The sequence below is a fragment of the Equus asinus genome, chromosome 10 (genome assembly GCF_041296235.1).
Source record: "Equus asinus isolate D_3611 breed Donkey chromosome 10, EquAss-T2T_v2, whole genome shotgun sequence".
Classification (NCBI taxonomy): Eukaryota; Metazoa; Chordata; class Mammalia; order Perissodactyla; family Equidae; genus Equus; species Equus asinus.
Window position 1 is genome coordinate 63,302,171 of NC_091799.1, and position 129,785 is coordinate 63,431,955.

Sequence of the window (129,785 nt, forward strand, 5' to 3'; positions counted from 1 at the left end):
GCTCCTGTATTTGAGGATGTTGCTGCCTTTGTGGCAAGAGTTAGCAACAGCACTAAATTAGGGCCTGTTAACACCTTTCTGTTCAAGCACCAGCAGAAGCAAGAGAGCTACCATTTCCCGGGTGGCTCACACTCAGCTCTCCAGCTTCTCTTCCCCCCCGTACAGAGGCATCATCCACTGTTCTGTGAATGTGTAAGCATACTGTGAAAGCTGCGCTAACGTGAGGAAATAATACTCCTAATAAGACTTTGTGAATTGAACTATTAACTATTTTTATCATACTAATTTAATGTTTTCTACATATATTATATGTGAAAAATTTTGTCAGAATTTCAGTAATTACTGTGAAAAAAAGGTATTAAAAATAACTCAGTGACAATCATTATAACATTAAAAAACAAGCGTAATGGTTTCATAAAGAAATAAATAATAAACAATAGACTGGAAATCAAAAAACCTGAGTCTTAATCTTAGTTTTACTACCAAGTAAACAAGTGAATTCGAATAATATTTTTTTAATTTCTTTTTCTCATTAGCTAAAAAAAAGGAAGGTGGTAGAAAACTGGAATATAAAATTGTTAAATTCATTCCTGCTCCAAAACCACACATTGTAATATTTAGAAAGCATTTAAAAATGGTATTCACTGTATGAAATACATAAATAAGTAGAGGTTTATATTTAAGATTAATTGAAGGCAAAGGTGGTGTCTTTATAAAAGTTTAATGAGAGCCAGCCCTGACGGCCTAAGGGTTAGAGTTTGGTGTGCTCTGCTTCAGTGGTGCGGGTTGAGTTCTCAGGTGTGGAACCATACCAGTTGCCTGTCAGTAGCCATGCTGTGGCAGCAGCTCACATAGAAGAACTAGAAGAATTTACAACTATACACAACTATGTACTGGGGCTTGTGGGGGCAGAAAGGAAGAAAAAAGGAGGAAGATTGGCAACAGATGTTAGCTTAGGGCAAATCTTCCCCTGCAAGAAAAAAGAAAAGTCTCATGAATTATCTTATACTGAATGAAAACTCAAATTCTAATGGAATGAACATGCTGTTTTGCCTAAAACTTTTTTTTTTTTTGAGGAAGATTAGCCTGAGCTAACTACTGCCAATCCTCCTCTTTTTGCTGAGGAAGACTGGCCCTGAGCTAACATCCATGCCCATCTTCTTCTACTAAACTAAAACTTTTAAAGTTTCCATCCAAATTATTATGGAACGGCCACTGATTAGGTGTTTGATTTATCAAGTTACTTAGTCTCCCTGAGCTAGTTTCTTCATTTGTGGAAAGGGAATAAAATACACCCTACAGAGTTGTAAGGATAAATGAAATAAAGTTCTGACATATAAGAATTGTTCCGCTAATAGAATTCTTATTACTTAAAATCTCAAGATTATTGGGCTCTGAGCTCTTATCAAAATTCTCTCAAATTTCACCTCCTCAGGACATGGTCTGCTTATTTATTTTGTCCTTCTCTCTCCTCTAGAATGTACACAGTATGAGGGCAGGGATTTTGTCTATTTTGTTTACTGCTGCATCCTCAGCACCTAGAACACTGCTTGGCAAATAGAAGATGCAAAAAATATATCTCGTATGTATACTGAATTAATTAGTGAACGACATCATTACCAAGCACTTAACCGCGAAACAACAATTCTACTCACAATTTGCAAATGATAAAGTGCTTAACTGATTGTGTTATTTTGTAATTTACTATGTACAAAGTTTTAAGAGTTATTCAATATTAGTTACTAACAGGTTTGACATTAATCTCGTAGTCTTTCTTCTCACAAAATGGCGAAGGGTCCTATTCTCAGGGTTGCTATTGGCCTGTACAGCCAACATAGATCCTCCCTGAATCTTTCATAGGGCTGTTGCTGTACTGGGGACTTACCTTGTGAATCTCAATAGTTGAACAAAATTAGGGGAGCTTTATGAAACCTCGAGTTCAGATTTCTCTATGTGGTCTTCTCCAGCTCTAGCCCACTCCCACCTGGTAACACTATGGTTGGACTGAATTTCTCCATTGCCTTTGGTTCCAAGTTCTGAGCTTTCTTCTCTTGTGTCCCCCTACTATGGAAAAAGGACAAATATTTCTGGAAATTTTATACATTTCAGGTCATTGATTATCTTTGTACTCAGGAGGAATGCAGGAAAGGCAAGATGAGGACTCACAATCTCACATGCTCATAAAGGGCAAGAAAACATGGTAAATGAGTGAAGGGGTGGGGGTAACAAGAATCAAATATGAGAATTATCATCATATCCTTGATTGTACTTTGGTACAAGCATGTGACATAAATATACAGTATTAGGGATTAAATTTTATGATGTAACATTCAAATAACAAATTAAAAATAAGTATTTTGGTTATTGTGTTTTTCTTCTATAATTCATTATTTTTTTATCTTGAACCAGAGAAATGTGACATTTTTCATCTGCGTCATCTGGGAGCAATATTAATTTTATTCAAATTAATAATGTAAAACTTTTTCACAGATGTGGTTTTTCCAAAACATAGATTCCTTGCTCAATTTTATTGCATATTTAAAATATCTGAGTTATTTACAGAATTCAGTTCATGGTTAGTTTTCAGAACTACACTTCAGTATGCTAACTTCCACTTTTTAGCTCTTTATTCATATTATCAATATTAGTTAAGAAAAGGAAAATTTATCCAAGTTAGTCCATTTTTATAAATTTTGAAATCAAATAACTTTTTTAGAATTCAATTCTTAGTTCCACAAGGGGTAGTCACCACTTAAATTTCTGGAAAATGATGTCTGCATATGAAAGTAGGCTAGATTTTTCCTGGTTAAGTGAGTTTCCCAAAGGCACAATTTGGTTAGAAATTAGATGAATAAAATGAATGCTTCATTTGTGTAACTGGTTGTGAACACACTTGTAGAGAAATAGAGTGTATATAAGGTCAACCAGAGATCCAATCTGACTAAATCTTCACTAATGAGTTCAGCTAACACTTTCTTTAGATAACAAAAACCAATTTCTTATAAACATCCAAAGAAAAATCTCTTTAGTCTCACACTGCCTCTATTGTGCATACAACTCATTAAGTATTGTTCAAAGCATAGCAGCACATCCATCTCATAGTATTCATTGCCACCTTCAAGACATGTTCTCTTGCTTTCAGTTAAATGTGATTCCCACTGAATTATGAAATAAACATACATTGTATGACTTGTGCAAATTGCCAGCATGGGTTTAAGTTTTGTAAAACAAGCCCAGTCTTAGCACTGACTTGGTGGAGCACATCCCGCAGCCGTTTACCCACTTCACTCAACACACAAAAATAATCTCCTGATATGGCCATCACTGGCACAACGTTCAAAAGCTATTCAAATACTTAAAACCTTCCAGGCACCACAAATGACTGTAGCTAACCCGGTGATACATATATCTTATATCTATACTCTCATAGGCTGGAGGGGAAAAACTATAAATGATTTAACATTTTCATGCAAATTTGTACTATAAGTCCCTTCACTCTAGTTTCAACATGCTAAGAAATATTTTACCTGGTTAAACTTTTATTTGCAAATGCTGGTTTCTGCTGAGGATGCAATTTCTGCTGCAATCGCCCTTTCTATAAACCCATCATTGGTGAAAGGTTTTCATGCCAAGAAAATTTTGTTTACTTAACACATGTTACACCATTGTCACTGCTGTAATTCCCCTTGTGTTCAGTCCGTTAAGTTTTTTCCTTGTTTGTCATTAACATGTCTTTGCTATTCTGGTTATACTTCTTATTGCTGTTGGTTTCATAACAGCTTCTTAAGTCATGTGTGATAGTCGTGTAGGAACAGTCTCTACTTCCACAATACGCTCTTCTCCTTCTCTTGAAACACATGGCTGCGTCAGTCTTCCATTTTCCTGTTTTTACTGGAGAGAAAAACAGTATGATGTGATAATAAAAGGCAACTCCTAGTCCATGTTAGAGAAACAAGGTAGTGGTGGGAATTGTGATAAACTGGAGAATACCCGCCCAATGGCAGCAGCTTTTAAGAATTAGATCAGGTTTCCCTAAAAACCCAAAATAACTTAGCTTAAATAAAATATAAATGCTTTTCTTTTGATAAAAGTCCAGAAGGCGGTCCTCAGCTGGTATGCTAGTTCCAAGAGCACTAGGAAACTAGGCACTAGCTTTATCTTACTGCTCTTGCACCCTCTGTCAGCAGCTGCCCTCTTGTGATTCAACGTGATTGCTCCAGCCATTACATGCACATTCCACCCAACAAGAAAAACAAAAAGGAAGAAGATGGCATGCTCCCTCCCTTTGAGGACCCTTCTGAGAAGTTTCACACACCACTTTCACTGACATTCTATCGCCAGAACTCCTGGTCACACCTAACTGAAAAGGAAGCCGCGTCTTTTTTGTTTTTTTAAAGACTTTATTTGTCCTTTTTCTCCCCAAAGCCCCCCGGTACATAGTTGTATGTTTTTAGTTGTGGGTCCTTCTAGTTGTAGCATGTGGGATGCCGCCTCAGCAAGGCTTGATGAGCAGTGCCATGTCCACGCCTAGGATCTGAACTGGCAAAACCCTGGGCCGCCAAAGTGGAGCACGCGAACCCAACCACTCAGCCACAGGGCCGGCACTAGAAGCTGGGTCTTTAAGTGACCATGTATTTAGCCAAAAACTGGGAGATCAATTACTGTTGACCAAAAAAAAAAAGATACGGGAGAACAACTATACATATAGAGAAGATTAGCATGGCCCTTGTGCAAGGACAACACACAAATTTGTGAAGCATTCCATGTTCAAAAAGAAGAAGAAGAAGAAGAAGAGGAAGGGGCCAGCCTGATGGCCAAGTGGTTAAATTTGCACGCTCTGTTTCAGTGGCCCGGGGTTCGCAGGTTCAGATCCTGGGCACAGACCTACACACCACTCGTCAAGCCATTCTGTGGCAGCAGCCCACATTGAAGAACTAGAATGACCTATAACTAGGATATACAACTATGCACTGGGGCTTTGGAGAGGAAAAAAAAAAAAAAGAAATGAAATGATTCAAGATAAACCAACAGCCCGTGTTGCTCAGGGAACTAAAACAGCTTGGCAATTAAACCAATCTAGAAAACAATTTCTAGGTATATGTCATGATTATAAAACTTTTATTAATTCAACAAGTTTTGTTTTTTTCCTTAAAGATTGGTACCAGAGCTAACAACTGTTGCCAATCTTCTTTTTTTGTCTTTTTCCTTCTTTCTTCTTCTTCTCCTCAAAGCCCCCCAGTACATAGTTGTATATTCTAGTTGTGAGTGCCTCTGGTTGTGCTACATGGGATGCCGCCTCAGCATGGCCTGATGAGCTGTGCCATGTCTGGCCCAGGATCTGAACTGGCAAAACCCTGGGCCGCCGAAGCAGAACGCGAGAACTTAACCACTCGGCCACAGGGCCAGGCCCTAATTCAACAAGTTTTATTGAGGACCTTGTAAATGCCAAGCTTTATCTCCAAATTTTTATCACAAAATATCCAGAGCCAAAGAGCTCCATTCTCAGCCCCGTTTTGTTCAGTAGCAGATCCTGAATAAGGACATTAATGGCAGTAGTGATATTTGCAGATGACACTAAGCTAGGAGGGATGACAGATATGGATGACAGACATAGGATCCAAAATTACTTCAACAGCTTGGAATGAATCATATGCCAAATTCAACCAATTCAAATTGAAAATGTCAAATCCTACATTGAGGACCTAAGGCAGACACCGTTCTTTGTCTACTCAATATCTATTCCCCCTTCCTTCTTCCCGATAAACCCACGTTCTGCTTGGGGAATCAATGTATCCAGCTAAATACTCACTTTTCCCACATCCTTTACAATTTAGAATGGCCAGGTGACACCCTTCCGGTTGAGACACAGTAGTAGAAGTCTACAAGGAGTTCTCTGGGAAGCTTTTGCATTTCTGAAGAGGCAGAGACAACTGGCATCTCCCTTTCTTTTTCTCCCTTCATCCTGCCTTCACTATCAGCTGTGATATTTGAGTTGTGGCCCTAGGGGACAATCACACAAGAAAGGCCAAGAGAATGGCAAAATAAAATGGTTTGACATTGTTAGGTCACTGAACGAACATCGCACCAGCAATTTTCATCTCTGCTCTTCTTATCGTGTGAGAAAAATAACCCCCTATCTATTTAAGCCTCTCTTTAGGCTGTCTGTTACTTGCAGCAGAATGCATTCTTGACACGAGCCTCAAACACCAATTGCAAAATGAGGTAAACTTCACAACTATGAAGCAAAATCTGGTGGTTAACTAGAAACCTAATACAACAAGCCAGCATTCTGTTAATTTACCTTAATAAACATATAATATTCACAAACAAGGGAAAATCATTTCACCTGTAGTATTGTGGTTGGTTTCTAATTCCTTGCAATACTCACATTTCCATCATGGCAGTCACATGAAAATGAGTCACATGAAAGTCACGTGAAAATGGCCAAAGGGACCAGGAATCATTTAACTCAGAGAAAAGGCGGCCTGCTATGGACATGACAACTATCTTTTAAAATCTGAAGAACAGTCCTACAGTATAAAGGTCAGATGTATCTGTGGCTCTAAAAGGCAAATCAAAAAACAAAGGGAAGCAGAGATGCTTTTGTTTAATATAGGGAAGAGTTTTAAAGCTAGCATTTTTCAAGAAGATATTTTGATCAACATTGTTAAAAAGCTGGTGTGTTTCTTTAATATTTAATATAAGTATATTTAACATAAAGCCTGTTGTACTGTTTTGTATTTATATACTCTCCTCTCTCTTTCCTCCTAACTACTCTCCTTAGAACTGTCAGCAAATCAATGAGTTACTCAAAACAAGCTTGCCTTCAAATTAACATTTTTAAGACGTTTTTGCATTTTTACGATTGGGCTTAAAATTAACAGTAAATTTGCAAATTTGGAGGCTTGTTTTATTTAATACAGTGAATTGATCTTATAAATCTTGTTATTCTACTTGTAAATCTAGTAAATTTTATGTAAGCATAGCATATTCAATAAACTAAAGTTAAAAATATCAACTTCTCTTTCTTTTTTTATTGAGATATAGTTCACATACCATTAAAAAAAATCACCCTTTTAAAGCATACAATTCAGTGTGTTTTAGTATATTTTCAAAGTTGTGCAAGCATCACCACTAATTCCAGAACATTTTCAACACCTCAAAAGGAAACCCCATGCCCATTAGCAGTCACTTCCCATATTCCCCCCAAAATTCCTAGCCCTAGGCAACCTCTATAGAGTCTGTCTCTGTAGATTTTCCTCTTCTGGACATTTCATATGAATGGATCCTACTATATGTGGTCCTTAGTGACAAGCTTCTTTTAATCAGAAAAATGTTTTCAAGATGCATTCATGATGTAGCACGTATCAGTACTTCATTCCTTATTCACTGACAAATAATATTCCATTGAATGGCTATACCATATTATATCTATCAACTTATTAGTTGATGGTCATTTGGATTATTTCCATTTTTGGTTATTATGAGTAACGGTACTATGAACATCTGTGTATACGTTTTTATGTGAATATATGTTTTCAATTCTCTTGGTTGTATATCTAGAAGTGGAATTGCTAGGTCATATGTCAACTCTGTGTTTTACTTTTTGAAGACCTACTGAACTGCTTTACAAAGTGCCTACACCACTTTACATTCCCACCAGCAATGTATGAGAGTTCTAATTTCAATTTCTCCACATTCTTGCCAATATTTGTTACTGTCTGTCTTTTTTATTACAGCCATATTAGTGTGAAGTGGTATCTCACTGTAGAACTCAGTTTCTCTTAAACCATAAGTCCTATTGACAAACATATTCAAATTCCTTTAAACTACATTGATAATTTTAATATTTGATGTTTTTAAGCGCTCCAAATGCCTTATCAGACAAATGAATATGCAAAACTTCCAAAAATTTAAACTCATCAATCTAATAAATTAAACCTATAAATACAATAAAACTTAACTTCTCATTTCAAGCATTTAATACTGATTATAAACATTTAAAATGTTTATATCTTTCATTTTTAAATCACGAATCTGAATTCAATTATACAATTCAAAATGGAATCTGAATGGAATAAACCTAATCTGTCAAATTCTCTGATATGCCAGATTCCCATAAACATCACTAAGATTTTAAACCCTAAACACTCATAAGTTATCTACTGCAGTAATTATGAACTTATTCCTACATTTAAGGTGAAAGTATCAACACTATGAGTTCGATCCCTTTTAGAATCTTCTTAAATTTTAAATCTTCCTGGGGTTGAAAGGACTCTTACTCACTAGGGCAACAGTTTTACCAGCTCAAATTAATCCATTGATCCATTCATTCATAACAAGTTGAGCACCAACTATGTACCAGTGAACAAAACAAACTAAATCCTTTGCTATGCTCAAACATTTCCATTGAAATATTTTTATTATGTTTATTATTGAAAAGTGCAAAGGAGAAAAAAAAAGAAAGGGAATGAGAAGTGGAAGGAGGAAAAAACACTAAAATTTTAGATAGGACACCAAGAAAAACATCACTGAAAAAGATGAATTTTGAGTAATGAGCTGAAACAAGTGAGGCAGTTAGCTATGCAGACATCTGGGGAAAGAACAATGCAGACAAAGAATACCAAGTGCAAAGGCCCTGATGCAGGAGCATACATGGAATATCGAGGATCAGAAAGACAGCCCAATGGAGAAGAGGGATTAGGGAGATAACGGTTGGAAATGATGTCAGGTTAAGAAGGGCCTTGTGGGTCCCTGAAGGGGCTATGGGAACTGAAGGGGATGTGGGAAGCCACTGGAAGGTTTTAAGCAGGAGAGAGACATGATCTGACTTAGGTTTTAATAGGATCACTCTGTTGTCAATACAGGGATTGGCTGAAGAGCAGCAACAAGCAGGAGCAAAGAAACCATTAAAGAGAATACTATAATCCAAGCAAAGGATGATAGTGGCACCTCAAGGGATGACGGGAATGGTGAGAAGCGGTTTTGGATATATTTTGAAGGTAGAGTTGGCAGAGAGGAAGAGAAGAATTAAAGATGACTCCAAGGTTTTTGGCCTGAGCAACCAAAAGACAGAGTTGCCATTACATGAGGCAGGGGCACAAGGGAAGGGGTAAATATCAGAGGCTCTATTGTGGTCATTTAAATTTGAGATACTTACTAGATATCCAAGAGGAGAGGCCCAGCAGGCACCTAGATATAGGGTCTGGAGTTCAGGAAAAAGAAATAAGCTGGAGACACACCTTGGGAGTAATGAGTATATAGATGGCATTTAAAACTCTGAGATTAGTTCAGATCACCTGAGGAATGGGTGTAGAGAGATGAGAAAAGAACCAAGGCTGAACCCTGGGGCACTCTAACATTCAGGGGTCGGGAGATGAGGGGTAACCTGCTGAAGACCCTCAGAAGGAACGGCCAGGAAGGTAGGAGAACAGCCAGCAAGTGTGGTACCCAGAATGTCAAGTGAAGACAGCATTTCAAGAAGACAGTGATCAACTGTGTCAAATAATATTGACAGGTCAGCTAATATGAGCACTAAAAAGTGATCATTGACTCATGTTCTCAACAACTACGTCAGCTTCCAGTCCTGGAAGAAGAGTAAGTTTCTCTAGAAAATTTTTCCCTGCCAGATCCAGTTTAAATCTCTTTAGTGCTTCTTTGGCACACTATGCTTATCTATATAATAGCATTAGTCATTTACAAAAATTTATCTATTATTTATTATTTGCCAAGAACTACTCTAGGCTGGCAATTTAACAAAAAATCAAAAATCCTTCCTCATGGAACTTTCATTTTAACGAGGGGGTAGAAAGGGACAGACAATGAACAATATTAAAAAGAAACTTTGTACAGTATATTAGAGAGTACTAAGTGCTATGGAGAAAAATAATACAGGGAAGAGGGACAGGGAATGTAAGGAGTTATAGTTATAAATAGTGTGCTCAGAAAAGGCCTCTCTGAACAAAGACCCGAAGAGGAAGCCATGTGGGTATCTGGGAGGAGAACATTCTAGGCAGAGGGAACAGACACAGAAGCCCTATGGCAAGAGCATGCCCGCCATGTTCAAAAAACAGCAAGGAAATCTGTGCAGCTAGATCAGAGTAAGCAGAAGGGAGAGTGCTGGGGGACAAGGACGGAGAAGTAACGAGGGGAGGTGCAGATCGCAAACCGTCTTACAGGCCATTGCGAAGACTTCAGCTTTTTCTCTGAAACAAATGGAAAGCTTAGAGAGTTTTGAGACGAGTGACATGAGAACACTCCAGTCTGTTTTGATAGTAGACCACAGAGCGGGGCAACGGCAGAAGCAAAGAGCTGGTTAGGGGGCTATTGCAACAACCAAGTGAGGTTAGGAAAACCTGTCCATTAAGGAAGAATGCTAAAGAAGTTGCCAGGTCTTAACCAGCAAATACCAAAGAGAGGCCAAAGGAAGGGGTGACCATTTCCTGCTTTCTACAGGGTAAGAAATAAAATCCTTTACTGACAGTCCTATCCTGTTCTATCAGTTGCGGCAGGCTAACTGTGGTAACAGATGAACTACGAAATTTCTGAGACTTAATGCAATATGTATTTGTTTACAGCTCATAAAAAATCCCTCTCCTTCCAATGATAATTGGAGAACTCAGGATCCCTCCATTATGCGGCTCCATCACATTCAACATAAAGATTCCTTATGCTGCAGGAGAAAGAGTAGAAAGGATCTCACTTGGTAAGTGTGAATGAGCCAGGCCTGGAAGTGCCAAGCACTTCTGCTCAAACTCCATTGGCCAGAACTCTATCACATGGCCACACCAACACTGCAAGGAAGGCTGGGAAATAAAGCCCAGCTGTGTGCCCAGGAGGAAGAGGAAGCAGACCTAGTGACTAGCAGCTATCTTCCGCTACAACTGTGAATGGGCATGCTCTTCATTTCTACCCATGTCTGTCACCAAGACTCCTTTCTTCAGTGCACCAAGAGCTAATTCCTTTGCAGATTTTAAATTATAAGGAGCTGGCTATTTGTGTGGCCGCCACTGTTTTCACTCACCTACCATAACTCTTTAAGCTTTCCGAACAAGTCTAATTTTTCAGCCTCGTCTAGAAGAAAGAAGCCGAAATGAACGAAGTAACAAACTGACTCACAAATTTTGCTTCAGGGGATATGCCACAACTTATACTCTGCATCCATGCGCAGAGTCAGCTCTTCAGGATCTGTGCCAAAGAAAAGAAAACATGGATAACATAAAGCAATTCACAATCTCTTTTCTTCACTTAGGAGTTCAGTCTCTAACACATATATGCCCATCTCCGTTTGGTCTAATTTTCAGAGCTGGCCCCCACCATCAATTATGCCACATTATCTGTAAACATTGATTAATTGACTAGAGATTACACCCACAGGATATATTGTTTTGAAAATATACCTTAAACTGTAAAATAAAAACATTCCAGTAACAGTTTAAAATGCAGGTTTCCATCAAAGGCTACATTCTGTAGAGAAGTAAAGACAATTTGATTATTTTGAGCTTCTTGTTGGTAACAAAGGTTCACACATATTGTTTATAAAACATAACCCCTGGTTCCTCTTTCTGCTTACTTGTTACAATTTTATTACAAAAGCAGTCTTCTGGAAATATGGCAAAAGCTACAAAAAATTTTAAAACAGTGTATCATACAGTATTTAAAAATCTAATGTTTTTACAAAATCTTATGTGCTACCCTATTAATAAAACTGTCCTCAGTTTCTCCTCTTACCTCAAATTGATAAACTTTTCACAAAAATTAAGTGATTATCCAATCATCCTGAATGGGTAACAAATTATATAGGTAATCTCTTCAGTAGCAGGTATGTCTCAGAGAAAAAAGATATGCAATGTTAAAAGTAAAAAAGAGAGAGAGATGAAACTTATCAAGATTCTTAGCATTGGTTATTTCATAACTATCCAAGGCAGGGCCAGACCACCATTGGAGGGGCCCAAAAGTCTGTGGGTTTTTGTTTTTATTTTGCTGAGGAAGATTAGCCCTGAGCTAACACCTGTGCCAATCTTCCTTTATTTTGTATGTGGGATGCCACTACAGCATGGCTGATGAGTGGTGTCAGTCCATGCCCAGGATCTGAACCGGGGCCAATGAAGCAGAGAGCACCGAACTCAACCACTACACCACGGGGCCAGCTCCCAAAATCTGTTTTTTTTAAACATTAATTTGATTATTAAAATTAGACTAGTACAAATGTAACTCTTCACAAAGACAGAGCCTCTACCTGCTGAATTCTTAAGTAAACCTATGCGGTACCATGAACATCAGTTAGCCATTACATAAAACTTAGATTAACATACACTGCATATACAGTATATGCTAACAAATTCCAAAAAAGTCATGACAGCTAAATAAAGCTTTAAAGTGTAAATTTTTTTTGTGTTTTCTTAATGGTTCGTCATATTGTTTCAATTACATCATTAACATATAGCTTTTCTTGATGATATATTTAGTCATTCAAAAAGATATAAATTATGATAGTTCTATCCATTTGAAAAGCACTTAATCATGAAATGTTATATATGAGAATTTTGATTAAATATTATTTAGATTTAGCCCTCACAGGACTTTGTGATATCAAGGTAAATTGATTGAATAAAGAAAATAAACTGCTGCACCTTACTTTCAGATAATATAGTTGGTACAGAAAGCAGTTTCATAACATTGGAAATCAGATTAATCAAAGTTAATGTCCTAATCACAGTAAGTGACAATCCTTCACACTTGAAAGCCATTTTTATTAACATTTTCAAATGACTGGGGTTTATAGGAATTACAATTCTGATCATTATGATAATTTAAGGGATGTTCTCATTCCACATCTTGCTTATCTCAGGGATATAAATTTTACATAAATCTTAGATATATGAACAGAAGGACACCAAAAAGAAAATGATTCATCTGAAACTCATAGTTCGCATTTTCAATGCCAAAAAGAGATGAAGCCATTAAGCTTGGTAGGGTGTAGACACATTGAGGTATAGACACAAGATGTGGTGATGGTTGGTACTCAGTCAATGTACCTATCACACTGCATTCATGTTCTTCCTCTAATGATATCAATGATATTATTTAAATGTATACACAATGCATATAGAAAAACATTTTAAAGCATTTAAATAGCAAGCTCACACAAAGTACTTCCAACAACTTTTCTAAATTCCTTTTCACCATCTGCACACTTAATTAGCAGCTACTGTTTGTAGGCTACTATTCAAGGCACAAAAGATGGAAAGAGAGAGCCAATAAATTGTCTGCCCTCAGAGGTTTTTAATTTAGTTGGGGAGGCAATAACAAACATCCAAAGAGACAGCTTACAGGTAAGATGTTTCTCAAACTGCAGCTCTCTTGACAACTAGATCAGAATCATATAGCGTCCGTTAAAACGCAGATTCTTTGGCCCAGTATCCAGACCTACTAAATCAGCATCTCTGGTGATATGTTTCTAGGGAAATGCATTTTAGCAACATCCCAATGATTTTGACTCTCAGTAAAGCTTGAGAATCACTGGTAAAAGTGAAATCCATAACAGACTGACACAGAGTAAGAAGTTACCAGGAAAGACTCAGGCTTCTCTCAAAGAATGAAAAATACTGAAAAGAAATAAAATTGTAATTATTCACAGGAGATATTATTGTCTCAATAGAAAATCAAAGGTATTCTACAGACAAATTACTAAAAGAAGAGTTTAGTAAAGAGGAAGGATACACAGTCATTACACAAAAATTAATAACTCTTATATTCACAATTAGAAAGTATAATTTAAAACCACAAATACCATTTATAACAGCAGAAATAATTATAAGGTTCCTAGGAATAAATCTAATAAAATATTAGATTTTTATCTATACAATACAGAGAAAAATTAAAACTTTATTAAAAGACAGAGAGGATTTACGTAACTAGAGAAATAATATCATGTTCATGGATGGGTCACCTCAATATCCTAAAGGTGGCAATTCTCTCTAAATAAATCTTTAAACTTTAGGACAATTCAAATCAAAATCCTCCCATAGCTTTTCATTGAAAAAAAAGAAAGAAAGCTGCTTTTAAAGTTTACACAGAAGAGTAAAAGAGAAAGAAAATCCCAAGCAAGACAAATAAGCAATGGAATAGAACCGAGCTTAGACACAAAGGAATACATGTGAGATCTTAACAAACAGGGACGGGATACCTCCACTCACATCACAGCAAAGGGCTAGTCTCCCTCCATATATATTAAGGCCTCCTAGAAATTGATAAGGAAAAAAAAAAAGCTACAACCTAATAGAAAAGTGGAGAGTAGAAACAGTTTACAGAAACGGAAATACAAATGGTTTTTAAACCTATGAGACAGATGCTCAGTCTCACTCACGGGAAACACAAATGGGAACCACAGCAACATTCCGTATTGCATTTATCAAACTGACAAACAGCCAAACATTTGATAACACAAAGTTGGTAAGGGTATGGGGGAGAAAAGACATTTCTAGACATTGACGGCAGGAGTGTAAATTAGTTCAAGCCTATATAAAGGGCAATTTGGCAATACCATCACAATTACCAATGTTCTTATCCTCTGAACCAGCACTTCCACTTCTAGGAAGTTACTTAGTGCGTGCACTTATTCATTGTAGCACTGCTTGTGGTTAAGAACGTGAATGCTAGAGCCTAACTGCCTGGCTTTAAATCCTCGCTTCACCACTTATTAGCATTGCGTCCTTGGGTAAGTTATTAAAGCCCTTCGTGCCTCCTTCCTTCATCTGTAAAATGCGGGTAATAATAGTGTCTATCTCTTTGGGGTAACATGAGGATTAGATGAGTTAATCTATGTAAATAGTACTTACAACAGTACCAGCCACATACTGTGCATGTATTGGTTATTGATATTTACATCACAGGATACAAACAATCTAAGTGTTTATCAATTTAACCAGGGAACTGGTGAAATAAGTTATGGTAGAATGTAGGAGATGAATAAATAAGGTTTTATGGAAGTATCTCTAGGTATACTGTTTAGTGAAAAAAATAGGTGCACAACAATGTGTATAGTATTTACTATTTTTATTTCTTAAAAAGACAGAAACAAGAAGAATATGCTCATGTTTAAAAAAATTTTTTTTAACCTCTGGAAATATATCAGGAAGGCATGATGGGAGAAGAGGTGGAGGGAGATTTTTCACTATTTGCCTTTTTGAAATGAAAGGCATGTGAATGTATTACCTGTTCCAAAATAATCATTTAAAAACAATTCCAGATGGATTAAAGATCTAAATTTAACAAGACAAACTTTTAGAAAACAAAAATGAGTATATTTAGGACATCAGAAAAAGGAAATATTTTTTATATAAGAAGCAAAAAGCACACAGCACAGGAAAAATATTGATAAACTTAACCACATTAAAAATTTTAAAATTTAAGAATAAGAAAAATCCTCACTATGGGGCCGGCCCCATGGCTGAGCAGCTAAGTTCATGCGCTCCGCTTCGGTGGCCCAGGGTTTCACCAGTTCGGATCCTGGGTGTGGACATGGCACCCCTCATTAGGCCATGTTGAGGCGGCCCCATGTGCCACAACTAAAAGGACCCACAACTAAAATATACAACTGTATACTGAGGGGATTTGGGGAGAAAAAGCAGGGAAAAAAAAAAAGATTGGCAACAGTTGTTAGCTCAGGCGCCAATCTTTAAAAAAAAAAGTTTTTTAAAAAAGGAAAAATCCTCATTAAATTAAAATATAAGCCCTAGATTGAGAAAAGATATTGTAAAATACATAACTGACAAAATTAGCACAAATTGACAAGAAAAATATAAATATCTCTATGTAAAAATAAGCAAATGACATGAAAAAGCAATTCAAAGAAGACATCTCAATGGCTAAAAAAGTATGAAAAGATGTTCAGTATCACTAGTAATCCTGAAAATGTATATTAAAACAACAATGAGAAACCATTTCACACCCATCACACTGGCAAAAATATAAGGTCTGAAAACACCAAATGTTGGCAAGGATTTAGGGAAATGGGAACTATTATTATACCATATGGTGGGAGTGTAGCTTGGCACCACTTAGCAAAGTCAGTCAGTCAGGTCCTCAGTTGCAAGCAATAGAAGCTAACTGACTAATTTAAACAGAAAGGTGTTTATTGAAAAAATATTGAGATTACAGACTCTCCACAAAGGCTGGATAAGAGGCTTGGAAAAGGTAGGAACAAAGGGAGGCTTTGCTGACAAATCAGAGCTAAATTTATGCCAGTGAACCAGTCTAGGGAGCCAATGGAGCCACTAGCAAACACAACTTCTTCGCTAGCTTCAACTTCAGAATCTGGGGTGGGGGCAGAGAGTGGGGTTATCTACTTAGGCCATCCTCCGTTACAAGCCTGCGCTCTAGGTGCCCAAGGCGCTGGCGAAGTGAGTATCATGCATTTTCACCTTCTCCAATGGGAGGTGGAACTCTGCCTCTTGCAAAGTCTTATAATAGGAACTTCCTCAAATATAGGAAAAGGGTTCAGATACAGGGCAGCCAAAAAATAGCAAATGTCCATAGACCAGAGCAATCTATTCCATGACCAGCAATTCTAAGGATAAATCCTATAAATTTTTCTACATGTGTACAAAAAAATATTTACTCATATATTCATTGCCACATTGTCTCCATAAGGGAAAAATTGAACTAACTCAATTTTGTTCATTAACAGGCAAATAGATAAATGGTTTAGTTATAAAATAGAATACTATATACTAATTAAATGAGTGAACAAAATCTGCATGTATCAACATGAATAAATCTCAAAGAAAAGTGTTGACTAAAAAACAAATTTATGGAAGAATACATATAATATGATACTATTTACATAAAATTTAACCATATACAAAATTACAGTATCTATTGAGATAGATATATACATAATAAAGAATAAACACATGCATGAAAATAATACACAGCTACTTCAGGATACCTTTGGGAGAAAGAAAGAGATTAGGTTAGAGTAGAGATTTAACTGTAAGGTTTTATTTCTTCAAAAAAATACATAAGCCACATTTGGAAAATTATTAACATTTGCATAGTGGACAATGTTATTGTTTCACTCAGATCCTCTTGGATTCCTTAACTGACCTCAATAAATCATTTGCACACAACTTCCTGACTCAGGTCTGCCCCTGGGGAACCTAACCTAAGACAATCTACGAACGCAAGCTCCCACCTCCTCCAGTGTGTGCCCATAGCTCCACCTTCCCTCTGTGACCTATGGGTGAATGTGCATGGTCAGATCTAAGGCCAAATGCTCTACCTGCGCACGACATCCCACTCCTCTCACATACTCAAGGATATCACAACAACAGTTGCCCTCTCTTTCCAGCATTATCAGTTTTTCCTTCTCTACCAAATTTTTCCAAAGCATACAAACACACTTTAAATGCCATCTTTCTTTAAAAAAAAAAACTCTCTGGACCCAATTCCCCTTCTTGCCATTACCTCATTTCTTTACCACAAAAATCCTTGATAGAGTTGTCTCAACCTGTTTTCTCCAATTTCTCTCTTCCCTTCTCTTGAAACTCATTCCATTCAGGTTTTCACTCCTTCCATTCCACCAAACTTGACCTTGTCATGGTGAACCAATGACTTCTGTGGGGGCCTGGAATTGGCCACCCCAAGACATGTCTCTTTGGCATGATGATTATTTGGGGCTGGTTACTTTGCAGACAGGAAAGCAACTGAAAAGTAGAATTTACTTACCCTTTGTAAGAGATATTTACATTGGAAAAGAAATCTCCATCTGTAAAGTTGTCTCCCTCTCTGTACCAGGAGGAAGAAAGGGGATGACCTTATCTCTAGAAACTCTTAATCAATGCCAAAGGCAAGGACTTAAATCTGCATTTGTTTACTGTATTTGTGTGGTAATCTCCCATGATGACTCCCCCTACACCCCCAACATCCTCCTTTGTCATTAGCTGAAGATGATATTTAAGGTGGTGGCTTCAGCCATTTTGGCGAGTTGCTCAGCTTGCCTGAGCCTCTCCCATGTATACATGTTATAAAGCTGTGTTTAATTTATCTCCTGCTATTCTGTCTCATATGAATTTAATTCGTTCTCTGACCAGAAGAACCCAGAGAGAGTAGAGGAAATGTCTTCCTCCCCTACACTTCCATATTGTCAATCAACAGTCAGTTTCTGGCATTTGACACAGGTGATTACTTCACCTTGAAATACTTTCTTCCCTTGCTGTAATAAAAGTCTGGACTATTGTTCAGCAAATACTTATTCTCCTCACCCTTCCACTATGGGTTGAATATGCTTCTCTACCCACCTGATGCTGGATTTGGCTATTGACACACTCTAGCCAATGGGAATATTAGCCAACCGGATGTGAGCAGAGGCCTTAAATATGCTTCAGTGATTCGAGCAGAGGCCCCAAAAGCTTGTGGGTCTGGGATTGGCTCTTGAACCTGGTTATCTACCATGAGAACACCTTCTCCCGGTGACTGCTGCCTCTTGAGTCTGGGCTCCAGAACAAATGCAGTGGAAGAGACTTAAGCTCAACCTGCAACCTAAAGCAGAGGCACTCAGCTGAACAATAATCCAACAGATCTGCAACCAACTTGCTGACTCATGGGCATGGGAACAAGAATATTGCTATGAGCTACTGAACTTTGGAGCGAATCCTTGTTGCAGTATTAGCTGACCAACACACTTGCCTTCCAGGAAACCTCACTCTCCTGACTTTACTCCAACCTCAGGACCATTCCTTCTCAGATAGTTCTGTTTACTGGTTCTTCCCCATTCCCTGACCACTTACTACTGGAGCGCCCCAGGACTCAGTACTGAAACCTCTTCTCTAGTCTCACTCTTGGTGCTCTTGGCCATTCTCAGGCCATTAAATATCATGTGGAAGCTGACTTCTCTCAAATTTACATCGCCAGCCCAGACCTCTCTCCTCCCCTGCAGACTGGTATAACCAAGTGCCTACTTGACATTCCCATTTGGATATCTAATAGGCATCTTAAATTAACGCAGTCTCCCAAACAATTCCTGACTGCGCCCCTCCCAACTTTCTTCTCTCACGGTCTTCCTCTTCTGAGTAAACGGCAACTCCCCCCTTCCCATTGATCAAGGCAAACACCCTAGAGTCATTCTCGACCTTTTTTTCTCACACAACCCACATCAGATTCTTGGGAAATCCTGCTATTACCTTCAGAACATATTTTTGAAATTTTTGACCACCTTTCACTACTACTGACCTGGTCCAAGACACTTTTCTCTCTCATCTGGATTTTCCAAGAGCCTCTGCCCCACCCCACTCCCCCCATCCCATCCCCAACCTATCTCAAAAAAGCTGCCAGGGTATTTCTTTTGTAAATTTCAGTCAGATGATGTCACTTCTCTACTCAAAATGCTTCCCTTAACTCTTTGACTTCATTTATTATTAATGTCCCCACTCACTCCAGTTCAACCACTCTGGCCTCTTTGCTATTCTATGAAAATGAACATTGCAGGCGTACTCATGCCCCAGGGCCTTTGGGTTTGCTGTTCCCACTGACTGGAACGCTGTTAATCCAGATAGATGCAGAGGCTTGCCACCTCACCTCTTAAAATTTTGGCTCAAATGCCTCCTTCTATTGAGATCTTCCCTAACCACTTTAACATTGCAACTCCCCACCTCCAAAAGCCTTTCCCTTCTTTATTTTTCTTCACAGCATTTACACAACACAAACACTACATATTTTACAGACCATAGACGAACAGATGTTTACTCACCTATGGTCTGTTATCCCCAACTAAAATGAATATACACTCCGTGAGAACAGAGGATTTCTTTTGGAGTTTGTTTTGTTGACTGTTGAGCCTCCAGGGCCTGGAACACCAGTAGCACTCAATAACTGTGTGTTAAATGACTAAATCTATTTGACTTTCTGCATATGTGAAATTTCACAAATATATATAAATAGGTAGATAGCAGACTCAAAGGCAAATATCTTTAAGCAATGGTCTCCAATTCCCAAAGGATTCCCCAAATCTACTAAACGACCTGTTTTTATTATGAAAGCAAAGTTTATCTAAAAAGAAGGAGAAATCTCTAGTTTCCTTGACTTCCAGATTCTTTTAAATTTGAAATTTCATGCTTTTTGCTTTCCTTTCAGTGGCTACTATGTGGGCTCTCTAAGCTTTACATAAAAACCTTTAAAATCTCTTGTTCAGGGTAGTAAGATTAGCCAGAGCTTCTGGCCCACTGAGCGTTCTTCTCCCTCCGCACCCTCCCCAGTCTTAAAACTCAGCACAAACCCACAGGCCACGTTCGTGGGGCGTTTGGGTTATGACTGCAGCCCCTCAGGTTATTTTTCAGGTTCCCAGAAGACAACTCAATTCCCGTTCTGTTTTGCTCCCTGAGGAAGTAACCTCTTTGGATTCTCATTGTGCCTTCCAGCTATTGACGCCACGATTCCAAAACCCAACAGCGGTTAAGAGGATCCTAACCAGACACAAGGTCAAGTGAGTTGAAAAACAATGGAGCGCGCATACACACGCCTAACATTCATCCTCACCCGACTGACTCCCCAGACTACAGTAGACGAGGAGAAACTAGTATGCCAGACTTCGTCCCCTGCAGCAGTTGCTGCTACTAACCAGGAAAAAAGTTAACTTAGATTTTACACAATATGCTGTTCCTTGCTCTAAAAGCCCGTCCACTTCTCAATATTTGCAGCAATTCTCCAGTTTCTTAATAAGCAGGCGATGGAGCTGACCCAAATTGGGCTTCTCGTCATGGTTGGGTCTGGCCTCCATTTTAGATGCGAATTAACCCTTCGAATAGTCTTTTCAGGAGCAGGGACTCCCTTTTGTCTCCCTCTCCGTCACAAGCCTCGTCCTCGGCCAGCTTTTTCTCATTTCACATTTTTCTACAACTCGTTCCTGAGTCATGCATGATGACAGTTTTCCCCCTATTTCTGTCACTCGAGATGACCTCAGGTGATGGCACTTGCGCTCAGAAAGAAAGGAGATGCGCGCACGGGCCAGCCCGACCTCCCCGAGCGGCCGGCAGTCCCCTCCCAGGCCGCGCCTGGCGCGGGGGGCGGAGGTGGGGCGCCGCTCGCCGCTCCTCCCTCCCGCCCCTCGCGGGTACCTGGCGACTGCGGGGGCGACGGCGGGCGGGCCGGGGCGGCGCTGAGCGGCGTCACGCGGCGGGGTGGGAGAGCGGGCAGGTGACCCGGCGGCGGCGGCGGCGGCGGCCTCCCCTTGTTCGGCGCGGTCTGCGGCCCGGGCAGCAGGGGCCGCTGTGAGGAGCCGCGCGCTCGCGCCACCGCCCGCCGCCGCCCTCTGCTCCGCGCGCGGGGCGCTTCGGCTCCGCTGCCCGCGGGGTGAGTGCGGGGCTCCGGGCCGGGGGCCGCGGCCAAACTTTTCGGGGGTCGTGGAGGAGAAGAGATGAGGGGAGGGAGAGAGACCCCGAGAGCGGGGGCTCGGGGGCGGCGGGATGGAGGGACTCGGGCGCGGCGCGCGGGAAGTGGGCTCCCGTGCGGGAGCCTCGGGGAGCCCGGCCAGGCCCTCCGGGCGCTCCGGGCACGCGCTTCGGAAGTTCTCGCCCCACCGGGTGCCGCTTCGGGGGCAAAGGCCCTTCCCGCCGGAGGGCGGGGCCGCCGCGCTCACCTGCGCCCCCCGGGCAGCCCCCCCGCCGCCCGCAGCATCCCAAAGGGACGCTGGTCCCCGGCCGCCCCGGGGCGCTGACCCTCCCCGAGCGCTCCCGCGGGCTCAGGCCCTGCTGTTCCGGCGGAGGGCAAAGGTGCTCGCCGGGGGGACTGGGAGAGACAAGGACCTGCTCGACCTTGGCCGCCGAGGTCACTTCGCCAGCTCCGGGCTCTGGCCTCGCGAGCCACCCCTCAGAGTTCCCGAGCCCCTTCCTTGCAGCTTCCTTCCCCTCTGGGGCGCTCTTGTGTCCGAGAGGCCGGAAAGAACTTGGGGCGCTGCCTCCTTGCCTCCCGGAGCTGCATCCTGTCCCGGCGGCTACTGCTGGCGGCGGAGGAGAGTGATGAGTACAGAGCCGTAGAACAGGTCGTGCCAGAGATGGAAGTGGCAAAGCCTGTTGTTTTCTGTTCCAAGGTATCATTTAGTTAGGAAATGGGCCTTTCTCTCCCCTAATCGGTCAGCGCTGATTCAAACTTACCGGATGCGGGACAGAGCTCTTTGGAGCTCCCCGGGGAACTGGGACAGGAAGGATCCGGCCTCTACCCCTGTCCAGCTCCTTGTGCAGTGGGGGAAACAAGTCCCACACTGCTTGAAGAATAGTTTGGGCGAGCCAAGCCTTTTCCCTCTCGCTGAGATTTTCCCTTGGAAAGGCTTTTCCTTTAACGGTAGACTCGCAGGTTACCCTTTATTTCACTGCTCGCTGTTATTGTTTCACTGCTGTGAACGAGTCATCGATACTTTGTGGCTGCCTCCGCCTTCCTACCGCTCACTTGCTTATTAATTCCCTTACTTTGTAGTTACTGCTCCTGCTACTGACAAGAAATTGTTCTCGCCAAGGTCACCGAGAACTAAAAAATTCTATTCCCCCCAATGGTGGAAATTTATTGAGTGCTTCTGTGTCAGGCACTGTTCTAAAAACTTGTGTTAACTCTTAATCCTCGCAACGATCATGTGAGGTAGATGATAATATTATCCTCATTTTAGTAATGAGGAAACTGAGACACAGTAACTTGCCCAAAGGCACACTCATAATCAGGAGCAGGAGGGGTTCCAACACGGGCTCTGGGTCAGCGCCGGGGCTAAGCTCTGTGCGTACTGCCTCACCTGGAGTTCTGTTCTTCCTTCTTTTCCTTGAAGTCTTGTGCTGTTTCAAGCATCATTGACCAGGCTGTCATTCCCAGGTCCCTCTTTTTCTTCTTGTCTGGCTTTGTACTGGTTTAGGTTTTTTTCTTTTTCTTCAGATTTTATAGAACTTTGTTACTCCAGCTACTTGTCCACCTTAAGATTCCGTGCTTTCCATGTATCTTACTCAGTTTAAGTGTGGCATCTGTCAGTGCACTTTGTAATGTTCCATTTGGACTTGCTTTGCTTTGCCCCAAAGCATTTCTAGGTGACATCATTTCTGTCAGTGTCCCCACCATTATCCTAGTCACCCAGGTGCAAATCTCAGTGGTCCTGTCTTGCATCTCCCCTCTGCCCATCACGAAATCTATTCAGCTTTTCCCTTGTCTCCTCCTTCTAGCCTTCATCAGTCTCACCCCCTCTCTGTCTTGTCTTCACCACTCTCGCTCTTCCCCACCCTTGAACACTCATTTATTGTTTATTATATGTCGTTTTCTCCCGTTGGCTGTGTTCTTTCCTAAATGTTCGATGTCTGCAAAAAGATTGTAAACAACTTAGGACATTAAATCTTCAGGCCCTACAACTAGTAGTTGCTTGATAAGTGTTTGCAGAATATGATGCAATGTGAATTAAGGTAGCAGAGATGGGGTGAGTTTGATGATGATGGGAAACTTTTTGAAAGTTTTAAGGCAGCTTTTACAGGCTGTTAAGGAGTTTGCACTGGTAGACTTGGGAGCTGGCAGGCACTGGGGAAGAAGGGAAGAAAAGCCTTTGCTAACTCCATGGCTGTGGGTAGGAAGCCAGTTATCTGTGAGAAACATTACATTGAGCAGTGTGGTGAGGTAGGACCACGTTCGCAGAGAACCACGAGTCCTCACCTTATCTTAGCCAGACAAGATATGAAACCACAGAAAGTTACCCCAAAAACCCCATTTTTATTGAAAAATATAACACATACATAAAAGTACATAAAACATAAATGAAGAGACTACCATCGGAGATATATTTAGCTGTGGAATGACTGTCTTATTCTGGCAGTACATATGAGAGTTGGATGAGACTGCAGACAGACCGAATAGGAATCTTTTCCCAGAAACCTCTGTATAAGCTGGTGTGGGCCTGGGCTAATCCTGAGAGGCATTGTCAAGAAGGAATTTCTTGTGCCTGGAGAGATTTGAGGTGAGGAGAAAAAAGAATGGGAAGAGGTACCCAAATGGTGAGATTAGGGAGCCAAGAAGAGGGTTCTGACCCACTGAGCATAACTCTACAATGAGTATTTTGCCGTTTACCTTTGTCTCTCTCCTTTTTTTCTATGCCTGTTTTCCTACATCATACTTCATATAGAATTTTGGTATTTTGTGTTTTCCATATAACAGACAATAAGCATTTTTCATCTTATATAATTTCCAGAACTGCTATTGTTTGCATTTTATTCCAGTAATTGTAATGTGATTTACTTAACTAATCCTCTCTTGTTGGTCGGGTATATTAGAAACAATTTATAAACAAGCTACGTTACAGTAATACTTAACTTTTGCACATATATCTTTTAACAAATTGGGGTTTGTTTCTTTATGATAGTGTTTGAGAAGTAGAATTACTTTGTCAACAAGTATGACCATTTTTATGGTTCTTAACACACATCGTCTGATTTCTAAAAGAAATTTTAAAAATAGAATGGATGTGTTGTGCCTACTTTTTTCTGTCTGTGAAGTAACAGCAATTCAATTCAATATGAACAGTATTATTAAACTTCTGCATGTTTGGTGCTGTGCCAGTTTCCTAGGGCTCCTGTAACAAAGGATCATAAACTGGTTGGCTAAAAACAACAGAAATTTATTGTCTCATAGTTATGCAAGCTAGAAAGCTGAAATCAGGGTGTCCACAGTGTTGATTCCTCCTGAAGGCTTTGAAGGAGCACCTGTTCCATGCCTTTCTCCTAGTTTCTGGTGACAGTGGCAATCCTTGGCTTGTAGACGCTGTGTTGCAGTATCTGACTCGGTCTTCACATAGCGCTCCCTCTGTGTCTCTGTATCTTTACATGGTAATTTTCTTATAAGGACACCAGTCATATGGAATTAAGGCCCACCCTACTCTAGTATCACCTCATCTTAACAATCACAGCTGCAAAAACCCAATTTCCAAATAACGTCACATTCTGAGGTACTGGGGCTTAAGATGTCACAAGATCTTTTTGGGGGCACACAGTTCAACCCACAACAGGGACTATGCTAGACATTGGAATGTAGGTAAAAGAAGGCCTCTGTCCTCAAATAGTTTCTGGTTGAGTTGAAGAAATAGGACTTTTCCTGGTGTATTTCTTTATTCTCCTTTGTGTGCTACACATGCAAACATCAGTTTTAGCATGGGGAAGAATGCTATTCATGATATAAATAATTTTGGAGCTTTTGTAAATATGGTAGCATGTTAAATTGAGAGATAACCTTGAATTTCAATAATACACATCACATAGCATGGAAGGAAGCATGCTAAAAGAACACTTTTAGAGAGAAACTTATCTTAGATGTGTTTCTGTGACTCATCCAGTTGAGACCACTCACAAGTTACGAAGAAGTTGAAAACTAATGCAAATCTGGTGCTTGATAAAATTGGTCTTCTACAACAATGGAGATTTCCAATTATTTGTAATTGATTTAGCTATATTAGGAGCACATATTATTACTTTGGCAAGTAAAATTATCTTTTTTGTTGATGATAGAAGTAGGCACGCCATCATTCGTATTTCTAAACAGACTGTTATTCAGTTGGACTAAGTTATCATATATCATATGGCATGTACATCGGTGATATTAGGGACAAACCCTCATCCTTCTGGAGAAGCAGCCAGGCAGGCCCTGAGCACCAGCAGCCCAGTTCCCTTGTCGCCTCTCATGTGAGGTAATAGAGTGAAGCCTAGCCAAATTAGGGAGTTATAGAATTTGTATATTCAACAAAATTTTGACTATCAGCTTTGTCAGGCAAAGTGGTTGGCAGGCTGCTAAAGCCAGTCCAGGTTGTGTAAGTTGGACAGGTAAACAGGTACAGTACAATGTCGTAAACCGTAACTAACACAGACCAGGCCTTGGGAAGCCAAACAGAGGGAATTGGACAGAGTCATCCTCCTGAGCCCAAAGAAGAAAGAGTGGGAGTTAGGGCAGTGGAAAAATGGAGTGAGGGGTGGAAAACCCAGTTTTAAGTCTGCAATTAAGTTTTAAAAAGTCTTTTGTTGACAATTGCGAGGTGAAAAGCTTCAGCATTTTTAGATCAGTGATAGTTGCAATGAGGCACTGTACATGCGTTTTTCTCGTGAATCTTCTGAAGCCAGCAAGACCTGCACCATAATTCTCATAGTACACATGAGTGCAGGAAAGTGCAGAAGGGTGTTCGGGCGAGGAAAGCAGAGGGAGCTCAGCGTGCACTGTTAGAGATGCAGCTGGAGTTAACCCCAGGTGTAAGTACAACGTCTGGGCTCTTTCCACTCTGCACATTGATCCTGTGGGTTGGTATTTTAGAGGGTATAAGAGACACTAGGGCTCTGCTATCATAGGATAGTTTTTGAGGGCATAAGAGCAACCATAAACATAAACCTGACTTAGACTTTTTAGGTAGTGGTAGAAATGGGAGAGCTAGAAAAAGAGGCTTTGGCTAGCAGTCCCTCATCTAAATACAGACCCGCCTTCCTTCTTCCTTTCTGTCCCAAATTTCTGGGTTTTGTCTTAATAGCATATTTGTGATTTATTTGTTAGTTTATTATCATTAAGTGACAAAACAGGACAGAACAACAGTAAAGGGAACTTGTATTTAAGGGCAACTCATCCTAAGTCTGTCCTGGGGCCTCTCTGCCCACTTCCCTTCTTGCCTGTCTTTTTCCTGCCTTCTCCAGGCAGACAGTGCTGTGCTGGATCCTGTGGGCCAAAAAGATTTATGTCTCAGAAGCAAAAAGACAAACTAATACTGACCTCACATTTTTATCCCTCTACTGTTTATCATTCACTTAGCTAGAAGGCACATGCTCAAGCCTTCAGCCTTTTCTTTGAAATTCTAACAGCTGTGACTAACTTGAAGAAAGAAAGAAGGTAGAAATAACATTCTTGGGAAACCTGAGTCAAATTACTGATTATTCAGTAGCTTAGTGTGAGTTCCTGAAAAAATGTGGAATGGAATTTTAAAAATAAAGTTGGGAGAACCACTATTCATTGTTCAAAGGGAGGAAAAAATGAGTAGTAGAGGGGCTGCCGGGTGGTGTAGTGGTTAAGTTCATGAACTCCACTGTGGCAGCCCGAGGTTCACGGGTTCAGATCCCAGGCACAGACCTATACACTGCGCATCAAGCCATGCTGTGGCAGCATCCCACATACAAAAAATAGGGAAAGATTGCCACGGATGTTAGCTCAGGGCTAATCTTCCTCAAGCAAAAAGAGGAAGATTGGCAACAGATGATAGCTCAGGTCCAGTCTTCCTCACACACACAGAAGAAAAGGGTAGTAGATAAAATATTTAACATTAAATATAGTTAATATTTTTTAAACTAAAAAGTATATATTAGGTTGAACATATGCACTTGCCATTTCTCTAAGTAGAATAGTTGGATGTTGGCAATTGCCTGTGGTTTATCCTGAGACAAATACAGTTCCCTCGACATCTAACCAGTTGACCCAATCAGCCTGTGCTCTTCATTTCCCCGTGTAGGACTGGGTGATGCCAGGCATCATGAGTACAGGCTGCTGGAGCCTGTTTCCTGCTCCAGCTGCTGTGTTGCTGGTGCCATGACAGTCTGTTGTATTTATTGCAAACCTGTTGGTGCCAGTTACCCTTCTCATTGTGTTTAGATAATTTAAATGTGTGTAAATCTATGAAACATAAGTGCAAAAGGAAAGAGTGTTATTGTTCCTGTGAAAGGAATATTGAATTCTTTGGAAAGATTCCATAAGATAGAGTGACTAGAAAAGTGGGCAGGAAAACTGTAAAAGATCACAGAGAAAATTGTAAAAACTTGAAAAATAATATCCTGAATTTGCTTTGCAAGTTCGTTTTATTTTTGTTTTTTAGTTTTCAATCCACTTAGAAAGTTAAAACTGGAAATTGTAGAAAATAAATTCCGGGTGTGGTTGGTTTATATAAGAAAAATATTGGGGAGGAATTCTTCCTCAAGGAAAATCTTGGAACTACTTTGGAAAATTGTGGAATTAATGCACATCTATGTGTGTTAAGGTAAAGTAAATGTTTATGGTGTGTACATAATTTTTTGATTCTTTACTATAGACAATTTTTTTTATTAACTAACCAGAACCAGTCAAAATTGCTGCTGCTATGAGCTGACTATAATAATTCATGCTGTAGCTTAGAGGGTAGTCAGAACCTTTGCCTCCGGAGTTAGTCTCTGCACCTACATTAATAAAGACAAAGTGAAACTTTGCTATTGCGAATGTAAAAAGCAGAGTACATGTGGATTTTTTTCTTTGCATGGCATGCTGTGCTAATGGTACATAATCAATTCATACTTCTTATTTTAAATTAGGCTTTCAGCAGCCATATGACATTTAAGTTTATTTTAATAATGTGAACCAATATGTAGAACTTTGAACTGGGTCCTACCTCCCTTAAATGACTTCCATAAAAATCGAAAGCAAAAATACATAATATAGCATTAGCTAGAGTCTTAAACTTGAAAAATTTTTTCATGCTAAGTGCACAAGTTGAATTGGGCAAGGTATAACTTATTTTAGATTCAAATACTAATTATAGAAATATAGTAATTATTTTCTGAAGCATTAAAACAGGTTAATGAAAAAAGACAACTTATAAAATGAGAAAAATAAAACTACATTTTATAATAGCATTTATTGAGCACTTGTTATATGCCAGGCACTGTGCTCACTTCTACATATGCCTTATCTCACTTAATCTTCGAAAAGTCCTACGAGGAAGGTGATATTTTCTCATTTTATAGACAAGGAAATTGATGCAACAGAAGTTAACTGGCCCAAGGTCTTGTGGTTAGTAAGTGACAGCATGGGGATTCAGACCCAGTTCTGTCTGAACTCCAGTGCCCATATGCCCATGCTCTTACCACTTTATAACACTGATACCTTCATGTAAGCAGTTTATTGGAGAGATGAACCTGGACAGCACCCCCAGACAGTAGAGACAGGGAAGAGAGGCATCCAATACAGGGTGTGTTAATGAAGTTGCTCTCAATACCACTGTGGGCACTTAGGTTTCACTCCCACTGGGAGATGCCTCAGAGGTATCCCCAAGGGGTAAAGAATTGAAACCTTTGCTGGGACATGAGCATGTGTATAATTTTTTAAAGACATGTTAAAGTGTTTGGAGCTGGAAAGGACGTTGGAGATCATTTAGGCCAACCTCCTCTTTTCAGATGAGGAAGCAAAGGCCCAGCGAGGCCAAGTCATTTGGGCCAAGGCCACAAGGCTCTTTCAGCATGCTGGGACCAGAAATAAGTTCTCCTGATTAAAGTCTAAGTGCTCTTCTAACTTGTTAATTGTTTCCTCTTCATTAACCTTAACTCTGAAGATGGCTTCCCTACTGAATTTTTGAAGCTCCTAAATTGCCCCACGCCATTCTTGTCTCTAAGTAACAACATTAATTATTCCTGTGGACTTTGTAGAATACGGGGAAGGCAAAGATTATGCTTCCCTGTGTTACAGGTGGGACAACCAAAGCTCAAAGCAATATAATCCTGTACCTAGTCCTGGGGCCCACGTGTTATAAAACCTAACCCTGGACCATGTCTGAAAGTGCAAAAGAAGAGAAACACATTACCTCAGTAAGGATGACTAAACCATCCAGCGCAAGCCATTCTGTCTCATCCAACAACCCCTTCCTGTCCTCGTTCTCTGCCCTCAGCGCCCCTCTTCACCTCTAGGTGACTGACTGAGTATCCCCTGGCAGCAGCATCTGTGAGGCTGGGTCGGGGTGAGGTCAGTGGAGACTGAGTGCTCACTGCTTTGCTGGGCACCCCCTCAAAACGTCTGTCAACCCCCAACCTTTGGTCTTCACCATTTCATAAGTAGACAAAGCAAGGATAAGTTGTTAGCTATCTCTTAACAAGCAAATATGGGCTGCAGCTGCTGCTGCTGTTTCTCCTCCTCGTTCTTCTTTGCCTTTATATTTCATGAAAAAACTTTACAGATCCCATCTCGGTTCTTATTGCAACCCTGTATGGTATGTGCTCTTAACTCAGTTTTACAGACAAAAATTCTGAGCCTCCAAGAAATTTTGCCATGGTCACACAGGTGGTGAGTGGCACACCTGGGTCTAGAATATGGGTATTCTGACTATGCACCCTGACAGTTACTACATGTGGCCTTAGAGTCTCTTTCTTCTTTAGAGGAAAAGCTGGAGGTGGAGGGCGAGGGCAGATAACATGCTTATGAAATAGGAAAACTGAAAAGTTTGCATGTGATAGTGTGTAATTCCCATTCCACTTTTTTCCACAAAGGATTTGAAAATGCTCACAAGAAATATGTTAAGATCCAAGCATAGAAAGGGAAAATCTAGGTAATGTAGTTGTTTTAAATGGAACACTAAATTTTAACTATTAGCTGGGAGCTCATATGGAAAGAGTAAGAGAATATTTCCACAACTCTAATGATTTGGTTTCTTAATATAAAACATCAATTTGTAAGGTAGGATTTTTTTTCCCCTAGAAATGAATTGTAAAAGGGATTTGTCAAGTAGGTTCTTATGAAAATGATCTTGGATTGCTTCGTGTGTAATACTTTTAATAACAGTTTTAAAGCTGCAAAGATATTCATTAAATTAATATTGGTTCTTGATAACTCATTTATAGTGGACATTAATGAAGGTAAACTATTTGAAAGCTTTGCCCCAAAGGCTCCAGGACTAGGCTAATAATTAAAGTCTAGGTCCTCATGATGATAGTCATTAACAACTCACATTAGGTGCAGCAGGCGTTCTTAAACCCGAGATTGGTCTGTGGATGGACTTCAGAGGGTCCATAAAGTCTCCAAAACATCAAATTTGTGTATACATGTAATCTCTGGGGAGGAAGCCCAGAGACCATAGTCTCAAAGGTTAAAAGCAAATTTATGTAGGAAAGATGTAAAACAATTTATGTAAGATGCTTAATAAAACTTACTATATACATGAAAAGGATTAGCCTTTAATGTTAGTGTTAGAATTGGGCACGTAAAATTGACGTGAACCAACTATGTAGACTTTATCCATGTGATAAGGACACAGTTAGTACAGATAGTTAGAAAAGAGATATCATCTCCTGCATCCGTGGTAGTTTTGATTTCTCTTGTCCTAGTTCTCTAGGAAGAAAGGTTTCTGCTTTTTAAATGTTAAATCAATATTCACTCATTTATGAAACAAACATTGGCTATTTGCTGTGTGCTAGACACTAGAGATGTGAAAATCTGGATGTCATCTCTCTTTGTTTCTTTATCTCATGCCCACATCCGAATCAGCAGCAAGCATGTCAGCTGTGTCCACAAAATGTATCCTGAATCCGTCTACTTCAGTAAGCCCCTAATCCTACTGTCTCCCTACAATCAATTCTCCACCGAGCAACCAAATTAATTTTTTAAAATGTAAGTCGGATCCTATCACTGCTCTGCTTAAAAGCCTCTGATGAGCCTCAGTTTTGCAGGATGTAAAGCGTTCTAGAGATGGATGGTGGTGATAGTTGCACAACAATGTGAATGCACTTAATACCATTGAACAATGCACTTTAAAAGGGTTGAGATGGCAAATTTCATGTTATATGTAGTTTATCATAATTAAAAAAAAATAAAAGTAAATAGTCATACTAAAAGAAAGAAAACAAAAGCCTCTGATGGTTTCCCATTGCACCTAGAAGAAAACCTTGGCTCTTCACCTGAGGCCTCGGGGGCCTGCACCCCCACTTCTCTGAGTCGTCCAGCGTCACCCTCCTCCTTGTGCTCTGCTTTCTGTTCCTCTGCCATAGTAAGTTTGTTCCTGCCTCCAGGCCCTTCCCCTCCTGTCTCCTCCAGGACCACTTGCCGCTCAGATCTTAAATGTTCTAGATCTTTTCTGACTACCCTTTTACTGTTGTCGTCCTCTGCCCTTGGTGACCCTATCACATCACTCTCTCATGTTTCATTTCTTCTTAACTTTCGCCACTATTTGCCTTACTTTTGTTTTTGTTTATGTTTTTCACTTGTATGTCTTCCCACAAGAAAGTAAACTCCCAGAGAACAGGGATCTTGATGTAGCTCTTGTGTCAAGAAGGGTGCTTGGCACATAGTAGGTGCCCAAATATTTATGGAATGAATGAATGGAGATGTGGTCCCTTCCCACAGGGACCTTGCAGTTTCCGATACTGAGTCTCTGGAGCCCTGAGTTGTGATTGTGAGCAAGGTCTCTGAGAGTCTCTCAGCGAGGTCTCATGTGGAGAATGGGCAACTAGTTTTGTCCAAAATAAAATGATGTGGGGAGAGAGGAGGAGGAGAGAATGATGTTGGAGGGCAAAAGAGTCAAAAACACATAAACTGCTTCCTCTCATTCAAAGATGGAGAGAAACCTTTCCTCTTTTCTATCTCCCTTCCCATCTAGAAGGAAAACAAGAGAAAACAAAAATATAGCTGCATATCAGTATCCAGGCATGAACCCTGCCCAAGCCAAGCTTAAAATGAAAATCGTGTAAGATACCGTGTATCACGTTCCTGTAAACACCTGACTCTTCTGGACCATTTGCTCTGAGAGGGTCCATTATGAGCACTAAGTTGTATTAGTCAAGAAGACTGTCTTGGCAAAATGAGACCAAAAGCTTACCAATCTTCCTATCTTTCCAGAATTATCTTCCCTAGCACATATTTCCCCAATGACAATCAAAGCTCACCCTTTCCATCCTGCTGTCATACCACAGGTAGTTTTGTGGATAACTGGACTTTCATGAAAGTTCATGTTTTTCGTTTGTACTTTTCATGTAAATCTAGAAAAAGGCGTGACATTTATGATATAGACCTTTTCTGTGCTTGACATGGAAAATCATACTTCCATATAATCAGAAAAATCAGTTTTTTGGACTATGAAAATAATGTATGCTGATTTTAGAAATATGGAAAACATAACAAAATAACAAAACAAAACAAAAACTTGTAACAAAAAAGAAAGCAGACATCACCCATAATCCCACCAACTAGAAAGTACCATCGCTAACATTTTGGTAAATTGCTTTGCAGCTTCTTTTAGGCATTTTTAGAAAGTTTTCTGAAGTTTTTTTTGGGGAAAAAAATTGGGAACTATTTAGATGAAGGACAGGGACTGTCTCCTAGTATACTTAAAAAAAAAGCTGTGTAAGCATTTTCAACGTGGAAATTTTATTTCCTCCTTTTTAAAAAACTCATATTATGGAAATTTCCAAACATTTATAAAAGTGGAGAGAGTAAAGAACTAGATGTACACGTCACGCAGGCTCATGGTCAATCTTATTTCATCTGTAAATATTTCAGTATATCTCCAGAAGATAAGGACTTTAAAAAAATTACCACAATACTATTGTCACACCTCAAAAGTTAAAAATAATCCAGTAATGCCATCACTTATCCAATCAATAGGAAATTTAAAAAATATATCTATAAATCTGGCTATCACTAAAAGCAGTCATGTAGAGATCTTGTCTGATAAGATGATGCGCAGTCCACTCAACAAATTATATAAACAGTTACAAGAAAAGGTAAAAAAACAATAGAAATTTACTTAACAGCCCTTATCTCATGTAGATAAATATTATGCTATTAAACAGTTTGGCAGTGTATTTCAATAACTGCTATTTCTTTATTCTCAGTGTTTAACTTAAAATACAGTGTCCACCTGTAGCAAGTGAATTTTTAAAACTCTTATCCATTTTTGGGGCTAGCACAGGGAAAAAGTGTGAACTGGGTACATAAAAGTCAGCGGTTTGAAATGTTCCCATAAGGTCCCATACTATGGTACATTTAATACATTTTCCTAACGCTATAAATACTTTACCTGAAGTGGAATAAAAATGAGACAATGTTAGGCATATGCTCTGTTAAATTAATAAAGCATAGCAAAACCATTTATTCTTAGGGTATATTTATTCTTAGGGCATATAAGAGCATAATTTTTATGCTCTTAAAGGTAAGTGATAACAAAAAAAAAAAAAGCAAAATCCTGAAAGTCTGAATAATTTCTTCCTGTTTCAGTTGTGAGGGTGTAACAGAGAGAATTCAGGGAACAGCCAGAAAATTTACTTGGCCGAGAGACTACTTTATCAAGAATGAGAGGGAGAGGGGAGGGTAAAGGGTGAATGGGGTACAGTTAATGAGATCTATGATCCTCTTAGTTCAAAACTCCATTACAAATTGTTGGAGGATTCTGAAAAGAGAAAGGCCCTGGTCAGAGGTGCTTTGAGCTGGGCAATTCAGGTTGCTGGCTTGTCACACTGTCAGTGGAAAGGAAACTAGAGTGTAAAAGAGGAGAGGCTGGGGGCCGGCCGGTGGCAGTGGTTAAGTTAATGTGCTCCACATCAGTGGCCCGGGGTTCAAAGGTTCAGATCCTGGGCTTGGACCTATACACCGCTTATTAAACTATGCTGTGCTGGTATCCCCTATACAAAATAGAGGAAGACTGGCACAGATGTTAGCTCAGGGCCAATCTTCCTCACCAAAAAGAAAAAAAGAGAGAGAGAGAGGCTGACCCCTTGGTCCAACACAGAACCAGGTATCTGCCTGTATGAAAGGGAAGGAAGGAAAAGGGTAGAGAAAGTAAAGTAAAAGTGCAGAAGAGGCAGGTCTAGATGAGGGAGGGATAAGAGGCTGAGTTTTGGAGCCTGGAAATAATTGGTCTTAGTGAACCTGGGTCAGGGGAATGTTTTAGATGAGATTCTGGAAATTCCATTTTTTTCTCCTCTTTGGTAATCACTGCTGGTTAAGTGAATGAATTACATGCTCATTTGTAGAATTTGAGAGTTTTAACCAAGGCAGCCTCTTCTGAGCAATTCCTTTATGATGGAGCATTGAGAGATTTAACAATTGTTGAAATATTTCAAAGATCAAATGGTTAAAACTCCTAATGGTAGTTAAAGCCAGAATAACTCTAATTTCTCCCTCACCTCTCCTCCCCTACCAGGGGGAAAATCCATGGAAGCTATTTAAGTATCTTGTGTAAAACTAACTAGAAAGAAAAAGTCTTTCTTTGTTTACCTAGAAAGACATTTATAAATATTCACCATGACCACTTTTATAGGACAGTCATTGTTTTCATCTTGCATTATCTGTGATTTCTGTCTGTTGATCTCAAGCTGTTGTTTGAAAGGGCCATAACTGGAGGGGCCCACACTGAGATCATATTGAACTAAACTGTGTTTTTTTTATCCAGATAAAGAGGGAGGGGAATGTTAGTCTTTCTAAGTTGTTACTTCTGGAATCTTTCATATCAAATTATTTAACTTTAAATAACACTATTTAGCAATACTATACTTTATTATAAATGTATTTTACATACATTATGCATTAAATCAATTTGTCTACTAGCCCTGGAGTGTACCTGCACTTTCTTTGGGCAAACCTTTTCTTTGGTTTAAGTAACCAAATTATAAATTTTGTTTTCAACTGGAGATGTCTTTTGCAGACATGGAATAAATGCACATCATCTGTAGTCCTAAATCTGTGTTAGTTTTCAATTTGTTAAGCAGGCCTGAGATACCTTAATCACAATCATTTTATTAGAACTGACTGAAGAAGGTGGTAGATAGCGGAACAGTCTGCTAGTCCAGAGGCCATTTGTCATGGTTTCAATACCCAAAATGCTATTGAAAATTAGTAAGAAAGCAGAGAAATCATCCCTGAGCAGAGAAAACGGTGTCCTGAAGTCCGCCGAGTAAATCTGTACTCAACCTATAGGAAGAGCCTCTGTTTTTAAATCACAGCCCATCTAGTGTTATTTTAAACATTCCACCATCATTGCTTATCTAATTTCCCATCCCATAGCAGATTGGGGACAGCAAATTAGAATAAGTGGGATCTTACAGAGATTAGAATGCTGGTAACAAACAGAGGAGTGACCAGCAAGCTGATGGGGAGGAGACAGGAAATCTATTAAAAGCAGACACAGGTATTTGAAATGCCTGGCGATTGGAATTTTTTTAGTGTAGGGCAAAGGTGCATACCGTAGACATGGATGGACCCAGAGGCCACTTCTGTCACACTGATGCTTTTAATAACATCCCCAAATCATCCAGAGAAGTTCAGTGTATAAGATGATTAAAATCTTTCAAAAAATGTTGAAGCCCTTTTTAAAGTGATTACACCTACAGATAAGCATTTCAGTTATCTAAAATATTCACTTCTGTGGAAGGCTGCATTCCTGGATGAGGGTGAATAAATGAAGTGTATCCATAAATAGAAAGTAGGATGCGTTAATCTTACTATTGTTTACCTTTCTTATCCACATTTCTTTTTGAGGACCATTTGTTTTTCTTCCTTTTGTGGGGATTATCTATATATTTTATGGATGTGTACTATTACATACATGTATATTATAATAATACCTTATGTTTAAATTTGTAATGGGAAAGACCATTGTAATTTTTGTTCTCTCTAGGATTCATCAATCCACATGCTCTCCCCATCCTCCTCTGGGTACCATCTCCCTACCGTGATGGAGCTCCATGCCCCATACCTATTCCCAGGGAGCTTATATTCTAGAGTGTTACTGGGGAGTAGGGGGATCAGACAATAAACAAATAAATATAGAAGATTGGTGACATACATATAAATCATGATGAAGAGTGCTGTGGAGAAAAGTAAGGAATAAAGATAGGAAGTGCATGTTGGTGGGGTCGTGAAGGTGACATTGGAGCAGAGATCTGAAGGAAGTGAAGGAGTAGTCATGGCAGCTATCTGCAAGAAGGGAATTCCAGGTTGTGGTGACAGCAGTTTCAGATGCTTTGAGGCAGGGGCGTTCTTGGAGTGTTCAAGGACGGGCGAGGAGCCCATTGTGGCTGCAGCTCAATAAGAGAAGAGGAGAGAGGGAGGAAAGGTCAGAGAGGGAGTCGGGGCCCAGATCACGGAGGACCTTGTAACCCATTGTAAGAACTGTGGCTTTTGGTGGAATGAGCTGGGAAGACATTCGTGCATTTAAGGCAGAGAAATGACAGACTTGGGTCTTTTTTATTTTGTTTTGTTTTTTCTGTAATGTGAAGAAGAATACATTGAAGAGGGACAAAGGTGAAATCAGGGAGACCAGTTTAGAGGCTATTGCAATAATGCAGATAAGAGAGCACAGTGACTTGGACCACCATGGCTGGATTCTAGAATATATTTAGAAGATAGAGTTGTCAGTGTTTGCTGATGGGTTTGATGTAGGGGTGAGAGAAATGGAGGTTTTCTCCCATATTCAAAGGTACCACACGTCTGGATGGACTGACTGGAATTTCCCTGTCTTTCCATTGCCACATCTGAATCAAACTGTTACTTGTTCACTTCCATGAGAAGATAAAACTCTCCTTTTTTGAATGTCTCCCCCCTCGGGCTTGGCTCTCTCTGCCTTTCTTAACCTTCTTTGTCTGTCATTTTCTCTTCAGTCCCTTGTGCATTGTGGACTTTGGCCCCTGACTCATCCACCATCCCCACATCTGCTATCACTGTGAGACTTCAAAACTCTCTCAGAAGCTGACTGACAGTAGCATGTCAGACAGAGTTCCCTGTCTGACCCAACTGTGATAACCTCTACAGCGACTTGAACTGCTTGCTTTCATAGCCAATCTCTGGGCCTTATCACCTGGAAATGTGTCAGGAAGAAATCATTAGCCGTAATATCCCATCTTCAGACCACAGCCTCTGGCTTTTTAGCCCTCTTACATTTCCCTGTCTCCACTCTCAGAGAGACCTTAGTTTTCCCTCAGTCTCTCAGCTCTCTACTTGTCTCACTTGCATATTTGTCTGGCAAAGCCCTAACTCCAAATTAACCCTACAGTCGTCCTCTGCACCTATAGCCAGGCAGCTGACAGTATTGCAGAAAACTGGGTAAAATGATAAATTGATAATCTATGAATTCATGGTTTCCGGTCTTAGCTCAACTCTAACCTAACATTACTTTATTTATTTATTTTTTTTGAGGAAGATTAGCCCTGAGCTAACTACTGCCAATCCTCCTCTTTTTGCTGAGGAAGACTGGCCCTGAGCTAACATCCATGCCCATCTTCCTCTACTTTATACGTGGGATGCCTACCACAGCATGGCTTGACAAGCGGTGCCATGTCCGCACCCACCCCAAACCTAACATTACTTAATCCTTTCACTCAGTGCCTCTCAACCTTGGCAGCATTATAGAATCTTCTGGAAACTTAAAAAAAGTCCCAATGCCCAGGCTGTTCAGGCCAGTTAAATCTGAAATTTTTAGGTGGAACTCAAACATCGATATTTGTTCTCCAGGTGATTCCAGTGTGCGAGCAAGATTGAGAACCACTGCTTTAAACTTGTCCTTGAAGGATTTGCATTTTCCATTCCTCTCAAAAGCTATCCTATTCTTTCACTACTCTCCAATATCCCCCTACCTAACCCTATTTTATCAAGTCTTAGCAATTGACCCCACCACCTACTTTGCTAGAAAAATGAAGCTTTTGTCAGTGAATCTCTTAATTTTTTTTGTCCTCTGAACATTTCGTTGAGGCCTAGTTTGTGCCAGGCATTGTGCTAGGCATTGAGTATAGAGTGGGACAGGACAGATGAGCCCACACCTTCCTGGAAGTTATGGTTTAGTAGGACGCAGGCAGGTAGATTAGGCAACCACAGCATATTGTAAACGCTGTAGTGAGGCACTAGATGTTATTAGAGAACATAGGAAGGGCTCTAATCTGGACGTGGGCCCCAGGGAAAGCTTCCTTCCCCTTACTAACTCACGTGTGTCCTGCCCTCCTCTCTCTTTTCCCTTCTGGGAGGAGGACGTATCAGCCTGCTCCAGTGGAGGAAGAGTACCACTTTGCAGGTCCCTCCATCACCTCCATTTCTCCTCCAGACCCTCGTTGGTTGTTCCTCCTTGTTTCTTTCTATTCTTTCTTCCTCTCACTATAAAATACTCAAGATTTTACCAGAATGATAAAGCTTGATTTTGTACCTCTTTCCTCTTTTCTAGCCTTCACAAGCAGCCCTGTTGAGAGGGACCTGTTCAGTGTCTTCTGTTACTCACCTGTCTTTATAGCTTGTCTTCTGCTTCATCACTCTACTACTTTCCCCTCCTAAGTCACAGGGGCTTCCAGATGGACTCAAGTCAGTGGAGGCCATTCAGCTCTGTCACACTGGACCTCCCTGTGCATTTGACTGTGTTCATCACTGTCTCCTTCTTCAGAATTTCCCCTACTTTTGTTTCTGTGATTCTGCATGTACTCAGTTCTCCTCGTGTCTTTTTGACTCTTCCTTTTTCATCTTCTTTGTGAGATTTCCTCCCTCAGCTTATCCCTTAAATGTTGGTATTCTCTAAGTGTTTGTCCTTAGAGCACTATTTTTCTTATTTATCTGTTACTGTGCTTTTAATCACCATCTTGATGTGAAAGCTTCTAAAATCCTGCATCTTCAGCTTTGACCTTCCTCCCAAGTGCCTACTGAACATCTCCACCTTAATGTCCCACAGGCTTGTCACACTGAAATTTATGAGTCCCCTGCCCCTTAAACCTGTTCCTCTTTCTGTGTTCCTTATCTCATCTGGTGACTCCTGCATGCATGTCTCCTGCGCATAGTCCCTGTTCCTTTATCCTGTCTAGTCAATCACCAAGCCCTTCCTGTAATGCCTCATAAATATTTATTGACTTTGTGTCTACCACCACTGCACGTCACTAAACTAGCTCTGCCCTTGTCAAGGCCATGAAGCCTTTCTCATTGGGATCCTTGCAGTTTAATCCTGGTTGGTTTCCTGGAGCTTAGGCTCCCTCCCTCCCGTTCATCCTTTGCACAGCTAGGTCACAACGCTGGTTTAAAACCCTTCAGGGGCTCCCTCTGCCTATAGCTAAGGGTTGCAGACTCTGCACTGAAGGGGTGCCTCTGGGGTAAGCTTGGGGGGTCAAGGTTGTAGGGTTGGCAGAACTGTCCAGTTGAGTTCTTTTATGTAATTAAACTTCTGCATAATATTTCACCTTTTGAAAGCTTTCCATTGCTTGTGCAACATCTGTTCTTGCTGTTCCTCATTGTGCAACTTCCTCAGTGCATTAGCCCATCCTGTTACCCTAACGTGTTCAATTCCTACCACGCACTAAGTTGCTCAGATGTCATGTCTTTCAGTAAGTTTCTTGTCATGCACATCTTTATTATTCACTGATATTTATTGGACATCTGCATTGCCTCAGGCAGCAAACATCCCAAAAGGTAAAAGATGAGGACATTACCTGAGTGCATCAGAGCAGTGCTCCTCAGATGATCTGTGGTGTTGGATCCATTGAGGTTTTTGTTTGTTTGTTTTGGCTCTATCACGGACCAACAAGAGGTCCTAGTGCACATGACTGAAATGCAGTTTGCACCACATGTGACTCACCACACAAATTCTGCAACACCCAAACTAGTCTATACCTTGTTCAACAAGTATCACAACCTTGAATGTCACAGCAATGTCAAATTGCCATAAACAGTTCTAAATGCTTACGCTTGATTTCCGGACTTACCTTGTACCAGACTGGTAATAAATCATTTGTACATTAGCCCCAGTCCACAGGCCACGTTTGAGTAGCACTGCACTAGACAGTGTGCTGTAGATGCCATGGTAGAAGAGGGGACAGCTTACATCAGGGGCTCAGAAGAGACCAGACAGTTTGCCTGGATGGTTGAGCTGTAAGGGGAGGAGAAACCCTGTTAGAGGAGGGTGAAATCTTAAAAAATGAGATCTACTTACCAGCCTAGTGAACAAGACTTTTTAGCCATGAGGAGAATTTGGAGCACAGAGAAAGAGGGAAGATGGAGCAGCCTGGGACTGCTAAAGTAAGATGATGGAAGCATAGTGAAAAAGGGCTCCCATAAGGTGAGAGATGAGGCTGGAGAGTTGGGTGGGGTTGATTTTATTCATTCAGTGAATACTTTCCAAGAGTCAACTATGTGCCAGATCCTTCCAAGGCACTGGGATTAGAAGCCAAGTATAGACAGTTTTTGCCCTAGTAGATCCTTGGAGGTTTGCTAAGGGTAGTCAAGGAGTTAGACTTTTACTGGAGGCAGTCTTCAAAGGATTTTTGAGCTGGAGCATGGCATGATCAATTTATTTCTGCTCTGTGTTTCACAAGGTGTTGGCCAGCTGGGCTCTAATATGGAGGCTCTAGAAAGAATCTGTTTCCAGCTCATTCACTTTGCTAGCAGAGTCCAGTTCCTGTGATTGCAGGACTGAGGTCCTTGTGTCCTTGCTGGCTGTCAGCTAGGGGCCGCCCTTAGCTCCTAGGGAGCCTCTCTCCAGTCCTTGAATTTAGGCCCCTACAACTCAGAGCCAGCAATGGTGCTTTGAATCCTCATGCTTTGAATCTCTATGCTTTCCTCTTCTGCCATGTCTCTTCTGTCTTCCTCTTCTTCTCCCAGCCGGAGACAGTTCCCTGCTTGTAAGGGCTCATGTGATTACATTGGGCCCAGTGGGATAATCCGGGATTATCTCCCTATTTTAAGGTCTGTAATCTTTAATTACATCTGTAGAGTCCCTTTTGCCACGTAACATAGTCACACGTTCCAGGGATTAAGGGATGGACATTTCAAGAGGGGGGCGTTATTTTGCCGCCCATGATAGTAATTATCCATTAAGTCATGTAGAGGTGATTATCATTTTTCTTAAACACATATACATTCTGCTACCTTCCATTTGTACAGGGAAGCACAAGGAGTCTAAGGCTTGCCCAAAGTCAGCAGAAAATGGGAGCAGAGGTAGATGAAGCCCTTCAACTTATACTCTTTCTTCTAACCGTCAGTCAATTTTTCCATCCTATCCATTCATCCATTATCCAATGTCATTCATTAACTTTTGAGTACCTGCTTTGATTGTTGTTTTCTTTTAAAAGATTGGCCCTGAGCTAATCTTCTTCTCTCCAAAGCCCCACAGTACATAGTTATATATTCTAGTTGTAGGTCCTTCTAGTTGTGGCTAGTGGGACGCCGCCTCAGCATGGCCTGATGAGCGATGCCATGTCTGCACCCAGGATCCGAACCAGTGAAACCCTGGGCCACCGAAGCGGAGCGCGCGAACTTAACCACTCGGCCATGGGGCCGGCCCCTGTTGTTTTAGTTTTTAACTTTATTCAAATAAGTAACCAGCTTGACCAATTTCTTATTGATCTATCCAGAGACATTCTGTGCATATACAAGGAAACATTTGTCTTGTACCTGGCATTATTATATCTTTTAGCGATTATTTCTTAACAGCATAGGTAAAGCTACTTCATTCCTTTCTATAACTACATAGTATTTCCTGGTATGAATATACAAGTTTTTTGTCAAGTCTCACATTGGTAGACATCTGGGTAGTTTCTACTTCTTTTGCTGTGAAAAAATTGTAAAAAGTCTTATATATGCACCTTTCTCACAAATGTTAAGTATACATAAAAAACATCTGCATTGCAACAGATATTGCCAAATCACTCCCATAGAAGTTGTACAGTTCATATCCTAACCAGCAGTGTCTGAGACTGCCTGTTTCTCCACCTGTTGGCCAACACAGTATATCAGACTTTATAGTCTTTGCCAATTTGATAAATTTGGCATCTTTTTTATATATATTTTAGAGTTCTTTCTATTTCCTTTTCTATAAACTGCTCATATCTTTTATCCATTTCTCTGTTGGGTTGTTGGCTTTTTTCTTGAAATTTGTTGGCAGTCTTTACGTAAGGAAAGACTTTCCTAATTTTTAAGGAAACTAGCCGTTTGGGATATAAGATGCATATATTTTTCTTTCCATTTCATTTGTTTTTTGGCTTTGTAAACATAGACTTTTGACATGCACAAACATTTAATCTTAGGTAGACATATTTAATTTATCTTTATGACTTCTCTATGTGATCGTTGGAAAGACCTTCCTTATTTCGGTATTACAAAATAATTCTCTCAGGTTTCACCAAGTATTTTTTTTAACTTTTTATTTTGAAATAATTATAGATTCACAGGAAGTCACAGTTAGTACAGAGAGATCCTGTGTACCCTTCACTTAGTTTCTCCCAACCCCCAGGTATCTTTATAGTTTCATCTTTTACATTTAAATTTTTGATGCATCTGACATTTATTTTATATAAGATGAGATGTGGATTCTAATTTATTTTTTTCCGATTGGTTACGCATCTGTCCTAACATTATTTATTGAATAATCTATATCTTCCCCAGTAATTTAAAGCGCATATGTATCAATTGTGTGCTAAATTCCTGCATATACTGTTAGTTTTTTTACATATTTAAAGTATCACAACTTGAAGAGAAGCTGAAGTGTCAGTGTGTGTTTTTCCAAGAGCTACATGTTGAGGTGACCGGTTCAGACCTTGTTTCAAAATCCTTTGATCATGGAATTTGGCCTATTTGTCTAGAATTGACTTTGTGGTGGTGTGGATTGTGCTGAGGTACAGGTGAATAACATTCATTCCTTGGCCTCCAGGAATTCATCTTAGCTGATTGATCCCAAGCTATTAAGATAGAGCCTTTTGTACGTAGGAAATAGAGACTCAGAAAGATTAAAATTGCCCAGAGCTCAGGTCGTAGAGCAAGTTGATAGAGCGCAGCCAGGCTCTGGGTTTATGGTTGGTGTTTTCCCACGCTATATTCCACAACATGACTCCAGCTGCCCAGAATGTCTCTTCACTCCACCGACCTGAGATAAAAACTACCAGAACGCTTGGGCTACAACTACACTCTTCCATCTCTGCTTTAGCAAACCTAAAGGCTTTCACCATTTTTACTTCCTGCTCTTCAATGAAAGGGCTAAACAAAAACAGATGACTTTTCCAGATTTTTCTCACTTCACTCTGAGCGTGCTAAAGGAAAAATAAAATACTCCTCTGCTTAGTTAGTTATCTGAATTTAGGGGGTGGATTTAGATAATTCCTAAATTCTTTCCTAGCTCTATGATTCTAGATATATGTTCTTATTCTTGCTAATATTTCCATAGTTTTATGTTCCCATATAGGAGGGAGTGAACAAAAACATTTAAAGAATGACAAGTATTTTCATGTGGGTTATTTAGAGGGAAAACATGCTAGAAATTCTTTAATCCAATTAAAAATCACATCTGTTAGGGGAAGTCTTGTAGGCTGGTTATTGTATAATATAATAGTAGTCTTGATTTCAGTTCATTACGTTAGCTGGCTAGCATATGGTTAAAAGCCACCACTTAAAATTCTGTATATGCTTTGAGTTTAAGGTTTTCAGTTCACACACCATGTAGGATCCTCTCGCAGTTTCCTGTTAGCTTCAGTGTAGTCCATGTGTAGTTTCATGGGGTAGGAATTTTAGAAGTAAAGTGGGTAAGTCTCCAGTTCCGAATTTCCCACTTACTCTTAGGAACTATCACTGTAGCAAAGGAAGGTCTTTCAGATGACTTTGCGCACTTCTCTTGGAAGCCGTATCTGTGTGCGGTCTCCGTGGACAGCCCTGAAGCTGGCCAATTTGGATGCCTAGATACAGAAGTCATTTAGTGTGTTTGGGGGGGAGAAGTGCATTCTTGGGTTCTAGTGAGTTAACGCAAGGCCAGCCACACCCAAGAAACTGGTTCATAACTAGAATCTCAAGTCGTTCATTTAAAATTGGTTGTATGTGTAGACAAACCCAAGACTGAACAAATGTGCAAGTGGATAATTCTGCTCAAGAGGTTCAAGTCCAGATGAGAAGCTTATTTGGTAAAAATTAAAGCAAAAAGAGCTTGCTAATCCCATTCTCCTCTCTAGAGATGATTCTGTCTTTTAAAACCTTCATTCGTTAACACCCTTCTATGCAGTGCTGGGAAACCCTGGTGAGTACTTTACCAACTGTGTTTTTGAGACTTTGAGGGGACTCTGCGTTTCAGTGCGCATGCAGTCTTACGTCACCTTCCCTAATTTCAACAGAACTAGCACAACCTGATAAAGCTTATTCACCATGTAAATTTTAAATTATAGCGTCGTATAACAACATTTGGGTCAATGACAGGCCACGTATACAACAGTGGTCCCATAAGATTAGTACCATAGAGCCTAGGTGTGTAGTAGGCTATACTATCTAGCTTTGTATAAGTACACTGTATAATGTTCACACAACAACAAAATCACCTAATGAGGCATTTCCCAGAATGCATCCCTATCATTAAGCAACACATGACTATATTTCTTTTTATATGAAGGTAAACCTTCAACTCTGTATTAAGCTTCAATCTTTGAAGGTGGGTGATGGACACTTCTAGATTTTGTCCCTGAATTTGGAGATTTGTCCCACTGGGCAACCTGAACTTTCTATTCCTGAGTCTACCTTTACACCTTTCTGAGAGTTTTCTACATGGTGGAATAGGGAGATTAGTGATAACGTGAACCACAAGCCATGTCAAGTTTAAAAGTCGATCTGATTATTGTTATATAACTCTATCTTTTTCACAAGCCTAGCTCCTACTTATCCTTTGGTCTGCTCAGACACGGCTTCCTCCTGGAAGACTTTCTTGAGCTCTGCCAGTGACTCTGGCTGGACTAAGTAGTATATTCTCCTCTTTGCTGTGAAAGCACCCTAGGCTTATTGCTATTGTAGAACATATACTATATATTATAACTGTTTACTTGTATATGAACTCCAAGGGGGCAAGCACTCTGTCTAGACCACATTTTAAAAATAGCTTTATTGAGATATAATTCACATACCGTACAAGTCACCCAAACTGTACAATTCAGTAGGTTTTAGTATGTTCACAGAGTTGTACAGCCAGCACTGCAGTCATCTTTAGAACATTTTCATCACCCCAAAAAGAAACACAGTACCCATTAGCAGTCACTCCTCACTTTCCTTCCAATTCTCCAGGCCTAGGCAGTTACCCATCTACTGTCTGTCTCCATGGATTTGCCTATTCTGGACATGTCATATAAATGAAAGCATATAATATGTGGTCTTTTATGACTCTCCTCTTTTACTTAGTGTAATGTTTTCAAGGTTCATCCGTGTTGTATCATGAATCAGTACTTCATTCCTTTTTTATTGCTCCATAATATTTCATTATATGGATATACCACATTATATTTATTGGCTCATTAGTTGTTGGGCATTTGGGTTGTTTCTACTCTTTGACTATTATAAATAATGCAGCTCTGAACATTCATGTACAAGTTTTTGTGTGGGCACATGTTTTCAGGTGTCTTAGGTTTATACCCAGGAGTAGAATTCTGGGTCATGTGCTAACTCTATGTTTAATACTTTGATGAACTGCCAAACTGTTTTCCACAGTGGCTGCACCATTTTAAAATCCCAACAGCAGTGTATGAGTGTTCCAACTCTTCCATGTTCTTGCTGACACTAGTTATTGTCTGTGTTTTTGATTATAGCCTTCCTAGTGGGTTTGAAATGGTTTTCTGGTCCACTTTTGAATCTCCATCATAGGGCCTGCTATGTTGTTAATAAATATTGGTTGATTGGCTAAGTCCATTCACTCTCTTGCTCCTCCTACCACCGTCCACATTGGAAAGCTGTATGGTGTAATGAATGAGTTTAGATTAGAGTCCTATCGAACTTTGCTCTGCTTTATTAGGGTTGCTGTGAGGATTACACAGAGAATGTGAATGAATCACCTAGAGCAGTACCTGGGCCAGAGCCCTTAACAAGTGGGGGCTATTGTTAATCTCTTAGGTAACATGGGGGAGCAACTGGCTCTCCTCCCTTGCCTTGGGAAATACAGGCAACAGTTGATTTCAGATGTGCCTTGTTGTGCTGCCTGTGGTATGCTGGGTCAGCTCCCTTTCTTTCTTCAGGAAAACTCCCTGCAAGTCTCCTAATGGGATCTTTGAACACCTCTTTAGTATTTGAACAATACTCCAAGACGACTACTGAGGCCTAATGAGAAAGCTGATCGTCATCTCTGTTTCTGCCTCTTCCTTATGAATGTCTGCTTGAGCTTCAACTGACCCTTTTCACAGATTTGCTTGCTTCTGTTAAATCATTATTAAAATAGTATTTTTTTCAGAAGCACCAATTCTTTTTTTTTTGAGGAAGATTAGCCCTGAGCTAACATCTGCCACCAATCCTCCTCTTTTTTGCTGAGGAAGATTGGCCCTGAGCTAACATCCGTGCCCATCTTCTTCTACTTTATGTGTGGGATGCCTCCATGGCTTGACAAGCCGTGCGTAGGTCCGCACTAGGGATCTGAGCCAGGCCACCGAAGCAGAATGTGTGACCTTAACTGCTACACCACGGGGCCAGCCCCCTAGAAGCACCAGTTTTTAAAACTTTAATCCAAACAGCTTTTTAATTGCAAAAATTCCCAATCATGAGGATTCTAGGTTTGCATGAGTTGATATAGGCAATTGAGAAAAGTCTTTCCGACCTTTGTCTGAGAAGCTGCTTAGCGGAGCTTGTTGCTGCCTTGTTTTTGAGTCTCCTGGTTCAATTACAAAACAGAGGAACTGCTTCCATCTGAGGCACACAGTGGCAGGGTTGCCAAGGCAGGAAGCGTTTGTTCTTACAGATCTCATACATAGGTGGTCACAGGGGAGATGGTGGTATTTTGTTTTACTTGTTTGTGCTTTATTGTGATTTCATGATTGTTTCAGTGTTTTTACCTGAGAGCTAAGTCTCTAAGAGAAATAAATGTGACACACTTGCCTTTAGGGATCTTCGTTATTCAGCCCCAATCAACCTGTCCAGTTACAGTGCCTGCTTCTCCTCTTCACAATCCTCATGTACGACAACCAGACTACTGTTCTTCTAACAAGTGCCCTCTGAAGTTTCCCAAGTCCCCATTTCTGTTAGTAGAAAAAATGTGGGCCGGCCCCGTGGCCGAGTGGTTAAGTTCACGTGCTCCGCTTCAGCGGCCCAGGGTTTCCCCAGTTCGAATCCTGGGTGCTGACATGGCGCCACTCATCAAGCCATGCTGACGCGGCATCCCAACATGCCACAACTAGAAGGACCCACAACTGAAAATACAGAACTATGTACCGGGGGGCTTTGGGGAGAAAAAGGAGCAATAAAATCTTTAAAAAAAAAAATGTGATAGCAAAAACAGTTGATGGATGACTTTGGGGGTTGAGAGGGAAGGAAGGGGACGCGTGGGACATAGCTTATGGGAAAAAAAGATTTTAACATGAGAGAGTAGTAGGGAGTGATGGGAAGTGAATTTGAATGGGGAGAGTGGAGTCAGGTAATGCAGCTGAGAACCTGGGACTTGATGTGATTTATAATAGGGAGTCATTGTAGGTTCTTAAGAAAGGGAAAAGGATGATGAGACTGTTATTTTAGGGTGATTTTTTTTCCTGGTAAAAATATTAACCCTAAGCATGAATTTATAAGAAAGGAGAGTGGAGGCGGGAGTTGTCCGGGCCCAGTTGCAGTAATACAGGTGTGAAGTGGGCTTCTGGTTGTGAGCAATGAGAATGGTGGAGAAAGCTTTCATCTAAGAAAAGTCAAAGGAATTTCTAACAACTTGCAGGTTAGAGGTGAAAGAAAAGAGTCAAAGATGATTCCGATGTTTTAAATTAGAAGGAAAGTCAAGTTATTAACATCGGTGGAGGTGTTTGATAAAGAAGCCAACTCTTGGAAGGTGGAAATTGAGCAAGATGAGTCCCTCTGGGGACAGGTCAGGTGTTCTGTGAGCATGGAATGTGCAAGTTGTAATGTTTATTGGCAGTTAGAAATAGTGACTTCCAGCCTGGGTGAAAGGTTGGGGTTTTGGAGTATAGATTTGGGAGTCATTACCATAGTAGTAGGAGCAAGTGGGTAAAAAGGAAAAGAAAATGCCACAGATTGAGGAGAGAAAACCCCAGTGCAGGAGTAAGAACCAGCAGAACAAAACGGTTAAGGGCTGAATGATGGAAAGGCTTGAGGCCAGTTAGACAAGTGCTATGTTCTGAAAGCCAAGGTCAGGGCTTCGGGAAGGAAGGAGCGGTCAGCAGTGTGGGACTGCAGGGAAATCAGGGTAGATAAGAACTCAGAAAAAGCCTCTGGGTTTACCAAGAGGGAGGTCCTCAACATTTGTGTAAAGCTCCAGTGAGAGAGCACCCCTTTCACCTAATGAGATGGTTATCTGAGGACAGCCTCAAGCACCTCTTCGAGATGCTAGGGTCCAGAATCCCCACCGTGATGAACCACAGTATGTCAGATCTTGGAAACAATCCCTCTCCCTTATGTCATTATTCTTATTTTTTCAATTTAGGTTTAGCAGTTTGTCTGTTCCCAGCCTGGTGAGGGGCTTGTCACTATTGTTATTGATTTACCAACATAGGCCATGACCACTTGAACTTTTTCCTATCACAACCCTATCTGATGACAGTTAAATATATACCAAGCAAGAAATTTGGCTCTCTGCTGTCAAACTGATTGTCAAGGATCTCTTTGTTACTCTGTGCTCTTTCTTTTCCCCTCAAGATAAGTTTTTCTTTCTCATTTTTGCGTTTTTATAGGACTTGTCTTAGATAAAGGTTGAGACTAGGCAAAAAGAGAAACCTTCTTTGTAGAGAATAGAGAAGGAAAGCTGGGGTCATGAGAAGGGTAGGAGGACAGTGGTGGCTTGGGGATGGGTTTTACAGAGTTATTGGAAAGAGGCTGCATTGATACCCTCCTTGAAACCATAGCTCAGCCTTCTAACAACTCCATGAATGATGTTTGAGGGAGAGATGTAAGATCAACACGCTTAATGTAAGCATAACTCAAGGTTGTATTCCTAAGTTTTATTTGGAGGACTCACAAACTCTACAGCTCAGATGACAGATGGAAGAAATCCAATAAATACTGCCCCTATCTTGGGTGGGAAAAAGGTACAAGAGCAAAGATGGGGGGCCGGCCTGGTGGTGCAGCAGTTAAGTTTGCACGTTCTGCTTCTTGGTGGCGCGGGGTTCGCTGGTTCAGATCCCGGGTGCGAACGTGGCACCGCTTGGCACACCATGCTGTGGTAGGCATCCCACGTATAAAGTAGAGGAAGATGGGCCTGGATGTTAGCACAGGGCCCGTCTTCCTCAGTAAAAAGAGGAGGATTGGCAGTAGTTAGCAGAGCTAACCTTCCTCAAAAAAAAAGGAGTAAAGGTGAAGTCTTTTTTAGTTTCAATGGTGTGATTTAGTGATAGACCTGCATTTTTTCATAATGATGGATTATCTGAGATGCTGAACTCTATCAGAAAGAAGTTCCAGATGGTGAAAAAGTAGTGCTCCTATCCTGTATTTCTAGCTTTGTGGATATCAGATACTTGGGAATTTGTTAGGTGATAAATATGTCTGGAGTAAGTTATTCTGAAAAGATGCTATATGGCCTAATTACTCTGAAGATCTTGTAATTTATTTGTGCAAAAGTTTTTTTCATATGTTTTATTTCATTTAAAAAAATTTTAGATATATGCTGAATTTATGTTTGGTCAAATGAGTACTATACCGTAAACAAAGGACAAGGAAACAGTTTTATGTGCAATTTGACTAATTATGAATTCATTGGACTTTGCAGTACTGTATCTTTCTATTTACTGTCCAAGAGGAAAGACACGTCAAATTTCTCTAGCAATACTGAATTTTGGTACCTTCTGTATTTTGTATTTTGGCAAGTAAAACAAACTCATAGTTGAAGCCCAAATGAAGACAAAGCTTGATTGGTTGAGTTATCCAGGTGCCAATTTCTCAGTTTCTGATCTTTATTCTTGGTATTTCATTATTCATTAGCCTTTTTAATAAAGTTTAGTGGGAAAGAGAAAGAGAGAGAAAACTCAAATCAATCTTGCTACTTATCAGGAAACAAGTTAATTGAATTACTTTAGAAAGACACTAAAGCCAATAAAGAGAAACACTGCAAATGCCCAGTAAGCTAAAGCTAATTTAACTGTACTAGCTTCTCTACTGTACTATGTAATACATAATATTAAACACGTATAATCTAATTTTATAGTATAATATGTGTATATGCTGTACTCTGATTTAAATGTATTATGTCTTCTTTCAAGCCATCAGGATTTGGTAAAATGGTCATAATTCAAGTAATAAGATGCAACTAATCTTATTCCTAGAATTGAAAAAAAAAGTACAACTGACCTTTAATGAAAACACATTCCTCAAGTTTTTCAAAATCAAATCCCATTAGAGAAAATCTTTTGAGAAGATCTAGTACAGCCTCTCAGTAAAAGGCAAGAGCACAAATAGAACCCAACTAAACAGCAAATGGTTGAGAAGTTGACCTTGTCATGTGAGTTATTTACAGATGAATATGCTTTATTTGCTTATGCTTCTAACTTAAATTTGAAGTTGAGAAAATTGGGCCTTCCTGCTAGCCAGTGCAGCAAAATGTGGTCATCAGCTATGATACTTTCCTTAATTGATTGATTGATTGATAAATACCATGTACATTTATTTCTTGCCTCTCCTCCCCTGGGTTAGTTCTGTATAACATAAGTTTGCATATGACACCCCTTCCATTCTAACCCACAAGAGTTTACAAGAGTTTTAGGTAATATAAGACATGTCTACAAATAAAATAAAATGCAGTAGGATGACTACCGAATATAGAGGTACAAGCAGGAGTGAGAACCAAAATAATTAGCAAGCAGTGTGGCATGGATGTCCAACCCATCAGAGAGCATACCAGCCATGAAAATGTGGGCTGTCCCAGCGCACAAGAGCAGAATATCAGTACTGGTTATGTCTACTGTGCCATAGGATTGCATATAACTTGTATAATTTAGTAATTGATTCAGCTGAATATTAATATATGGTAATGGCTTAATCTATCATCAGTTTTGGACAAACCAATATTTTTAACATCATGAATTCTCTATAGAATCTCTTTACGCAGAAGTTTAGATAAGCAGGAGACAATAGCTATGCAATTGAAAATAGCTATGCAAATTAGAAAAACCCATATGTGTGAAAAACCTTGAATGAATTAATGAACTCACCTTCTCCCTTCCCCCTTAGCATGGGATTCTAGTGTCAGTGTTTTCACCCGTGAACAGGAAATGAAAGTGTATGTTAAGTATTAATATGTGGCAGGGAGAGGATCCCAGGAGCACCGCCCCAGGCCGGGTTGACCTGCTTCTATGGTTCTTCTACTCCAAAACATTTTTCTTCCTACTGTAAGAAACGCTGTATTTCATTTTCTTAAGTACCTAAAACTCTCACTTAAAGATTCATTTGTGTGAGTAAGCATTGTCTTAAAATAAAACTAGAAAATCATAGTGCAGTGTTTCCCTGGTGTAGCTGAAGGGCCAACCACCTGAGGTTTCTTAAATGAGCCCTTAAAATGATAAAAAGAGATTATGAAAAACACGAAAAGGTTGGAGTCATTCCTTTTGTAAAGAACTAGTTTAGACAATCTTAACATTAGGCCATAGTAATTGGCTCATTACTATAAAATATGAAGATACTGACATCTCGCATTTCCTTCCCGCTGATTTCGGATTTTTGTCAGTTGTTATTTTAATTTGGGGAGGCAGTGTCACACAGTGGTTCGTAGAGCCTGGGCTCAGTGACCCAGACCACAGGTTACCTAACCCTGTTTGTCTTAGTTTTCCTCATCGGTGAAGTAAACAGAGAGTTGTTGAGGAATACAAATGAGTTAGTTGACATAAAGCATCCAATATATATGGGCGTTCTATAAACATTATTTATAGTTATGTCTTTATGTTGTAGGGATTTATAATATTTACGTCCTCTTCTATAATCCTAATATTCTTTGTACATTTAAATGGATTCTGCCCGCCACCAGTCAGTCTTTTTAAAAGCGCTTTTCCATTCCTGAGTTATTTCTTTTGATTCATTTCTATGTTGGCTTGATTTTGTCATCGTGTACTTTTTTCAGGAAAGCTATGGATGCAATATCCCTGAAGTTCTTCCAGTTGTGAGAAGGTATTTCTACTGCCTTTGTACTTGAGCAGGATCTTAGTTAGGTATAATATTCCTGTGTTATGCTTTTTTTTTTCCTGAAGTGTTCTAAGTGTTAATCCATTTGGCATTGAATGTTGCTGTAGACAAATCTGATGCAGCCTAAATTTCTTTTCTCTTGTATATGATTTTCTTTTTTGGTTTAAAAATGTTTTAAATTTTCATTCAGTAAAATTACTCTTTTTTTTTTTTAAAGATCAGGTCCTGAGCTAACATCTGTTACCAATCTTCTCCTTTTTTTTCTTCTTCTACCCAAAGCCCCCCCGTATGTAGTTGTATATTCTAGCTGTAGATCCTGCTGGCTCTGCTATGTGGGATGCTGCCACAGCATGGCTTGATGAGTGGTGCTAGGTTTGCACCCAGGATCTAAACCAGCAAAACCCCGGGCTGCCAAAGCAGAGCACACTAAGTTAACCACTCAGCCACAGGGCCGGCCCCCAAATCACTCTTTTTTACATTCAGTAAATTCACTCTTTTTGGATGATAGTTCTATGAGTTTTGAGTTATGCATTGAATTATGCAACCACCACCATACAGACATTTCCATCACCTCCAAAAATTTCTTTGTGCTAAGCTTTGTAATCAGCCCCTCCTCCAACCTCTAACTCCTGGCGAACACTTCTCTATTCTCTATCTTTATAGTTTTGCTTAATTCAGAGTGTCATAAATGGAATCAGACACATGTAGTCTTTTGAGTCTGGCTTATTTCACTTAACATAAACACATTTAGATTCACCCATGTTGTTGTGAGAATTAATAGTCCTTTTCTTTTTATTACGGAGTAGCATTTCATTGAATGGATATACCACAGTTTGTTTATCCATTTATTAGTTAAGTGTCATTTGGGTTGTTTCCAGTTTGTGGTGATTATGAAAAAAATCACTATAAACATTTATATACAGGTTTTTGTGTGAATGTAAGTATTCATTATTCTTGGGTTAATACCCAAGGAGTGAGATTGTTGGGTTATATACTAAGTGTTTGTGATTTTGATTGGGATTGTGTTGATCAATTTGAGGAGAATTGATGTCTTAACAATACCGAGTTTTCCAATCCATGAACATAGTATAACTTTCCATTTATTTAGATCTTCTTTAATTTCCTTTTTCTCCATACATGCACAAATTTTTTTGTATTTTTTCAGTTCATCAGTTTAACCAGAATTTGTCTTGATATTGATGGTTATACATTAAATTTTCTCACAGTCTAGTATTCTCAGTCTATCTGTGAAGTCAGTAGGAAATTTTCTTTTATTTGAATATTACTGCTTTTTCTTCCATTGAATTCTATACTTTAGAAATACCAATTATCCTTTTATTGAATCATCTTTGCCCACTCTAGTAGCTTTTCTCAATTGTTTTAACTTTTGTCATTTTTATTTGATTATTTCAAACTTCCTTCCATATCAACAATTCATTGTTCAGCTATGACTATTTTATTTCTGGCTCTTTCTCATTTATTTGTTAGTGCTATAATGATACCTTGGTCCTCAGTTTGTTTCTTTGGTTCTCATTCCCCAGTTTCATTTCATTCTTTTGTTTTATCGTTTTATAAATACATGTTTTAAACTCAAAGCACTTGTGAAGAATTTCCTTTTTTTACTGTAGTTACATTTTTTTTCCCCGTCAGTTGAGTTCTTTGTCTGCTATATAGTCTTGTTTTACTTTAAAAAAAAAAAAATCTATTTGTGAAGTTTTCTGGTCATTTTTTCATTTTACGAATACTTGGGCACCTCTGGTCAAACTGTTTTCCCTGATATAATATATAATATGGGTGCCTTTTCGGCCCTTTTCCACAGTATTTTTTTTTTTTAAGATTTTTTTATTTTTTCCTTTCTCTCCCCAAAGCCCCCCAGTACATAGTTGTGCATTCTTCATTGTGGGTTCTTCTAGTTGTGGCATGTGGGACGCTGCCTCAGCGTGGTCTGATGAGCAGTGCCATGTCTGTGCCCAGGATTCAAACCAACGAAACACTGGGCCGCCTGCAGCGGAGCGCGCGAACTTAACCACTCAGCCACGGGGCCAGCCCTCCACAGTATTTTTGAGCCCAGGTTTTTTTTTTTCCACTGAGCTACAGTTTGAGGGCTGAGAATTTCAGGTTATACCCATTTTTTCTGTAGCCTGAGGACATGGAAGGTGAAGGAAAGAAGTATTCAGTCTAGGTGGGTTGTACTTGAGTTGCATGCTTGCTTTTAAAGTGTTGTTAAATATCCGTACTGAGAGTCACTCCATCTCACAGGTGAATCCCATTCTCCTGGATGTCTTTAAGGCATCTTTGTCTGTTCACCAGTTAAGTATGGAGCCTCTGTCATCAGAATCTGTCCTGTTATTCCATTCCCCAGCTGGAGAAGGAAAAGATTAGGATTATTAGTCTGTTTGCTTCTCTTCATATTTGGGGGTACTTGTGGGAGTTCTCAGGCTTTTTCTGTCACCAGTACAGTGAGGAAGAGGCCATATTGGGTTGGGAGCTTTGCCATGTTGTGAATGCCACTCTGCTCCAGAGCCTTTCCTGGGCCTCGACTTTGTGACATTTACAACATCTGTATGTGGCCCTTCCTTATTTGTTTGCTTCTGTGAGATTATGAGGGCATTTCTTTGACCGTTTATTTTACCTTCTCCAGTATTTGGAGGAAGATTCTACCAGGCGGCTTTCTTCTGCAGCTTTCTGACTGTTGCTTCTTTATGTTTGTCCCTGGCTTCTCTTTTTGTGTCCTAAATGTGGGTGCTCCCTGCGATGCTACCCTTTGCCATGTTTCCTTCTCTATTATTTATCACAGAAATTTATTCTGCTCCCCTGTTATCACACCTCTCTTTATTTATAGCTAATGATGACCTTAATCCTGAGCTCTGATTCTGGTTGTTTCTCAAAGGTGGCTAAACATTTTCACTTGTATTAGTTTGCTAGTGTTCCTGTAACAAAGTACCACAAACTGTTTTAAACAATAAAAATGGTTTAAACAGTAGAAATATATTGTCTCACAGTTATGGAGGCTAGAAGCTCAAAATTAAGGGGTTGGCAGGGCTCTTTCCTTCTGAAGGTGTGAGAGAAGGATCTGTTCCAGGCCTTTCTCCTTGGCTTATAGATGGTCATCTTCATGTTCATGCTACATTCTTATATGCATGTCTGTCTCCAAATTCCCCATTTTCTAAGGACGCCAGTCATATTGGATTAGGGCCCACCCTAATGACTTCATTTTATCTTGATTACCTCTGTATAGACCCTTACCCCAAATAATGTCATATTCTGAGGTACTAGGGCTTAGAACTTCAATATATCAATTTTAAGGGGACACAATTCAACCCATAACACTTGATTATTCACCTATGCCACAAATATTTTCTGCCACATGTCAGACAGTAGTCTAGGCACTGGGAACACAAAGATAATGAGGCTCAGTCTGTTCCCTCTTAATGAGTGGAAAGATAAGAATTAATAAACAGGCATTTGCGATACTGTGCAACAAGTACTATTATAGATGAGACAAATCATGATGAGACCACCTTAGTGGGGCACCTAATCCTGACTGATGCAATCAGGGATGACATCTCAGAAGAAGAGGTGCTTAATGCTGGATCCTTCCCAATAGGGTGCAATAATTGCATAATTGGTCTCTCTGCTTCCAAACTACACCCTCAGTCACCCAGCCCTGGACTCTATCACCCAATTAATCTTTCCAAGCATCATTTTGAGTTAAGACATTCCCTGGTTGAGAAAACTGTAATGACTCCTCATTGTCAACTGAAGGAAGTCCAAAATAATTCTTAAGCCTGACTTTTGGTTCCTCCACAATCAAGTACCACCATTGGAATCTACCTTTCCTGTCTTGATTTTTTCATTGTTCCCTTCTTTCACTCTGTACATTACCAAAACAGACTAAAAAATATTCTGTAAACACACTTGGTACTTTTCTCTAATTTCTTGAAGGCAAGGTTTTTGTTTTGTTTTCTACTATGTCACTGGCACTTAAAACAGTGCTTGGTGTATAACAGATGCTTAAGAATATTGGTTGAATAAGAAAATGAATGAATTTTCTCTTGAAGGTCCCTCTTCTTGTGATGCATGCCTCTCCCCCCCTGCAATGCACACATTTTTGCCTATTGAAATCTCATTCTCAAGGCCCAGCTTACATGTCCTCTACCTCCATGATGCCTTTCTTCTGGGTCACATGTGCCAGGTGTGAACCTTCACTCCTAGAGGCTGTGGTATTCTATGTGAACTATTTGTGTGACCCCCACATTCTGCTTTGCATTTTAGATGTCTGTGTAGGTGTTTATTTTTCCTGCCAAATGAAAGTTGTTTGAATTCAGAGACCATATTTTATAAATAATATTGTATCCTGCTCAGCACTTTCTTGCACAATAACAGATGCTCAAAAAATACTTTTTGTTTAAAGAGGAAATGTATCAGGGGAGTATTGCATTCATTTGAAAAAACATGGAGAAGACCTAAGGGATGGAGCATTATGTCTGGCCCTATCGTCTTGCCTCGTTTTTCTGAGTTGACATGTTAAAGTTCATTCAGCAGATATGTAATGAGCACCTGTTCCTCTTAAGGCATTGTACTAGGACTTAGATTACAAATAGGAATTAAACTGCCCTTGAGGTACTTATCACTTCTTTTGACAGAAAAATGAGTCCCATTGGTCCCAGTGGTCACTTATCTGTTAGCCTGGTGGGTCCTACATATATGGTGTTATATTTTCTAGAGGCATCCTCCTGTCCCCTCCTACCCAGCACTGAGTTTTACACCTGCTGGTGATTTGAGCAGGTCCTTTATTTACCCTAGGGTTCTCTGACTCTTCTCTAAGTTTGCCTGGTCTCTCCAATTCTAGAATGCTGCATTGGGACCACAGACTTGGCAAGGATACTGGTTGCTGTGCTTAGCCCGGGAGGCCCTCTGTTATCACAAGAATAATAGTAAGCACAGTAAATAGCACATATAACATTGTGCTGTAGGTTTTACATGAATTTTATTTCCTAGTGGGGGCTGTTGCTTGTATCATTGGTTTCTAGGATTCCTTCGTTTCTAACAAGTTGTCATATTAACATGTTGAGGTTGTTAAGTGAACATCTGAACTAAGGATTGTCTGCTGCTTTGCTCAAACTCATGGGTCATGACTGTGCTGCAGAGCGTGAGCCAAACAGAAATGCAATCTGAATTAGTCGGGAGGGTCATGCATATATAGTGTTATATTTTCCAGAGGCGTCTAATTTTAATAGGTCCCTCTATTAGGGGAAAGCAAAGAAGTGAAAATCAAGATGAAATAATGGAATAGTAAGGAATGGAGGGGACGGTAAAGATATTTGTTTTGAGCTCCTGCTTGACATGGAAATTACAACTCTTAAACCTGATTGAAGGACAGTCCTGAGTCTATTCATATAAAGAAGGTGTTAATATGTACTACCATGTCATTGTTATTGGGGGATGGGAAACACTCATTTTATTTAGACATGCCAAAAACCAGTCAGAACAGCATAAGTTCATGGAAGTGGTATAACAACAATTACAAGTGTGAGTTCAATCCTATGCTGTGTTTATAGATTTATGGTGTATGTGTATCATTATTGAAACTGTAGCACAAGATAATTCTAAATAGCAGATATATAAAAGTCACTAGAAAGTCTTACAGTGCTGCAAAGCATGGTTAACTTATTAGTCATGTTTTGTTTAAAGAAAAAAAAAATCAAGATTAGGGGCTGGTCCGGTGGCACAGTGGTTAAGTTTGCACACTCTGCTTCAGCAGCCTGGAGTTTGCAGGTTTGGATCCCGGACATGGACCCAGCACCACTTGTCAAGCCATGCTGTGGCGGCATCCCACATAAAATAGAGGAAGATTGGCACAGATGTTAGCTCAGTGACAATCCTCCTCAAGCAAAAAGAGGAAGATTGGCACCAGATGTTAGCTCAGGGCCAATCTTCCCCTCATACACACACACACACGCACACACACACAAATCAAGAGTAGTTTATACTGAGCACATATCACCAGGATGAGCAGAGAGCATTAGATGGATGGGCTCGCTGTCAGAGCTTTAGTTCATATTTGAAATGTCACTGCAGGGTAATCTCAAGTCACAATTACAGCAGACCTTATTTCTCAAAGCTAACCCCTTCTTCCTTGTGGGCTAACCATTCTTCCCCCTTATTTCAGGCTTCTCCTTCCTCCCTGAAGCCATGTGCTTCCCCATGTGGCTGTGGGCTCAGGGTAAATACAACACTGATTATCCTCCAGACACCACTGAGGTCCCAATCCTTTATCAGTGCTTGGTTTGGATATTGGCATGTGATTCAGTTCTGGGAAGGGGCACTTAAGGAGCTTCTGGGGAGCATCCGGAAGGATTTTGAAGCTCCTAAAAAGAGATACAAAGAAAAGACCCTTTTCCACTGGATGAAGATGTATGGGAATGTGGTAATTGGGATGACTACTACTATCTTTCTCCACAAAAATGACGAAACAGAAACTAACCAACTCTGAAGAAATTTCCCTACCCTTGGACTTCTTTTTCTATGAGATAACTCATCTCCTTACTACTTAAGTCATTTTGAGTTGAATGTTCTGTTACTTGCAGACAAAAACATCTTCCCTGATACTTTAACATTCCCATTTGAAAAAAAGAAAGTTAGATATATAGTATCTTTATTTGATATTTGTCTCGATCAGTTTTGTTTGCCTAAAAGATAAAGCTTATGTTTTAATTTTCTGTAATTTACTAAGACCTAAGATGTAGCAATGATCTTCTCTTTCACGGTTGCTGGAGAACCTTACGCGTGTTTCATCCTGGAAATAGATTAGTTTCTTTATATCTTGGGTGTATGTGCTGACTCAGAGATCTGCTCCCAGATTGCACATCTCTTACAGGTCGTTCTGAATCACCAGAGAACTCTTTTCCAGTATTGTTTGCACCTTCTCCTCCTCCCCTTCTTGACCCAGCTCCTTGACATTTCCAGGTGACGTTCTTAACTGAATCCTTTGTCATGAATTTTGTGCGTGTTCCTTAAATTGTGGTATTGTCATGTCTGAGAATCGTTTATGCAGTTTTCAGAAGTTCCCAAACCTGGCTCATAATCAGAATCTTCCCAGACTTACTGACCGAATCCAAATCTCTCTCCAGGTGATTCTGATTATCAACCAGGTCTGGCAACCACTGATATAAGGGCTATCGAGGACAGAAAAATTGTACTGACCTGATCCCATACCTAAGATAAATGGGTTCAAACCTCGCTTGACAAGGTAAACAATGTAAGAACAAAATTTTATTTCTTTATAGCTTAATTTTTAATTTTCAATAAAGGTTTCTTTATTCTTTAGAGTGATGAGAACCTATTTCACTCAACTCTAATCTATGAGCACCCTTCTCCATCCCCCTGTCAGCAAGTTAGAAAAAGCTTATGTAACATCAAGTTAATTGAGAGGAGGAGCCCGTTAGTCCTCGACATCCTATGTCTACATTGCCATCCTGAGACATCCAGGGTCCCATCAGGTCTCTGGCCACTTGTCCCTGCAGGTCTGTGTTGTTGCTATCTGCATGACTCCTTCATTTTCTACAGCTCTTCTGCAGTACTTCCCTGCTTGTCAAGGGTGCTCAGATGTCTTTCTGCTGCTCTTGCACCACCTGGAACAAGAGAAACTCACCATGGCTGCCTAAGGCCCCACCAACCACCTGTTCCATCTCTACCCAGGCAACACAGCCTGACCCCTTCCGCTCTCTGTTGCCATAATCCTACCTGGCCCTTTGCCAGGGCTTATTGTCCCTTTCCCTGAGATCTGCACTGTAATTGCTTTCCCTCTGACTCTCCCCTCCCCCAATCCTGAAGCGTGCTCTTTTGTGCTTGGGAGGCATGGAAACCTCAGAGGTTTCCTCCCAAATCTCTTGTCTATGCCCTCTTCCTTCCGAGGGGAAACTCAAGTTTTTATACATATATATGAAACCTTAGGATGAAATGCAAGATCCTGTATGGTAGGTGTAATGAACATGTATTTTTGCTTTTGCAGTGTGTGTGCATGTGCCTGTGCATGTATTAGAACACAGACACATGTATATAGTAATTAACAAGATTGAAAATCTGTCATTGGAAATAATTTTTCACTAAGTTCATTTCATGTTCTAGATTCACATTCTTTTCATTGGAGTTTATAATAGGTGGTAAAGATAAAAAGGATTTAAACTAATATGCTGAAATGCACACATCTAAATGAGTGTTTTCTCCAAAACAGTCATCTCAGGCTCCTATACATTTATTCCACTAATATTGCCTTAGCCCTAATCATTTCTGGGTTTTTTTCCTTTGGAACTGTCTTCATTTTACAAACCGTAAGTTGGAAATGTTAGTGGTGAATTATCATGAAACCCACTTCCGCTGCCCCCATTCCCATCCCACTTATCAAGATATAGCTCGGCTTGTCTATGTACCTTCAAAACCACTCTTAACTTATGGTTAGTTATGACCTTGATTTTTAGAAACGATAGATAAAGATTTTTCTCCCTTAATGCCATTTAAATGAAATTCTGAAAAACTCTATGTTGATTTGTGAAAGAAAAACTCAAAAATTGTTTTGAACAACAGCATCATTGAAGTCAATGTATAATTACAAAATGATTACTCTGAAGCAAACCACTCTTGTTTGGATGGATAAATGTTGGTAGTTTACTTTAAACCAGTGAGTTTCAACGGGGGATGACTTTGCCCCCACCCCCACCCCGGGGAATACTTGGCAGTTTCTGGTGACCTTTTTGGTTGTCTCAGCTGGGCAGGGGGAGTTCCTGGCATCTAGTGGGCAGAGGCCAGGCTTGGTGCTGCACATCCTACGGCGCTGAAGGCAGCCTCCACAACTAAGAATTATCTGGCCCCAAATTCAGTACTGCTGAGGTTGAAAAGTCCTAGTTTAAACAAACAAATGATTACTTGTAGTCATCCGTCACATTTTAATATGCTTAAAAGCTTCTGGTCCCCTCCCCCCAGCCTCAGTCTTACTAGATCATGCCATGGAGCCAACTCAAGCAGCCTCATCTTTCCGTCCAGCGCTCAGGCTCACAACCTCTTTGAGGCTTTGTTTCTGCCTTAAGTACAGAGGGTGGGGTGGGAGGGGGAAACCCGTTCCAGTGAGAAGAGAGGCAGCAGGAGAATACACAGGAAACACACAGATTGATGTTCAGGTGGAAGTTTCCCTGGCAATCTTTGAATTCTCCCTGAGAAATTTATTTATTCGCTCCGAGTTGTTTTTCCCACCCAAGCAAGCAGGGGCAGAGACTCCATCTGAACGTTGGTTTTCCAGAGTCGTAACCCAGAGAGAGGCTGACTGTGCGGTACCGTCACCTGGGAAGTTGTTTCATCGCCTCACAGGCTAAGGTTCCACCGCCCCGTTCTGCCTCACTGCTGAACTTCCCTTTAATGAGCCAAGGTTGGCTGCCTTTTCCTTTTGCTCTCCAACTCCACCCCACTCTCCTCCTTTGCTACACCGTCTGCATTTGAAGGCGAGTTTTCCTTATCTGTTCTCCGATGAGCAGTTATTATTTCTGTGGTTGATTTGCCCTGTCCCGCTCTCCTCCTTTTCTTTGTACAAGGGTAAAGTTTCAAACCACCACCCCAACATGAGGCCAGACATGGTTTTCCACAGGAAGGTCAGCTGTTTTGTTCTCACCCTGTGTCCTCAGCTCCACCAAAGACCTCTATCCCTATTATGGCGCCTTCCTGTGGCTCGTTAGAGTTTATATGTCCCTGAGCAGCATCTGGGGCTACCCAGATCTGTTCTTGCAGGTTTGTCCCTGATGTCTGATTTCCAAAGCAGAGATCAGTGGGGAGCCCAGAACCTCCCAAACATCAAAAGAGAAAGGGAAATCCATATGGCCCTTTTCTTGGATCATTGACATGCCCTAGGAAAGCCATATGATGACTCTACCTCTCCTTTCTCTCAGGGAGGGTGTCCCCCACATGTTTTGCAGGGTTTGGGTAAATCTCTACATTTGGAAATGGTTAGCCATGGTTTTAGATTTCGGGATTCCTGACAGGTACTGCCTATCACAAGCAACTCTAAGGTCCCATCCCTATCTGAATGAACTCTAGCAAGAAGTTTTCCCAGATGAGTTCTGCCTTCTGATTCCTGTTGAGATAGTGTTGAGCAAATGGACAAAGTGATCAGATACCTTAAGCACATTCTCTGGGTTCTGGTGTTAGTGTCTCTGTGGCTGTGGATAGTCTCCAGGTAAGCTGCCCTTTGGGAAGGGCCTTCTCCTGTAGGCATCAAGCACACTTCTCACATTTGAACTTGACTTTTTTTTTTTTTAAAGAAAGCACCTGAGCTAACAACTGTTGCTAATCTTCTTCATTTTTTTTTCCTTCTTCTCCCCAAAGCCCCCGCAGTACATAGTTGTATATTCCAGTTATAGGTCCTTCTGGCTGTACTATGTGTGACACCGCCTCAGCATGGCCTGATGAGCGGTGCCATGTCCACGCCGAGGATCCGAACTGGCGAAACCCCGGGCCACCAAAGCAGAGTGCACGAGCTTAACCGCTTGGCCATGGGGCTGGCCCTGAACTTGACATTTTTAATGTAGGTCTACAGAAGCTAGTCTGGGCAGATTAAGTCCCTTCTTTACCAAATGCCCTGTTCACTGTGTGATACTGTCAAAAACAAGAAGCAGAATCCATGGGTCACTTGCAGGTGCTGGGCAATGGAATACCAGCGCGAGTCCCCCATCAACAAGCTCCTGTTTACTTTAATCTTGCCACATATTTTTTGAGGCCTTTGGAGGCAAGTTGAGCTCTGACAGGGAACTTTTTCCTCTTCCCTTATAGCACCTCCCTTCTCTCTTCCACCCTTAGTGGAGGTATGGTGATTTGTTTACTGTTTTTGAGTTTTAAGTCTCTGTTTCACATATATGACAGCCCTGACTTTTCTGGCATTCCAGTCCTGAAATTTTATGCCATTCAGTATTTTAACTTGTTTATTAAGGTCCCAGTTCTGTGATCAGCTAGAAGATGTCTCTAGACTTTCATCACATAGAACAAGCTTCTTCCCACTTCTATGTACCATTGTTTAGTAATCAAGAGTCCATGTTAAATCATGGTAAAGGTGGGGGAGATGCCTGGCTCTAGTCCAGGGGTAGCACTATATTTGAGGGACAACCCAGGATGCTCCAAATTCAGTTGTTAACAATTTCCTAGACCAATCCCTGCAATGTAATATTGGCATCCAATCCATCACTGTCCCAGCTTGTAAGGAAATTCTGAGTTGTTTGTGTTCAGTACCAACAAGGTAAAGGGATCAGGTTTTCTTTTCAGGCCCCATCCCCACATAATTATGCACTTTCCTTCTCTTCTGGTGGACCCACAAGTGTTAAAGACTGTTGGATAGCAGGTTATCTACAAGCAAAGGATCAGTGAGAGAGTCCACATTCCAGAAAGCTTGGGCTAATGGCTCCCTTTCCTGCTTCTCCAGTCCCCCTTCTCTTTCAATTGCTCCTCTGATTACCTTCCTCCTCTTCCTTCATCTCAGTCTTGTGTGGTCTTTGGAATTAGAGAAACCAGCTCTGTTTGCTGCCTGAGAATATTTCTGGCATGCATTAGACTGTGGTTTCTTTGAGTCTTTGTGTTTTGGTGATGAGGGCTGGGGAGAGGAAAGTGGTGGAATGAGTGAAAAAAGAGGAGGTGGGAACTGCCCAGAAAACAGAATAATACTTTGGAATGTAACCCCACCATGTGCCATATAGAATTAGACTCTTTCGCTCTGATTCTGAATAATTCAAACAGCATTATTTTGGCAGATTAATTATGAGAATAATGGCTTGATGTCTGTTATATCAGTGGTTAAGGTGAGTGGGGAAGTAGCTTTTATCATTGTCTAAAACACTCATGCCAGAACAGATGGAAAACATCACGGGAAGAGTCATGTGTAATCTTGACATACCAGCTCTTAAAATGAAAGTAGTAGTATTTTCTCTTCGTTTGTTCCATAAGCTGCCATTCAGCTGTACTTGATAGTGAGTTTGGCAAGATGTTTCCCAATTAAATTAGTACAACTTATCTCTACAGATGACAATATCTGACTTTGATTGAATGTTTATTCTTTATCAGATTCTGGGCTCTAAACTATACAAACATATATTACCTCACATGGTCCTCGAAACAACTCTGTGAGTTAGTTTATTTTTACCTTGGTAGGGTGTAGAATCGCCATTTTACAGACAGGAAGTTGAGCTTTAATTTTGCCCAGGGTCACACAGCTATTAAGTGGTGGGATTCAGACCAAGGTCTTTGTGACTCCAGAGCCCCTGCTTTTACGCCCACATCACACCTTCATTATGGAAATGATCCACAGGAAAACAAGAGTTCGGGCTGACTCTGCAGGACCCTGGCATCACCACAGCCAACCTGGAGTCTGAATGCAGCTTGAGGACTCTGGATGTATCAGATCAGAGGCATGCTGAGCTGCCTCCCTGGACTTGGAGAGATCCTCTGGAGGGGATGGGCCCTTGAGGAATGAAGATAAATCCCTCTTTTGTGTGTGTGTGCATTTGTGTATGGGGTTTAAATAGGAATGTCCCAGCAAAGATGTAACTGATCCCATTTTTTTTTCCTTTAAAATATTTTAATTCTTTTTGGATAGGTAATATAGTCACATGAGTCAAAAACCAAACATTATAAGGTCTTCCTTCCACCCCTTCAGCCCAGTGTGTACCCCATTCCCTTTCCCATGGATATCTTTTCAGAGTTCCTTTTATGCTGATGCTAATATAAATGAATGTAAATGTATATTCTTACTCCTTTCATTCTTTTCTATATAAAGGCAGTCATTTTAAAATTCTGTACCTTCCTGTACTTTTTTCACATAAGGATTTATCTTGGATATCTTTCCATATCAACACATGGGGAGCTTCCTTATTCTTATTTACAATGGCGTAATATTTCATGGTGTTAGATGTGTTATCATTTATTAACCACACTCCTTTTAATGGACATTTGGTTGTTTCCAGGCTTTCTTCTTACTGATTCAATGAAAACCTTGAGTATATGTCATTCTGCATATGTGCATGTATATCTACAGGATAAGTTTCTGAAAGTAGGATTGCTGGGTTAAAAAATATGCATTTACAATTTTTACTGATAATGCCTAATTGCCCTCACTAAGGGTTATACTACTTTGTACTCCCACCAGCAATGTATGAGTTTCCCATAGTCCTGCCAACAGAGGTAACACATTTTGGGATTTTGTCCCATCTGATGATAAAAATGTTTGGACTTTGGCCCATCTAATGTAAAAAAATTGTATATTTCTTACTATGATTAAAGTTAAGCAACTTTTCATGCTGAAGATTCATTTGTATATCCTATTCTGTGAAACTTTCCCATTTTTTCTTGGTTTATACATCTTTTTAACAATTTCTTGGAACTCTTTATTTGTTAGAGAGAGTAGTCTATGATATGAATTGAACTTTTCTTTTCCTGTTTGTTATGTGGCTTTTTACTTTCTTCTTCTTATGGTCAAATTTGTTAGTCTTCTCTTATGTCTTATAGATTTTAAATCAAAGTTAGAAAGTCCTTTCCAACTTCAAAGTTATAAAAGTGTTCTCCCTACTGTAATCTAGTACTTTCATGATACTAGTTTTCTTATTTAAATCTTTGATCTAATTGGAGTTTATCCATGTTTGGATCCAACTTTTTTTTTTTCAGATGGCTATTCAGATGTACCCACCATTTATTGAATAACTGCTGGTAATTCAGTGCCCACTGGTTTGAGTTTCCACCTTTATCAAATACCATATATATATATATGATATGGTATACATATGGTATATGATGTATATATGATGATATATATATATGAGAGATATATATATATATGAGCAACGTCAGCATTGTGGCAGAGTGAGCTCTTCCCTTGGACTCTCCCCTCTAAGATACAACCAAAAGGACATTCATACACCAACAGAGGACATATACACATCACAAAAGATGTCTGGGAGACTCACACAGCCATATGCCTGAAAATGGTGGGGCTGGATCCTCTGGAGGAGCTCTGTGGAGAGAGACAAGCTGCGGCAATGGGAAGCGCACAGGTGAAAAGGGTGCCCTGTCCCCACCTGGCACTCCAGCCCCAGAATTGTCCGGAGCATGGTGTGGTGAGCATAACAGTGGTGGCGGGGAAAGTATGCAGGTGAGGGAGGTGCCCCATCCCTTTCCAGCACTCCAGCCCCAGGATCATCCAGAGCACTGTGCAGAGAGCTTGGCAGTGGTGGCGGGGAAAGGGAAAGTGCACCGTCCTGCAATGGCCCAGAGCTCTGTACAGAGAGACAAGCAGAGGCTAGGGGAAGCACTGGGGAAGGAGAGTACCCCTCCCCCTGCCCGGTGCTCCAGATCTGCCATAGATCAGTTGCTCAGAGAGAAAAGCAGTCAGTGGCTGGAGCTGGGGAGCCCCTGCTCGTGAGGAGCCCAGAATACACAGCCCCTGATCCCCATCGTGTGGAGGTAGATGGCAGCTGTGACCAGATAAGGGCACCATGAGGAAGCAAAAATCTACTCCATCAAGCAGTATAAGTAGGTATATTAAAGCTCTAGACCAGAAGGAAAGAGACAAGTACTCAGAAACCAACCCTGAAGGAACAGAAATCCATAACCTAGATGACAAAGAATTCAAACAGCTATCATTAAAAAACTCAACAATTTACAAGATAACACAGACAAATTAACAAATTCAGGAGCTTGAAATCAACAATACAAAGAGACTAGGCACCCCTGTGTTCATTGCAGCATTATTCACGATAGCCAAGACGTGGAAGCAACCCAAGTGCCCAACGACAGATGACTGAATAAAGAAGATGTGGTATACATATACAATGGAATACTACTCAGCCATAAAAAAAGACATAATCGTCCCATTTGCGACCACATGGATGGACCATGAAGGCATCATGTTAAGTGCAATAAGCCAGACAGAGAAAGACAAGCACCATATGGTTTCACTCATATGGGAAATATAAACAAACTTACAGACAAAGAGAACAATTTAGTGGTTACCAGGAGGAAGAGGAGGGGAGGGTAGGCACAAGGGGTGCAAGGGCACATTTATATGGTGTTTGACAAATATTAATGCACAACTGAAATTTCACAATTTTACAAACTATTCAGACCACAGTAAAAAAAATTTTTTTAAAGAAAAATATATACATATTTAAATGGTTTTATTTTAGAATGCTAGAAGAAAGTCTGAATTTTCCTGTTACTGACCTTAGGGTTTCTTTCTTGTTGTGGTAAAATTTACCATTTTGACTGTTTTTAAGTGTACAGTTCAGTGGCATTAAGTACGTTTGTGTTATTGTGCAACTGTCACCACTGTCCATTCCCAGAGCTTTTTCATCATGCCACCGTATGAGTTGGGAATCAATATACTATTCATTTTATGACACACTATCCATTTGTAAGGTGTATGCTGATTTCGGAGATGTGAAAATGTAGGAAAGGGTACATCTTAGAATTTATGAAATGCAGTTCTAAATTCCCAAATGTATTTGGTGTATTTCTGGACATTCCGTTCTGTCCCCTTGGTTTGCCTCTTTCTGTGCCAGCGGCACACTGTTTTAATTATTCTAGATTTAGAATATCTTTTAAGTTATAATGGAGCTAGTTTCCCCTCACTGATCATTTTCAGAAGACTGCTTTTTGTAACTGTTCTTGTCTACCTGTTCAGAAAATCTAGGCAACTTCTCCTTGGATCTTGTACATCTTCTTTGCCTCCCTCTTTCTACCTCTGTTCCACTTAAATTGTAAAAACTTGAGTATAGAACACCTTATTATACCTGAAGATCAGCTGTAAGTCTGGATCAGAGGAGCTTCTTTGAAACTTTGTGTATCTTCTCGATGTTCTTTATCTGGGTTTTAGCATTGCTATGGGAGGTGCAGTCCATTCCTGATGTGTGTTGTTGCCATAAAAGAGATGCTCCTGTATGTTCCTGAAATCATTTACTCCTTTTGTATCTTGTACATAGAATGTCAGCCTTTAGAGTGAAGTAAGCATCGTCCTGATAATGCCAAAAAATCTTAAATGTTTGCAGCTGCATCAGGGTTTAATGTGTTTCACTAATGCATTTACCCTCAATAAGTTTATTGTTTTGCCAGTTATTCCTATTAAATTTTTAGCATTTTAAATATTGTGTTGCTATAAACTTGGCTTTATTTGCATTTATAGATCATAAACACATTTCTTTTTTGTTTTCCTGAAGAATCCATTTTGAGAGCCAGTAAATCCTGTGGAAAATGGCCTTTAGTGATCTTACGTCGAGGACCATGCGTCTTTATGATAATTGGATCAAACATGCTGGTAAGTAACCAAATTTCCTAATTGAGCCTCATTCTTTCTTTTTTATGTCAGATTTCCATATTTAATAGCATTTCATTGGAACGGAATGAGAGACTTTGCAGCTTAATACTTCCTCAAAGACACCCCAAATATTGATTTTTATTACTAGTTAGTGAAGAGGAAGTACAAGGGTTTCATTACAGACATGTCCAAAGACAGAGCTACACAGATGTCCAGTGCGATGTTTATAACAGTGAAAATAGCTTTAGTATCTAGTGAAGGGAATTGGTTAATAAATGATGGTGCATTCCAACTCGGGAGCCACTAAAAGTGATTTTGGAGGCACAGTGCTCCTTGGCTGTTTTCTGCCCTAATGCTCCTAAGGGAAATAACAGTTTCTGCCCACAGTGGCTCCCCCCATGGTGCTTCTTGATGGGAAGAGCTGCATCCCCCAGGGGTGTATCAGAAGGGGCAAGGAGCGTTTCCTAGGGTAACCCCTGAGTAATTCTGAAATGCCTGCCTTCTCCCCTTGCCCATTAAAAAAAAAAAATCAATGTTTTAGAAGAACATTTAATACTGTAGCAGGAAGTTTAAAATACATAAAATGAAAGCAGGTTATAAAACACCACATGTATTTCTTCTGTGAGGGTTACCAGTTATCTCTGGGTGGTAGGATTATGGGTAATTTCTGTTTACTTATCTATGTCTGTCTAGATTTTTTAAAACCACTAAATGTATGTTGCTTTTATAGCTATTACAACACTTTTAAAATATAACAAAGGTAAAAATTTTTTAAATAGGGAATCAGAGCATTTTAGAGCTGAGATGGACCTAGATATCATCAAAGCTAACACCTCATTTTAGAGTTAAAGAAAATGAGGCCCAGAGATGTGGCCTTCCCAACATCATGGTTAGTTCTTGGCAGAAAAGACTAAAACCTATGTTTTCTGATTAGTATTCTGGTATTTCGCATTTGAATTATTTTACGCATATCCACCACCATCACCACTTTAGATTAGTTCTTCCTTATCAACAAGAAATGGCAGGGGGCAGGCCCCTGTGGCCGAGTGGTTAAGTTCATGCACTCTGCTTTGGCGGCCCAGGGTTTCACTGATTTGGATCTTGGGCGTGGACATGGTGCCACTCATCAGGCCATGCTGAGGCGGTGTCTCACATGTCACGGCTGGAGGGACCCACAAATAAAAAAACAATACACAACTATGTACCGGGGGGTTTTAGGGAGAAAAAAGGAAAAATAAAATCTAAAAAAAAAAAGGAAATTGCATGTTCACCAAATTCAGGAGGAAAAAGTGCCATCTTTTAGCACCTACCACAATTGAAATTATATTCCAATTTACATTGATTTTTTTGCAAAGATACACTGTTTCATGGTTGCCATCTTTCTCAGTAGACTGCTAGAGACCACTTTGATTTCACTAAAAAAAGTCCCGGCAGTTTTGCCCCTGAAGAATGCCAAGGATCTAAAAGAGATCTTGTAAATAGAGAAGCTGCGCTCTGCTAGGGGAATAAGGGAGAGTGACTATTTCCATATTTTCTTCTTAGTTTTCAACTTAATGTAATGATGCAGAGAACATATAGGTTTCTTTAGAGGTCATCCGTCTCTGAAGGTTTACCGTAGTTCTCATAAATTCAGTATTTAATTTAAATACTATACTTTTTGTTTTGTTCTAAAGTTTTTTTTTTTTTTTGAGGAAGATTAGCCCTGAGCTAATATCTGCTGCCAATCCTTCTCTTTTTGCTGAGGAAGACTGGCGCTGAGCTAACATCCGTGCCCATCTTCCTCTATGTTATATGTGGGACGCCTACCACAGCATGGCTTGCCAAGTGGTGCCATGTCTGCACTGGATCCGAACCAGCGAACCTTGGGCCGCTGAAGTGGAACATGCGCACTTAACTGCTGCGCCACCAGGCTGGCCCCTGTTCTAATGGTTTTTATTTTTATTTTTTCAGATACTAATATTTTAATTGCTTTTCAAAGTAGATATGTACCTTGCTACCTGAACTCTCATGATTTGAACTCGGGAACCAAGCCAAATAGAACAGATCCCTTGCTATCCAGCACTTGCTGCTCACTATCTCAAATGCAGGAACCCAAGAGATAATCAATATCCTAACTCAAGAGCCAAATAGAGTTAGATGATGATGAGTATTTGCATAGTGCTGGAAGTCAAAAGTGTTTTAAAATGAACTACTTCTGAATTCCACTTCCACTTTTATTCATGAGTCAACTCTACTTTTTATGAGGAATACTTACATTGAAAAGCTGAGTAATATTAGGTCAGAAAAAGGAATGACAAAGGAGTGGAGGTGATTAGAGAGACACAAGACGAGCCCTGGAAACAGCATTGCAAACAGTGCAAGGAAGAGGCCAGGAAGAGGCAGGGAATACTACCTGTCTGAGTTTGTTAATTTGAAGTCTTGAGAGAGGAGGGTGGGTATGGGGATGTGTGACGAGAAGACCTAGATTTACGTTCTGATTCTCCTGTGGACCAGCTATGTGATCTTGAACAAGTTATTTATTGTCCGCTAGTCTCAGTTTCTTTGTTAGCAAAACAGAGATGAGAATGATACCTACCAGCTGCCAGATAATATGCGTGGAAGTGCTCTGTTATTTGGGAAGTATCCCAACACAAATGGTGGTGGTGGTGCTGGTTACAGATAATTGATAGAGCATTTTTGTCTTTAAATACTTTTAATAACGCATATCACTTTTTAAAGAAGTTTCTTCACATATTTTTTCCTGTCAGGACCTTGAAGGGTTAAATGTTCTGTGTTGAGATTTAAGAGAACACTATCAGATGTAACAGGAGAGGGTTTTGCTTCTGCTTAGTGTGGTATTGATCTCTGAGAGCCCTTAGGAATCATTTCTGGCCGTCTTGGTCCAGTTTTACTTTGCTTACCCTGGGAAGGTCAGAGCCCATGACCAAGGGCCAAGAATTTCAAGTGTATTCTTGGCTTTGGCTCTAATCCTGAGTAGCCTTCAGGAAACTTAGTGATATTCGTTGGTTTTCTGATTGCCAGAGAAGTGGTGGTCATGCCTAGTTGTTTCATGTGGAAAATTCCACACCTAGAGAATTTAAAAATGGTTTAATTAATACTTAAGCTATAAGAGGATTTATTATGATTCTTAGATATGAAATGTCAAATTTTGAAATAATGCTATAGTAGCATTTTGGGCTATAGAGAAATGAAAACATTTTTAATGTTTAAAAAGCACCTTTCCTTGTGTTTGGATAGTAATAATAACTTTTCAGACTTAGTTGTGATCTTTTTGCAAGAAGATGGAGTCTGTAAGACTGCTGCCATTTTGAACCTTTAGTACTACACAGGGTGCTAGAGGTACACCTTGGCTTTTCCTTATAGCTTCTTCATCTTATTGGTACTTGGAATTTCAGAGAGAGCTCTTTGAGCTAGTACATGCTACTTCCAAAGAGAACACTCTCTTACAAGGAGTTGATGGAAAAGCTCCTTAATGTTCTATATATGTGGCACTTGTGCTTCGCCTGTACTTTCTCTCTGGAACACTCTTAGAGAAGATTAATCAGGCTAATAATGTCAGAACTTTGATAATCACTGGGGTATGGACTCTCAGACACCTTTCCTTCCCATCCTCTGCTTTCATCTCGGCTCTACTCATGACACTTAAACCCAACTCTGATGACCAAAATAGAAGGTGCATCATCAGCCTTTTGTCTCTGGGGAAAACAGGGCTCACCTCACCCCTGAACCTTTTGTAGTTTGTGGAATCACAGACTGAGTCCAAATTAACTTTAAATATTGCCAAGCAGTCCCCTCTACAATCTCCCTATCAAGTTACCATCCATTTCTGAATTGTAGATTTCTCATCATGGGGACGCCACTACCTCACATGGAAATGGGCTCTCTGTTCAGAAAGGTGTAACTGTTGCTGAGAGAAGGAAGGAAAAATGAACAGTTGTCAGAGTCACGAACATTGTATTGAAGACTTCGAGTTTTATTTGGTCAGTAGAGATAGCTGATTTCAGCAGAGGAAGAATCTGAGCAGACCTGTACCTTTAGAAAGTGAGTTTCGCTGTTGTGTGGAAGACAGGATGTAGCAGATTGGATCAGGAGGCAGGGAAAACACATGAAAGACCACTGCAGAGCACCTGGTGAGGGATGCTGAGGCCCTGAAGGGAGGTGAAAGAAGCACACCGAACCCCTGGATCTCAGCTCTGATCATTGTGGTCAGGCAGCTTTTTTTTAAATATGTGATATCGAACCTGAAGTGAGTTCGCTCAGCCGTTGCACAGCAAGCCAATCTCTGACACCAGCTGTCGTGGAAGAAAGTAGGAATTTTATTATTGCACAGCACTGAGCAAGGAGATAGGGCAGCTAACGCTGAAATCCAAACTCCCCAAAAAGCTAAAAGGAAGGGTTTTTATTTGAGGTTTTAGGTAGGGGAGGGGGAGCATATGGCCTTGCTGGTCAGAGCTTTCCCACCAGCCTGTGTTTGGCCTTGAGACCCTTGCAGAGAGGAGAGAGCCTGTGACCTTGCTGGTCAACAGCTTTCCCACCAGCCTGTATCTCTTTGTGGGGAAGAGATAGTGAATCCAGGTGCTTGTCCTTGGTGGTGTCTGTCTCCATGGAGGATAGTGGATTCTGGAGCCGGGAAGCCAGGGAGCAAGCAGTGAATGAGTGTTTTGGTTTTAACCTCATATATGCTGGGTTTAATGTAGGGAAACTGATATCAGGGTAAGTATGAATTACCCCCTATTTTATGTCCATCTCTCAATCTTGAGGGATTTGGTGCTGCGACTGATCTAGCTGCTTCCTGCTGGAACAGGGCATAAGTTGTTCCATCTCACTGAACCAGTCTTTTAATAAGACAGTGATGCAAATGGGCTCCCGAAGTTAGGCCTGTATCAGGTAAGTAAGTAACCAGGTATTTAATAAGAAGTTTTTCTAGAGAAACCAAAAGAGAAAAACAAGGTTAATGGTTGGAACAAATTATAAACTAGTTCTTGAGCCCAGGGGGCAGCCAGTCAAGATTCCTAGAAGTCAGGGTTGAGGCATCTTTTGCAGTTTGAAATGTCTCTGATGGTCTCATCAGGCACTCGGGTAGCTTTTTGAGTGGTTTATGCAGCAGTAGACATGAATCTCTCTTAAGTTTATATTAGGTCCTCCAGCTTCAGTTTGCAAGGCTTTAGGAAAAAGGGAAGATTTAGTTTTCGATGACTCCAAATGAAAATGATTGGAAAAAACCCTGAAAATGTTAGTGTGGAGGTTTGTAGCCAGGTATTTCAGGAGACTAAAAGAATTCAGGAGCCAGTCTAGTTAACAGATGTAACAAAAATCTTAAAGACAATTGACAGAACCAAAATCCAATATCCACAAATGTGTATTACAGTTTCTATTGAAACATAATCTTTCTCTCTAAAGTCACCCTCAGTTTCACTAGACATAGCCAAATTAAGACTAACTGGTTTGCAAAATAAGTCTAGTTTTAATAAATTTGGCATAATTATTTACATAAGTACAGCAAGAATAGTAATTGATTATATAGGCTCTTTTAAATCTGCTTTGCTGGAATGTGATAAGGAATCTCAGGTTGAACTTTAAAGGCCTCTCAAGGAAAGCCAAGCAAAAGACCTGTCATCATATTCTGCCTGCAGTACCTACAGATTTGGGTGAATCCCTCTCTTTGTGAGGTTCCCCAAAATATTGAGGTTCCTTGTGCCCGCCAGAGTGAGCTACATTCTCTGCTCAACCTTTCCAGATCACAGAACCCATAAGCAAGGTACCAGGCCAATATTTCCAAGTGGCTTTATTCCAGAATGTCAACCTTCATTCCTCAAAAGCTGTCTTGTTATATCCAAGCCTGTATGGTTTTTTCAAATATGGTGTTCCAGTCAAAGCTTTAGTAATATAACCAGTGTTTATAATTGTGTCCTGTTATAAGAAGAGCAGATTCTTAGTGGACTTGTGCAAACAACCATATTGCCATGAGAATAAGAATACTTAGTCATCAGGAGTTTTTATGTTTTGGAGGGCTCAGATAGGGCGAAAAAGATGAATGTTTCAATTTTGTTTACATTTGCTATAAATTATAGTTCCTTAAGAGAATAGAGAAAAAGGTTTTTTTTAAAACTGGAAAAAAACAAAATATCAAAAATCAGCAATATCTCAATGAAAAAGCCATAAACATTATAATCATCCCTATTGGTTTATTCAGTCCTGTGTAATTGGTTCTTGATCTTAATCTTGTGTCAGCAGTTTGTGAGGTGATCAGTTTCTCTGCTAGAGTTCTGTCATTTCTACCCAGTTTAGTTTTACAATCTGAACGTTTATCAGAACCTGTATTCTAGAGTAGGCACCAGAATCTTTTCCATGACTTTCTCTGAAGATGAAACATATTTGCAAAAACATCAAAGTAAAACAGCAACTGTCTGCAAATAAAAAACCTTTCAAAAATGGTAATTTACAAAGACACTTGACAATTCTTGTGACATATAATACTTTGAGATAATAATCAGAATTATGTTAATATAATAATCAGAATTAATATAATATTATATAATATAATATATTATATATAATATAATATATTATATATAATAATGTAATATAATATAATAATTATATAATATATAATATAATAATATAATAATCAGAATTAATTAAAGTAGGACTTCAGAGAGATGGATTCAGAGTGAGACTTCAGAGTGATGACTGACAATCAGAACAGATCATAATTTTAGATGATTTTTAAAATACTTATATTCCTAACACTCATTTACGTAATATCATTTAAGAAAGTTTATCATTACTTATTTGACAGTGCTTCCCATGTAGTCTAATATGCCAAATAAACCTAATTAGTTCAGCATTTTTTCTTATAGGAAGAGAGCAAATCTCTCTGAGAAGTCCCAGGGGCCCTCTGAAAATTCCCAGAGAAACTCTCCCTCCTCTTCCAGGTCAAAAGAAAGGTTTGATTCGGGACTTGAATATTTGTGTGTAGTGGGGAGCTTGTCAAGAATATTAAAAGCTTTAAAACATTTTTTTTAGGTAGGAAACAAAGCTCACTGTGAAACCATGTTCAGGTATCTACTTGAAGTGACAACAGAAACAGTCAAGGGGAAACAGAGTTAAAATAGTAAAAAAAACCAGCCTTTTTATAATCTTTTTATCAAAAGAAGATTAGAAGTTTAGGAAAATTATCTTTTAAGAAAGAGGAAACCAAGTTTTAATTTTGTACCAGTTTACTTTTGACATATAAATTTATTTACTTAATTGGATTTACTTTAATCTTAGCCAACTTGACCATACATAAAACTCTTTAGGGCTTTACTTTTACAAACCTTTGGTTACTTTTTTTACATTCAGAATTTGTCCCAGTACTTTAGGACAAATTTATCTTTCTCAACTCAAGAAATAAAAATATTTCCATTCTTTATATCTTTTTACTGAAAACATATATTTTACTTTCCTTGTATACAGATGTTTTAGAAATATGTGTTTTCTTATAGAAAATTCCTCAGCATACCTAAAACATGTTTATCAATAAACCTAAGCACTTTTCAGTTTCCGTGATATAAGAAACCAAAGGCAGACAAATATATGGTTAGTAGTTAAGCTTTAATATTTTATCTTATATGGAAATGACCTAGATACCCAATAAACTGTTATTATTTAACTTACCTTAATAAAGCTATAAAGTTTAAGTTTCTAAAAAGATTTTGGAAGCTGTTTTTTAAGTATGCAGACTATAAAACATAATTATTGTACTTAAAACTCTTACCCAGTTTTAACAATTACTCTTAAAAACTTCATGTGACATTACAGCAGTTAACTATCGTCTTCAGTTGTTTTAAGTACATACATCATAATACATACAATTATTGTTCAAAAGTTTTTCCAAAAACTTTTATCTTTTTATCTTTATTTAGTTTACCTGTTCTTAACAATTATAGTTAGATCGTCTACAAAAACCTCATGAGACATTAAACAAAATTAGCTATTATACTGAGTTACTGGTTTTGCTGATATATTTTGTAACAGAGATGACATGAGCTCGTTTGACCAGTAAACCCAGGCTGTGTGTCTGCATCATAGCCAATGCTAATAACTTTGAGGACATGTCTATTTTAAATCAAACCAGCAAACTTAAACAGGCTTTCATTCATCAAAGATCATTTTATTTCATGTTAAATAACTTTGTCTCTTAGAAGTTTTTGCATATTCATTAAAGACTGCATTCCGTTATGAGGGATTTTGAATCCTCTTCTGAAACAGGTTTCCAGAATGGCCATTACAATTCCAAATTCTCTCAAAAGTTGACTTATTTTTACTTGTTCAATTTTAGACCAGGAATTTTGGGGGAGTTGAAGCGAAGCAAAGCTTGCTGGGAAGCTCGGCAAGAGAGTAGACAAAAGCAGCAGATTTGGGTTCGGCTGCTGGCATGTTTAATTATTTAATTAGTTTCTCTTAAAGAGGCAGTAAAGTATTTCTAATTTTGTTTAGAAGCCTCAAAAGATTAGAACAGACTCCTCATTGTTGCAGCTGGCTTTTCCAATTGCATACATCAGTTTGGGTGAACTGAAATTGGCCTGTTTAAGTATATCAATTTTTATAAAACTTTATCTTAGTTTTACTAACTCTTATACTTTTAATTAGAATTTACATTAGAATTCCATTAACAAGTTTTGGTATTGCAACATTGTGTAGGGGAAGCATTCCCAGTTAGGCATAACATTTATTCCCAAAGCAAATATCCAGGCAAAGTTGACATAACCTCTTTGTATAATATTAGCTTAAACACGTTAATCTTTATAGTCTTGTTAACCCTAGCAGCCTAACTATTGGCCCAAACAGTTGTTGGTCAGGTTTCTCTCTCTGATTTCTGCCTCCTGACCTTGTAAGTGTTTCAAACTGGGGTAAATACAACAGGTTTGTTTGATGTCCTTTAATGTTGGGGAGCCATTATGGGGGTCCCTTTAGCCAATCCAACCTTAGGCAATGTTTTACTAAAACCTTGTTTTAACTTTATTTATATCTGTTCCATTTATCCCATTTTTCTTTTAATAACTAGCTAAAGATTTTTATCCCATTGGGATGAGTCCTGTGACTCTTCCCTTTCCAATTTCTCTTTGTTAACTTAATATTTTCTCTAGCATCTGTAAGACTACGAGAAGCTGAGACCCCAAGTTTGATTAAGTTCTTAAGACTAGTCATTATAGTTTCCTTTTAATTTGGTCTTTTCATAAGTACCAATAAAACAGCTGTTTATCATGAGAGCTCTCTAAAAAGTTTCCCAACTTAAGGATCCATTGTGTGGCCTTTTTTTTCCCTCTGGAGTCTAAAGAATATTGTGGCCACGTGGTGTTACGAAAGAAAATCATCCCTCTTTAGACATTGTCTTATAGCTATAGGTCGACCATCAGCCAAAGTTTTTCCCAAGGGGCTCTTAGGTGGAATAGATGCAGCACCTCCCATGTTAACACTTTTAAAAGGAAAGACAGACAAACAACAACAAATAACAAACAAGTGCACTTTCCCCAAAACCCTCAGCCACCAAAGGAAGCCAAAACAAAGACCAAAAACCAAAGTGCTTCCAGTCCCAGCTTAGTCTGTGTGCTATACTCGGTGGGCGCCCAACAAATGAAGATCTGCTATGCAGATCTTCCCAAATGAGCAAGGATAAAGGACCTCAGTTGTGCACACCCGGGGGACTTACCAAAATTTGGCCCGGGTGTCACGACTTCAAAACAAATGGAGCCAAGAGGGCTGCCGGGTACCCATTGTTTCCAGCTAGTCCTGCTGGAAAAGGTTAACACAAGGACAAAAACAAAAACTACCAGCTACTTACAAGAGACGTCTTCCTAAGCCCTGAACCTAGTTTCTTCCACCACCAAAGCAAAAGCACAGAGGGCCAATGACGTCTGGTCAGCAGCCTGTCGCTTGGGGCTGTCCCTGAGACAAGGGGCTCAGGGAGCTGCAGGACAGCTTCCAAGAGAGGCCTTTAGCCAGAGGCCAGTGTGCCACAGGTGAGACGTCTGCATGGGACATGGTCCCATCTGGGTCACCAAATTGATATCGAACCTCAAGTGAGTTCGCTCACCTGTTGCACAGCAAGTCAATCTCTGACACCAGCTGTCGTGGAAGAAAGTAGGAATTTTATTATTGCACAGCACTGAGCAAGGAGATAGGGCAGCTAACGCTGAAATCCAAACTCCCCAAAAAGCTAAAAGGAAGGGTTTTTATTTGAGGTTTTAGGTAGGGGAGGGGGAGCATATGGCCTTGCTGGTCAGAGCTTTCCCACCAGCCTGTGTTTGGCCTTGAGACCCTTGCAGAGAGGAGAGAGCCTGTGACCTTGCTGGTCAACAGCTTTCCCACCAGCCTGTATCTCTTTGTGGGGAAGAGATAGTGAATCCAGGTGCTTGTCCTTGGTGGTGTCTGTCTCCATGGAGGATAGTGGATTCTGGAGCCGGGAAGCCAGGGAGCAAGCAGTGAATGAGTGTTTTGGTTTTAACCTCATATATGCTGGGTTTAATGTAGGGAAACTGATATCAGGGTCGGTATCATATGGATGCCTGAGACCCATTCCCTGGGATTCTGATTCGGTTGGACCAAGGTCATTTTTGGCCATTTGATTTTTAAATACTCCAGAGGTGATTCTGCTGTGCTGACAGAATTGACATCTGCTGTAATGACAGCAGCAACACTTACTGAGCACTTAGGCTGTGCCAGCTGTTTACATACAAGAAGTCACCAAATTGTCTGTGAGATACATGCTGTTTTATGCCCAATTCACAGATGAGAAAACTAAGCACAGAGAAGTTAATGACCCCAGGTCACATAATGAGTCAGTAGGAGGACCAGGATCTGAACCCAGGCCGGCTGACTCCAGAGCTTTGCTCAAATAGGATAAAAAAGCTTGGTGTTTTCTTTTATTATTTGCTTGGAAAATGATATGAAATTAAATTAACTAGCTTTTCTCAAAGGACATAATCTATAATCTTTTTTGATCTCTAGACCTTGAAAGCCTCACACAGGATTTTTTTGAAAGGTGTGTGCTTAAAATGTTAAATTACAGGAAAAAGTTATTTGTTTTAAAGTTATTTTCTTCTGCTTCCTGAGCCAGCCCAGCATGCTTTTTTTGGCTTGTGTTCTTTCTACTGCTACCAGCGGAAGAACAGAAAGGTGACATCATTTGATTTTTTCCCCCCTGCTGAGTCAATGAAACAATAAAATAAAATATATTTCTAGTTCAGGAATTCCTTTACTGACACTTAAAAAACCTCTAGTTTTCAGTCATATATGTGCTAATAACAGAAACATTTAAAATTGCTTATAAAGAATAAGAAAAAAAAGAAAAATCGTCCATACTGTCACCATCCACAGGTGAAAGGTTAACATCCCTTCAGAAGACTTCTTTTGGTACAGATTTTAAGTCTTTATTTCATTGGAGATAAAAACTAGACATATTAATATTATTTACGATATTCGTGTATTTTCAGTTTGGATTACTCACTGATGGTAGAAATCCAGCAAAATTTGATCAGTTCTGATTCTGTCCCTTGGTCTCCAGTTGTGTGATGACTTTTATTTTCTGAGACTGGTGAGGTACAGGCCTGTGGCCAGGGTTCCTCGTGGCCTTTTTAGTTGCACGTGGTACCTGGATGTCCTGGGAAACTTGCTAAAGGGGAGGAAGGGACCTGATAGAAGTAATAAAAGACTTCAGGGACATGTACTTGGATAGCTGATTTCAAAGCTTTTCCTGATCTAAAACTGTGACAATGTTAATTTAACAAATTTTTTTAATTTTGAGAACTTTGTGTTTTTATGAATGTCAGGAAGCTTTTGTGGAATTTCTGTTTTGTACATGAAGCTTTACTAAAATGGTTCCTGCTAAGAGCAGCAGTGACTTCCTTTTGTTAAATCCAGCCACACTTTTCAGTCCATGGTTTACTTTCCCTCTTGGCCACATTTGATGCTTTGACTTCTTCCAAAAATTCACTCTCCCCTGGGCTTCGGGATCGCTCTTTGGTGGGTTTCCATCTCTCTCTTCAGCAGGGCCTTCCCAGGCTTCTTTACAGGTTTCTCTCTACCACTCCTCCTTGAGTGTTGAGTCCTCAAGCTTCTGACTTTAGCACGTACTCTCCTTACTCTACCCACTTCTCCTAAATCAGTTTCTCCACTTTATTGTTCATCTTTTATGTGATGGCGAGCCAAACCTACATCTCCGGGCTAGATGTCTCTCCTAATTTCTGGACCCATATATCCAGGTGCCTAGAGGGGGTCTCCATATGAATGATTTACAGGCACCCCAAGTGTAAGATGTTCTAAAGCATAAGTCATCTCTCCTTGACCAATCTTCTTCCTTATCCTGTATTTCTAGTCTCAGTGATGGTATAGTTACCTAAACAAAAAATCTCAGTGTTTTTCTTAACTTCCACTTGTCTCTCATTCCCCTTGTTTAACCATTTTAAAAATTTGTATTTTCTCCCTCCTTACTGTATCTCAGAATGATCTGATCCTATTTATCTTCCCCTATCACTGTCTAATTTTTGATGGTTTCGTTTATAAATGTATTTTAGCAAAGGGCTGTCTCTCCCAAACTGTGTTCCACAGAGTGTTAGTTCCACAAGTTGTTCAATGCTATTTGACAAAAAAAAATCAGGGTTCCATGGCCAAATAAGTTTGAGAAATGTTGCATACACAGTTCCTATCTTGGCAATTCACAATGAACATGAAGCACTAAGAAATCCTGCCAAAAAGCAACTTGTTTGTTTAACGTAGCATTCCCAGTAGTCTCTCCCAACTTGTTGTGGAAAAACTTTAAATATCTTGCTTCCATTGCATATTTTGGGACATGCTTATGTAGGATATGAGATATGGAACACACTCATTTTTCAACCAACCAGTCAGTTTTCCTGTCAACACTTGTTGAGTAGTCTCTCCCTTCCCTGCTTGTTCCTGGGGCTTCCTTTTATCGTATATTAAATTCCTAAATAGCTTGGGATTCGTTTTAGAGTTGATAGTTGGCTTATTTATTTTTCTGAGATAGGGCATCTGTCAGTTTTTTTGAGGGAGGCCCATTTGAGTGCAGAATAAATCATTTAATAGCTAAAGCCATGCCTTGGTACATCTGAGTGTCAAGAGTGAGCGCTCTAGCAATAAAATTGAAGCCAAGTGAGTCATCAGTCATGGAGTCGATTGAAGAAATTTTTGCATCAAGTATAAAATCAGACTTGAAGGGGTATTTGAAGGTTTTTTTAGTAATTAGCTACATTATTAGCAGTTTAAGTGAGCAAGGGCTGTATTCCCCCCACCCCTCTTTCCCAATTGATGAAAGTGATGGTATTTAGCAACCCAAGTTTCATCAAGACTCAATTTTGAGTCAGATGCACCTGGAAACTTGTCCATATTATTCCCTTCTTATTGCTCTGGCTTCATGAGGCAATTTGGTAAAATTACACCTGAACTACTTAAGATTGTAAGATTAATCACATTTTATCTTGAGTTGCAATTTTTAGTTGACCTAATTCTCCTGGCCTGGAATGAGGCGTGATAGGTGAATTTCTTTTTACACGGTTGTGAGGCTAATACATTTTTTTGCTCAAAATATCAGATTTGTTAGCCCACATTTTGGACACTAGAACTCACACTTTAGATACTTAGATGATACAAAGGTCTCTTTCAATTCTATGATTGTATGATACTGTATATTTGGAAATGTCTCAGTTTTCTTGGGGAAAGCAGAAAGTTAAGAAATAGCAAAAATAAACCTTTTTATATATAAAAGAATGTCTGAATGGAGAAACTCTAAAATGTTATTAGTGGGTATAGATGGATGGTGGAACTTTGCTTGGTGTCTTCTGTCCTCCAGATCTACTCTGCACCCTGTGCGGGGCCCTGGAGAATGACCAGTATGGACTATATCCATGGGCTTGCTCCCTTTCCCTCTGGTTTCTGGTTGGGTTCAGCCAATGGAGAGCCCCAGGAGACTGGAGAGAGGAAGGAGTGTGGTGTTTGGGTATGGATTCTCCTGGCCTCTTAGTTGCAGAATTGCCTTGTGCTGGTTGAATCCCTCAACTGAAGGTCATAGCTCCTCTCCAGGAGGGCTTCTCCATGTAACCCTCTCCTGGGTTCTGAGAACCGCTACCTCCCTTTTCCCTTGGAGGTCTAGGGTAGTAACAGCCTCACTGTTTCTAGCCCCATCATTATTCCTGGTGGTTTCCCTTTACCCTTCCTGAAGATAGTAGTGATCATTGCCCAAATAGTCCACTGTCAACATTAAGATCTAGGTGCTCACTTAAAGAAGTACTGGTTGCTGTCAGTTATCTCTTGGCTAAGTGGCTGGGCACTTACATCTTGTTTTTCTCTTAGATCCAAGAGTTGAAGACTGGCTCCTCATGTCCTCGCCTCTGCCACAAACCATCATCCTGGTACTCTATGTCTATTTTGTCACTTCTCTGGGACCAAAGCTCATGGAGAATCGAAAGCCCTTTGACCTCAAGAAAGTGATGATAACGTACAATTTTTTCATAGTACTCTTTTCTGTGTATCTGTGTTATGAGGCAAGTGTCTTCAGTATTCCTAATGGGAGAATTTTGCTTGGGTCTTCCTGTTTATCTGTCATGTTTCTTGTTGTGACTGTAAGGGTAACTCTTCGAGATTTAAGGAATTTTAGAAACTTGCCTCACTAGAGCAGGTATTTGCCAAAAAGTTGTTATGGGTAGATCAGATATTGAACTCCTTAGAGGCCCTCTGTATAGTCTTCCTCACAGGTAGTGAGAAAAGTTAACATTAAGCCAAGGACTTGCATGTAGCTACCTTAATAGGTGATTGAATGAATCCATAAATGTTAGTTTTGAGGAAACTCATGCTGAGAGAAATTAAGTAACTTACTCAAAGTAGCATAGTTGGTAAGTGGAGGACTGATATTTGAATCCAGGTCTGTCTGACATCAGAGCTCATCCTGACTCTGTAATGAGTTGTCATCATCACGGTCAAGACCTTTGGTTTCTGCGTACTCTGATGAGCTAGAAGGTGAAGTTTTGGTTGGTTTAGCTGGGTTTTATGGGGACAGAGAACTTAGACTCATACAAAGCAGTAGGTGAGGGAACCTGTACCTTAAATGTCAGAAAGAGAGATGGGGATCTTCCAGGACCCAAAAGCAGACTCATGGATCCTTGTTCTCCCCCTCTGCTATTAACATGCCTCAGCCACCCTCACTTACCTGCTTTTCTGGGGTTCCTTGCTTCTTTTCCAATACTGGCTGGCTTCCTCATCTTCTGCTCCTTATTTACTTCATCTACAGCACAGCCTGCGCTTCCTCCTACCTGGGTCTTGCTAGGGCCCAGTGTGGCCCCCTGGCCTCTCTTGACACCGTAGCCTCTGCTCATGTGCCCTTCCAATCTGATTCCTGCCATGAGTCCACCTGATCCAACACCTTAAGTCTGCTCTGGCATCGTTTCTCACAGGGCTCCCTGAAGTCTGGACTTACTTTGATGCCTTATATGTCTTCTACTTTATTTCCAAAGTTAACTCACAAGCCACTTTTACTGTCCTTTCTGGAGAATGAGTAACTGAAAGGGAAGGAGTAATAGAGATGGGGAGCAGAGAAAATGCATGCTCTTAGCACGTTCCCAGACATAGGATATAGCCTACTGTAGGACAGTGTTAAGAGCAGACTTAGAAGCCAGGATACCAGGGGCTAGTTAGTCTCAGTTATGCTACTAACTAGCTGCCTGATTTTGAGCAAGTCACTTAACCTCTTTGGGCCTCCATTCTCTAAAGTCAAGATCGAACCAAATTTTCTCTCAAGTCCCTTCAGGCTCTGGTGTTCTTAGGTTCTGTGTCTGATTCTGTCATTGATTGTGATGTCCCCAAATATATGTCTCAGGCTTGGAAAGAATCCAGTTATAAACAGTCAGTTTTAGTTCCTATTTTAGCAATTATAATATAAAAGAAGGTTTGAAAATATCTGAATTTGAAAGTTTCTATCTCCCATTAACTGCTAATACTTGAGTTCCTTGTATGCCAGTTTTGGGGTTTATTACCTGCCAAGTATACATTATTACTCTTTCTTATTGCTAGCCTGAAATATAAACACGTATGTCAAAAGCTCCACTGACTGTTGGAATGTTCTTTAGACTTCGATCAAGAAAGCATTAAGTTCCACACTTGTTTAAACAGACTTTTGCCAGCTGAGCAGCATGTCCTCTCCAGGACACGTGGTTTATTGGGTGGAGCACGATTGCATTTGGTATTCAGAGTAAACCTCTTCACCAGGGATGTCAGGGTAAACATGAACAAGGAGAAAGGGAAGTACATCAGACCAAGGGAATCCACAGTGATGGTTTGAATGTGCTAGTTCCTTGGCACCAGTCGGACACTAGAGAGACCAATGAAGACCCCACAGAAGGCCAAGTCACACAGCTTCTCCTTTTCAGTGCAGTGCTTGTTGGGGGTGGGGTGAAGTGGAAAACCAGTCATCCCAGTTTAAGAAAGTGGGCTGAGGGTATTACTTGCATCAGTCAGAAGTGAGTCTGAGCACCAGAGAATATGAGGATGCTCGCTGACAGATAAGGACTTTGTAAAACAGAATTAGCTATTTCTGGGCCATGTCGCCTTATTCCTTTGAGAAAATTTATTGACTTGTTTTTGAAAGATATTTTTCTCACCCATGAAATATATGTTATACTTTTCTGAATCTTAATTTTCATGATTTCCCAACTTACCAAGTTAATATGTGATTAAATTATATTACAAATCAAGGTAGGAGCTAGTATCAGAAAAGGGTGGTATGTTTCTAAACACGACAGTCTAAATATGGTTATTCTTTCTCCTTTGCTTCTTTTCTTTTCACCATTAAAATATCGTACTGATAATGCCTCATGAACTTTTGCTTTTAGAAGTTAATTTATTTTAAAGTTGTCATTTTAGCTTTAATAGTAGTTAAAAATAGAAATTGAAAATGTACTTCAATGGCAGAAAATGACAGAAGCATTATAGCGAGAAAGAAGACCTTCTCAGGAAGATGTTGGCACTTGTGAGACTGGGAAGTCAGAGAAGAGAAGAATTGATCATATTGTCAGAACTCTAAATTAAGCCAAACATTTAATATATGCTTTAATTTAAAGTTAGAGCCCTTAGTTTTTCATGTTCAGATGTTGTTTTAAAAGCAGAGCTTCCCACTGTCACACTGAAAGAATGTCAATGTAATCTTTGAATCATGGTTCAGACTTATTAACAATAGGCTTTTTCTTCTCACCACTAGTCTAAGGTCACTTGGTGGGTGTGTTGGAATTAAGGCTTGCCAGATTGTACTCTTATTGTTAAGATTTTCCTTGCTTACTTGTCATGTGAATCCAAAGCAAAACTAATATCTGAGTCTTGTGTTTAGTGAATCTTGATTTTAATAGGCACAGATTACCACTTCACATTACACCCACTAGCCAAGGACAGTAAAAATCCAGTTGTTGCAGCCATCTTATGAGTACATTGAGCAATTTTGGTTTACCCATTTATTTATTGACTAATTGGGAAGATTGGAAATCACTAGAAAAGAGCGAATTTGGACCTGATTATTCTCTTTAGAGTACACCAACATGTGCACAGGCATATATAGATATACATGTATGTACATATACTGCTATATATCTACCGGTACTCGCTGTTTAAGCAAAACACTCCCAGTGTTTTATTCTCCATTATAGTAGAATAATCATCCCAAGAAATGGACATTTTAGTTCAAACACAGTTTATATAAATAGTATATGAGTTTACGATTTTGAAAACTTTTGTTGCTTTGATATCGAGCAAGCTCCTAGTTTGTAATTGTTCTAGCCTGTCTTTCCCTCTGAATGTGACCGCTGACTCAGCTGAGAATGCAATGAAGAGATGCAATCAAAACTACCTTTGTTGTAACTATTGAGCAAATGCTTCCTTCTTTAATATGCATGTGTTGTCTTGCAGTTTGTGATGTCTGGCTGGGGTACAGGTTATTCATTACGATGTGAAATTGTTGACTATTCATGGTCACCTACAGCTTTGAGGGTAAGTTTCCCTTTGGAAAAACTTGGAACCCAAAATCAAGGTTAAAACTTTTTGGACTCTATTTGTGACACTTAATGTGAACTCAGAGTGAGTAAATGACTCAGTTATCAGAAAATATGTATTGAGAGAAAAAAGCTAAAAATTACCAGAAAAAAATCAAAGAAAGTCAGGTGTGTAGTTTCATGTGAAATGAAAATTGGTGCTTTTCTTTTTGAATTTCCTGAATTTAAAAATAAATTTATATCTGGTTTCCTCAAATAATTAAAACTAGAATTACCATATGATCCAGCAGTTCCACTTCTGGGTATATCCCTAAAAGACATGAAAGTGGGGGACTTGAAGAGATAATTGTTTACCCATATTCATAGCCGCGTTATTCACAATAGCCACAAAGTGGAGGCAGCCCAAGTGTCCATTGATGGATAAATAGATAAACAAAATGTGGTATATATACATACAATGGGAAATTATCTAGACTTAACAAGGAAGTAAATTCTGACATATGCTACAGCGTGAATGAGGCTTGAAGACGTTAAGATAAATCAAGTAATCCAGGTACAAAAGGGCAAACACTGCATGATTTTATCATATGAGGTACCTGGAGTAGTCAGATTTAGAAACAGAAACCAAAATGGTGGTTGCCAAGGGTTGGGGGGAGGGGAGTCGGGGTTATTTGTTTAATGGGTACAGAGTCTCAGTTTTTCAAGATTAAAAGAGTTTTATAGATGGATGGTGGTAATGGTTGCACAACAGTGTAAATGTCCTTAGTGCCACTGAACTGTATACTTAAAAATAGTTAACACGGGGGCCTGGCCCTGTGGCCTAGTGGTTAAGTTTGGCATGCTCCTTTTTGGCAGCCCAAGTTCAGTTCCCAGGCATGGCCCTACACCACTTGTTGGCAGCCATGCTGACCCACATACAAAATAGAGGACAATTGGCACAGATGTTAGCTTAGGCACATCTTCCTCAAGCAAAAAAAAAAAAAAATAGAGGAAAATTGGCACAGATGTTAGCTCAGGTGAATCTTCCACAAGCAAAAAGAGATTGGCAACAGATGTTAGCTTAGGGCAAATCTTCCTCAGCAAAAAAAAAAAAGTTAATTTGGCAAATTTTATGTTATGTGTATGGTGCCAAAATTTTAAAAAATAAAATTTTCTCCCATGTAAAAAAATAAATAAATAAATTCATATGTATCTGTGTTTCTGCAGATGGCACGCACCTGCTGGCTTTATTACTTCTCCAAATTTATCGAGCTGTTAGATACTGTGAGTATGTAGTCACCACATTTGGTAAATGTTTGACGTTTCAATGAGAGCAATAAACTGCTAGAATTCTGTTGTCTAGTAACTTTGGTTATCTCTCCTCCTCAGGCAGACCTAATATTATCTTTTACTTTTTATTATCAGTAACTTTAGAGACTAGATAGAATAAGCTTATTTTTCAGTCTTTTGCAAACTCCATGAGGTTTTTCTTGTATATCTACTGCCTGATTAAGATAAACCTGTGACTGTCATATATATTACAAAACTGTACATCTTTATGCAGATTTATGATAATTGTTTTGTGAAGCAAGTTCAGGAAGCAAAGAGCAGAGGAAAATTGACCTTTGGTTATTCATACTGTGTCATCCATACTCCTTTAAGAGGATAAATGCTGAGCCAGCCCTGACGGCCTGGTGGTTAAAGTTTGGCATGCTCTGCTTCGTTGACCCAGGTTCAGTTCTTGGTTGCAAAGCCACACTGCTCATCTGTCAGTAGCCGTGCTATGGCAGCAGCTCACATAGAACTAGAAGGACTTGCAACTGGAGTATAAAACTATTTACTAGGGCTTTGGGGAGGCAAGAAAAAGAAAAAAAAGAAAAGAGAGGACAATTGGCAACAGATGTTAGCTCAGGGTAAATCTTCCCCAGCAAAAAAAAAAAGAAGAAGATAAATACTTCAAAATTCATAAACTTATACTAGAATGTTAAATCACCCCTGGGATATCAGTAATTTGGGTAATATCAAAACTGTCTCCAGCTGCCTTTCTGAAGTCTGTCCTTACTGGCTCCTTTCCTGCAGACCAACTCTGAATTTGGGTGCCTGGGCCCTGGGAAAGCAAATGCTGCGAATTAGGGTCCATGATGAGAGGAGAAAGCCATGTGCCTTTGTTTCCAGAGTAGTTTCAGAAAGTTGGGTATTTATTGTATCTTTGTGGCATGTGGATCTTAGTTATCTGGAACCAGTCCTAGGTCTAAGACTAACAAGTGTATTCTCTGTTTAGAAAATATACCGCTACATTTCTTGTAGCAAATCTCAACATGCTTCACCTTCTCAGCTGAATAATTGCATAATGTTAGAATTGGAAAGGGCTTTAGTGAGCATAGAATCCAGTGGTTCTCAAATTTAGCATGTGTTAGAATCACATAGAGGGCTTGTTAAAAACACAGATGACTTGGGCTAGCCCCAGTAGCCTGGTGGTTAAGTTTGGCATGCTCCACTTTGGCGGCCTGGGTTCAGTCCCGAGGAGTGGACCTACACCACTCATCAGTGGCCATGCTGTGGTGGCGGCTCACATACAAAAAGAGGAAGATTGGCAACAGACATTAGCTCAGGGTAAATCTTCCTTAGCAAAAAGAGGAAGACTGGCAACAGATGTTAGCTCAGGGTGAATCTTCCTCAGCAGACAAACAAACAAACAAAACCACACATGACTTTATCTTACCCCAAGAGTTTCTGATTCAGCAGGTCTTAGGTGGAGCTGAAGAATTTGCATTTCTAGCCAGTTCTCAGGTGATATTATTACTGTTGGTCTAGAGGCCACATTTTGAGATCCCCTTTTGTGGTCGAGTGGTTCTCAACCCTCATGGTCCAGTAGACTTAATGCATTAGAAAACAGAAAACCTAGGTCCCACCCCAAGAGATTTGATGCCACATGATCTGGAGTAGAGAGCAGGCATGGCTATTTTTCAAAAGTTTCTTTCAAGTGATATCAGCATCATGGTGGAGCAAGCTCTCCCCTTAGACTCTCCCCGCTAAGATACAATGGAAAGGACATTCATATACCAACAGAGGACACTCATGCAACAAAAATGACATCTGAGAGATCCATGCAGCTATACACCTGGAGGTGAAGATGCTGGACCCCCAGAGGAAGTGGCAGGAGATAAGGGATCTTCTCTCCCTCCCCCAACAGCAGCAACCCTGGGCTCCGGACTGTGCAGCTCTGAGAGGAGAGGGAAGAGGGGCAGCTCTCCATGGGAACACCTTTGCTCTCCAACTTCCCTCACAGCCTGTGGGAAAGCTGCACACAGAGGGGACTAAGCTATTGAAGGGGTGTCTTCATTAAGCTAGCATCCCGGGAGAGCAGATAGGGCAAAATGAGAATGCCTCCAGGATCACACAGGCAAAAGAAAGTGCCCCTCCCCCAGCTGGTGCTACAGCTCAGCCAGTCAGCCAGAGCACCCACACAGATGGAAAAGCGGAGGCAATGAGCAGCAAGCCGCAGATCATGGTGGGCTAAGAATACACAGCTCTTGACCCCTACCCAGTGGCAGCAGGGGGGAGCTGTGAGCAGATACCATGACTATATGGAGGCACAAATCCATACCATCAAACAGTATGAAAAAATATACTAAATCTCCAGACCAGAAGGAAAATGACATGCAAGAAATCAATGCTGAAGGCATAGAAATTTATAAACTAAATGACACAATTCAAAATAACTATCATTAAAAAACTTAACAAGTTACCAGAAATGACAGTTCAGTGAAAGCAGGAACATCTTCACATAAGAGATTGAAACTATTGAGAAGAACCAATCAGAAATGTTGGAGATGAAAAACACAATGCGTGAGATAAAGAAAAATCTGGACTCCCTGAATAGTAGAGCTGATATTATGGAAAACAGAATCAGCAATCTGGAAGACAGAAATATAGAAATGCTTCAGATGGAAGAGGAGAGAGAACTAAGACTAAAAGGAAATGAAGAAATTCTCTGAGAAATATCTGACTCAATTAGGAAATGCGACATAAGGATTATAGGTATTCAAGAGGGAGAAGAGGAGAATGGAGCAGAGAGCTTGTTCAAAGAAATAATAGCTGAGAACTTCCCAAACCTGGGGAAGGAGCTGGAAATATAAGTGAAAAGAGCCAATAGATCTCCTAACTACATCAATGTACGACCTTCTCCAAGGCATATAATAGTAAAACTGGCAAAAGTCAATGACAAATAAAAAAATTAAGGTCAGCAAGGCAGAAGAAAATAACTTACAAAGGAACCCCTATCAAACTTTCAGCAGATTTCTCAGCAGAAACCTTACAGGCTAGGAGACAGTGGAATGATGTATACTTTCAGCCAAGAATACTCCATCCAGCAAAAATATCCTTCAGATATAATGGAGAAATAAAAACTGTCCCAGATAAACAAAAGCTAAGGGGGTTCATCACCACAAGATCCCCTCTACAGGAAATGCTCAAGAAGGCCCTTATACCTGAAAAAAAAAGTAAGGGGTTACAAAGCATTGAGCAAGGAGATAAATAGGTAGACAAAAATCAGAAAATTACAGCTCTCTATCAGAACAGGTTAGCAAACACTTAATTAAAACATTAAACATAAAGGGAAGGAAAACTCCAAAAATAAATCTAATCTCATCATTTTAACCACAAACTCACAACATAGGATGGAATAAGTTGAGACAATAATAACTTAGAAGGGGAAGTGGAAAGGGATGGAATTGTCTTAGTCTAAGGAAATAAGAGTTATCATAAAATGTAGTATCTCATCTATGAGATTTTTTATACAAACCTCATGGTAACCACTAAACAAATAATCAGAACAGAGACACAAATAACAAATAAAGAGAAAATAAGAAAACCCTCATAGAAAACTACCTAACTGAATTGGTAGTCCAGAATATATGGAACAAGAAACAAAGGAAATGCAGAAAAGCTGGAAAACAAGCAATAAAATGGCAGCATTAAGCCCTCATATATCAATAATCACTCTAAATGTAAATGGATTGAATTCTCCAATCAAAAGACACAAAGTAGCAGGATAGATTAAAAAACAAGACAGGAAACACATCTCAGCTCCAAAGACAAACACAGGCTGGGAGTGAAAGGATGGAAGGAGATATTCCAAGCTAATGGCAAACAAAAGAAAGCAGGTGTTGCCATACTTACATCAGACAAAGCAGACTTCAAGATAAAAAAGGCATGGAGAGACAAAGAGGGGCAATATATAATGATAAAAGGGACATTCCACAAACAAGACATAGCACTTACAAATATATATGCACCCAACAGAGGAGCACCAAAGTACATGAAGCAACTATTAACAAACCTAAAAGGTTTGTTATATTAACAACAACACAATAATAGTAGGGGACCTTAACAGCCCACTTACATCAATGGATAGATCATCCAGACAGAAAGTCAACAAGGAAATAGTGGACTTAAATGGAAAACTAGGCAAGATGGACTTTATAGATATATATAGAACACTCCATCCAAAAACAGCAGAATACACATCCTTCTCGAGTGCACATGGCACATCTCAAGGATAGACCATATGCTGGGAAACAAGGCAAGCCTCAATAAATTTAAGAAGATTGAAATCATATCAAGCATCTTTTCTGACCATAATGCTATGAAACTAGAAATCAACTATAAGGAAAATTCTGGGAAAGGGACAAGATGTGGAGACTAAACAACATGCTACCAACCAACCAATGAATCATTGAAGAAATTAAAGGAGAAATCAACAAATATCTGGAGACAAATGAAAATGAAAATACATCATACCTACTCATATGGGACGCAGCAAAAGTGGCCCTAAGAGGGAAATTCATAACAATACAAGCCCACCTCAACAAACGAGAAAAATCTCCAGAACCAGAAAAAGAAGAACAAACAAAGCCCAAAGTCAGCAGAAGGAGGGAAATAATAAAAATTAGAGCAGAAATAAATGAAATTGAAACCAAAAAAAAAGGTAGAGAGGATCAATGAAATTAATAGCTGGTTCTTTAAGAAGATGAACAAAATTGATAAATCCTTATAAGACTCACTAAGAAAAAAAGAGAGAAGTCTCAAATAAATAAAATTAGAAATGAAAGAGGGGAAATTACAATGGATACAACAGAAATACAAACGATTATAAGAGAATATTATGAAAAACTATATGCCAGGGCTGGCCCGGTGGCACAGTGGTTAAGTTCCCACGTTCTGTTTCGGCAGCCCAGGGTTTGCCGGTTTGGATCCCGGGTGCAGACATGGCACGGCTTGGCAAGCCATGCTGTGGCAGGCAGCTCACATATAAAGTAGAGGAAGATGGGCACGGGTGATAGCTCAGGGCCAGCCTCCCTCAGCAAAAAGAGGAAGATTGGCAGCGGGTGTTAGCTCAGGGCTAATCTTCCTCAAAAAAAAAAAAAGAAAAGAAAAACTATATGCCAACAAATTGAACAATCTAGAAGAGATGGATAAATTCTTAGACTCATAAACATCCCAAAACTGAATCAAGAAGAAATAGAAATCTGAATAGACCAATCACAGGTAAAGAGATTGAAACAGTAATCAACAACCTCCATAAAAATGAAAGTCCAGGAGAAGATATCTTCTCTGGAGAATTCTACCAAACATTCAAAGAAGATTTAATACCTATCCTCAAACTATTCCAAGAAATTGAGGAGGATGGAACACTTCCTAACACATTCTGTGGGCCAACATCACCCTGATCCCAAAGCCAGACAAGGACAACACAAAGAAGGAAAATTACAGGCCAACATCGATGATGAAAATAGTTGCAAAAATCCTCAACAAAATATTGGCAAACTAAACACAGCAATACATTAAAAAGATCTTACACTGTGTGATCAAGTGGGATTATACCAGGGACACACGGATGGTTCAACATCCACAAGTCAATCAATGTGATACACCATATTAACAAAATGAGGAATAAAAACCACGTGATTATCTCAGTAGATGCAGAGAAAGCTTTTGACAAGATCCAAGATCCACTTACAATACAAACTCTCAATAAAATGGGTATAGAAGGAAAGTACCTCAACATGGGAAAGGCCATATATGACAAACCCACAGCCAACATCATACTCAACGGGGAAAAACTGAAAGCCATCCCTCTGAGAACAGGAACAAGACAAGGGTGCCCACTCTCACCACTCTTATTCAACATAGTACTGGAGGTTTTGGCCAGAGCAATTAGGCAAGAAAAAGAAATAAAAGGAATCCAAATAGGCAATGAAGAAATGAAACTCTTGCTGTTTGCAGACAACATGATTTTATATGTAGAAAACGCTAAAGAATTCATTGGAAAACTATTAGAAATAATCAAGAACTAGAGCAAAGTTGCAGGGTACAAAATCAGCTTACAAAAGTCAGTTGCGTTTCTATACTCTAATAACAAACTTACAGAAAGAGAACTCAAGAATACAATCCCATTTACAATCACAACAAAAAGAATAAAATTTAACCAAGGAGGTGAAAGACCTATACAATGAAAACTATAAGACATTACTGAAATAAATCAATGATGACATAAAGAGATGGAAAGATAGTCCATGCACAAGGATTGGAAGAATAAACATAGTTGAAATGTCCATCCTACCTAAAGCAATCTACAGATACAGTGCAATCCCAGTCAGAATCCCAATAATATTCTTCACGGAAATAGAACAAAGAATCCTAAAATTCATATGGGGCAACAAAAGACCCCAAATAGCTAAAGCAATCCTGAGAAAAAAGAACAAAGCTGGAGATATCACAATCCCCATTCAAAATATACTACAAAGCTATAGTAATCAAAAGAGCATAGTACGGGTACAAAAACAGGCACAGAGATCAGTGGAACAGAACTGAAAGCCCAGAAATAAGGACCAGCCTGGTAGCGCAGCAGTTAAGTTCGCATGTTCCGCTTCTCGGTGGCCCAGGGTTCATCGGTTCAGATCCCAGGTGTGGACATGGCACTGCTTGGCAAAAGCCATGCTGTGGTAGACGTCCCACATATAAAGTAGAGGAAGATGGGCATGGATGTTAGCTCAGGGCCAGTCTTCCTCAGCAAAAAGAGGAGGATTGGCAGTAGTTAGCTCAGGGCTAATCTTCCTCAAAAAAAAAAAAGAACTGAAAGCCCAGAAATAAAACCATACATCTTTGGATAGCTAATCTTCGACAAAGGAGCTAAGGGCATACAGTGGAGAAAGGAAGTGTCTTCAATAAATGGTGTTGGGAAAACTAGACAGCCACCTGCAAAAGAATGAAAGACGATTATCTTTTGCATACACAAAAATTTATTCAAAATGGATCAAAGACTTGAAGGTAAGACCTCAAACCATAAAACTCCTAGAAGAAAATATAGGCAGTACACTCTTTGACATTGGCCTTAGAGGGTTCTTTTTCAATACCATGTCTACTCAGACAAGGGAAACAAAAGAAAAAATAAACAAGTTGGACTTCTTCAGACTAAAGAGCTTCTGCAAGGCAAAGGAAACCAGGATCAAAGCAAAAAGACAACCCACCAATTGGGAGAAAATATTTGCAAATCATATATCCGACAAGGGGTTAATCTCCATAATATATAAAGAACTCACACAACTGAACAACAGAAAAACAAAGAACCTGGTCAGAAAATGGGCGGAGGATATGGACAGACATTGTTCCAAAAAAGATATACAAATGGCCAATAGGCACATGAAAAGATGTTCAACATCACTAATCATCAGGGAAATGCAAATCAGAACTACACTAAGCTATCACATTACACCTGTTAGAATGGCTATAATCACCAAGACTAAAAATAACAAATTTTGAAGAGGGTGTGGAATGCAAACTGTTGCAGCCTCTATGGAAAACAGTATGGAGATTTCTCAAAAAATTAAAAACAAAACTACCATATGACCCAGATCTCTCACCACTGGGTATTTACCCAAAGAACTTGAAATCAGCAAGTCAAAGAGATTTATGCAACCCTATGTTCATTGCAGCATTATTCACAATAGCCAAGACGTGGAAGCAACCTGTACCCATTGACTGATGAGTGGCTAAAGATGTGGTATATATCTACAGTGAATACTCCCCAACCATGAAACAAGACAGAATCGTCTCATTTGCAACAATGTGAATGGACCTTGAGGGTATTATGTTAAGTGAAATAAGCCAGACAGAGAAAGACAAACACCAGTATTTCATTCATTCATATGTGGAAGATAAACACACATACAAAGAGAATAGTTTTTAGTAGTCACCAGAGGGAAGGGGTTGGGGGGTGGGCACAGGGGTGAAGGGGTGGACTTATGTGGTGACTGACAAATAATAATGTACAAGTGAAATTATAAACTAATAGTTATAAATATTATGACCTAAATGAAAAGAAAAAAAGCTCTTGTACATTGTAATATGCATCCAAGGCTGAGAAACATTGATCTATAACGTCCACAGCCCTCAATCTGAAAATGAATTGAAGCCAAGAAGTTAAGTGACTTACTCAGAGGAAGGCTGCTGCTCACTGGGACCAGGACCCCAGATTGCTGGTTTATGGCTTTTTCTGATGGACCATGCTGCCTTCCTCCAAGTGCGGAAGCAAATGCATTTTGGCTTCATTGTTTCTGCTTTGCATGGTCTCAGTTCCAGCTTCCACAATTATGGAAACTGTTGCTGCCTCTGTGTCCTTCCTTAAACCACATTGCTCCAATATGGTTTTGAATACTTTCGTTTTTGCTGCTCTGTCTAGTCCCATATTTAGAAGTCTGTCTCATCACTGGTCTTCTAAATTTTAAATGTCTTTTAATACATTTAATTCTGCTTTTGAATATGTTTCCAAAAAAATTTCCCCCAAAAGCCTCTTTGTTCTACTCCTTTGTTTGTAGAGTTTCTGCAAACACTGGGTACATTCAATCTGGATGGTGTCTTTTTGCCCTTCCCATTTTTCCTAGGCAGCTTTGCTTTCTTTTCCATCCTGTTTCTCCAATTAACTCTTCAAGTTTTTACCTCTTCATCTTTCTTTAATAATGATTTGCTAACTTTTAGCTTGTTTCAAGTCCTCTTTCAGTTTGCTTAATCCCTTATCTAAATTTGTAGGATGTGTCAGAGAGCAATGTAGAATAATTTTGGTCCTAAGTATTAAGACTATCTGCTTTCTCATGTATTTCAGAATCCATGTGGGTATTTTTTTTTTTACCAACAACATTTCTTTCAATAATTCTTGGTCCTATTCTTCTCTTTATACCTTTGAGTTTTTTAGTGTGAATACAATTTCTTTTCACCTTTTTATTGATTTTCCCATGACTAGCCATTGTACCTACCTTCCTTCATACTAATTAGCTTTTAAGCTGCCCCTTGGCAAATTGGCTGCTTCTATGAGTATTCTATAAGGCAACCCTTTCAAAACATATTATGATGTGACATAGTTAGCACTCTGCCAATATTTTTGTAACACTAGATAAATTAGTGCATGATTTTATATGAACTTGATTTTCTTTAAACTATTTCAGATCTTTTTTGTTCTGCGTAAGAAAAATAGCCAAGTGACTTTCCTGCACGTCTTCCATCATACCATCATGCCATGGACCTGGTGGTTTGGAGTCAAATTTGCTGCAGGTAGCCGGGGGAGAGTGGGTTCCAGTGTGACAAACAATAACATTTCTGTATGCAATAAACACAAATTCAATCCTTAAAAGTGATTTAAAAGAAACTCCAAACATCAAAGTATCCCTTTGTTCAAACTTCTGACTTTTATTGTTGCTGGAAACACAAATGTAGGACTCTTATCTAGAGTCGTCCCCCGCTCTCCACTCTTTAGATGCGTGTGACTTTTGGGGACAGCCGTCTACACATATCCTTTAGTTGTTCTGTTTGGATTTTATTCTTTTCCCACATAGCTCCATTAAATGTCTTTAAATAAATAAATAATAATAAACAAACAAATAATATGGTGAAAGCCTTGGTTTTGTAGCCATTCCTCGCATGTTTCCAGGAAGTTAGCATGTTTATCTCAAGTTCCATATCTCCTTCGCCTTCAAATTTCCGATGACTGATATACACCCCAGCTCCTGACAGCTCTCTAAAGATGTGTCCAATTGCAGTTGTCCCAACTTCCTTAGGCATCCTGTCATATTAAAGGACGTTTTGATATTATTTTTTAAGTCGAAAGCACAGCAATAAGAGCTGAGGTATTTCCAGAAATGTGATTTGGCATTGGCTTCCATTCCTAGAAAGAAACTGTCCGGTTTAAACTGTTCTTTCAAAAACTTGAGCACAGCTGACCTCTATCCAGTATTTAATTTTTTGTTTGTCTATTGTACAGCTCTCTGGGATAATAGCACTCCAGCTTTCCTTTTGAATAGAATGAAAATATTCCCATGGCAGGTTTTCATACTAATTACGCAATCCTCCTTCCAGAGATGTGGAGAATTATGATAGTTACTCAGGTGATTCCTTTATTTTTTCCAGACCAAAGGAGTCAAATATGATGGCACTGATTGTAATTCATTCGGAGATGTTTGCTTTTCAGAACTGTTATCATAAAGAAGAAAGCAAGCTTAGAAAATGCTTTATTAGAAAAGTTTTCCAGAGAAGATATGAAAACATTACTAATTAAAACATGATTGTTCTGTGAACAAACATTAATATAACTTATCAGAAAATAACCATAATTAGAGAAAAGAAGCAAGTTAATTTTATTTGATAGCTTTTATGATCACTGACCCTTATGAAACACTAGTGCTTTGTTTAATTCCTGTCCATAGGATCCTCGTTTTAGGACATTTAAATGGTGAAAATTTCTAAATGGAAAACAGATAGTCTTCTACCAAAAAGTGGGAGAGGTGTCTTGGTGAGAAAGGCCCTGATGTAGTTTATTATCAAGGGTAAAATAGATTTCCTGTGTGCGTATCATCGTGAGACTCAAATGGACTTGAGATGTATTTGGCTTACCCTCCTGTTAAGCAGCTAGACTCCTGAACTATCAGAAATAGACAACTGTTCTATTTTTAATTTACCCCGGAAAAGGTGTTCTCACACCACTCTAGCTTATTTATTAAAGTTTCATGGGGAAAGAAGGCTAATCCAAATGTAAATAATAAAAGCTGGGAGGTTGTTAATAAGCTTCACTAATTGTTTCTTCTGACTTGAAATTTGTGGTAATTAAAGGCTTAGATGAAATCTGATTTCCTCTGTTCAGAAAGGGAGTGTTCCTGGACACAGTCCAGTGTAAATGAGGCATTGGGAGGATATTTAAACTACTTAAAAATAGTTGGTTTAAGCAGGTTATTTTAAGGGAGTGGTTTAGTAGTGATAGTATCTAGAAGTATCTGGAATTGGTGCAATTATGAATCACTATTAAAAAGTAATTAGTTTCTATGACGCAACAATTTTTGTTTTGCTTTAAACTTTCTGTAATTCATAGTGTTTATGAATTTGGCCCTTCTAACATAATTAGTCCAAATTTGTGAGTTTTTGCCTTATTTCTGGAATTAAAGAATACTGGAATAGGGACCAGCCCGGTGGTGTAGTGGTTAAGTTTGCATACTCTGCTTTGGTGTCCCGGGGTTCACCAGTTTGGATCCCTGGCACAGACCTACACATTGCTCCTCAGGCCATGCTGTGGAGGCATTCCACGTACAATTAGAGGAAGATTGGCTGAGATGTTAGCTCAGGGACAATCTTCTCACGCAAAAAGGGGAGGATTGGTAGCAGATGTATAGCTCAGGGCCAATCTTCCTCACCAAAAAAAAAAAAAAAATACTGGAATAAAGAAAATAGAACATTTTGGAGAAAAATGTAAATTCGAGGTCAACATTACTAAGTGGAATCAGGCTATACTTAAAAGTGCGGATTCTTCCAGATTGAAAGAGATGCTAGGGAAGAGTTTTGTTTTTTCCCCCACCATCAACTAATCACCTCCTTACCCTTTCCACTGTATTACTGGTCCACCTAAAGACAACTGAAATGATCATTGGTTACATTCCCCCAGGGTTCTTTGCTTCTATTCTAAATTGAACATGAATCAATAGGAGAGGTGGTGAAATTAGAAAATGAAAACCAAGATAGGAAGACACAATTGATAATAATCAAATGGAAGCAGCAATCAAAGATGGTTCAACAATTAAGAAATGTTTATTTTGGAAAAACAGTAATTAATTGAAGCAAACTTAGCATAGCTTACTAGTGAAAGCTAGTGGGTTTACTGCCAAAGTTTTTTGGCACTAAAAATATTTATTGAAAATTATCAAGAGTGGAAAAAGTGAATTTGTTTCCACACAATGACATATGCAAAAATATTCTTAGTGGCTTTATTCATAATAACCAAAATTGGAAACAGTCCAAATAGCTTTGAATAGGAGTATGGATAAATAAATTGTGATACATTCATATAGTGTAATACTGTGCAGCAATAAAAAGGCAGACTACTAATACATACACCAACGTGGATGGATCTTAACAACATTGTTGACTGAAAGAAAGTCGGCACGAAAGAGTACATCTGGTATAATTCTGTTTATATCACGTTTAATGACAGCCAAAACTAATAGCTGATGATAGAAGTCAGAATAAAGTTTACGCTGGGAGGGGTATTTTCTTGGAAGGGGGACGTAGGAACCGCACGTGCTGTTGGAAATGTTCTATTTCTTGAATTTGGTGATGGTCACATGGGTGTATTCATATGTAAAAAAATCATCAAGTTGTACACTTAAGGTTAATGTGCTATGTGTACTTTATATATGTTAACCCTCACTAAAAAATGAATTTGATTACTATTCTTTAGCAATATGTCGAGTTTAAAAAGATCAACTTAGTTTAAGTAAACCCAAATCATAAGACCATCTTAAGGGTAAGTTAGAATAAAGACTTGCTAATCTATTTTCTAAGATTTGTATCTTATATTTTACTAAATGATTGTATTATTCAGCTCCCTCTGCTTATCAAGATGGTATTTCATATATGTTTTTCTTCCTACTAATTAAAGTAGTTATTATAATAAAACAGTTCAGACAAAAATGTGTTTCATTTTAAGGAGCAATGCCCCCATTTTATAATAATTTTATTTTCCAGGTGGTTTGGGAACATTCCATGCCTTTCTAAATACAGCTGTACATGTAGTCATGTATTCTTACTATGGACTGTGTGCATTGGGACCAGCTTACCAGCAGTATTTGTGGTGGAAAAAATATTTGACATCATTACAGCTTGTGAGTAATTAATTTTCTTTAAAACCAGATGTGTAACTAAACTGGAGTCACTTATCTTCCCTATGAATTAGAATATCAAAGTTTACAAAACAATTAGACATAGAAAGTGTCTGGCCCCTATATGGCATCCCGTCTTTATCCTTTCCATGTTATTTAAACTTTTGTCAGGAACTTTGTTGAAAACAAAGCATATTTGGCAGCCAAGAGGCTCAGACAGTTGAACTAGCATGTGTATCTTTATACTATTTTATGCATTTATATAAAATAAATATATTTATGGTCAAAATAATCTCAAAGTTACTGAACCTCAATAGGCGTAATATTAAATTAGAAGTTAGAAATTCCCTGTTCTAGATCTAAATGACCTTGAGGGAATTATGAGCCTTCTTGTGTGCCTGCCTCTCTAGTCCTAATGTTTGTCAGCCTTTTTTCCCTCCAACTAGTAAAAGTACTATGAGAATTAATGGTGTAGAGTGATGGTATTATATATATAGCAACAGAATTGACAACACCCTAAATAACCAACCATAAGGAAATGGTGAAATAAATTATTTTAATTCCTACTTTGGAATATTACAAAGTCGTAAAAATTACTTGCAGTTGCTTTCTAAGTATTTTTTCTGATTGTAAAGTGTATGTGCTCATTGCAGAGAAATTAGAACATCTAATTAAGTAAAGAGAAAGAAAAATAAGCATAATTCCACCACCCAGGAATAATCAGAGCTGATATTTCATTTTATTCTCATCTAGCTTTTCTCCTGTATGCATATATGTGCATACTTTTTGCATGATTTGTATTATACTGCATATACAATTTTGCATTAGGCTCTTTTTCACTTAAGATGCTCTTGACTATTGTAAAAACTTTTTAAAATTTTTAAATTTTAAAAATTTTTTTAAAGATTTTATTTTTTCCTTTTTCTCCCCAAAGCCCCCCAGTACATAGTTGTACATCTTTAGTTGAGGGTTCTTCTAGTTGTGGCATGTGGGATGCTGCCTCAGCATGGCCTGATGAGCGGTGCCATGTCCGCGCCCAGGATCCCAACCGGTGAAACCCTGGGCCGCTGAAATGGAGCCCGCGAACTTAACCACTAGGCCTTGGGGCTGGCCCCTAAAAACTTTTTAATAGTGTGGAAAAATAACAAAAGAACAGACATTTGTTCATTATTATTATACACATTATTTTGTATTATTATACGCAAATGCACTTGTAAAGAATGTTGAGGATGTTGTTAAGGCTTTCTAAGGTTTCATTTCCTTATCTGCAAAGTGAGAGCAATAATTGTAGCTACTACAGAAATGTCATAAAAGTTCGAGATAATGCAAGTTGATGATAATAAAAGAAACTGTGTGAAAATCTTAACTATGACTATAACTGGATGGATTGTAATTATTATTTTTTATTATTTATAGATTTTACCTTTCTAAAGTTTCCACAGAATATATGTTGTCTTTTTTTTTTCTTTTGTTGGGGAAGATCTGCCCTGAGGTAACATCTGTTGCCAATCTTCCTCTGGTGTTTTTGGCTTGAGGTGGATGAGCCCTGAGCTAACATCTGTGCCAGTCTTCCTCCATTTTTTGTATGTGGGTTGCCGCCACAGTTTGGCTGGTAGTGGTATAGGTCCGTACCTGGTATCTGAATGTGTGCATCCAGGCCACCAAAGTGGAGCGTATGGGACTTTAACTACTCAGCCATCCGGCTGGCCCTGAATACCTGTTACCTTTTAATCAGGAGAAGAAAAGATATCCATAAAATCTGGACATTAGCCCAGAAAGTAGCCCTCTTAAGACTGTGTAGAACGTTCTGGAACACAGAGCTCCTAGGCATCACTAGGAGGGTCACCAATGCTGTCTTACTCCTTGCAGATTCTCTGCTGCTGTTGGCAGATAGGACATATTTTTATCTATGACAGTGGAGAGGACAAGTGGCAGATATGAGGACTCAGCAATGCTTTGGCTCCTACAGAATTAGCAGGGCTCTAATTAGAATGTTTTTGTTTCCCCAGAATTGAAATACCTGGCCTAACAACAGGACAGAATATTTGAAATCAAAACTGTCCTAGAAAATTGGACTATAATGTAGTGGTCCTGTTTGCATTTCATCCGTCAAGGACTCAGGTCAGAGACTTTCAGAGAAGAGCTGCTCTGATGGTTCTCTCAGTAGGGGAGGGCTGCAGCACTGTGCAGTCCAGGGACGTGTACATAGCGCCTCCTGCAGTTGTGCAGTTTGGTGGGACTGAAGAGTGGTTCCAAATTCCCATCTGGGTCTTAACACTATTCCACTCACTATCACTCCCATGGAGGCTAGATTGAAAGATAAAATTCCCTACCCAACAGTAGCCTAGCTACGATTAGAGAGTGTTTAAACGTAATCGGGCAAAGAATGCATTAAATAATTGCTCCATTGTGGCTCTTCATTTCTGAACAATATTTTTCATTCTTTCATCTGTTAGGTCCAGTTCCTTATTGTCACCATCCACATAAGCCAGTTCTTTTTCATGGAGGATTGCAAGTACCAGTTTCCGGTCTTTCTGTACATCATTATGAGTTATGGATGCATCTTTCTGCTGCTCTTTCTCCATTTTTGGTACCGTGCTTACACCAAAGGTCAGAGGCTGCCCAAAACTATGAAAAATGGAATCTGCAAAAACAAAGATCATTGAAATTCAAGCGCAACATGAATCTATGAACGAGACTGCTATGTTGTCTTCCTTGACAATCAAGAGATATTTCCACGTGTAGTGCATTTTGTATATTTTTCAAAACCAAGAGCTTGTATTTTTATGATAAGTTATTAAGGTTTCTGATATTTGACAGCCCAAAGCTCCCAGATAACAGTCTTCTGATAATTAGAGCCTAAAGCAGTCAGTTTTCAGCTGCTTTTAAACCTAACCTAAAGGTTTCGTTTAGTACATTTGATTACAATGAAAGAAGGATGTGAAACAGTACAGTACTTTTCAAAGAAGTCCGGTATAGATGAAAAATGTCCTTAGATATTTTGAGCTTGGACAGAGATCCATGCCGTATGATAAATCCCTTCTGCCACGTCTTGGACCCTCTCATGTGGGATCTGGTTCTGTTGCTTGTTGACTATATTCAGAAGACACTATATTCACTCTCGAGTGAAGTTCCCACGGTGAAGAGCTAACACAGCTGAATGTCAAGTGAATTTTTGACAAGTTGTCATTTAAAATCACTAACAATAATTTTTAATGGATCCCTTGAATAACCACCAGTCTTGCTGGTAAGACTTCCTCACGACACTTTTGTTGTATAAACTGTTTGAAAGCAGCAGTCCTTTCAGTTAGTACATCAATGCACTTGACACTAAGGTTAAATTAATATTTTGAAAAAAGGTGGTTTGTTCTTATGGCTTAACGAACACTTTGCTGTTACTGTTTTGCAGTTAACTTCGTATATTTCTGGGATGAGGTAAATTTGTCAATGGAAAAAGTACTCTGTAGTTCAGTGGGAAAAATTTGTTGTCTGTTGTATTATAATGTCACCTTCTTATATTGTCACGGTTTAAAGGCTTAATTCTGTTAAGGATATATTGGGTGGAGGTGTAAATGTTCACATTATGAACACACTGCAGATACCCTTCAGTCGTGAATGATTTTAGACCACCTGCCATACACCGTTCCCAAAGATGGGTTCAAGTCGCTTGTGAAGCAACTGGGGAGGCAAATGGTGACACAGAGATTACCCAGGAAGATTTGGTTATATAAGGGTCTCTCTCAGTAAAGAGAGAGACAGACTGACTACATCATAGTTATTGTTATAGGTATACTGCATGAAGAAATATTTTCCAGAATTATGAATTAATTAACAGCCTGGATTTCTTTTTTTCAGTTATAAGTTATATTATAATGAAGAACTAAAATTCATTTTTCATAGATTTCATTTCTTTAAATTGCTACTTTCTAAAATTCTCTTTTTCTCACACTTTCTTGTTGGAGAACCCAAAGTACTGGTCAATAGAATTTTATCCAATAAACAGCAATATTTGGACATACTGAATTTTTCCTCAGTGCTTTTTTTTCTTGTTATATTTGTTCTCGATTTTGAAGAACTGCTTATGTTTGTATGACTGTAAACCGTTAGTACTTACGGGCTCCAGTCGTTGGATAACACACAGTGATGTTATTGTACAACAAAGCCTGAGTTTTTACTCACTGTAAACTCCTGTGGTTCTGTGTCTCCCCTAATCTGTTGTCTGTACTATGGCCTTTTCTCTTCACACTTACCAGATTCATAAGGTTATTTGCCTTTAAGTGACCTTTAGTGATTTTGCTTGCTTACAATATGAGAAGATGAGAGTTGATAAATGGGGAGACTTGCACATTTTTTTAAAAATTAAGAACAGGAGAGCAGAGCTAAAAAGAAACAGCAGCTGTAATTTACGTCTCTGGGAGTCTCAGGGTGCCTTAAGTGTTGTCCTGTTTTAGCTCTTCAAATCCAACCTGTACTAAAGTGAGAAGTTGTGGTAAGTGCTGTTATACATACACACAATTCCCAAAGACCCCAGTAGGGTAAAGACAAAAGGAAACAAAAAGAAAAGAAAAGAAAACAAAAGAGTTTGATTCCTTTTCTTGCATACTTTCTGGCCTGCCTTGTACAACCTCTCCCAACCTCCGTGTAGTCTTTAAAATGTTTGAGTTGCGTATGAGCTAACAGCAACATGTTATATAATTCTAAATTATAGGAATGGAAGTGGAGAGCTAGAATGTTACATGAAAAGAAATCATAACTAGCAGAAGCATCCTCCATATAAACATCAGTAGATCAAAATGAGTATCACTGGGTGTAGGGTTTGAATTGGCAGTGTTTTATTAAAGGGCTCTGTGGATCACGTAGAGTTTCTGTTGGGGTTTCATCCCTCTCTTCAGGACTTCATTGCCTTTGGGTTTGCTTACCTAACAAAGAGTCCAGTTACAAAATCTGGTTTATGGCATAAAACTATGAATCCTTGAGAACCTATATCTATATTATAAATAAATACAAATACAAAAGTTTAAATATCGATGGGACGTTGCCATTTTACAGTCTTGACTGAATAGAATTCTTAACTGAGTGGACTAAATTGTTATATAAATTATAAAATTACGAAGTTACGTTTCCTCAATTATCCTTTATTTCTGTTAAATTTTTTAAAGATTGTGGAAAACTCCATGGATATTGTCCAAGTTTGAGTTTTGTGTTTATGTGTGTGAGTGTGTGTGTGTCTATTATAATAAATTTCTGGTATTACATGTATATGTGTGTGTATCTTTTATTTTGGAATCTAACTGCATGTTTGCTGTGTGGACGGGTGGTTTTTAACCCAAATACTCATTGAACCAAAGCATTTTACACACGCATTGTGTACTTGCTATGTTCAGAGGCCTGTGTGGACATTAGAATGATACAAAGATGCCTGCGACATAGTTGGGACCTCCTGGAGCTCACAGACTGGCAGAGGAAATTATGTTACGGGGCACAACGTGATAGGTGCCATGGGAGCAAAAATCCTGCCACTTAGCAAGCAGGGAAGTCTCTCTGAAGGAATTTACATTTGAGTTGTATGTTTAAGCCTTGCAGAATTTCAGAGTGGTGGTGGGTTAGTGTGCAAGAGTAAGTGGGTAAGTGAAAAAAAATAATAAATCAAGAGCCAAGGGAAGAAAAATATTAGGAAAGTTTAGGGAATGGCTCATAGACCAAATTAGACTGAGGCTTCCTGTAAGAGATACAGAGAGATGAGGCCAGAAAGGAACGAGGGCTCTGACCTTGGGGACAAACTGCCGCAGCATCTGAGCTTGATTCTTCAAGCAAATGGGAGCATTTAAAGGTTTTTGAGAGAAGAGAGGCATGACCAAAGTGGTACCTTGAGAACAGTCATCTGGTGGGCTGGGGTGGAGGCATGAGACACTAAAGGCAGAGATAGTTTATTGAAGAGTGAGGTGAAGAGAGCCAGAGTGTATGCCTGGAGAGAAAGAGGCTGATGTGAGAGAGCTTATGATGGGAGAGTCGAATCCGGCAAGTGATCCACCAAGGACGGGCTGTGGTGCAGGGTTCAGAGAAGCAGTGTGGTGGTGTGAAAAGTAGGCTGACTCTGAAGCTGTGAGGCATGGATGTTAGATACGAAATGACCTTGAACAAGCCAGTTATCACTTCTCAACTTCTGTTTCTTCACCTATAAAATGAGAATACTAGTACAAGTTCTCCTTGATACATTGTTGTGTGGCTTAAATGAAATAATGTGTTTAAAAGCCCCTTGTAGTAACTGGTAAAAATATGAAATATATGCACAGAGAATACAGACTCAGCAGATTTGAGTGGGTAGGAAAATAAGGTGAGTCCCTAGCCCAAGAGAGAGCAGGGGTTATCGTTCTCTCCACTTCAGTGGAGCGAGGTGTGTGTTAATTGGGGAGGGGATGGGGATAAAAGTTTCTCTAGATGTTTCCAGAAGATGCAACTACAATGGAACAGGCTCACAACACATCCTGTTATACCAGGCTGCCCCAGAGAGAAGACCAGAGGGCTCTTATTTTATGTACTTTTATGCTAGCTGGGTGTGGTTATTGGCTTTTATTGATAGCTGGTATCAGGTCAGGCTGTATAAGCACTTGTAACCCAACAATCCTTACAAACTACAATACTCTTAACATTTTAAGGAGCATTTATGCCTATCTTCAAACTGCAGCATTAAGAAAATATTGCTCTACCTTGTACTTATTCTAGGGCTCACAGGATTCAATCAATTTAGGGGACAATTTGGTTACTAAAGGGAGAAAGCTTGGTCCAAAGAGTGTTGGTTTAAATTGCCCAGGCTACACAAGGGGACATCCTGGGCTTAGTGCTTAGAACTTCAATAGGAATGATGTAAGCATCTGACTATCTGAACGTGAAAGCTGTGAGCTCAGAGCTGCTGTCTTCTGTCTTAAAAACTGAACAAGTCCTCCTCAGTGTATCTTCTGCCTGCCTTGTGTTATCTTGTCCATGAATCTGTTCCTTTCTTTTTTATTCTTGTGCCCAAATAGTTTTGCCTAGATTATAGAACTATCATTGGTCTCTTCATATTTTTACCCAATATAAAACTCTTTTATCCTACTATGCTGTTACAGAGGGAAGCTTGGTGTAGTGGTTGAGAGCAGACTCTGGAACTGGTCTGCCTGGTCAAATTCTGGCTCTGTCACTCACTAGCCATGTGATCTAGACAACCTCTCTGTGTCTTAGCGACCCCCTGAAATTGGGAACAAGGATACTATTTCCCTCATTAGTTTAGTGTGGGGCTGAGATGGGTTACTACAGGGAAAACTTTTAGAGCAGTGCCTTGCTTCCAGCTGTTTAGGTCAAAAACCTTGGGGTCTTCCTCTCTCCTCTTTCTCTCTCACTCAACATCAAAGGCTTCACCTCAAAGTATAACAAGAACCCGACCACTTCTGGGCCTTCCTTGTGTCTGCCTGGATTTCTGGAATAGCTTCCTATCAAACTCACTGCTTCTGCCTTCACCTCCCTACAATGCATTGTCTACATCACACCCAAAGTCACCACTTAACATAAATTAGATTCTGTCACTCTTTTACTCAAAACCTGCCAGTGGCTTCTGATTTCACTTAGAACAAAAGCCAAAGTTTTTACAGTGGTCTACAAGGCCTTCCATGATCTGTCTCCCACCTGCCATTGCCGCTCTAGCCTCATCCCCTATGCCTCGCCACTTGGCTCCCTCTGCCCTAGCCACACTGGCCTTGTGTTCACTGGACCATACTAAGCACATTCCCATCTTAGCTTTCGCCTCTACTGGAGGGGTTCTTCCCCAAGTAGCTACTTGGCCAAAGGCTTCACTTCCCTCTAGTCTTTGCCCAAATCTCACTTTCTCAACGAGGCTGGCCTTGCCTACTCTGCCCATTACTGCAAACTGCACTTGATCTCTCTTTCCCTTGCTCGTTCTTTCTTCCATACATCACTTGTTACCTTCTGACATGATGCAATGTGTACTTACTTATTATTTATATTGTTTATTGCTGTCTGCCTCATTAGAAAGTAACCTCTTCAAGGGGAGACATTTTTGTCTGTTTTGTTGACTGCAAGTGCTTAGAACAATGGCTGGCATTTTACAGGAGTCCAATAAACATGTATTGAATGAATGAATGAATGAAGCATCAATTAAATGTTTGCTATTGTTACAGGTTCTCCTCCTCTGCTCATTCTTTTATTGGCTTATTCATTCATTCAACACAATTTATTAAACACCTACTGTATACCAGGTACTGTGTTAGACACTGAGCATAAAAACAAGTCAAATAAGAGCAATCCCTTGGGGCTGGCCCAGTGGCATAGTGGTTAAGTTCATGCACTCCACTTCAGTGGCCTGGGGTTCGCAGGTTCAGATCCCAGGCACAGACCTAGCACTGCTCATCAAGCCATGCTGTGGTGGCGTCCTAGATAAAATAGAGGAAGATTGGCAAAAGATGTTAGTTTAGGGCCAGTCTCCCTCACACACACACACACACACACACACACACACACAAAACAGCAATCCCCACAGAGAGTTACACTCGGATGGAGGGAGACAAACATGGAACAACTCAAGTGTTCCAGCTGTTAAAATGGTGGTTTTTCATCTGTACACTGAAGGGACACAAAGGAGAAGTAGTGAGTTCTACCGGGGCTGGAGGTAGGACTTCAGAAAAGGGCTTGAAAGAAGAGGTAATATCAGCTGCCTCAGGAAAGACAAGGGGCTGTTTGTCAGACAGAAAGTGAGGAGGAGCGTATGTCCCAAAGAAAACTCCAGGCCAGAAAAGGAAGGAAAAACCTGCCGTGAGCTTGAGGGAAACATGTGAGGTGAACCCAGTGTTTCAGTTTTGAAAGTGCAGGACTAAGATGAGGATTGATCGGGACATGAGAAGGGGGAGCAGAGGGTGAGTTGTTCGGGGACATGTTGGGTTTGACGGACATCCCTCCATCAAATCTCCTCTCCTCAGGCAGGAGTGTGATGACTATTCTTTCGAAGAGCTGGGTTGAGACGAGAAGGTAAAAGGTGGTGGTAAAGAGGAACGTGGAATTGAGGAAAAAATTGTTTTAAAGTAGAGGAAGTATGAGCATGTTTATTTATTCTGAGGATGGCTTGAGGAGAAGATTGAAAAAGTTGCATAAACACAATGGGGAATGGATATGGCCAGGGACAGAGACAGATCTCAAATATATTCCAGCCTCTGGCAAGGCCCTGCTGAGGCTGGAGACCATGCATTTGTCGTGGTCCCAATTTGTATAATTGTGTTAGCCCATAATCGTGTGGGCATGGAGAAGGCTTACATTGACCAAGGTGGGGATTTGCAAGGAAGGTGCAAGAGGACAAGGAAGGGAGGATGTTGAGAATGCCAGCAACAGAGGATGAAGTGATGCATTACGGGAGCTGAGAGTAAGACTCTTGAAGGACAGTGGTGCTTGCTAAGCTCCTTATATGTCTCCTGCAGTAAAATCTTCACCATATCCCTATAAGATAGGTACAATGAGGGAGATACAGATAAGGAAATTGATGTTTATAGCATTTAAGTAAATTGCTCAAGATCAGGAAGCTACTAAGTGATAGAGCTGGGTGTCAAACCAAATCTGTTTTATTTCAAAGCTCTTACTCTACCAGGAAGGGTTGATGAGATAAGGGAGTGAACTGATTTGTAAGTTCAACTAGGAATGACAAAAACCCAACATAACAGTTACTCAAACAAGACAAAAGTTCTTTCACATATAAGGTATGCGGTCAGAGCTGGGTTGGTTGCACTACAGTATCAGAGACCCAGGAACTTTCTATCTTGTGACTCTGCCGCACGTGGCTTACATTCCCATAGTTACCTAGTGATCCAAAATAGATGTTGGAACACCAGCCATTACATACACATTTCAGCCAGCATGAAGGAGGAAGAGGATAAGAGAGGGGCCTGATCTATCCATTTAAGGACACACAACAAAAGTGATATATCATTGGCCAGAATTTAGCCATATGGGTCACGTGTAGCAGAAGGAAATCTGGGAAGTGTAGTCTTCATCCTAGGTGATTCTGTATCAAGCTAAAATCAGGGATTCTATGACTATGGAAGAAGGAGGTGAATGGGGATAACGAGGAGTGGTAGGCTGTGGTCAGACATTCAAAGTGTGGAGGTAGCACTGTATGGCTCTGGAAGTGAGTGGCTAATGTGGAAAGTGTATGATGGTTATTGGAGTTGAACAGATTGAGGAAATGTGAGGCATGGTGTTACATGGGTTGTCCACTTGAATGGTGAAGAGCTTCAAGGTGATAAAGAGTCTTGGAATGAAGACTAGCCAGATGACAAAGTGCTCTGAATAGGGGTATGTGTCCAAGAAGACAATAGGTAACAATAATGAGAAAAACAAAATAACACAAGCCTCAAACCCTGGGATTGTGCATGAATGGGGTTCTTTTTTTAAAATAAACTTTATTTTAGAATAGTTTTAGATTTACAGAAAAATTGTGAAGTTGGTGTAAACAATTCCCATATATACATACTCACTTTCCCCTATTTCTAACTTCTTACGTAAGTGTGGTACATTTGTTACAATTAATGAGCCAGTGTTGTTACATTATTATTAAAGTCCATACTTTATTCAGATTTCCTTAGTTTTTACCTAATATCCTTTTCCTGTTCCAAGATCCCCTCCAGAATACCATACTACATTTAGTTGTCGTGTCTCCTCAGGTTCTTCTTGGCTGTACAGTTTCTCAGACTTTCCTTGTTTTTGATAACCTTGAGAGTTTTGAGGGTTACAGGTCAGGAATTTTGTAGAATGCCCCTCAATGAGAATTTGCCTGGTGCTTTTCTCATGGTTAGACGGGGGTTGTTCGTTTTTAGGAGGAAGACAATAGATCATTCTTAATGCATCACATCAAGGGTACATACTATCAATATGACTTTTTGCTGTTGATATTAACCTTGATCACTTGGTTGAGGTAGTGTTACTCTTTCTTTTTCCTCTTATACTTTGTTCTTTGGAAGGGAGAGACTATGCACAGTCACACTTAAGGATACCCCCTTGAGGGCAGTGTCTACATAAATTATTTGGAATTCTTCTGCATGCATAAATTGCCTATTCTCTCTAATTTATTTATTTTAGTATGGACTCATTAACAACTATTTTATACTTTAGGTTATAATCCAATACTACTTGATTTATTTTGTTGCTCAAATTCTTTCAGTTTTGGCCATTGGGGCCTCTTCCAGGTGGCTCCTGTGTCACTTTGACATATGCCTACTTCCTTACTTTCTGTCACTACAAGATGCTCCAGGCCCATCTTGCATATTTCCTTCCCCAATGGTAGAATCAGTGAATTCTCCAACGGGCCCTGGTTACTTTGACTCGAGAATGGTATCAGAAACTAAGAGCTGCACTAGATGTGCTCATTGCTACTGGGATGTCATTGCTTCTAGGTGCTCTCAGCTGACAGAGCAAGAAAGTATATGTGTATATACTCACCAGTGTATATACACGTATTTAGAAATATTTCTGTATATAACCATCTGTATCTATATTAAGATAGCATGAGTTCATACTATAATCTCCAATTCTAATCCATTACCATATGGATCATTCTAGCCTTTGGCCCTTGTTTGTCTGTAACTCTAACAGTGAGAAACCTGGCTCCCAACGTCTGCCATCTGTTTAAAGTTCAATTCTAGGATACATGTGTAGTGGTTTTAGAATTGTTAACCCATACCCTGCTTTATCGACTAGAGTTCCTGTTGCCTTTCATTTACGGACGCCACTTATTTCCAGAATTACTTAGGTCAGCACCTAATCCTCATCCTCTTCAGTGAGATTGTCTCATATATTTGTAATATAGTAGATCTTTTGTCATTCTACATTCCATTCTGGGAGCCTCTTACCTTCAAAATGATTTTTAAAATTTTTGCGTCCTTTAAGGTTGATTCTTTGTGCTATAAAGCTCTTTGAGTTTTGACAAACGCATGGGGTCATACATCCATCATTACAGTATCATACAACACAGTTTCATTGCCCTAAAAAATCCTCTGTGCTTCACCAGTTCAACCCTTCCCAACCCTGAACCCCTGGCATCCACTGATCTTTTTACTATCTCCGTAGTTGTGCCTTTTCCAGGATGTCATATAAATGGAATCATACAGTATGTAGCCTTTCTGGTTAGATAGTTTCACTTAGAAGTATGCATCTAAGATTCCTCCATGTCTTTGTGTGGCTCGAAAGCTCATTCCTTTTTATTGCTCTGTAACGATACATTGTCTGATGTACCTCAGTTCTTCATCCTTTCACCTATTGAAGGACATCTTGGCTGCTTCTATCTTGGGAACATTACAAAGAAGCTGCTATAAACATTCTCATGCTGGTTTTTGTGTGGACATAGGTTTTCAAATTAGGTGGGTAAATACATTGGAGCACAATTGCTGGATTAGTAAGACTATGTTTAGCTTTGTAACAAAACTGCCAAAATGTCTTCCAAAGTGGCTGTACCATTTTGCATTTCCAGCAGCAATGAATGAGAGTTCCTGTTGCTTCATAGTCTCACCAAAATTTCATATTTTCAGATTTTAGATTTGGAAGTTTGCGTTTTCTTCATGACAAATGATGTTTCATGTAACTGAGTGCTTTCTATTCCTCACATGGGGTGCGTTTTACTTTCTGATCTTTGCAAATTTCCACACATTCTCCAGTCTTTGTTCAAGTGCTTTCCCCTCCATGAAATCTTTACAGATCTCAGGAGCCCTTAGCAACACTTTCCTCTTTTGAATTTCTATTGTACTGTAATGGAGTTACATCATATCCGTATCTAACTTACTCCAATTAAACTAAAGACCCAAAACCTTTCCCAAGATTATGAAATCCAGAAGGCCCTGAACCTAAAGTTTGTCAGTTTGCAGCACACTTATTTGGTGGCCAAATCTGACTTGGGCACTGAAAGGCTATTTATCTTTTTATTCATCCACAAAGGGTGACTATTCATATATTTCACTGCAGAAAGACGACTGCATTTGATTACGGGGGGCTGCCCAAAGCCCTGCTGTGATGTTGAAGAATATCTACTAGATGTGCAACATATTCCCCTGAGAAGCATCCTAGATTACACTTAGTAATCCTCAGGGGAGTGGAAGTATTTTAATTTTCTAGGGACAGATAGGGAATGGACCTGAAAAGGCTGAGAGATGCCTTTGGCTCCTGAGAGCAGAGGAAATCTTCACCTTCCTTCTAATACTATTTCTGGAGAGGTGGCACTACCCCCAGGAGAAAAGGCTGCATGGAGCATCTGGTCAGACAGAGCCAGGAAGAGCCTGGTAAAGATTTGTGGACCTCGAGGCTGGTCCTAATGTAGAAAGGAGCTGTTGAATCCATAGAGGGAGGGAAGGAAGTCAATGAACATCACAAGGGCCATCTCTAAGGTCAGATGACAAAGGCATGCCCCCTCCCCGCCATCCCATACCTTGAGAAAAGTGTGGAAAGAACTGAGGGTATATTTTTATCTGTTAAAATAAATAGGAGAAAAGCAATAAGAATAAAGGTGAGGGTAGAAATTTAGTCAGACTGTAAAAAATGGAAGTTCTATTTCTTGGAGTCATGAGTTTGTGGGCTAAGAATCATACCTGACTTATAGAAGTAAAATCACATCTAGTTCGCACAGAGAGGTTGATCTTATTCTCTCCATTTTATTGAAGTAAGTTGCCCGGGGTCTCACATCTTGGAAGTTTCTGGATCAACATTCAAGCATAAGACTACTGATTCAGAGCTCAATGCACTTTTTTCTGGTTTCTGTTAGTTGATGGCCCTGTGGTATCACGTGGACTGATTGCTTCCATTATGGTACTTATCTGTATATTTTTGCCACCTATGTACTGTATAACCCTCCAGCTTTCTTCCTTGTACCATTTTGCAAAGTAAATCAAGATAAATGCTTTTCAATCCCCATTGTAAGAGTAATCACACTTGCCAAGAGAGAAGCTTTAAGACTGATTTTAAGAATATGACTCAGTTTCCTACCTACAGGCAAAGTAGCGTACTCAGCAATTCCTCGTTTAAAACACATTCTCTTTGTCATTATTTACTTCTTTCACTTGAGAGCACTTTTGCATAAAACTGCAATATATTTTGTCCTAGTCAAATCAAAAAAAGAGCTACCTGGGGCCGGCCCCGTGGCCGAGTGGTTAAGTTCGCATGCTCCACTGCAGGTTTTGTCGGTTCAGATCCTGGGTGCAGACATGGCACCACTCATCCAGCCACGCTGAGGCGGCATCCCACATGCCACAACTAGAAGGACTCACAACTAAGAATATACAACTATGTACCGGGGGGCTTTGGGGAGAAAAAGAAAAAAATAAAATCTTTAAAAAAAAAAAAAAGAGCTACTTTAAAGAGGTAACATCTAATGTCCTGTTCCTGGGTACAGGAGGGAAGAAAGCATCTGTTGCAGCTGGACGGTGGTTGTGGGGACGGTGATGATGATGGTCGTGATCGTGCCGGGCGGCAGCAATGGTAGTGGTAGCCCTGGGTGGTAGTGGTGGTGATGGTGATAGTGGTGTGATGTGAGGTTGTTTTTCATATTTAGTCACCTCCTTCCCCACTTCAATAACTGTGCCAACTTCTTCTTTCTGGGCTACTACTGACTACCATGGACTCATTATGCTGATTCTTCCTGGTATTCCCTTCTAGGATGGAACATGTAAATCTCCAAACTGAATATAACTACTACTTTTGAATCTTTTGTTATCTATGATTCACAATCACGTTGTCATTTTTGTACTGGAATCTTTATTGTCATTTCTTACTAGGCTCGAACATTTCAAGGTCATGAGACCTGTACTGCAATTAACTTTATCTTTGCCTAATTCATTGCTGTATGCTTGCAGAATTGTTTTCTTTTCTTTTCTGCTTTATTCAAGTCTAATTGACAAATAGGAATTATATATTTAAGGTGTGCATCTTGTGTCGCATACATTGTGAAATGATCACCACAATCAAGCTAATTAACATATCTATCACCTCACATAGTTATCATTTTCGTCCTTCCTTTTCTTTTTTTGTGGTAAGAACACTTAAGATCTTCTCACTTAGGAAATATCAAGTGTGCAATATAGTATTGTTAACTATAGTCACCATGCTGTACATTAGATCTCCAGAACTTATTCATCTTGCATAACTAAAACTTTGTACCCTTCGACTAACATTTCCCTTTTTCCCCTACCCTCAATCCCCTGGCAACCACCATTCTACTCTCTCTTTCTGTGAGTTTGACTATTTTAGATTCCACATATGAGTGAGATCATGCAGCATTTGTCTTTCTGTGTCTGGCTTGTTTCACTCAGCATAATGTTCTCCAGGTTCATTCATATTGTCACTAATGACAGAATTTCCTTCTGTTATTGAGACCGAATAATGTTCCATTGTATAAATACACACCCTATTTTCTTTTTTTTATTGAGTTAATGATAGGTTACAATCTTGTGAAATTTCAATTGTACATTAATGTTTGTCATTCGTGTTGTAGGTGCACCACTTCACCCTTTGTGCCCACCCTCCACCCCACCTTTCCCCTGGTATCCACTAAACTGTTCTTAGTCCATAATTTTAAATTCCTCATATGAGTGGAGTCATACACAGATTATCCTTCTCTCGCTGGCTTATTTAACATAATTCTCTCAAGGTCCATCCATGTTATTGCAAATGGAATGATTTTGTTCTGGTTTGCAGCTGAGTAGTATTCCATTGTATATATGTACCACATCTTCTTTATCCATTCGTCTGTTGCTGGACACTTAGGTTGCTTCCACGTCTTGGCTATTGTAAACAGTGCTGCAATAAACATTGGGGTGCATAGGACTTTTGGGATTGCTGACTTCAAGCTCTTTGGATAAATACCCAGTAGTGGGATGGCTGGATCGTATGGTAGCTCTATTTTTAATTTTTTGAGGAATCTCCATACTGTTTTCCATAGTGGCTGCACCAGTTTGCATTCCCACCAGCAGTGTATGAGGGTTCCTTTTTCTCCACAACCTCTCCAACATTTGTTACTATTAGTTTTAGATATTTTTGTCATTCTAATGGATGTAAGGTGATATCTTAGTGTAGTTTTGATTTGCATTTCCCTGATGATCAGCGATGATGAGCATCTTTTCATGTGCCTATTGGCCATCAGTATATCTTCTTTGGAGAAATGTCTGTTCATGTCTCCAGCCCATTTTTTGATTGGGTTGTTTGATGTTTTGTTGTTGAGTTGCGAGAGTTCTTTATATATTATACACCCTATTTTCTTTATCCATTCATCCATCAATGGACACTTAGATTGTTTCCATGTTGTGGCTATTGTAACAATGCTACAATGAACATGGGAGTGCAGATATCTCTTTAAGATGTTGATTTCATTTCCTTTGGATATATACCCAGAAGCGGGATTGCGAGATCACGCAGTAGTTCTATTTTGAATTTTTTAAGGAATCTCCATACTGTTTTCCATAGTGGCTGCACCAATTTACATTCCCACCAGCAGTGTAGCAGGGTTCCCTTTTCTCCACATCCTTGCCAACACTTGTTATCTTTTGTCCTTTTGATAACAGTCATTCTAACAAGTGTGAGGTGATATCTCATTGTGGTTTGGGCTTGAATAATTTTTAGTTTCTCATTTTAGAGTGAAAAAGTAAAAGGAAAGAGAGAAATTCTGTTAGTAAATATAGAATTTTCCCCTTTTAAGAATTTATACCTCAAGAAGCAAATACTGTCAAATTGCTAGAAATAATTTTTACTGTAAAAAATTTTGTTCTTTAAGCCATTAGTGTATTTACTCCAATTTATATTACCAAGTTCTAGTTTTTTAAAAACTAGTTTTTGGAAGGAAGCTGATTCCTTTTGTTTGATATCGTATAGTAATAGTCCACCTAATATGTTATTTTCCCTTTGACAGGGTGAATAAACAATAAATAACATCCATTTTTTTCCCACCCAAAAAGAGAAGGAAACTTGGATATTATGTTATCATATAAACAATATAGATACATGTAAGTACTTCTAGTTACTTTGCTCTGAAATTTAGCAAAAACTCTAACGCACAGGGATTACAAAATTGAAGAATAAAAGCTGCCAGTCTAAAACATCTCAGTAACATTAGATTACAGAATGCTCTTTGATTTGATTTAATTTTTTCAAATGTGTCCTTATAGGGGATATGTTTTTATGGCTGTATATACCCCGTTGGCAAACATATATAAGACAGTCTTTTATAATCAAAGACAATCTGGGCTAATATGAGAAAAGACATGGACTGTGTAGATAAATAACTTTTTACTCCGATTCATGAAGTGAGAAAATGGGTAGAGCATTACCAAGGCTTAGATTAGACAGATAGCGGGACTCTTCAATATTGTGAGAGCTGCATTTCAATTCTTTCCCCCTAATTAGTAGGCGATTGAATAACACATTGACCCTTCACAGTTTCTCCTTTCCTTATTTTTATAAGAAAAAAAAGGAAAAAGGTGTTAGAATAAGGCAGAAACGTGTGGTTTACGTGCTTATGTGGTTATGGACAAAAGAGGGGTCTGTGCGTCTACCTAATTAGGGAGGCCTTCCAGGAAAAGGGCACCAAGACTGGCCCACAGTGATGTTGTTGTTAAGATGTCATACTTTTTTTTTTACAATGTTTACAGTGTGAAACTCCCAATGTTTGATTGATTGTAACCTTGCATGCGCTGCAGAAAATAAATAATTTCATTCTGTTTAAGTATAGAGTTAGGAAGAAGAAACATCATCATTTCCGTTTTTGTCTTTCTCTCCTAGTTCTTTCCCTAAATTATATCATTTTCCCACCCCAGTTTAAAGGATAACACAGGCTAAAAGCAGAAAATGTGGAAAACAAAAAGCAAAAATGGAAAAGAAACTTCTACCATATTCCCTCCATCCAAAGAGATTCACTCAACATTTTGTTGTAAGTTCCAGGTAACTATTGGTGAATAACGCTACATAACAACCACCTCAAAATCTCAGTAGTGGGCTGGCCTCGTGGCACAGCGGTTAAGTGCGCATGTTCGGCTTCAGGGGCGTGGGGTTCGCTGGTTCGGATCCCCGGTGCGGACATGGCACGGCTTGTCAAGTCACGCTGTGGTAGGCGTCCACATGTAAAATAGAGGAAGATGGGCACGGATGTTAGCTCAGGGCCAGTCTTCCTTAGTAAAAAGAGGAGGATTGGTGGCAGATGTTAGCTCAGGGCTAATCTTCCTCAAAAAAAAAAAAAAAAAATCTCAGTAGTTTACAGTGTTGGCAAAAATGATCCATAGCTGATCTATAAGTCACAATTAGGGTGAGTTTATTGTGAACCAGATCTGAAGACTAGCCTAGCCCAGGGCCTTCCTTCCCCAAGGAAGGAAGAGCACCAAACAACTGGGGTGTGCAGAGTAGTTATATACTGATGAGGATCAAGGCTTCCCAGGCAGAAAAGCCCAAGGCGTCATGCCCTACATATCGATCTATATCATCCTCCAGAGGCATGGGACATCCTGACCTGATCTGATCTGATTCTTATCCAAAGTTATAGGACTACCCAATAACCAGACTCCACCTGCACTGATACCATTTTAACGACTTTTTTTACATAATCTTTCCTTTCTCTTGTAAAGAAATACCTCACATACCTATGCCTTATAAATTTAGCCCTAACCCTCAACCCATTCCCAGCTCTTCACTGCCATGGGTCCTGTCCCGAAGCTATTCTTGAATGAAGGAGCGCTGCTACCACACCTTGGGAGTCCAAGAAATCTTTCTTTTGACTCCTCAGCTCACCGAGCCCGCAACATATACCATCTCAGAACAAAGAGCATACATAACATGTGATAGGAATGTCCCTTTTACAATAGTCATGAGATTGCCTAGCTGGCACAGCACAGCTATTCACACAGAAGGTAGTAGGTCTGCTGTCTCAATGGACAAAGCAGGGTGGGTGCAGCAATCAGTTCCTAGCCTAGGGAGAGATGCTTATCCTTAAGGAAATGCCAGTGTGAGGGAAGTTGCATTTTTATCTTAAGACCATTTGTTCTTGTCTTTGGGACACAGCAAATGCGTAAAGGAGATATACAATACATGCTCAAAGGGCCACATCAGGCTCTTTTGGAAAAACAAGGTCAGACTGAAATTGGTTTACCCCAGATGGCTTCCTCATATACTCCAATACATCCTATTGCTTGCCATTTGTTTATCAACAGCAATAAATACTCATTTTTCCACTCATGGGTCTATGGGTTTGTTGGGCTGATTTTGGCTGGGCTCAGTTGGGTTTGGTTCCAAGCAACAGGTCTGGGTCATGTCCACATCATGTGACTTATTTGGGGGCCCCCAGCTGAAGAGACAGTACTACAATTTTCCAGTGAAATGATACATTGGGGTGGGGAAGAGAGGATGGGTCTATCGATGAAACAGCATTGGCCATAAGTTGATAATTACTGAAATTGTGGGTTTGCTATACTATTGGCTCCACTGTTTTATATATTTAAAATTTTACATAATAAAGAGTTAAATTTGTATACAGAACACTGCTTTTACTATTAAAAAATTCTTTAATACCAATCCTTTAATATCTGCATACTGTAAGGTTATTCTTATATATTTGGTAGCATGTACTGTGCATTCGGTGTCTAGCTTGTGATGCTGTAGTGGTCATGAGCTGGTCTTAAGATCCTTCCAAAGGCCCAGCAGTTTTTACTGAAGCTCCCGACTTATATTTGTTTGATTCACTGTGTTTTACAATAATAGATCCAGACAAATCTGTGTAAAATGTTTTAATAATGGATCCACCAGAATCACCACATAAGCCACTCGCCACCCCCCAGGAATAATTATGTCCAAAGCAATTCTACAGTTTGTTCATAGGCCGTCTGCTACCCTATGTATTTACTATAGAATTGCAGGGTTTGTTAGCACTATAACCAGCCATTCCGTTCTTCCGTTAAACCCCAAGAGAAATCCTCTTAGTAGGGACCAAGCAGAAGAAGGGCTCTCTCCCCCTAACCCTACCCTACTCCATCCACTACTGCATCCGAGAAGTTAAGTTCTCAGTGGGAACTAGATCACCATACTCTCTTCTAGACTGAGGTCTAGGGAGCTCACAGTTACTAAGACCAAATCTCCTTTTCCTCACATGAGGAATCCTACAGGACATCCTCTTTGTCATCAAACATTTTTGTAGGGGTCAGCCCAATGGCACAGCTGTTAAGTTCCCACATTCCACTTTGGCGGCCTGGGGTTCACCGGTCCAGATCCCAGGTGTGGACCTACCCACCGCTTGTCAGGCCATGCTGTGGCAGGTGTCCTACATAAAATAGAGGAAGATGGGCATGGATCTTAGCTCAGGGCCAGTCCTCCTCAGCAAAAAGAGGAGGATTGGCAGCAGATATTAGCTCAGGGCTAATCTTCTTCAAAAAAAGAAAAAACAAACAACATTATTGTAAAACCACAGACATAGAGCACTTCCACTGATGAGAAACTCAGCTATAAGATCAAGGATGATCTATCTGGACAGCCCCATCTGGGTTTTCACCCATAAGAGTAAGTCTATCAGTGGAATGAGGACAGTATTCCTAGAAAGTTTGCTAGCTAAATATTATAAGTTCTTTGATTTTTCAGCATCTGTAACTCCACTAATTCTTCTACCAGACACTGGTGAGTCAATAGTCTTAACCAGTAGTTAAAGTTACTTTCTTAGTAGTGCTAGTAATTTAACTATTTGTTTTGGTTATCTACTATTGCACAATGAATCACCCCCAACTTAGTGGCATTGAAAGACAAACCACCATTGTGTTATGCTCTCAGGTTCTGTGGCTCAGGTATTCAGAAAGGACACAGCAAATAATGTTGCTTGTCTCTACTCCATGATGTCTGGGGCCTCAGCTGGGAAGTCTTGAATGGCGGGAATGTCTTGAAAGGCTGAGGGCTGAAATAATCTGGAGGCTTCTGCATCTGCGTGTCTGGCACCTGGGCTGAGATGACTCCAAGGCTGGGCTCAGCTGGGACTGTCCGTACTCGACCTCTCCCAAGTTTGGCTTTTCACATTATGGCGGCTGAGTTCCAAGGGAAAGTACCCAGTGAAGGAATTTACATAGAGTGAGCGGTCCAAGAAAACTGGGGGAAAGCTGCATGGCCTTTTAGGACCTAATTCCAGAAATCACATGGCACCATTTGTGCCATACTCTATTGGCTGAAAGAGCCACAAGCCCACTGGATTCACAGGAGGAGATTTTGAGCCCACCTCTTCACAGGAGGTGTTTCAAAGTGGTTGGGGACATGTTTGAAAACCACCACAAGCTTCAGATTTCAGTGGGAGCTGCTGTGCCTTCAGAATCCCCCAGGTGAGGTGCTTTGCTATCAGCACGATAACTGACATGTGGGCAGAGTAACTTCCAGTCTGGCATTGTGGTTGGGACAGAGTGCCCTAATATTCTTGCCTCTTTCCAAAATGCTCCCAGCATTCTTTCTTTGAAATAAAATGTGTAGTTTAACCATCTCATTGGTGTTTTTAGAGCTTTTTAAGGGCTCAATTCTCTTCCCCATCTTCCGTGGAGCATTCCAAATACATCATTGGTTTTGGTGTTAGAGGAGGATTCCTCTGGCTGTACAGCCTCCGTTTTCTTGTATTAAATGGATAAACCAATTGGGATTATTGTCGTTGCAGAGCAGAAGCTTTGTTTGTTTGTTTTTTTTAGAAAGTTTAGCTCTCAGCTAACTACTGCCAATACTCCTCTTTTTGCTGAGGAAGACTGGCCCTGAGCTGACATCCATGCCCATCTTCCTCTACTTTATACGTGGGATGCCTACCACAGCGTGGCTTTTGCCAAGCGGTGCCATGTCCGCACCCAGGATCCAAACCGGCGAACCCCGGGCCTCTGAGAAGAGAAACGTGTGCACTTAACCGCTGTGCCACTGGGCTGGCCCTAGAACAGAAGTGTTTTTAACACCTGTCCAGCTATGGCAGCCACAGAAGGCCCCTTCACCTCACGTCCTCACCAGTTGCAAATAGACAGAGAACTAGACAGGCTCCCATCCTTTCTCTCCAACACCCAATATCAACACTTTCACATAATTATTGGCTCTTCTGTTTCATCCCTGGCAACCTTCCTGTGCCTGTCCTTTGCTCATTGTTTGATTAATTAATGTCTTTGCATTTTTTTAAACAAAGGCTCTTTTTACATTTACATAGCAACCCTATGCCTTTTCATTGTAAAATGGGACATTTAAAAAGCGTTTAAAAACACTTTTTGTTTTTACTTTCTTTCTTAATCTTTTCTATATCTCTAATTCCCACAATAAACATGTACTTTTATAGTTAAAAAAATTAACACAACACCCATTAGGATGGTTACTATTTAAAAAAACACAAAATAACAAGGGTTGATAAAGATATGGAGAAGCTGGAATCCTTGTGCTGCTGCTATGGAAAAAGTATGGTCATTCCTTAAAAAATTAGAACTAGAATTACCATATGATCCAGCAATTCCACCTTCGGATGTATCTACAAAAGAATTGAAAGCAGGGGCTCCAGCAGATATCTGTACTCCCAGGTTCATAGCATTTTTCACATTAGCCAAAAGGTGGAAGCGACCCAAGTGTCCATTGACAGATGAACGGATAAACAAAATATGGTATGTACACACAATGGAATATTATTCAGCCTTAAAAACGAAGGAAATTCTGACACTTGTTACAACATGGATGAACCTTGAAGACACGACGGTAAGTAAAATAACCCAGTAACAAAAAGACAAATACTCTGTGAATCCACTTATATGAGGTACCTAGAGCAGTCAGATTCATAGACACAGAAAGAAGGGGGCTGCCAGGGGCTGGGGGAAGGGAGGAGTGGGAGTTGTTAGTTAATGGGTCCAGAGTTCCAGTGTTGCAAGATGAAAAGAGTTCTGGAGATTGGGTGCACAACAACGTGCATGGACTTCACACTGCTGAACTGTACACCTGAAAATGGTTAAGATGGTAACTTCGATGTTACTCTTTCCCCTTTGCATTTACTGTTTCACATTGGTGCCAGAGTTATGCTAGAGTTGCAAAAGGAGTTGGAAAGCTTTAAAGAAATCTTTTAGAACACTTTCACTAGTGAATTGTATATAGTTTCAAGGTATCCTTCAGGTTATTCTCTGGACGCCCTTTCTGCCAACGATCACTGCTAAAATTCTCCATCTCTCACACACTACCAGCCCCCGCCTTACGACAGACCTCAGTCCTTCCATCTCTGCATTCGCCATCACCACCACTCTCTATTTCAAACCATTTCCAGGCCTGGGACAGACCAGGTTTTTAGGTGCCACATCTTATAGTGGCAAAGGGCAGATCCTGTGGAGTAAGGGAAGGGTGGAGGAAAGCCCTGGGCTCAAACACTTCCTTCCCTTAACCTCTCCCAAAAGGATCCAAACAAATTTCCAGCTCCTTCCTATCCCATCTCTTTCCCTTCCTCCAGAGACCGCCACCCCACTTTTGAAGGCTTTTGAAGCCAGTTTGTTGATTGGCTTTGTGTACCTTTGTGTTCTCAAACTACCACTATTATCAACTCCAATCTCATTTTTGTGTTTCCACTATTGGTTGTAAAAGAAAAAAGGGGGACAGAGAGAGTAGGGGCTGGGAGGGAGAGCTCAAGGAGGAGCCCATTAACTAGATTTCCTATTGTCTATAGAAGTCTCTAGAGAACCACAAAATGGGTGTATATGTGCTGCATTGACAAGAAGTGACAGTGATATTTCGCAGCCACCACCCCAGGACGGTTACTTGCCTGCTCTCTATGTGCTACTGCAAAGAGCTTTCCAGCTGGAATGCAATATGCATCTTTGTCCCAGATAATCTTTTCTGCATTAGCCGATGTTTGTTTTAAAATTATAGATCTAATCACGCCTCTCTCCTGCTTAAACCCTTTAATGGCCTCCCATTACTTGGAGGATAAAGACTAAAACCCTTAACTTGCCTCAAGGCCCTATGTCATCAGCATCTGCCCAGGCTTCCAGCCACACCGATAGATCCTTTCCCTAGTTCTTGGCTGAATAAAGACCAACGTTCTTTTCGCTTCTCAAATGTTCCAAGCTCCTCTTTACCTCTGTCTGGAAACTGCTTGACTGACTTTACCCTCTGCCACCACCACCACTGCCCCCAACAAACACACAAACCCCTACCCTTGAACTGAGTAACTCCTATCCATTTTTCCGATCTTAGATCTCAGTTTATACATTAAGGGAATACCCAGAGTATATCAGATTCCCTGTTGTATCTCTAGAACTCAGTGTGCCTGTTTTTAGAATACGTACAGTGTTTTTAGTTAAATATTTGTATGATCATCTCATTCATATCTGCTTTCTTCCCTAGACTGTAAGTTCCCTGAAGGCCACGACTGTGTTCGTCTTGCTTCAAATTATATCCCCAGTGCTTAGCATAACCCCATGCAGAGTAAGCATTCAAAAATATTTGTTGAATCAATATAGAAATGTAAAGATAAGATATAAGTCTATTCTGTATCACATTGGGTGAGGTGTTGAAGTGTAAGGGGGTTAATCCACAGCATCTTATTTTTCCCTTGCCTGAGTTTGGAACAAACTTGGAGATAGATGCAGAAGCCAGGCAGGTAAAGATAAAAATGTCACTCTTAGTACTGAAGAGAAGTGGTGTGAGAAATACCATTTAGGTAGGCTCCTTGGAGAATGGTTGATTTCAGGTCTGGAGAAGGAAATATACAAGATGAGCTTGACACATCTTGGAGTAGAAGTAAAGGCACTATTTAAAGATCAGTGGACATATATTGAAAGGACACAAGAGCTGGTTTCAAAAAGACAAATGACAGTAATGGATCATAATTCATTAAATAAGCCAAGAATTCATGAGTCCATAATGATACTCAAAAACCAGGAAATGGAGGAGAGGAAAGCTCTTTACAGTAGCATGCCAGTTAAAAAATGTAGAAAGGAGGCCCACCTGCGGCCGAGTGGTTGAGTTCGCACTCTGCTTTGGTGGCCCAGGGTTCGCCAGTTTGGATCCTGGCATGGACACGGCATCGCTTATCAAGCCATGCTGAGGCTGCGTCCCACATAGCAGAGCCAGAAGGACCTACAACTAGAATGTACAACTATGTACTTGGGGGGTTTGGGGAGGAGAAGAAGAAGGAGGAGGAGGAGAAAAGATTGGCAACAGATGTTAGCTCAGGTGCCAATCTTTAAAAAAATATGTAGAAAGAAATGACAGAATTAGAAAATCACTATTTGCAGCCACCATTGGAATAACTGATTATCCGTGGATGCTAAAACCATTGGGTATAAGTTTGTTGGGGAACAGGATATTCATATGGTTTCATAGTATCACCCTACAGGTTATTTATTAATCATAAAGGAAAAAGACACCTTTAAAATGAGGAGATCTGGTGAGTACCACCTTAACCAAGTAAGTAGACTGAGCATCAGAGATAGTGGGACAAACTGACACTGTTTTTCCTGATGTGAAACAATTGGAAGCACACAACGTCATCAACATAGTATTCTTGCTAAATATTGAACATGATTCTAACCATAAGGAAGTGTCATTATGGCATAATCTATGACAGATAATCTGGCCTTTTCACATTTGCCAATGTCTTGTAAAAAGGAGGAAGATTATTCTAGTTTATAGAGAGTAAAGAGACAATTAAATGCAGTGTGTGGTCCTTAGAATAGGTATAAAGGAAATTTTGAGGTAAACTGGAGAAATTTAAATATGAATTGCATATTAGATAATACCAACGTATCAATGTTAAACTTCCTGAGGGTTAAAATAGTATCACGGTTAAGTAGGAAAATGCCCTTGTTCTTAGGAGATGCCTATTGAACCAGAAAAAAAAAAAAAAAAAGAGATGGCACATGGTGCACAATGTTAACAAAGGACGAATGCATGTGGAAAGTACAAAGCTGTCGTTGGACTATTTGAACTTTTCTGTAAGTTTGAAATTTTTCCAAATAAAAGTTGGGGAGGCAAGTGGTTAGGAGAAGATGGCTTTAGGCCTGTTGACCAAGTGGGCTTGCCGATCCTTCCTTCTACCTAAATTAGATGGACTTACCTTGTCATAGACACTCCGGGACAGCCACAGGCTTCTTCCTGTTCCCTCTGCCCCTTGCCACAGGGCCTGTTACTATGAAATTTATGGCTCCGAGGAGCAGAAGAGAATCAGTAAACTCTGCGGGCAGGCAGATCCCACAGAAAACCCAGGAGGGCCTGAGCCGTGTTTGCCCAGTTTCACCTCCTAAACTCACTCTTCAGAGAAGTTCCAAGGCTGGAAATGTTTTCCAGGGCGGTGGTTCTCAAACTACATTGCCCATTAGAATCACTTGGGGATCCTATGCCCAGGCCATAAGCCAGAACAATTAAATCACAGTCTGTGGAGGTGGAACCCAGGCATCAGCAGCTTTTGAAGCTCCCCAAGTGGTTCCAATGGGCAGACAAGTTTGAGAACCACTGCTCTAAGGAAGTCTCCCCATGTGGAAATATGGTTTAGTGAGGAATAAGTATTTGCTCCCACCATCAGTCTGGGAAGAAAAGCAACCCACCTGGGGCCCCCAGGCTGCGATAGGATGCAGCCTCAGACAGAAAAAAGCTCCTGGAGCTTTAGAGATTAAAGATAGCAAGGCTTTGCCCCAACCACCCAGCTCCTGCCTTGCCACAGCCTCGACCCTTGGCCACAGTACTGTGACACTTTCTTATCAGTACTAGTAGCTATTTTGTAGACCTCATAGGATTTTCTATGTTGATGATAGTTGTCTGCAAATAAAGACAGTTTTACATATTCTTTCCAATCTGGATGCTTTTTATTTCTTTTTCTTGCCTCGCCACACTAGCTAGAACCTCCAGTACAATGTTGAATAGACATGGTGGGAGCAGACATCCTTGTCTTGTTGCTGATCTTAGGGAGAAGATATTCGATCTTTTGCCATTAAGTATGACGGGAGCTGTAGGATTTTTGTAGATTCTTATAGTTAGGTTGAGGAAGCTCCCTTCTATTCCCTAGTTGGTTGAAAGTTGTTTCTTTTAAGAAATCAGGAATGGATGTTGGATATTGTCAAATGCTTTTTCCTATTATTTCTTTTCCCTTATCTTAAAAAACTTTTTAAAATACAAATTTCAGACATAATAAAAGTAGAATAGTAACAACGAACCCTCATGTACCCATCATCCAACTTGTTAGAAATGGAAATTCCCAGGCCGCAACGAACCCTGCGGGGCCCAGTAATCTCTGTTTTAGCAAGTCCTCCAGCCGAGTCTGATGCATGACTAAATTCTGAGACCACTGCCTTAAAAGATTAAGGAGTCTTTGAAAAGATAACTACCATACAATTATCACACCTAAAATTTTAAACTATGTTTCTTGATGACCTTCAAGTATCTATTTAGTATTCTTTCAATTGTGTCATAACTGCTTTTTAAAATTTTTAGTTTTTATTATTTTTATAGTCAGTTGGATTGTGATTCAAATAATGTCCACACACTACGATTAGTTGACTTGGCTGAAATCTCTCACGGGTTCTCCTCCATCCTGCACCCCGCCTCTTCCTTGCAATCGCACACGCAAGGTTATTAAAGACTCTTCCCACATTCCAGACTTTGCTGGTTGCAACCTCTCATGTTCTTGTGTCCTCTGTATTTCCTGTAGATTGTTAGTTGGATCATAACAATGAGGTATGGTCAGGTTTAGGTTGAATTTTTTTTGTCAAGAATTCTTAGTAGACGGCGTTGTGATCCTTGTCCCTTTAAATCTCGTGGCCAAAACTTGGTTCTCGCTCTTTGCACTGTGGCTCTGTAGTTACTCCTGGCGTTGCCTCAAACCTCTTATCTCCTTGTACCTCCTCTGGTCCCATCTCCTTGGGTTCTGTACTTTTTGTGGCTCAGTTTGGACACCTGACTTGACTCTCTTCATGGCTTTTATCTAACATTCCTTTAGGATGCTGCTTCGAATTACTTCAGATTCAAGCACAGAAAAACAGGCATCTCTTCTGGGGTGCTGCCCAGGTCCTCAGGACCCTTCCTGGGAGGGCCTGCGGAACCCCACCTCCAGCCCTCAGCTTGCCTGTGGAAGGTGATCAAACAATAATCGCATTTCTGTGGTCACTCCTCTGTGTCCTCTCTCCCTAGAGGAGCTACTTTGAGGAGACCTGGCATCCGTGTTTTAATGAGTCTCCAGCGTTCTGGTGTGTAGATGGGCTGGGGGCCCCCGCATGGTGAACTCCGCACGGGCTCTCTCCCTCTTAATCCCTCAGTGGAGCTGGAATCAAAGCTCTGCCTTGTGGTTAATTCCAGGGGAAACCCAGTCAGACAGTCTTCAGAGAAAGCTAGATAAGAAAATGCAGTCAAACAGGTTTGAACGTCTAGAAAGTCTCTTTCCAATTTTAAATGAAAAGAGAAAATCCACAAATGGTATGTCCAGTCAAGCTTGAAACCAAATGCTGTAAGTGTTTTGTTCACTAAATAAAGTCCTTTCATCCCCTCCCTGGCCACTTT

At 39.9% G+C, this 129,785-nt stretch overlaps 1 protein-coding gene, 1 long non-coding RNA gene and 1 pseudogene across 7 annotated transcripts; 2 read left to right on the forward strand and 1 right to left on the reverse strand.

Annotated features, from left to right (window-relative positions):
- Nucleotides 1-528: 528 nt before the first annotated feature.
- On the reverse strand, nt 529-22,074 carry LOC106824628 (uncharacterized). Of its 4 annotated transcripts, none has more exons than XR_011506459.1 (4): nt 21,114-21,268; nt 11,119-11,187; nt 5,810-6,000; nt 529-3,891 (listed from the first exon to the last, which is right to left on the reverse strand). It is a non-coding gene; the product is annotated as an uncharacterized lncRNA (long non-coding RNA). The 4 variants fall into 4 exon arrangements; XR_011506460.1 differs by lacking the exon at nt 21,114-21,268 and adding an exon at nt 21,801-22,074 and having other exon boundaries at nt 2,398-3,891; nt 11,024-11,187; XR_011506461.1 differs by lacking the exon at nt 21,114-21,268 and adding an exon at nt 21,810-21,947 and having other exon boundaries at nt 2,398-3,891; nt 11,024-11,187.
- LOC123288375 (U6 spliceosomal RNA) lies at nt 4,698-4,771 on the forward strand (annotated as a pseudogene).
- Nucleotides 21,146-106,547, forward strand: ELOVL7 (ELOVL fatty acid elongase 7). Of its 3 annotated transcripts, none has more exons than XM_044772059.2 (8): nt 21,146-21,348; nt 68,991-69,088; nt 83,438-83,628; nt 87,032-87,112; nt 88,321-88,377; nt 97,596-97,701; nt 101,155-101,291; nt 103,745-106,547. In XM_044772059.2, exons 2-8 carry the CDS (start codon nt 69,025-69,027, stop codon nt 103,952-103,954), a joined length of 846 nt encoding a protein of 281 aa, XP_044627994.1. In that variant the 5' UTR covers nt 21,146-21,348; nt 68,991-69,024; the 3' UTR covers nt 103,955-106,547. The 3 variants fall into 3 exon arrangements, with proteins under 3 accessions (XP_044627994.1, XP_044628006.1, XP_014686523.1); XM_014831037.3 differs by lacking the exon at nt 21,146-21,348 and adding an exon at nt 21,918-22,084; XM_044772071.2 differs by lacking the exon at nt 83,438-83,628 and having other exon boundaries at nt 21,170-21,348.
- Nucleotides 106,548-129,785: the final 23,238 nt, after the last annotated feature.

Excerpts from the sequence above, each read along its gene's own strand:
- ELOVL7 (XM_044772059.2), top strand. The coding sequence starts at position 69,025 with ATGGCCTTTAGTGATCTTACGTCGAGGACCATGCGTCTTTATGATAAT. Across the intron at positions 87,113-88,320 it reads GGTCACCTACAGCTTTGAGG|ATGGCACGCACCTGCTGGCT; the intron begins GTAAGTTTCCCT and ends GTGTTTCTGCAG. Across the intron at positions 88,378-97,595 it reads TTATCGAGCTGTTAGATACT|ATCTTTTTTGTTCTGCGTAA; the intron begins GTGAGTATGTAG and ends AAACTATTTCAG.